The 144,179-nt window shown below is 35.3% G+C and overlaps 3 protein-coding genes across 4 annotated transcripts in view; 1 reads left to right on the top strand and 2 right to left on the bottom strand.

Annotated features, from left to right (window-relative positions):
* The window catches only part of LOC128999394 (protein singles bar-like), a 41,769-nt gene extending 3,607 nt beyond the window's left edge, over positions 1-38,162 (top strand). Inside the window, exons 2-5 of one of the 2 annotated variants that reach the window (XM_054425996.1) lie at positions 28,272-28,401; positions 33,852-34,040; positions 35,008-35,166; positions 38,011-38,162. In XM_054425996.1, the coding sequence (XP_054281971.1) occupies positions 28,285-28,401; positions 33,852-34,040; positions 35,008-35,166; positions 38,011-38,088 (543 nt within the window). In that variant the 5' untranslated portion in view covers positions 28,272-28,284 and the 3' untranslated portion in view covers positions 38,089-38,162. The remainder of the gene's footprint in view (positions 1-28,271; positions 28,402-33,851; positions 34,041-35,007; positions 35,167-38,010) is intronic. The other variant, XM_054425919.1, reaches the window with a different exon arrangement.
* Positions 38,163-49,975: 11,813 nt separating this feature from the next.
* LOC128999281 (soluble scavenger receptor cysteine-rich domain-containing protein SSC5D-like) lies at positions 49,976-131,756 on the bottom strand. The gene is made up of 5 exons (XM_054425723.1): positions 131,655-131,756; positions 115,747-115,916; positions 103,019-103,150; positions 100,266-100,389; positions 49,976-50,197 (listed from the first exon to the last, which is right to left on the bottom strand). The coding sequence occupies exons 1-5, from the start codon at positions 131,751-131,753 to the stop codon at positions 50,051-50,053; spliced, it is 672 nt and encodes a 223-aa protein (XP_054281698.1). The 5' UTR covers positions 131,754-131,756; the 3' UTR covers positions 49,976-50,050.
* A 1,046-nt stretch (positions 131,757-132,802) lies between these two features.
* Positions 132,803-142,993, bottom strand: LOC128999296 (rab5 GDP/GTP exchange factor-like). The gene is made up of 4 exons (XM_054425714.1): positions 142,916-142,993; positions 136,979-137,110; positions 133,545-133,655; positions 132,803-132,991 (listed from the first exon to the last, which is right to left on the bottom strand). Exons 1-4 carry the CDS (start codon positions 142,991-142,993, stop codon positions 132,803-132,805), a joined length of 510 nt encoding a protein of 169 aa, XP_054281689.1.
* Positions 142,994-144,179: the final 1,186 nt, after the last annotated feature.

Genomic DNA, 144,179 nt, shown 5'->3' with positions numbered 1-144,179 from the left:
TTGGCAGAAATGTTAACGATTTGCCAACGTTGGCCCAACGGAAACTGGTATTCGTTGGCCCTACAAAGGAAAGAATCGTTCGGCCTTCGTTGGGTTTAAGTATAAAACATTCTAAAACGCATTTTAACAAATTGATTGATTTAAAAGTACATAAATGTTATGGCAGCAGAATATAAGCAGATTCTCTGAAACCTCTCCACAATTGCAGCCTTAGTTGTAAAAAAAGTGTGATAGTGATAAATATTTAAGTTTTTCATTAGTTTGCTAGAATATTGATTAAAAAGTTCTTTTTCCTACAGTTACCTAACAATGTACATGTTCTCTCACTGATTTGAGAAAGCAAAGTGTCCAATTCGCTCATCAGTGAGACAATGTTAACATTGTCTCACTCTAATTACTTTGTCTCACTCCAGATTTGCAACGTGAAGGCACGAAATAGTGAGCGCGTAACATGCAGGCAACGTCGTATGCGCGCGAAATACGTTGGCAGTACTGGCTGTAAATCAGCCAGCTGTTGTACTGTTGTATTTGTCACTTCACATTAAATGTTATATTAAAAGTTCACTTCTGTGTAAAAATAGGTTATGTTTCTTCACCAATTTATTTGTTTTATGGTAACTGTAGGAAAAGTATAATGTGCAACTCGAGTTCAAAGTACAATTGCCTCACTCGAGAAACCATTCCTCACTCGCCTACGGCTCGTGAGTAAGGATTTCTCTCGAGTGAGTCAATTGCTTACTTTTCTCACTAGTTGCACAAATAACTATTCCATTGTCGGATTGAATGTTTTTAACCCCCTTTGGTAGAATGGTTTTAATGGCTTCTGTAACCACCAACCTTGTCTTATTCTTTAGTGGAGCAGCATAAGCTTTTTTAGAAAATGTATCTATTAAAGTTAAAATATATTTATTGCCAGAATTTGCTCTAGCATAGCTTTGCATATCAATTAAATCTATTTGTATGGTTTCATTTATATCTAATACTTTAAAAGACCTTCTAATGAAATTCTTTCTTGCAGGCTTATGAAGCTCGTATGCAATTTCATTCATTTTTTATAACATCACTCTTTCCTTTAACTCTAAATATATCACCATTAGCCCCAATCAATAGATTATCTTCCATTCTTTTAAATACATAGTTTTCTGGTATATGGTCTATTATCTATATACTTAAATCCACTCAAAGATGTGGGGTCAGCAACTAATAAATCAGGATTGTATTCCATCAAATTAAATTTTTTTTCTCCATATACAAATGTCGATCCATCAAAATGCATAGCTTGTGACATTAGACAAATATCATCCAAATGTTCCCCCTCTGGTAGATTCCTTATAAATTGTTTTTTGGCATCCCAACAATATAGTTTTTTATTATAAGTTATAGTCTGTTCTTTTGTAACACAGTCAGTATCATCAATGGCAGGTTTAACACGTACCGTACTAACCTTTTATTATTAAAATTCCAATAGCCTGCTTCCATTTTTCGAACTTGTGAAACATTCACAGCATCTTTACTATCTGTACCTTCCATCAAATCGCTAAGTTTCTGTTTCTTAGCATTCCAAACACCATTCTCTGATTCTAAAAATTCATAAATATTATTGTCTTGTACAAATGTACCACCATCTTTTCGTATTAAAGTCTGTTGTAAAGTGGGCATATCATCTAAACTTTCACCCTTTTCCACATTAGTAATTTTCTGTTTTTTAGCATTCCAATTTTTATTCTTAGATTCTAAAAACTCATATTTAGTTTTACCTTGTAAAAATACATCACCTTTTCTAGTTATTAATGTCTGCCCCAAAGTCGACACATCATCTACAAACTCTCCATCTTTAACATTACCAATTTTACGGTTTAAACAATTCCAACTATCGTCTTTTAAATTTAAAGTAGGTTCACTATTAGCCCTGGGTTCTGCAGGCTTATTATATGGATTATATAAACGATAAAATTTATCTATAAACATATTTTTATTTAATAAATAATTCCACATTCCACTTTCTCTCAATTCCTCAATAATGGAATCTATTTCATTATCCACTCCTGAGTTACCGGCTTGGCGACTTAGCCAAAGAAGTCTTAACCTATCTACAAGCTCATTAGGATCATCCCAATAAATATAAAGAATTGGTTATATAGGGAATTTGGTACTTTCCTGTTAAAGGGAACATTCATTATTATCGATGATTTCTGTTCGATATATCGATATTTTTGTTTTCCATCCGATTTATTGATAGTAACAAATTGAAACATATCAGCTGATAAGTACGATATAGGATACAGTAAACTAGGTGGCGTTCGCAGAGGCATCCACAAAATTGAGCGGAGTAATCAAGGGTTCATATTATATTGTGTTTGTCATACTGCAGTTAAAACAGTAGTTTTTAATGCATGCGTTGCGGGTCTAAAGTAGAATTTTAAATATTTAGGGTGTAAAAATAGGTGTTAGCCTCTATGGAGTAAAAATCAGCTGTTGTCAACTCAGTTGTAAATTTCGATTGTAAATGATTGCATGTATAGAAAATATGTATCGATTCGTGCTTCGTAATCATTTTAAAATAAGTTACAGTCTACAGTCTCTCCCCGTAGCAATTTAGCATTGCAGATCCATTATCCATTCCTAAACTCAACACTGCTCACCTTTACTACTTCCTTCACCACACCCTACGTCGTGGACCTGTTTCCCTCTCTTCCCATAGCATTTTAGGATTGCAGATACATTAATGTAATTGCCAAAGACAGTTCCCACACTCTGCACTGCTAGCCTTACTACATCCTTCACCATTTACTACGTCATAGACCTGTTTCCTTCCTTTCTCATAGCATTTAAGTATTACAGATACATTTATCTAACTGCCCAAACGGTTCCCCCACTCTGCACTGCCAGCCTTTACTACTTCCTTCACCACATCCTACGTCGTGGGACCTGTTTCCTTCCCTTCTCATTGCATTTTAGTATTGAGGATACATTAATCTAACAGCCACAGACGGATGCTCACACTATGCTGATGCTCATACTTTACTACTTCCTAAGCCACTTCCTACGTCGCGGATCTGTTTCCCTCCCTTTCCTTAGCATTTTAGGATTGCAGATACCTTAATCTAATCGTCATAAACAGTTCCCACACTCTGGACAGCTCGCCTAAACTACTTCCTTCACCACTTCCTACATCGCGGACCTGTATCCCTCCCTTTCCTTAGCATTTTAGAATTGCAGATACCTTAATCTAATCGTCATAAACAGTTCCCACACTCTGGACAGCTCGCCTAAACTACTTCCTTCACCACTTCTTACGTCGCGGACCTGTTTTCCTCCCTTCCCATAGCATTTTTAATTGCAGATACCTTAATCTAATCGTCATAAACAGTTCCCACAGTCCAGACTGCTTGCCTTTACTACTTCCTTCACCACTTCCTACGTCGCAGACCTGTTTCCCTCCCTTCTCATAGCATCATAGGATTCCAAATACCTTAATCTAATGGTCACAAACAGATCCCACACCCCAAACGGCTCGCCTTGACTTCTTCCTTCACCACTTCCTATGTCGCAGACCTGTTTTCCTCCCTTCCCATAGAATTTTAGGAATACAGATACCTTAATCTAATCGTCATAAACAGTTCCCACACTCCAGACAGCTCGCTTTGACTACTTCCTTCACCACTTCCTACGTCGCGGACCTGTTTTCTTCCCTTCTAATATCATTTTAGGATTGCAAATACCTTAATATAATCGTCAGAAACAGTTCCCACACTCTAGACTGCTCGCCTTTACTACTTCCTTCACCACTCCTACATCACGGACCTGTTTTCCTCTCTTCCCATAGAATGTTAGGAATGCAGATACCTTAATCTAATCGTCATAAACGTGTTCCACACTCCAGACTGCTCGCCTTTACTACTTCCTTCACCACTTCCTACGTCGCGGACCTGTTTTCCTCCCTTCCTATAGAATTTCAGGAATGCAGATACCTTAATCTAATCGTCATAAACAGTTTCCACACTCCAGACTGCTCGCCTTTACTACTTCCTTCACCACTTCCTACGTCGCGGACCTGTGTTCCTCCCTTACCATAGAATTTTAGGAATGCAGATACCTTAATCTAATCGTCATAAATAGTTTCCACACTCCAGACTGCTCGCCTTTACTACTTCCTTCACCACTCCTACGTCGCGGACCTGTTTCCCTCCCTTCCCATAGAATTTTAGGAATGCAGATACATTAATCTAATCGTTATAAACAGTTTCCACACTCCAGACTGCTCGCCTTTACTACTTCCTTTACAACATCCTACGTCGCGGGCAGTTTCCCTCCCTTCCCATAGAATTTTAGGAATGCAGATACCTTAATCTAATCGTCATAAACATTTTCCACACTCCAGACTGCTCGCCTTTACTATTTCTTTCACCACTTCCTACGTCGCTGACCTGTTTTCCTCCCTTTCCATAGAATTTTAGGAATGCAGATACCTTAATCTAATCGTCATAAACAGTTTCTACACTCCAGACTGCTCGCCTTTACTACTTCCATCACCACTTCCTACGTCGCGGACCTGTTTTCCTCCCTTTCCATAGAATTTTAGGAATGCAGATACCTTAATCTAATCGTCATAAACAGTTTCCACACCCTAGACTGCTCGCCTTTACTACTTCCTTCACCACTTCATTCGTCGAGGAACTGTTTTTCTCCCTCACCATAGAATTTTAGGAATGCAGATACCTTAATCTAATCGTCATAAATAGTTTCCACACTCCAGACTGCTCGCCTTTACTACTTCCTTCACCACTCCTACGTCGCGGACCTGTTTCCCTCCCTTCCCATAGAATTTTAGGAATGCAGATACCTTAATCTAATCGTCATAAACAGTTTCCACACCCTAGACTGCTCGCCTTTACTACTTCCTTCACCACTTCATTCGTCGAGGAACTGTTTTTCTCCCTCACCATAGAATTTTAGGAATGCAGATACATTAATCTAATCGTTATAAACAGTTTCCACACTCCAGACTGCTCGCCTTTACTATTTCTTTCACCACTTCCTACGTCGCTGACCTGTTTTCCTCCCTTTCCATAGAATTTTAGGAATGCAGATACCTTAATCTAATCGTCATAAACAGTTTCTACACTCCAGACTGCTCGCCTTTACTACTTCCATCACCACTTCCTACGTCGCGGACCTGTTTTCCTCCCTTTCCATAGAATTTTAGGAATGCAGATACCTTAATCTAATCGTCATAAACAGTTTCCACACCCTAGACTGCTCGCCTTTACTACTTCCTTCACCACTTCATTCGTCGCGGAACTGTTTTTCTCCCTCACCATAGAATTTTAGGAATGCAGATACCTTAATCTAATCGTCATAAACAGTTTCCATACTCCAGACTGCTCACCTTTACTACTTCCCTAACCACTTTATACGTCACGGACCCCTACGCTAGTGTCGTCATTTGGTTATATTTATGATCCATACCGTTACTGTTTTAATATCTGTGGAATAATGCCATCAGCTATTTCTTTATCTACTGCATTCAAAAGTCAACAGCTGATCATGTCTTTGTTTATGTGTCAAATACTGCTTCCATAAGGATTACATTGAAACTTTGAGACCCAGTGGGGCGGATTCCTGAGAGACTTTTTTAACGCCATATAGATGTTGGCACTCACCGATATGGTCTTTTTCACCATGCAAAATTTGAAAACGATTGATTTAGCCGTCTGGGAGGAGTTTGCGTATTACGAAATGCATAAGAGTCGACGTATAAGAGCTTCGCTCGCTTCGCTCGCTCCGCTCAATAAATATTGTTCAGTATCAACAAACAATTTAAAAAAATATTATATTAGAATGAAAGTGTTCTAAACTAACCTAACCAACCTGAACTTGCTGTAAAATTTCAAAATTCCGTTTGATAGCCTATTCCCCATATGCCTTTTCTGTTATCAAATGGAATTTTGAAACGGTAACTTAGCCTATACAGCAAGTTTGGTTAGTTATGTTAGTTTAGTTTAGAATAGTTTCATATCCTAATCCAATATATATTCTATTATTTTTGCCTAAACAAGGTTAGTTCTTAATTTGTAATATAAATGCGTTTGAAAATATTAAAACAGAAGCAATACCAATCGTGAAGTAAAACAAAAATATCGATATATCGAACAGAAATCATCGATAATAATGAATGTTCCCTTTAACAGGAAAGTACCGGGAATTTAGTGCTCAGGGGAGTTAAATGGTTGGATTTACTTCCAAAGTCAATTCGAAAATATAATAATAAGGTGCATAGATCTATAGGAATGAAGCCTAACCAAGTGAGTATTAAGAATAGTAAATATGTGCATGAGAGGTTGACTTCTAAAGTAATGCAAGATCTGAAGCCAAGATATAAGGTGGGCGATAGTGTAAGGATTTCCAAGTATAAACATGTTTTTAGTAAAGGTTATACCCCGAATTGGACAGAGGAGTTATTTACAATAGCAGAAGTAAAGAATACAAAGCCTGTGACTTATATCTTGAAAGATGAAAATGGCAATATAATCAGGGGAGGCTTCTATACAGAGGAGTTGTTAAAGACCAAAGTATAAAGACATGTATTTGGTAGAAAGGGTAATTAGGAGAAAGGGTGATTTATTGTATGCCAAATGGCTTGGGTTCCCAAGTAGCCAGAATTCATGGATTTCCGCAAAAGATACCATTTCACAGCCCCGCCACTAGAGGAAAGAAGCAGGAGCCCGGAGCATGCCCGCGACCAGGAGCGCGCCCGCGACCGGGAGCGCGCCATGAGCCGAGAGCGGGTCCGAGTTCACATACGAACCATGCATGATTTTGAGAATGATAAGACAGAAATATAATATATCAACATATCAAACAACTGGAAAGGGGAATGGTAGATGTACTAGCAATTATGCATGGGGCGGGGGAGTTGGCCCAAAAACCCCACTCCAAAAAACGGCGGCGACAAACTATACTACTATACATATACACATGCATGGGTCAATAAATGAAAGAAATAGCCTTTTCCTACAGTCACCCCACAAAGTTGGCTTCCTTGTACTGTTTATAGTACAGAAAGCTGCTAATTGCTGCATATTTATACTTTGCCGTACGGTTTATACTTTGTCGTACGGTTTATACTTTGCCGCACATCAGGATTCCAACGAAACATCACAAAACAGCGTGGTTCTATTATGCACGTAATCCGTGTACGCTTGGAAATAGGTTGGCAACACTTAAAGTTAATAATACTATGAGCAGCTGATTGACTATTATAACTACGATTTAACCTGTCATTTCGTGTTTATAGTTTCGGTATTTCTGAACTTTCTGGACCTTTCTTTTAAACGTTTTTAAAACATTCCTACGATCTTAATAAACAAGAAAATACCTTTAAAGCATTTTTTTAGGCGCGGAAACCGCTTCAAATTACAAAAACATACGGAACTATATTCTCAAAACGCGGAGCACATTTCTTGCCGAGGAAAAATAGCGGAGTGATACGGATTGCGGGTACTACCTTTAGGGCACCATTTGTGTTGCCAGCTGAACCTAAAAACGTGTTGTATAGTGTTTGAAAGACTAATTATTTTTCCTACAGTCACCCGACAAAGTTGGCTTCCTTGTACTGTTTATAGTACAGAAAGCTGCTAATTGCTGCATATTTATACTTTGCCGTACGGTTTATACTTTGCCGTACGGTTTATACTTTGCCGTACGGTTTATACTTTGCCGCACATCAGGATTCCAACGAAACAACACAAAACAGCGTGGTTCCATTATGCACGTAATCCGTGTACGCTTGGAAATAGGTTGGCAACACTTAAAGATAATTATACTATGAGCAGCTGATTGACTATTATAACTACGATTTAACCTGTCATTTCGTGTTTATAGTTTCGGTATTTCTGAACTTTCTGGACTTTTCTTTTAAACGTTTTTAAAACCTTCCTACGATCTTAATAAACAAGAAAATACCTTTTAAGCATATTTTTTAGGCGCGGAAACCACTTCAAATTACAAAAACATACGGAACTATATTCTCAAAACGCGGAGCACATTTCTTGCCGAGGAAAAATAGCGGAGTAATACGGATTGCGGGTACTACCTTTAGGGCACCATTTGTGTTGCCAGCTGAACCTAAAAACGTGTTGTATAGTGTTTGAAAGACTAATTATTTTTCCTACAGTCACCCGACAAAGTTGGCTTCCTTGTACTCTTTATAGTACAGAAAGCTGCTAATTGCTGCATATTTATACTTTGCCGTACGGTTTATACTTTGCCGTACGGTTTATACTTTGCCGCACATCAGGATTCCAACGAAACAACACAAAACAGCGTGGTTCCATTATGCACGTAATCCGTGTACGCTTGGAAATAGGTTGGCAACACTTAAAGATAATTATACTATGAGCAGCTGATTGACTATTATAACTACGATTTAACCTGTCATTTCGTGTTTATAGTTTCGGTATTTCTGAACTTTCTGGACTTATCTTTTAAACGTTTTTAAAACCTTCCTACGATCTTAATAAACAAGAAAATACCTTTTAAGCATATTTTTTAGGCGCGGAAACCACTTCAAATTACAAAAACATACGGAACTATATTCTCAAAACGCGGAGCACATTTCTTGCCGAGGAAAAATAGCGGAGTGATATGGACCGCGGGTACTACTTTCTCTAGGGCACCATTTGTGTTGCCAGCTGAACCTAAAAACGTGTTGCATAGTGTTTGAAAGACTAATTATTTATATGCTTTATAGTGACTGTAGGAAAAATATAATGTGTAACACGAGTGAAAAAGGCCTTTGCTGCACTCGAGATCATTCCACACTCGCCTGCGGCTCGTGCGTAAACATTGCTCTCGTGTGCAGCAAAGTGCCACTTTCACCACTAGTTACACAAATAACTATATATGCTTTATAATGACTGTAGGAAAAATATAATGTGTAACACGAGTGAAAAAGGCCTTTGCTGCACTCGAGATCATTCCGTAAACATTGCTCTCGTGTGCAGCAAAGTGCCACTTTCACCACTAGTTACACAAATAACTATTTCAGCTTAATATTGAATATATATATAGAGAATAAGTAAAAAATAAAGTTTGGCAATTATATAAGGATATGTAGGCAAAGTTCAGAATTTTGAATTTGGTGGCTAAAAATAATCCCCATAAGAATAACATGATAAACCTCGAAAACAAATTTGAATAGTTGTGAAGCTACAACCTACCAAAGGTAAACGGCTTAGACATTTAATAGAAGTATTCCCTGGAATTGAGGTAAATATTCTCATCACTATGGAGCTCGTTCGCTACGCTAACTCACATTTTGGTTGCAAATTAGCTGTTTTCATAAATTTAAAAAAATAATAGTGCTGCACCCTGTTGGTAAACCTATTAACTTTTTACCCTAGTAGCACAAATATGTACTTTATAAATAGTTTATATATTCAAAGTTGTATTTGATAGAACCTCGAATAAAATATATAAATAATATATCTTTAATAATAGTTTTATATATTCAAATATATATTTCAAATATTACCAAAAAACAGTGCAAAATATCAATTAAATATAAGTTTTGAATATATAAAATAGATTCATAATATATATTGATAAAATAAGTATAGAATCTATAATATACATATTTTATATGTATATTTTTCCTATTAAATATTAAAAAAAATTTTTTGTTGAGAATATTTTAAATATATATATAAAATATTTTTGAAACTATATTATATGTTTAAAGTATTTATAAATATATTTTGAAACACGTCAGATATTTTTATTAATAAAATAATAATATATTTGTAGAATATAGTCTATTTAATCTATTATAATTGGCAAATAAATAACTTGCATCTTTGTGTTTTTCATAGTGTCTATCAATTTATACATGCATTTTACTTTCTCCCCCTATACCATAGTATATGGAGAAAGTATTGTTTTCGTCAAAATTTTCAAGTTTGAGTTTTGAGTGGATATATTCGTTTTGGGTCCCCCTGGACCCAAAAAAGTGGTTTTCGAAGTGATGTCTGTGTGTGTGTGTGTGTGTGTGTGTTTGTGTGTTGGTGTGTGTGTGTGTGTGTGGGTGTGCGTGTGTGTGTGTGTCTGGATGTGTACAGAACTAGAGACTACACCTGTGGTCCGATTTCGATGAAATTTGGTATGTAGGTTCTAATCCATGGTATCTCCAGGTGTTTTTTTCATTTTTTTGAAATTTTGATTTTTAATGGGGATTTCCCCATAAAAACTCATAAAAAACCGGAAAAATCGGATTTTCTCACAAATGGCCCGAACGATTTTTATTAAAATTTAGTATGTTGTAGCCCTTTAAATTCTGAACAAAATGGTACAAATCCCATTTCTGTAAAAATTACGGTTCAAAAGTTATCGTAAATTATGTTATTTTCCCCATAAAAACCCCATAAAATAACGAAAAATAGGATTTTAGACAAAAATCCAGTTTAGATTTAACATAGCAGGTTATGGTCCTTACAATTTTGATAGTTTTTTTTCATTTTTTAGAAATTTTGATTTTAGATGGGGATTTTTCCATAAAACCCCATAAAATAACGGAAAAATAGGATTTTCCCAAAAATGGCCCAAACGATTTTGATAAAAATTTAGTATGTTATAGTCCTTTATATTCTAAACAAAATGGTACAAATCCCTTTTCTGTAAAAATTACGGTTCAAAAGTTATTGTAAATTATGTTATTTCCCCATAAAAACCCCATAAAATAACAGAAAAATCGGATTTCCCAAAATTGGCTCGAACAATTTTGATAAAAATTTAGTATGTTATAGTCCTTTAAATTCTGAACAAAATTGTACAAATCCCATTTCCGTATATTTACTCTCACCGTTTACACACGATAAAGGTTGTTGACAAACTTATGGGAGAAAGTATGTGTCAGAATGCTGATACCGTTTATTTTGTATGATAATTGCTATTGTGAAAGCGTTAAAATTAAGTAAATAATAATACATACTCTGAATGGTGTCACTCTATCATGCACTTAAAGAAATATTCCGCATATTATAAGAGGCAGTATACATGTTCGACAGCTACATGTGGGTCAAACGAAAAAAAGTGTTATGGGCTTTATTTTTTAATTGCAATATGTGACAATGAATGTGATCATAGAAATCTCGAATGATTGGCTAGAAAAGGGTGCTAGTGACTGGCGACCTAAACTAATTACGGTTGTATATGACGTTCTAAAAATTATTATTTGATTTACTTATGTCATAAATTGCATAATATTCTGTCATAGTATTTAAATTAATTTTTGTAGTTTACTGTATTTGTATTTGTGGGGACTACTCACTATTCACTACAGCACTATTCAACTCAACTACTTGATGCCAAAACAGATTAAAAGAATCATATTATACTGTAGTATCAAAAATATTTTAAGGATTGCAACCATTGCAACTGTCGGCTACTCTTTCACCATTTGAAAACTAAGACTAACAACAGTCACAGATAGCTCAGAGGTAAGGTAAGAGGCTCATAAGTCGGAGGACCCATAAGGTTCGAGACCCATTCGGGCCAATAACTTTTTACCTAGTTTTTTTTTCAAATTTGATTTGATGAACTATTTAATCAATTTACTCAACTAATAATTGTGCTTTTCATACTAAATCTTTATTATTTTGTGTTTTAGGCCCCATGGGATGTTTGGAAGTTATATTAAATACATTTTTTATTTAAATATTTTTCACTAAAACATATAATTGGAACATATTTCTTTATATTTAATAGATTCAAAAACATATTTTTATATATTTAATATATTTTAAATATTATATAAAATTGACATTAATACACACTTGAGATATATAAAATAGATTTTAAATAAATTTATTCATATGTATCTTTAAGTATCCCTAGTAGCACAAATATATATTAAATACACATGAATAAATATTTAAAATATATTTTATATATCTCAAGTGTGTATTAATGTCAATTTTATATAATATTTCAAATATATTAAATATATAAAAAATATGTTTTTGAATCTATTAAATATTAAAAAAATATGTTCCAATAATATATTTTAGTGAATAATATTTAAATAAAAAATGTATTTATTATCACTTCCAAACATCCCATGGGGCCTAAACATAAAAACACAGAATAATAAAGATTTAGTATGAAAAGCACAATTATCAGTTGAGTAAATTGATTAAATAGTTCACAAAAACTAATTTTGAAAAAATCACTGGATAAAATTTGTTTGGTCCGGACGGATCTCGAACCTGGGTCCTTCTCCCTATGAGCCTCTTACCTTACCCCTGAGCTATTTGTGACTATTGATAGGACTAGTTTTCAAATGATGAAAGAGTGGCCGTCAGTTGCAATGGTTGCAATACTTGAAATATTTTTGATACCGGTACTACAGTATAATATGATTCTGTTAATCTGCTTTGGCATCAAGTAGTTGAGTTAAATAGTGCTGTAGTTATAGTGAGTAGTCTCCACGAATACAAATACAGTAAACTACAAAAACTAATTTAAATACTATGACAAATATTATGTAATTTATGGCATATGTAAATCAAATAATTATTTTTAGAACGTCATATACAACCGTAATTAGTTTCTTAAAAGGTCGCCAGACACTAGCACCCTTTTCTAGCCAATCATTCGAGATTTCTATGATCACATTCATTGTCACATACTGCAATAAAAAAATAAAACCCATCAACACTTTTTATCGTTTGACCCACATATAGGTGTCGAACATGTATACTGCCTCTTAACTATATGCGTATTTTTTCTTTACGTGCATGAGAGAGTGAAACCATTCAGATTATGTATTATTATTTAGTTAATTTTAACGCTTTCACAATGGCAATTGTCCTACAAAAAAATCATGTATAAATTGATAGACACTATAAAAAACAAAAAGATGCAAATTATTTATTTGCTAATTATAATAGAATATAGGCTATATATTCTACAAATCTATATATTAATACACAAGCAGGTTTCTTTTCACAATCATAACTCGATAACGGCTGGACGGATTTTAACGTTTGAGGTGTCAAATTAAAGGTATTTTCATGTATATGTGCAAATACGTCTCAGAATATTAAGAAAGGGCAGCACTTAAGTACAGTTAAGGGCTAAAGTTTGAGAACGGCGGCGCTATCTGTTGACAATAGTTGAAACCAACAAACTCAATTCCCTTTGTTTACAACTAAACATATGGACATATGGTAGCTTGAAATAGTTTTTAAGTTTAACCACAGACTGCAGGACATATTACATCCAGAGCAAAGCCGGAATTTTATATTTTTATTTAAACATCTGTTAACTAAGTCTGGTTCATAAATAAAGAGTTTCCTTGCAAGACCTGACAACAAATTGTTTGTAAATGTTAAATTTATTTACCTTACATCGTATTTTACTGAATTATCATGTAGTTTTGTTTACAGTTCGGTGTGATTAAGTAAATGTTTGAAAGTGATTATTCAGTGCAGTTACCCTTTACATTACCATATTATGATGTAATTTTCAATGTGTATCAAAATTCCATTGTTGTGTTTTCTGTTGATTGGTTAACTTTCACATTTTATCTAAATTTTTAACTAAATGCCACAAGAAAGACGAAGATCTGGGAGTGGCTGGAGGGAACGCAAACGTGGCCGCTTGCATCAACCTCCCAATTTGACGGATACAGAGTGGCAGTACCACCGCGGTGATACATCCTACCTCGGACAAACTACTATGTCGGTCTTAGTCACTAACAAGACTACAAGATCGTGCCACTCATCCTACACTCATCCTTCACTCATATTTGGGTTAAAATTACCCACATAGTGCACATAGTGGCGTCCCCATCTTTAATAATTAATAATTGATAACGTTAAATATTTACATTGTGGTTGCTTACATTTTAAGCAAAAAAAAAAAAAGACTGGCCGAGACAGTTCAATTTCTACTCTTTGTTGTCATAAATGAAAGGTTCGGTTACCTCATTTGTGGAATTCACCATACTTTCAGGAACTTATTGGAAACTCCCAATCTGAAAACAGGGCTGTGAGGCTTGGATCCAGAAATTATCTGGATAAAATTAGTCAATTCAAAACGCCTTTGCCATGGTCAGCTCTGAAGCTAATTTTGACGAGGGGGTCGCACAGGGGATCTACAATTTCAAGATCCATGACACGTTTTACCACTGAGTAGGTAATCTAATTCCTCGACAAGGTCATGATCCTGAATATGCACAGATCTATAAGTACGAAGTTGGCACTAGAACCCAACAGCGCATGTAAAACAATTCAAACAAAAAATGAAACAAAAATATGTAGGAGTAGGGTGACAATGCCAACCCATTTGCCCAATCTTTTAAAGCTGTGGCAGAAATTTGTAGGGACGAGAGCTCCGAGGAGTCAAGTTAGATTCTTAAGTGCAAGAGACTAAATAAGTGACTTCCCTTGCTACAATGATGCTGCCTGTATAGACGTCGCAGCTATTTTAAAGCTGAAAACAGAGCACCACCTGTCAAAATAAATCTTTTTTTTCAAACAAATAGTGTCAAACGTGAATCCGTTCTAGATACGTCATTAAATCCACTCTTATGTTCCAAACTGGAGACTTTGGTTGGGGCACCTATTTTAAACACGCCTAAAACAGAACATATCGTAGAAATAATTTAACACTGCTATAGTATGTGTCGTACTGGTTGGCGTCAAGAGAAGGATTTAGCTTGCTACATTAGGTCTGAAAAGCTCACTTTACAGCACAGCTTTACAGTGTGTGGTTGACATCTACGTTCTCATAGAGGACACCCGCCCACAGTACATAAGAGATAACCAAAGCAGTATGAGAACGGATCTATATTTAAATATTGTACCGTAAATTACTTTTATAATTTTTTACAACATAAAATTTGTCATATTTTGATTTTTTAGAGCGACTCTATGATTGTGGTTTTGCTGATTAGGTTTTTTGTTCTTCATTATTTTATTACAAGTTGCAATTTTGCTCGATTTCGAGCAACAGGCTATCTAGTATATTATTATTTTATTAATAAAAATATCTGACGTGTTTCAAAATATATTTATAAATACTTTAAATATATAATATAGTTTCAAAAATATTTTTATATATATATTTAAAATATTCTCAAGACATAATTTTTTTTAATATTTAATAGGAAAATATACATATAAAATATGTATATTATAGATTCTATACTTATTTTATCAATATATATTATGAATATATTTTATATATTCAAAACTTATATTTAATTTATATTTTGCATTGCTTTTTGGTAATATTTTAAATATATATTTGAATATATCAAACTATTATTAAAGATATATTATTTATATATTTTATTTGAGGTTCTATCAAATACAACTTTAAATATATAAAATATTTATAAAATACATATTTGTGCTACTAGGGTATAAAAGAGGATGTTTGTATATATATATTTGTTTGTTTGTTTGGCAGTGATAAACTCAGACACCGCTGAGCCGATTGCCACGAAACTTGGTACATACGTGTAGAATGTCATGGAATAGGTTTATACACCATCAATTTCGTGATCCGTCCAATCGGCTCCGCCCCAGTGGCTCTGGAGTTTCCCATGTTAACCTTATGAGAAATGGAATTAATGAATCTTAACAGCTGTTTCAATTAAACAAGTTGGTTCTGTTCTATGATGTTCAATAGCATTAAAGTTACAAGGATTACCAACAGGGTGCAGCACTATTATTTCTTTTAAATTTATGACAACAGCTAATTTGCAACCAAAAGGTGAGTGAGCGTAGTGAACGAACTTCAACCTGGAGGCGAGTTAGCGTAGCGAACGAGCTAACCTGAAGGCAAGTGAGCGCAGCGAACGAGCTCCAACCTAAAGGTGAGTGAGCGTAGCGAACGAACTTCAACCAGGACGTGATTGAGCCATGCGAACGAGATCATCTTGAAAATTAAGAAGTTAAATGGGGCAAAGATAGAAGGGATGGTACAAATGGTCTACCATCCAGTGGAGGTGGAATTGCACTTTACGTTAAGAATGGGCTCACTTTCAAACAAATTGATTTAGAAAATGTTGACACCAGTGTGGAATATATGTGTGGTACGGTTCGTTTGAAGAGCACTTTATTTAATGTCTGTATTGTTTACAAGCCACCAAATGTTGCATATTCTAGTTTAAGACCTTTGTTCCAAGCCTTATTTATCGATAAAAAGATGGAGGTCGATGAGGTCGTCTTGCTTGGAGATTTGAATATAAATCTTTTTGACACTCATGAAGGTGACACAAGGTTCATAAACAAGATGCTTGATGAAATGAGTCTTGTTCAAGTTATTAAGGAACCAACAAGGGTTACTGATACTTCATCTTCTTTGATTGATCATATTATAATAGAAGATAAACTGAATTATAGGTCAGCTGGGGTTATTGACACTTCGAAATTACTGGATTACAGAGGAGTCAAGATCACAGATCACAGACTCATATATTGTGACTTGTATTTGCCCAAAAATAAAGCTCCTGCAAAATTTATTACGTATCGATCATATGAGAAGTTCAATTTGAATGCCTTTATAGATCTGGTTGCTAGTGTTGAGTGGAATAATATGAGTATGCTGAATGATGTTGACCCAATCGCAGAAGCATTATCATCTAAGATTGGAGAAATATATGACTCATGCGCCCCACTTGTCACGAAAAGAGTGACAAAGTGCAAGGCCCCCTGGAGAAATGACGAAATTAAAAGACTAACAAAGTTAAAGCGTAAATTTAAATCTAGATTTCTGCAATCAAAGAGCACACATGATCAATTGATGTATGTTAAATTTCGCAACTTGGTAAATGGGGCAATAAGGAAAGCTAAGCGATTGTATTTTAAAGATAATACAGATTTCAAGGATTCAAAATCCTTTTGGAAGGTCTTGCGAACTGGAGGGATAGTGAAAAGTAATGAAAAAATAAATTGCTCGTTTTCCCCTGATGATCTAAATACATATTTTGTCAGCATGGGCTCTAGGAACAAGGCTTCTCAAAGTAAAATTGATTACTATAGACACAACTTATGTGACAAAGTTTATACAGAATTTATTTTTAAATCTGTAAATGATAACGATATAAAGAAATTTATGAATGATATCAAAACAAGTGCATGTGGAACTGATGGAATTTCCATTCAAATGTTAAAGGCAGTGAGTCCATATTGTTTGGGGGTTATTACTAAGCTAGTTAACTTATCAATTATGACTGGGCGCTTTCCAAAGAGTTGGAAAAATGCATTGGTATTTCCTCTGCCAAAAACAAAGCAACCCCAATTTATGTCTCATTTCAGACCAATTTCTATTCTTCCAGCTGTATCCAAACTACTTGAGAAAGTAGTGGCAAGCCAGATTGAGGTGTTTATAGATCGTGTTTTAGCTGAAAACCAATCCGGTTTTAGGCGAGGTTTTAGCACCACTTCAGCTTTGTTAAATATAATGGACCAGCTTTACAGAGCAAAGGATGAAAGGCTTGATAGTGCTTTAGTGGCTTTGGACTTTTCTCAGGCATTTGATTCGGTCGACTTTGAGTTGCTGATGGCCAAGTTAAAATTTTATAGATTTGGTGAAATAGCTCAAAGCTGGTTTCAATCTTACCTTGTAAATAGGAAGCAGATAACTAGGGTGGATGGTGTCTTTTCGGAGCCTCTCCCAAAGAACTGTGGAGTACCTCAAGGGAGTGTACTGGGGCCTCTGTTGTTCATTATTTACACTGCTGACATGGGTGAAGAATTATCTCACTGCTCACTGTTTTCGTATGCAGATGATTCACAACTTCTCTTTTCTTTCAAGCCCACAGATAGTTTGCAAGCACAACAGTTGATAAACCATGATTTGATGAAAATTTCTCACTGGTCTAAGAACCATGGGCTGGCTTTGAATGTTGAGAAGTGCTCGTTATTACATTTCACTAATTCTCGCAGCATGCATTCTTTAATTCATAAACACGATCTCAATGTAGTTCTGGAGAACATGATATTAAAGTCTACTGAGACAATTAAAGTTCTTGGTCTCACAATTGACGTGGAGTTAAAATTTTCAAAACAGGTAAAATCAATCGTTCAAAAGGTCATGACTTTGCTCAGGGTGTTTAATAGATTTAGGAAAATACTGGCAGAAGATGTAAAACTACAAATAGTGAAGTTTTTGGTAATGCCTGTCATTATAATTATGCTTTGCCTGCCTTTGGTTTCAGTCTGTCAATTGAACAAACTAATTTGATAAATCGTTTACAAAACAATGCATTAAGATTTGTATATGATTTGAGAAAATTTGACCACATATCTTCCTTTAGACAGCAAAGTGGGATGTTGCCTGTGCAGACGGAATGTTTGTTAGAGACTGTGGCTATTGTTCATAGGGTCACCAACACTAGCAGACCGACTTATCTGAAAGATAAGTTAAAAATTAGGAGAGATGTGAGAGAGAGGAGTACAAGACAGGATGGCCTGCTGCACTTGCCTCGCGTCCAGTTAGAATATGGTAAAAAGGGATTTTCTTTTTTTGCTCCTCAGAAATACAATCAACTGCCAGAAAATGTAAAAAAACTTAGTTATAAAGCCTTTCGACTGAACTCCAAAAAATGTCTTTTGTAAATATAAGTTAAGGTATTGTTAGTTAATAAGTCATTTATTGTTATTGTAATATTTCTTTTGTATGTATTGACTTGAGTTGTTTTGAAAAACAGTATTGTTACTGAAAACCGCTTTAAATAAAAGACGTTTTATTATTATTATTATTATTATAAAGCCCGCGGGATTATAAATAGTCAAAGGCAAGACAACGTCTGCCGGGTTCATCTAGTTTAATATATATTTGTGCTACTAGGGTAATGCTATTGAACATCACAGAATCAAATTGTTTAGTTGAACCAGCTGTTAAGATTCTTTAATTCCATAAGGTTAACATGGGAAACTCAAGAGCCACTATGGGGCGGAGCCCTTTTCACGGATCTGCACCAAACTTCACAAAAACCATCCTTGAATAATGCTTAATAATGCCTGAAAGTTTGATTACAATCTGTCGAGCGGTTTTGGAGTCCATAACGTTCATATATATATATATATATATATATACAAACTTCCTCTTTCATAAATTTGGATAGATAGATTTATAAACCAGCTGTGGAATTGTGAATTAATGTGGTTTGACAGTTCAGCTTGTTTACATTTGGTTGGCATAGCAAATTGCAAACATTGTATGTGTTTTCATGGCAGCCATGGAGGCCAATCAATATTTACTTTTAAATTCCTCACCTCAGAACTTTTAAAGCCAAAGGGGCAAAGCCCACAGTCAGTATAAAAGTGTGAATAGTCCTATAAAGGTCCTTGGTATGGTAGCTATATTTTTGTATAATTTAAGCCCAGTCAGTTCAGTAGTTTACGCGCTTATTAAAGTAACAAACATACAGACAGACACCACTAGATTTTTATATTATAGTATAGAAGTATAGATATAGATATCCATAAACGAGCAAACTACAACAGTTTACTTATTAATTCAGTTTAATTTTTTTTGTCTATGGTTATATCTCGTTTTCTGGCAACTTTATTCTGCTATTTTTCCCGAGTCCCTGGGGTCAAGACCTTTGATTTAAGACTCCTCCCACTTTTCTGCGACTTACCAGACGTCCACAATTTTGGACTAGTTACAACCACAAATACTAGAAAAGACCCGGTATTAGTATTCGTGGTTACAGCTATATATTTTCTGAGTCTCAATGTCTATATATTTATATTTCTTTTTATATGAGTAGACATAATTTTTATACAAATAGGGAAAACTGTAAAATTGTTAACGTTTTAGATTTTACCCTGTAATTCAATAACTATAAAAGTAACTACAAAAAATAGTATGCACACGATTACAAAACATTTGGAAACTTTTACGTGTCTTGGATTTTACAGTAAGCATTTATTTAAATTTTTCGAAGACTCTGAATTATTAAATTGTAGTTTAGAATGATAAAAAAATCCGCTTATCTTATCTTTATCTTATCTAACAGGGGCAGGTTGAGACCTTAAAGTACTTAATCCAAAATAAAATTATTGCGCACCCCAGACAATTGTTTTCTTGTTGACTTTACAAGTTAAGGCGTCCAATGAATGCCTGTAGCTTCCCAATAAGTTCATCCTCGGGAAGATATCTTCCTCTAGCCAAATTACCAAGAGTTATCATTCTAGCATCAGAGAGCTCGTTGAAATCAATGAGCAGGTGATCGGCTGTCACTTCTGACCTATCACAGTGTCTACAGATCGGTTCACCATCAAATAAGCCCATCCGTTGTAAAGGTTTCCTGAATCGCCCGTGACCAGTTGTCAGTTCTACAATTAGTTTGATTCTTCGTCTGTCTAGTCTCAAGAGGTCAGAGGCAACCTTTTTGGAAGGCCTAAACAGAGTAAGTTTGCTGACCCTAAGAAGCAGCTTCATTTCCTTTTATGCCTGAGTGTCCAGGCACCCAGCAGAGCATAAGACAATTTCTCCTACCCAACTCAGACACAGAAGTAAGGCAGTCCCACATGAGCCTAGAGTTGAATTCGTAAGAGTTTAGTGCTTTTAAGGTTGCTTGACTATCAGTATAGATATTTATTGTTTTGTCTCTGATCTCTTGATTAAGATGTTCTCAAGCACAAACCAAGATGGCCGGGACATCCGCTTGAAAAACAGTTGGGTACACCCCCATGGGAAGACAAATGCCAGTGCCTTCATTTATCCAATGCACTCCTGCTCCAGTACCCCCATTTTTGATCTTAGAACCACCAGTGTAGCATTCTAAATCACCTGTGGGGATGGGCCCTTTTCCCCCAGACCAATCCTTCCTATCTGGTATTAGTACTTTGAAAGGCTTTCCAAAGGAGTATTTTTGGACATGTCATCTGAAGGCAGGCCCAACTCATCATTGTGTACCACCTGAACAATTTTGGAGTGCCCTTTATTGTTTCCTGTGGGTATCCATAAGTTTTCGCATCTAAGGTGTAGGGCTGTTTTTCTTGCTACCACCTTGATGAAAATGTTGATGAGTAGCATATCAAGCAGACAATCTAGAGCTGCTCCAGGACAGCTACTTACTGCCCCAGTTATCATTATAAGAGCAAGCCTCTGAACTCCTGATAAAGCTTTGACAGCTGCAGTAGATCCCATCTTCGGCCACCACACAAACTTCTCTAGTACCTACATAAATAATTTTCTACTGCTGCAAATAGGGATATATTGACAAATTTGCATTTTTCAGAACCTCCTGAAACCAAAGGTATACAACTCATTGTGTTTTAATCAATAAATCCAGTATCATACATCACATCTTAAAACAGTTTTAGTATAATCCTGCAAAGTGCAAAGAACGGGGAAAGTGAAGGCTACCGTCGTATTCCGACTGACTTCGGGCTTCTCCACCACGCCACGATTCGACGGACCGAGCGAGTGAGGGCTTCGGGCATCTCCGTCACCACTCGGGGGACCCGAACAAGCCAGCGCCGTCTTTCATACGCCTTGGCTGAGACCGCATAGGGTTTGTAATTACGCGACCCGCGTGTCCATTTGAGTTCAAATTTGCGGCATTGTATTTAAATAGCAAAGCTCTTTAATTTGATGCTCACATGGGCGTACCCAGAGAGGGGGGGGGGGGCAGTTGCCACCCCCTAGAAGCAAGGATAAGGTATAAAAATTGAGATTCTAGAAAAATGTTATTTGTATGAGAAAAGATGAGTAAGATAGTTTACAGATTTTTATGACATTTTTTGGCACATTTCATCAACTTTTCATTAGTTTCTGATTCATTCTTCAATAAAATAAAAATTGCAACAGTAGTAAAAAACAGACCAATTTCTTGCAATATTAATAAACTAACTTTGCGTACTGTAATACATAATGAATTAATATAAACCTATTTTTTGTGACATTATTTTGTTTTTATTTGCCTTCAAAAATAATTTAACAAATAAAATTGTTCTTATGGGTTACGGCATACGTTATCAGGCACTCTTCAAAATAGTTTACCATATATTTCGGGTGTTATAAATGGATGTGAAAAGTTAGCATGGACACAAAAAATACAGTTAAATGTGTATTGTAAAGCCAAGCAACCTGACCTGACCCCATTGACGGACATAAATCCATTTTATAAACTAAGACTTTATAAACGCTGGATTATAGAGCTAGGTTTGTTATATTAATGTCTCCCAATAGCATAAAAAACGCTAATTTCAGTATTGTTTTTAGAATTTCCCCTGGGGTGAACTCCCAAACCCCACTCCAGACTGGGGGGTATAGCCCCAGCGACCCCTGTTTCAAGAACACTCTTGCCCACAACTAGTTTTGATCCTGGGTGTAATAAACCTTTAGAGAATAAAACTAAGGTTTCAGTTTTGCCTAATCTCTGTGCAGACATGATAATTGGGCATGATATTCTCTCTAAGTATACAAATCTATGCATATCATTTGGCGGTTCTAAGCCAGCACTAACTTTGGGCCCTTGCAGTTTGCCTACAGCTATTGTTGAACCTCCTGAACTATTTGCTAATCTTTCACCAGATTGTCACCCAATAAAAATAAAATCTCGAAGGTTCTCCCTTGATGAAACAAGATTTATAGAAAATGAAATAGGTAAATTGTTGTCTGAAGGAATAATTGAAGAGAGCAATTCTCCTTGGAGGGCTCAAGTCCTGGTTACCAAAAATGAGAATCACAAAAGACGGTTAGTCATTGATTACTCTCAAACTATTAACCGTTTCACTAACCTTGATGCTTATCCTTTACCAAATATTGAAGATCTTGTTTCAAAAATTTCTAAGTATGAGGTATTTAGTACAGTTGACCTCCGAAGCGCTTACCATCAAATCCCTATTTGTGAAAATGAGAAAAAATACACTGGCTTCGAAGCAGGTGGAAAACTATATCATTTCAACAGAATACCTTTTGGAGTTACCAATGGAGTTGCTTGTTTCCAGCGTGTAATTAATGGTATAATCAGTAAAGAAAAGTTAGAAGGGGTTTTTGCTTATCTAGATGATTTGACGGTTTGTGGTAAAGATCAAGAAGATCATGATAGAAATCTTGCAAATTTCTTGGCAGCAGCCAACAAGTACGGGCTGACTCTGAATCAAGACAAATGTTCATACTCCCAAAGATCAATCAGACTTCTGGGATACCTAATTGAAAATAACACTATTAAACCGGATCCTGAAAGACTTGAACCCCTTCTGAACTTACCTGTTCCTAGTAATTTTGATTTATTAAGGCGTGCAGTTGGAATGCTAGCTCACTATTCAAGATGGATCCCTCAATTTTCTGAAAAAGTACACAGATTAGTTAAATGCAAAACATTCCCAATTCCTCCAGAAGTTGTTTCTGACTATGAAAAACTGAAACAAGAGATAGCTCAGTCTGCTATTAATACTATTGATGAATCTATCCCATTCGTAGTAGAAACTGATGCATCACAGAATGCACTTGCAGCGACTCTTAGTCAAATGGGTCGTCCAGTTGCTTTTTTTTCACGATCGTTATCAGACAGTGAAAAGAGACACTCGATAATAGAAAAGGAAGCAGCAGCTATTGTCGAGGCAGTCAGGAAATGGAGACATTTCTTAGTTGGACGGCATTTCAAGATTGTGACAGATCAAAGGTCGGTGTCATTTATTTTTGATCAAAAACACAGTAGCAAAATAAAGAATGAGAAACTTCAACGATGGAGGCTAGAACTGTCTTGTTTTAGTTTTGACACTGTCTACAGGCCTGGTATTCAAAATACAGTCGCTGATGCCTTCACTCGACTCTGCAGTTCGATGCCAAATCAAAGTTTAATTGACTTACATAAGTCACTATGTTATCCAGGCGTTACTCGAATGGTGCACTGGGTCCGAACCCACAATCTTCCTTACTCAGTCGAAGATGTGCGAAAAATGACTGCAGGCTGTCCACTATGTGCAGAGATCAAACCAAAATTCCTGAAAACTTCTAGTGGACATCTCATCAAAGCTATGGCCCCATTTGAGAGGCTTAATATGGATTTTAAAGGGCCAATCCCTTCAGTAACAAATAACACCTATATTCTAACTATAGTTGACGAATATTCACGTTATCCTTTTGCACTCCCCTGTCCTGATATGAGCTCAAGAACTATTATCAAACAACTTCACAAAGTCTTCAGTATTTTTGGTACACCATCATATATACACACAGACCAGGGTAGCGGTTTTATGTCGGTAGAACTAAAATCATTTTTACATAATTTGGGAATAGCTACAAGTCGTGCAAGTCCATATAACCCACGTGGAAATGGGCAAGTTGAACGATTCAACGGAGTAATATGGAATACTGTTCAGCTAGCATTGAAATCAAGAGGGATGAAAATAACTCAGTGGGAAAGTGTTTTAGATGAAGCCCTTCATTGCATCAGATCCCTCTTATGCACAGCTACGAATTGTACACCGCACGAAAGAATGTTTAAACATCAAAGAAGATCTAGCAATGGAGAAACTATCCCTACTTGGCTGACTATTCCAGGAAAAGTTCTTATGAAGAAGCACATAAGAGGCAGTAAGTTTGACCCACTGGTCGAAGAGGTTGAAGTAATTGAGACAAACCCAAAATATTCTTTAGTCCGCAATAAAGAAGGAAGAGAATCAATTGTGTCCTTAAGATATTTAGCACCAAGAGGAAATGTAATGCAAAATCCAACAAATTTTACTTATGAAAACGAAGACGGTGATGAACAGTTGGAACAGAACACTACCTCGTCAAAATCGCTCCTTCTGGAACAGAACACTACTTCGTCACAACCGCTGCTTCAAAACTATACAGATTTATGTTTACCACCAGCAACGTCAGATGGTGTTCCTGAAAATGATGAACATCAAACCAGCAGCGCTCCTTGCAATCAACCTCATCCACCACGTCGGTCAACCAGACCAAAGGTGTTACCTAAGAAATTCGATGTGTATAAAATTTACTAGAGCGGAAGAATGTGGTGATATTCCAAGTACTGTACAAAATGTCAGCTGACATTCTTAATGTTTTAGTCAGATTTGTTTATTTATTCTGTTTAATTCTTGTATTCAGTTTTGCTTAATAAAACCTAAGTTTTATTCTCTAAAGGTTTATTACACTGGGTACGCCCTTGGATGTTCATATAAACCTATGCTTCCATTTAAGATGCTCTCTGTATACATAAACTAAATTACCATAAAACTACTCAACAATATTTGAACAGCATTAAAATTTACACACCATACACGATCATAATTTAAATCTGTAGTTAAACCAAGTGAAGTGTTTTTAAAATCACATTGGATATAAAGGGGGGGGGGGGGGTAGGAACAGGTAAAACTAAATCATGTCCAGTCCAACCTTTATTCAAATGCATTATTTAACTGGGATTTTGTGGTTTTAAACCTAGTTATCCTCAAAAAGTTGTTTTGGACTTTGGCCTTGCTTGTACAAGACAACTCTAACTGATAATGATCAGTTTTATCAGCACTGAAATATTTTCTAGGACTTTCTTACATTATATGTTATTACATTTTCTGTTTAATATACAATATATGTTGCAGACTAACTTCGGCTCAAAAGTTTGGGTGTTTTGCAATTATTATTTTTATAAATAGCTTTTATTTAGCGAAATCAGGTAACTTATTTAGAGGTAAATTATTTCAACTTGTTGGTATTGTACTGATTGAGTTGTATGTTTTTTAGTTAAAAATAGAACTGTTACTGCTTATTTAGTGCCCAGTCCTTACTGGGTTAAAAAGACTGTCTCATTTATACTTAATTCATAATTCATAACAAGCAAAAAAGCAAACACATTTAAAATAATTATAATTTTTCTAGCTTCTAGAACTTCTGGCTTATAATCTTGTGCCAGTATGCAGTGGCATATTATAATTTGTTTATACATCCCTATATATAATACGTGAAGGCGATTTCTACGAAACACTACCTACTCCTCCGTTAATAATGGACGGATTTTCACAAACGACATGTCAAAATAAAGTATTTTTTGTCTAGACGCCCCCTTTCACCAATTCATGTAATAAAAATCCTCAGGCTTTGCCCCACAGGACATCAAAGTTGGAGTTTCTCCCATAAGATTAACATGGGTGAATCTAAATATTTAATTGGAAACTTTGTCCCCAATAATTTGAGAGAACGGCTGGACGTAGAAACTTGATAGAGGTGTCCAAAGAAAGGTCTTGGTCTGTAGATGAGTTATCAAAAGAAAAACTAAGCAAAATCCCTTAGGATTCTGCCCCAGAAGCCTTTAAAGATCCCTCCTCAGAGTTGTTTACATTTTGGCCATATGAATAACTTAATACTTTTTAATGAAACAGCTGTTAATTTTTAAATTGTATTTCAAACAACACATATTTATTGGAAGTTACTGAATTCTACCAAATAAGTATTTGCAATGTTATTTTCTGATTTTCAAATTGATTTTCTTCTTTATCATGTCATGTTTTGCAATATAATGTTCCATTACGAAATCAGTGGAAAACCCTTTTACGGTATCACAGCAATTCATAAATTATTTCTTATTGAACTAGCTTATATCAATTGTACGGGTTGGTGTCTGCCTTTTTCACCACTTTTGCCTACATTTTATCATACACATATCAAATATTTATGTAGAAATATCCGCTCTTATCGTGTCTAATAAAATCCAATTATAGAAACCTTGCCTAAAATGGTACCCATCTTGACAAATTATTTGCACCTGCCTATATTACGGACTTTGGCGCACTGGGTTGGTAACATTATTGAAAATAACACGACATTTTGGCTGTAAAATATGGTACAAAGAGAAAATACTATTTAAACAGCTACTGTCATGACAGAAAGGTCATATTCCTTTTAAACTAGATCACATAATCCTTTATAAGATACGTTTGATTAACAATATGTAAACGTCAATATATACGTAACAGCCAATTTACAGTATTTTTGCTTTTTGGAAATGTGTCATTGCTATGTCATTTGCATTATTTGTTGCCAATGAAGCCGCCAAGACCATATGAACTAGGAGGCCCCTAACAGTTCAAGAATAAAAGCCAACTTCAAGTATTCCACTACACCTAACATTCCGTAGAGAGATTATATTGACAACTTTATGTTATTGATAAGGCTGAGACAAATAACTGACATCCCCATGTGAAGGAATTCCAGCTTTAACAGTAACCCCACAATCAATTTCTCAAAACCATGAGAGGGTTCATTCATTGGCACAGAAGTACGATATGAACTGACGCGACGTGACGAAGGAAAAATCAAACTTGCACTTTAACGGATATACCTCCCTTTGAAGTTAGAATATGTCTTCTCTAAGGATATTTTCTTTCCAAATTAAATCATATTACACTGATGAAATCACAAAAGTGTTTAACTACAAAAGATCCACCAATACGATTTTAATAGTATTTAAAGGTTCTTCCAAAGGAAGAGATACCATATAACATACTAATAATAACTCCAATGACGTACAGTATAGGAAATATTTTAATCATTGAATGATCAACCAAACTTTTGGCAACTAACGCAATTAATATAATTATTGTTTTTACACTTATTACTCTTCAAACAATGCTAAAGGCTCAAAATATGTATATTTCACCCAACTTATCGCAGTTAGATGAGTTAACGTAAGCCTTGAAAGTAACCGTCGATTTCGACGGGTTTCACCTAGTTTAATATATTGTTGGAAAGTATGGAATAAATTTATGAGGCACTGAGAGAGAAGGCAAACAATTAGGTTGTAAACCTAAATGAGAAGTTAATTGAATTGAAAGCATTTTTCTCAGCCTCCTAGGTTCAATGCCAGCACCAGAGGTTATTCTGATTTCTCAAACCCATACTCACTCAGTGAAAGGAGAAAGAAGTAAAGGCTAGAGTGTAATCGCCATGGTTGTAGGACATAAACCATTTAGTTTGTCAGGCATAATGGCAATGAAGGTGGGGGATTTTATTGAATATTAATATTTTCATGTTGGCAGCTTTTTAAAAATGCTCAGATAGGCTATTGAGAGGTATCCTTCAATCTTATTTTGTCTATGAGCCGGCATTTAAGAATCATTCGGGTTACGGTATGGCATTGAGCCCTTGCCGATAAACAAGGCTTGTTGTACCACTACAGAAAATGTTAATGCAATAGCCTAATTTTCACAACCTATACATTTGAAAAAAATTAAATTAACTTAACAAATTTATTAAATTAGGTACGGTATTACGAGGCAATAAACTGGTAACAGATTGTTTGCAGTGATGGGCAGTCGAAGAACACCTTACACAGTGACTCGCTCTATTTCTCCTACCACTTGCTGTTGCCTTCATCTCAGATTTCTGCAGACTGTGCCAGGGACGCTCAAGCTGGCTCAACTGGTAAGTGCCGTTTATAAAATTCTAGGATAGAAAATTACAATTTTTCAGTACTGTTGTTGATGATATAGGTATAAAAAACAGAACTAGAAAACATAAAGCACATCTTCAAACTGTAATTACATATATATTTTTTTGAGGCCCTAAAGAGCCATTCTCAAAGAACCAGCCATAAAAACCTTGTGTATGTATTATTCCTGCCATAAAAACCTATTCGGACAATTTAAGTTGCTGAATGGAAAATTTAATATCAGAAGTTTAAAAAAGAATAAAGATAAGTTTCATATAACTGCCTACAATACAATACACCATAACAATACCCCCGCCGCAGCAAACCTGCCGACTAAGCGAATTTCCAGTTGCCTGAATTGATTTTCAATTAAATGTAGGCCTATTTAATTAACATTAGATTTATGAGTAAATAGGCTTGCTGCTGCAGGGAGGGTTAAAAGGGTGTTTTTAGTAAAATATTAATAAATTAGTATAAAATAAAAAAATTAAAAAAGTTTTATCAAAAAAGCAAATGATAAAGTTTTGTTAGTGTAAGCAGTGCGAGACATGTTTTCTACTGTAAACATAGCTAAAATAAGTCACTCTAATATCATTCTAAAAATAACACAAGACTTAATACCCCTGCCGCAGCAAACCTGCAGACTAAGCAAATTTCAACTTGTCTGATTACATTTTTACTTTCTCCCCCTATATCATAGTAAATGGAGAAAGTATTGTTTTTGTCAAAATTTTCGAGTTTGAGTTTTGAGTGGATATATTCGTTTTGGGTCCCCCTGGACCCAAAAAAGTGGTTTTCGAAGTGATGTCTGTGTGTGTGTGTGTGTCTGTGTCTGGATGTGTACAGAGCTAGAGACTGCACCTGTGGTCCAATTTTGATGAAATTTGGTACATATGTAGGTTCTAATCCATGGTATCTCCAGGCGTTTTTTTCATTTTTTTAAAATTATGATTTTTAATGGGGATTTTCCCATAAAAACCGGAAAAATCAGATTTTCTCAAAAAATGGCCCGAACGATTTTGATAAAAATTTAGTATGTTGTAGCCCTTTAAATTCTGAACGAAATGGTACAAATCCCATTTCTGTAAAAATTACGGTTCAAAAGTTATGGTAAATTATGTTATTTTCCCATAAAAGAACAAAAAATAGGATTTTAGACAAAAATCCGATTTTGATTTAACATAGTATTATATGGTCCTTAAAATTTTGATATTTTTTTTAATTTTTTAGAAATTTTTTTTAGTGGGGATTTTCCCATAAAACCCCATAAAATAACGGAAAAATAGGATTTTCCCAAAAATGGCCCGAACGATTTTGATAAAAATTTAGTATGTTATAGTCCTTTATATTCTGAACAAAATGGTACAAATCCCATTTCTGTAAAAATTACGGTTCAAAAGTTATTGTAAATTATGTTATTTTCCCATAAAAACCCCATAAAATAACGGAAAAATCAGATTTTTCCAAAATTGGCTCGAACAATTTTGATAAAAATTTAGTATGTTACAGTCCTTTAAATTCTGAACAAAATTGTTCAAATCCCATTTCCGTATATTTACTTTCACCGCTTACACATGATGAAGGTTGTTGACAAACTTATGGGAGAAAGTATGTGTAAAGCCCCGTTTCCATCAAACATTTTCTGCTCAAAACATTGTTGTCAGCTAAACTCACAACAAAGTTGGAGTAAAATGTTGAATGGAAACACTAGCATAATGTTTTGAGCAGTGTTGGCCAACAAAAAGTGTTGGCAGCCGTTGCAGCTGACAACATTGTTGTGAGCTGTGCTCAAAAGGTAATGGAAACGGTGTCCAGCTGCCAACATTGCTGTGAGCAGAACTCGCGCATGCGCACTTGCTCTGTGAGTAGTTCCAACACATCCACCGCAGCACCATAGCACATCTAGCCTAGCAGACGGGTTAAACACCAACAACACCACGTGTTTTTGTTTATGGTGTAAACATTCTTGTGTCGTGGTCGTGTCGGTGTATCTTGTTGTGCTGGGCTTTTGGACGGTATAGTGAGGCCATGGCGATGTCAAGTCAAGATTGGGGAAAAGACGAAGTGTTAAAGTTGATATCTTTGTATGAAAGTGAGACAGTGTTGTGGGATCAGCAAGCACAAAAACTCTAATAAAAGGAGTGATGCCATCCAAGTATCTTAATGTAGCTGCTAACATTTCGCCAGCTGATATGGGACTGCGCTCACCATGTTTAGCGATTAGAGGAGCCACCAAGTTTAGTAATTCTTCAAAGTCAGTTGCCGTAATTCGTACAAAATTTTGGGATCCTGCTCGAAGTCTTAAATCCCTCATAAGGGAGTTGTAGGCACCTTCAACGGCCCTTTTAGCCAAAAAACTCCTAACCTACCATCGCGGTCGCTTTCTGCGTTTTAAACTAATTAATTGGTGATATGCACCAGCCATTACGACGAAAGCAGCAGCAGCAGTCTCTTCGCTCTCCATGATGAAGGTGCACTGGTGTTGGTGTAGGTAGGTGTGTGGGTGTGGATGGTAGTGAAATGTGCTCGCAGTAGGAGGAGGGGTTGGCGGGAAATGTTGGCGCAAAATGTTGGCGCGTACTGCTGGAATGGAAACAGCGCGCCAACATTGTTGGGAGCTGTGCTCAAATCAACTTGAACTTAGCTCCCAACATTGTTGGTACAAAATGTTTGATGGAAACGGGGCTTCAGAATGCTGATACCGTTTATTTACTACAATATTTCCATAAATAAGACATATTTATTCCCAATTTAAATAACATTAGATTTAATGAGTGTTTAGGTTTGCTGCTACGGGGAAGGTAAAAAGTGTTTTTTGACCATACGTCAATGGTATAGGATGAAATAAATAAATTTGCCAAATTTTATCAATATATGTCCATAAACAAGTAAACTACAACAGTTTTCATATTCTCCATAAGAATATCATGGGAATTTTAAATTACACTATTTTTGAATTTTCTCCGTGACTGTTAGGCAAACAACAGCGCTTCAATATACTACATTATTTCTTTTTTTAAGCTCTACAAAACGGTTTAAAAAGAAATTCAATTTTTTTTTGTTTTTAGGGTCAAAAATGGGAAAACCCCATTTTTATCCCATAAAACCCCCCATAAACCCCTGTTCCCATGGTCCGATTATAATGGTTCGCAAACTCGTTAGAATAAACGTAGGTTTACACGTTTGTACCAAATTTCATCAAAATCGGATGATTTTTGCTCGAGTTATCACGCTAACGGACACATATATAAATATACAGGGTGATTGATTTAAGTGTGCCAGCCGTTTTATTCGAAAACCATAAGAGATATCAAAAAAAGTTAAAAGGTAAGTGCCTTGGACTTTTTATTTAAAAAATTGTAGTAAAGCCAAAAAAATTATTTTAGCCGCCATTTTTCCAATATGGCCGCCAACTTTGATTTTTCGTATGGAATACCCTGTATTTTATGATGTATTCTGGTAGAAAATGTAATTTTAAGACGATTTTATTCTTGTGATTTTTTCATAAACCTAACCCTTTCAAAGATAATCTTTACTTATTTAATACGCAAGCAGGTTTTTTTGTGACAATTACTCCTCCGAAACTACTGAACCGATTGACATGTTTCTGGTGTCATTGGAAAGAGCAAAACGTGAAGTTGTGCAGGAAACTTTCTTTTTAGGGGAATAATCTTTAAAGTTTCTTTCTCAATAAGATTAACATGGGAACACATTGTTATGTAACTCCAGCTGTTGTCAGAAATTAAAAGTGAGAAGAACATGTTAATTGTAAACAGTCAATAAGTTTGCTAATTTAACAGTTTGCTACATTTACTGAATTGGTTGAAATGAAATATTTACTATTTGAATTCGGGTTGGCGTAAATATTACAATGGAAAAAAGCCAGAGAGCCTGGATAAATTGATATAATCTGTTATGTACATCTTGAGTATTACCATAATCTTTCAAGTCGAATCATGAGAAATTATGACTGTTATTCGTTTTAAAATAACACCTGTCATACTTAGCAATTGCTCGAATTCGAGCAACAGGGACACTAGTAATGGTTTAAGTTGTGAAATTTTGAATGGTTTTCGAATAAAACAGCTGGCATGCTTGCTTAAGCCTTTGTGGAAACTCTTTCTCATGCAGAAATTTCAAAACTTTGACCATTATCATAGACTAACCAACACAAGTAGACTTCTCATCCCATTGTAAATTTTGAAGCACGTTTTTCGTGTCTAGTTCATGTACGTGACACATGGGCGCTAGTGTTGACGAAACTTTGTTTATATTATTTTAGGGTTAATTTCTTGATTTGTGCTTTACTGTTTGGTTATATAACTAGGGGACAAGTTATTGTTTATGATTAGATCGTATTATTTGGTTAAACGAGGTTTTAAATGGCTGTAATAACGGGAAACAAATTGTAAACAAAACACGACATCTGCAGAAAACCGTACAGAACTAACAATAAAATTGTCTTCAGCTGTTCCATAAGGATGAGAAATCTACTAAGGGAGTATGTTTTATCTATGCCATTATTATCTTTGAAACGGTTAGGTTTATTAAAAAAATTACAAGAATAAAATTGTCTTAAAATTACATTTTCTACCAGTATATATCATAAAATACAGGGTGTTCCATAAGAAAAATCAAAGTTGGCGGCCATATTGGAAAAAATGGCGGCTAAAATAATTTTTTCGACTTTACTACAATTTTTTAAATAAAAAGTCCAAGGCACTTACCATATAACTTTTTTTGATATCTCTTATGGTTTTCGAATAAAACGGCTGGCACACTTATATCAATCACCCTGTATATATATATATATGAATTTGAACGGATGGTGTTTTTGGCCTCTAGGGACCTCAAAACGAAAACTTAAATCGGTCCTGGGTCCATGAGTACTACAGTAATAGCTTATTCCCTATATGGGAAATTCGCTAAAAATTGTGACTTGATACTTAACTAAGTTTAGTAATACTGTACTGTTGTTTTAGACTTATAAATTTTAACATTTTGTAAAGTTGAACTATATACTAACTGATATCTCCATGTTTCCTATGCCGAAGAGTTATTTTTAATAAGTTAGGCCTTAATTTTTTTTATACTGATGTTTTTATTAATGTTGTTTAATAAAAGATTTTAAATATTTTTGTCTATTATTATTATTTTTGTATTCAACCAGTCTGTCATAAATTAGTACATATTTAAACATGTTAAAAATTCAGGTTAAAATGTGGAATGTGCATTTCCCGTTATGTATGAGAAGGGGAATCCCGTCTCGATCTCTTCTCAAAATTTTATGAGAAATAAAAAATCCCGTCTCATCTCGTCTCAAACTAAAAATCCAATCTCGTCCATCCCTAATATTTATGTTAATGTAAATGTGCAATTTGCGCATGAGCCCCCCCCTTAAACATTTTATCTGTTTGCACTAAATGATGATATTTTGTGGCAGATGATTGGCAGTGTTTGTGAGGCCTTGTTGGTGAGTTACGGTCGTGATGATGTCAATAAACCCATGATTGGTCCAGCAATCTTGACCTTCCTCAACACAGTATCGAGTTGCATCTGGACAACTACGTTGCTCATGACCTGTTATATCATCTCACAGAACTCCTATGGCCTCATTAGATCATCTTTGCTGGTTAGATTACTTTTTACGATTTGAAAATATGTTATGTTTGATATAGGTATTCTAATAAATGTAATTAAAAATACCCCCGCCGCAGCAAACCTGCCGACTAAGCAAATTTCCATTTATCTGTGTTTTTAAGTCAAATATTAATAGCTTAGTATAAAATAAATAAACTTGCTAAGTTTGATAAAATTATATTCATAAACAAGCAAACTACAAAATTTTACAATATTCTCCATAAGAATAAGATAGAAATTTTAAATTTACAATTTTTTGAATTTTCTCCATTACTAATAACCATATTGTACAAAAATACTTTGATATGCTAAATTATTTTCCTACAGTTACCTAACAATGTACATGTTCTCTCACTGATTTGAGAAAGCAAAGTGGCCAATTCGCTCATCAGTGAGACAATGTTCACATTGTCTCACTCTAATTACTTTGTCTCACTCCAGATTTGCAACGTGAAGGCACGAAATAGTGAGCGCGTAACATGCAGGCAACGTCATATGCGCGCGAAATACGTTGGCAGCACTGGCTGTAAATCAGCTGGTCAGCTGTTGTACTATTGTATTTGTCACTTCACATTAAATGTTATATTAAAAGTTCACTTCTGTGTAAAAATAGGTTATGTTTCTTCACTAATTTATTTGTTTTATGGTAACTGTAGGAAAAGTATAATGTGCAACTCGAGTGCAAAGTACAATTGCCTCACTCGAGAAACCATTCCTCACTCGCCTACGGCTCGTGAGTAAGGATTTCTCTCGAGTGAGTCAATTGCTCACTTTTCTCACTAGTTGCACAAATAACTATTGTTTTTTAAGCTCTTTAAAAAGGTCTAGAGAGAAATTGGGAAATTTTGTGTTTTGAGGGTTAAAAATGAGAAAACCCATTTTTACCCTCAAATCAGCTTAATTTTTCCAACTTGTTCAGTTGAGCTAAAAATAACTACTAAAGACCCTCTTACTTTCAGGAACTGATGTTCAGCTTACTTGCTACACTGTCTCTGTGTAGTAGCTCAATCTATATGTGTGCTTCTGTGTCACTCATCCTCTATCCTCTTTATGAAACTACTAAAGTAGTAACCATGGGCTTGGCTGTCACTCACTACCCTGCCATCATGGCATCTTATGTAAGTATTTAAACACAAAAACTCAACTATTTCACAGTTAACTTAAAACACATTCTAATGTCACTTTTAACCAACTGGTTATTAAGTGAATTAATTATGCTTATTTGTATGGTATCTAAATCATGCCTTTGGCTAATTTGATAAACAAAATTTCATATTATTTTGGAAAAGGTTTCTAGTAGACAAAAATACAGTTGGAAGGTGGTACCAAAAATACCTTATTTGTTGTGCAACTCACTAAAAATCCACCTATCATCCCTATTGTCAACGTTCATCTTTTCAGTTGGCTTCTCCCACCAAGCTCTACCACAAACGGTTGAATTTCTTATAAGTGGCACACCCTTTGAGCTAGGTATACACAAACAAAACAATTAGGTGGCGTAGTCTCTGGATCACTATGATTATTACAGTTGTAAGTTATATTATCTTTTGTATCCCCAAGTGATGAAAACATGGAACACAGACGAAAAAATTTAAAAGATAGCATGGCCACAATCTAAGAACAAACACAAAAGTTCAATCATAATACTGGATCACGAGTCCTGCGTTGTGATGTATTGTAGTTGATCCCATCTATATCAGCTGTTCTTTTTACTTTCTTCCCCTATTACAATATATTAGCTTACCCCGTCGTCGGCTTTTTTGCTCACAAAATTTTTAGTTAATGGTATGTGACCCCTTAAGTTAAACCTCAGAGTAATAATACACATAAGTTTTAAGTATTTACTCTGAGGTTAAACTAAGACAGAACTTCTTCATTTACAAAACTGCTCTCTCTGTCACCACCTACATAATATTTTTTGCTAGAAAACAATTCCCGCTGTATCTCCTTTCACATGGGTTTACTTGCTTAAACCTAATTTTCCAATAGTACTGTCAGATCTCCCAAAACTGTATTGGAAAGTTTTATGTATCTTAAAGTAACATAAAAACCTTGCACGATATTTTATTGTAGTTCTAATATAACCGTCAAAGGCCCCAAACAGCTGTAGGTCTACAGTGTCTATGATGTTTTTACCAAGCAGAATGTACTCACATATAAGTGGCTTTTCTCACCTCTCCAGTAAAAGTAATTATTAACACTCAATATCAATCATACATTACTCAAAAAAATAAAAAGCTAATACTTTTAACATAATATGCCAAAAAGGTGAACTGGGATTGTAAAGGAACATAGGTACTCATCTGAAATTGCATGAGGTGCCGTTTTTATTATAGAAGGGAAAGGAAGTGATTAAACTTATCAAGCTTTTCTGATCTTTTCTATTGAGCACCAATTATAAAGTAGTGATAGAAGAAGGCTGATGTTATCCCTCAAAATATTAGATGAAACTTGATTGCATATAATCGTTCCTTTGACATTGATATTCTGAATAATACACTGTTATTTAGTTACTGGGGGTTGATCTTAAAACCATCAACAAATAGTGTACATATCATGATTTTTAAATCCATTTAACAATTACAAAATGTTTTACGCAATAAAACACCAATTTTCAAGCTATAAAATAATGTAAATATTTCCATTTTGATCAAACAACCAGCTGTTCTCTTAGTTAATAGCATAAAATAAAAATATATTCATCTTTTCAAATGTAAACAAACCTTTTCTCCCATAAGTATAACACGGGAACTTAAGAGGCCACTGGGTTCCTGATGGAATTTCTTGAAAACGCTTCTTATTGCACACCTAGAGCCTAATTAGAATTTCCATGCAAATTCCTGGAAGTATAGATGATTTTATAAGTAGTATAGATGGAGAAAGTATTGTTTTTGTCAAAATTTTTGAGTTTCAGTTTTGAGTGGATATATCCAATTTGGGCCCCCCTGAGCCCAAAAAAGGGGTTTTGCAAAGTGATTTCTATGTGTATGTGTGGAGGTGTGTGTGTATGTAGGTGTATGTGTGTGTATCTGTTAGTTATGTACAGATCTACAGACCACAACTGTAGTCTCAATTTTGATTAAATTTGGTATGTAGGTACTAACTAATGTATGGTATCTCCAGATGTTTTTTTTTCATTTTTTTGAAATGTTGATTTTTAATGATGATTTTTTTTTAGAAATTACGGAAAAATTGGATTTGCTCAAATATGGTCTGAACGGTTTTGATAAAAATTTAGGATGTTATAGTCTTTTAAATTCTGAACATAATTGTACAAATCCTATTCCCGTAAAAATTACGGCTCAAAAGTTATTGTAACTTATGCTATTTTCCCATTACAAAAACCATAAAATAACAAGAAATCGGATTTTAGAAAAAAAGCAGATCGTGATTCAAATTAGAGTAGACTCCCTCTTATTCGGACTCCTCGGGACCGTGGGAACGGTTTTTCTGGTTTAATCGACATCCCCAAAAACTCGTTAAAACGGACCGTTTAAATGCATACTGTATACAGTATTTGATTTAAATTTAGGAGAGCATTGTATTTAGACACGTTATCACTGGTCTCAAATCTTTCCCACGAGAACAGTCGTTTCAGTACCGCCCACTTTAGGCCGATCTAATCGCATCGGTTTAACCAGATTACTAATCTGGTTAAACCGATGCGCTGATAAAATTTTTTTTTAAAGAGATGTCATTTCCGCCGAGTATTAGTCGGGTTAAAAGATGTCCGGATAAGAGGGAGTCTACTGTAGTATGTTATGGTCCTTTAAATTCTAAATAAAATGGTAAAAATCCTACTCCTTTAAAAATTACGGTTCAAAACTGTTGTAGGTAAAAATTATAATTTAATGAATGTAAGTATATAACACATCATCATAAATAATCAGAACCTTAGTATTTAAAAATACTTAATAATCAATTTAATTCATAGAAAATAAACAAAATATTGTCTTTTTCAGATGCTTGGATTTATTCTTACAGCCTTGTACGGTCTAGATGCATACCATGCTTACTGCCATTTTAAGGGATATGCATGATTTTAGGTGATGTAACAATTTTTTATAAAATCTTTTTTTATAAAAGTATAAAAACAAAGATAAAAAGTTTTTATTGTTCCTTTTACTTGTGTCAAGCTAGATTTAGTTGGATTCGTTGAAATGGGACTACAGTAACAATGTTCTGGTGAATTTTCCTTCTGAGAAGGTAGCTGCTGCTGTGGTGTCCAAGGTAAGACCTAGGACTAGGAGCCTCCAGAGTTTAGAATCATCATTGATTTCAGTTGCCATCGTTATATATAAAAATATTTGTGTCTATGAACATGATAAGGTTGTGAAAAAGTGTTGGTTTTGTTGAAATTAGGATTAAAAGTTTAACAGCACCTGTTCAAATGGGTTTGTGACCCAGTCCAATCTCCATCTTGTAGACAAAATTGTCACGATTCTTTTAAAATTTGAAATAGCTGCAACTTTAAACTGGGTTAAGACAAAGGCCAGTAATTAGTTTTATCCTTTATTTTTTTTTAAGATCTTAAGAACACTTACGTATCACTTCTGGCTTGTCTGCTTAAAAAAATTTGCAGCCGAGTCTAAAACACTGCAATTTGGGACAAAGGGTTAATTTAAGTAAATTTATATTGATTAACCCCTTAACCACCATTACTACAGTACATAAGTACATAAGTTGGCGCGCCGCTGTTTCGATGCGATCAGTGGCGCATGGTTTAATTACGCTCGCCGATGACCCAGCACGGGGTTTTTGCAATTTGTTGTGGTTTTTAAACATTTTGAGGAAACCTAGTTTACAACACATTTTAAAGCAATTAACTATGATAAATGTTATAATAAACATTGTAATAGTATCTATATATTAATATACGCAAGCAGGTTTCTTTTCACAGTCATAACTCGATAACGGTTTGACGGATTTTAACGTTTGAGGTGTCAAATTAAAGGTATTTTCACATAGATGTGCAAATACGTCTCAGAATATTAAGAAAGGGCATCACTTAAGTACAGTTAAGGGCTAAAGTTTGGAAGGTGGCGCTATCTGTTGACATTTGATCAAACTCATTTCCTTTTGTTTACAAATAACATATGGACGTAGTTTAGTTTAAAATAGTTTTTTAGGTTAACCACAGACTGCAGGACTTAAAACTTCCAGAGAAAAGCTGGGATTTATATTTTGTTTCAATCTGTTAACTAAGTCTGGTTCTGGTTCATAATGAAGAGTTTAAGAATAAATATTTAATAAATATTTTATTATTTTTTTCTATGGTTAAATTTATTCACCTTACATCGTATTTTACTGATTATCATGTTACAGTTCGATGTGATGAAGTGAATGTTTAAAAATGATTATTCGCAGGGCAGTTATCCATTACATTACCATATTATCACGTAATTTACAATGTGTATCAAAATTCCAATTGCTTTATAGTGTTTTCTGTTGATTGGTTAACTTCCTTATTTCATTTAAATTTAAAATCAAATGCCGCCAGTACGACGAAGAACTGTGAGTGGCTGGGGAGAACGCGAACTTGACCGCTTGCATCAACCTCTTAATTGAACATTTGGTGGCTACATAGTGGTAGTACCACCGTTGTGATAGTCTAATCTCGGACAAATGAACGTTAAATGTTTACATTGAAGTAGCTTACATATTTTTAAGCAAGAAAAGACTGGCCGAGACAGTTAAGTTTTTACTCTTTGTTGTCATCAATGAAAGGTTCGTTTACCTCATTTGTGCAATTCACAATACCTTCAGGATCTTATTGGAAAGTCCCAATCTGAAAATAGGGCTGTGAGACTTATATATAGAAGTTATTTGGATAAAGTTTGTCAATTCAATTCTGCCTTTACCATGGTCAGCTCCGAAGTTGCTCATTAAGACGAGAAAGTTCCACAGGGGATCTACAATTTTATGATCCGTGACACGTTTTACCACCGAGTGGGTCCTCTAATTCCTCAATAAGGTGATGATCCTGAATACGCACAGATATCTAAGTAAGTACAAAAACGTCACTAGAACCCAAAAGAGAATTAAGCACAATTCAAACAAAAAATGCAATGAAAAATATGCGGGAAATAGGGTCACAATGCCGACCCATTTGCAAATCTTTGAAGACTGGCAGACATTATGTAGGGACGAGAGCTCCGAGGAGTCAAGTGAGATTCTTATGTACATAATAAGAGACAGAAGACGTGTCTTCCCTCGCTACAATGGTGCTACATGTGTAGATGTTGCAGCAATTTTTAAAGCTGAAAACAAAGCACCACCTGGCCAAATAAATCGTATAGTTTTTCCAACACTAATAATGTTAAACGCGTATCCATTCTAGATCTGTCGTTGGATCCACTTGCTTACCCTCTTATGTTCCCAACCGGAGACTTGGGTCGGGAACCCTAATTTAAACACGCCTAAAACAGAACACATACAAGAAATAATTTAACAATGCTAGAATAAGAGTAGCGATGGTTGGCGTCAAGAGAGGAATTGAGCTACATTAGGTCAAAAGCTCACTTTACAGTGTGTGGTTGACATCTACGTGCTCATAGAGTGCACCCGCCTACTATACATAAGAGATAACCAAAGCAGTATGATAGTGAATGTAAATTTAAATATTTTAGATTACTTTTATATTTTTTACATCATAATATTTTTATATTTCTATAATCGGTCATATACATTATTTTAGAGCAACTCTTTTGATTAAGGTCTTGCTGTTTATGTTTTTTGTTTTTTTTACATACAAGTTTCAGTTTTGCTCGATTTCGAGCAACGTGTTATCTAGTTCATGTTAACGTAAATGATAATTAAATTTTTTTAATTTGCTAAATAATTAATAATAATAGGCTAATAAATAAATAATAAAATATTGTATTGATCATATTTACTTACGGCATTGCATATTAGCCAAAGCTTACAGGTTTTATTTTGTTGTCTGGTCACATGAGTCGATGTTTCAAGTAATAAATATTGAAGGAAAAAACACCATGTACAAAGGTTACTTTTCACTTTTTAGACATTATCATTTTCAAGATGAGCTCGTTCGCATCGCTCAATCACGTCCTGGTTGAAGTTTGTTTGCTACGCTTACTCACCTTTAGGTTGGAGCTCGTTCACTGCGCTCACTTGCCTTCAGGTTTAACTCGTTCGTAACGCTAAGTCGCCTCCAGGTTGAAGTTTGTTTGCTACGCTCACTCGCCTTTTAATTGCAAATTAGCTGTTGTCATAAATTTAAAAAAATAATAGTGATGCACCCTGTTGGTAAACCTATTAACTTTTTAATGCTATTTGAACATCACAGAATCAAATTGTTTAGTTGAACCAGCTGTTAAGATTCTTTAATTCCATTTAAATATAAGTACTCATAAGGTTAACATGGGAAACTTCAGAGCCACGGGGGTGAAGCCCTTTTTGGAGACGGATCTGCTCCAAACATCACACAAACCATCAATAATGCTTAATAATACCTGAAAGTTTCATTACAATCTCTCGAGCGGTTTCGGAGTCCATAACGTTCAAATATATATATAAATATACAAACTTCCTCTTTTATAAATATAGATGCAGGGTATGATATTCCCTGAAGCACGGCACTACGCACAAGGAAACCGCGCAGTCCTGGCACTGATACCTTGAATCCCGCCTGGCCGGTTCATTGCATGGACTGCAAACATAGAATTGATGTGAGGGATACTCTTTTTTCTGTTGAAGGAATACATGATGGAAAATGATGCTGTGTCAATCTCAGTGGTGTATCACTGGGGGAAGGACGAGCACCGTTTTTTTTACTGTGGGTCTGAGCTGCCATGTTTTCCTCTAAAAGTTGGCGAACTAGCTCTAAATGAAATTCTGCCAGTGTTGGTTTCTTGCCACTTACACATAGGTAGGCCTATATTGCATGAGAATTGAGTATTGCCAGATCCTTAAAATGTAAAAATAGTTTTTATACCACTTTTGGGTGCACCCAACACATGTAACATTGCTTAGCATCATATCGGTGTGATCTACAGAGGCCCATGCTATAGTTATATTCTTGTACACATTTTGGCTTCATAACCTTTTCTTTTGTTATGTAGTTAACTTTTCCGGAGTCAGCTACTTTTTCATAATGTTCTATTGTGATCATCATAAATTCCCTTTTATCTGCACACCTTACAACCATGCTTGTGCATTATAACTTCATTAACAACCTCCCGTTCGCCAGCTAGTAACTCTTTCTGAAATTCAGGCATACCTATTCTCTCCCATCTTACTGTACCACAAGCATTGGTTTTGTTCAAATGAAAAAAAACATTAAAAGATCAGGACTACTATACCAATTATCAATGTACAAACAATCATCTCATCACAACAAAAACAACTATTTTTTTGAATCATCATACATTGAGATTTTTACTAAAAAAATTATTGATGAGCGGAGCGAGCAAAGCTCTTATACGCCGACTCTTGTGCATTTCGTAATACGCAAACTCCTCCTAGACGGCTGAATCAATCTTTTACAAATGTTGCATGGTGATAAACACGATATTGGTGAATGCCAAAATCTATATGGCGTTAAAAAAGTCTCTCAGGAATCTGCCCCACTGGGTCTCAAAGTTTCAATGTAATCCTGATGGAAGCAGTATTTGAGTATTTTAGTGCACATAAACAAAGACATATGAGCTGTTGACTTTTGAATGCAGTAGATAAAGAAATAGCTAATAGCATTATTCCACAGATATTAGAACAGAAACGGTATGGATCATAAATATAATCAAATGACGACACTAGCTAGAGGTCCGTGACATAGGTGAAGGAGGTAGTAAAGGTGAGCAGTCTGGAGTTTGGAAACTGTTTATGACGATTAGATTTAGGTAGGTATCTGCATTCCTAAATTTCTATGGGAAGGGAGAAAAACGGGTCCCCGACGTAGGAAGTAGTCAAGGCGAGCTGTCCGGAGTTTAGGAACTGTTTATAACGATTAGATTAAGGTATCTGCAATCCTAAAATGCTATGGAAAGGGAGGGAAACAGGTCCGTGACGTAGGGAAGTGGTGAAGGAAGTAGTAAATGCGAGCAGTCTGGAGTGTGGGAACTTTTTATGACAGTTAGATTAAGGGATCTGCAATCCAAAAATGCTATGGGAAGGGAGGGAAACAGGTCCGAAATGTAGGAAGTGGCGATGGAAGTAGTCAAGGCGAGCTGTCCGGAGTGTGGAAACTGTTTATGATTAAGGTATCTACAATCTTAAAATTCTATGGGAAGAGAGGGAAACAGGTCCAACAGAACAGAACACAGGAAGAACAGGAGGGAAACAGGTAAGAAGAGGTAAAGGAAGTAGTAAGGTGAGCAGTGTGGAGTGTGGGAACTGGAAACCGTTTGTAGCAGTTAGATTAATGTATCTGCAATGCTGAAATGCGTTGAGAAGGGATGGAAGCATCCCTACGACATAGAAAATGGTGAAAGAAGTAGTAAAGGCTAGCAGTGCGGAGTGTGGGGAATGTTTGTGGCCATTAGATTAACGTATCTAAAATACTAAAATGCTATGGAAAGTGATGAAAGGGGTCCACGATGTAGGAAGTGGCTTAGGAAGTAGTAAAGTATGAGCATAGTGTGAGAACCCTCTGTATGGCAGTTAGATTAATGTATCTTTAATCCTAAAATGCTATGAGAAGGGAAGGAAACAGGCCCCACGATGTAGGAAGTGGTGAAGGAAGTAGTAAAGGCTGGCAGTGCAGAGTGGGGGAACCGTTTGGGCAGTTTGATAAATGTATCTAATACTTAAATGCTATGAGAAGGGAAGGAAACAGGTCTATGACGAAGGAAATGGTGAAGGAAGCAGGAAGGCTTGCAGTGCTGAATGTGGGAACTGTCTTTGGCAATTACATTAATGTATCTGCAATCCTAAAATGCTATGGGAAGAGAGGGAAACAGGTCCACGACGTAGGGGGTGGTGAAGGAAGTAGTAAAGGGGAGCAGTGTTGAGTGTGGGAATGGATTAATGTATCTGCGATGCTAAAAATCTATGGAAAGAGACTGTAGACTGTAGGTTAAAATGATTACGAAGCACGAATCGATACATATTTCGATACATGCAATCGTTTACAATAGAAATTTACAACTGAGTTGACAACAGTAGATTTTTACTCCAGAGGATAAAAACAATTTTTACTCCCTAAAGAGTAAAAATGCCACTTTAGACCCGCAACGCATGCGTTAAAAACGACTGTTTTTACTGCAGTATGACAAAACAATATAATATGAACCCTTGATGACTCCGCTCAATTTTATGGATGCCTCTGCGAACGCCACCTAGTAATTTCAATATACAGGACTCCTTGTGTAACTAATTTTAAGTTGTTTCTCAATAAGCTAGAAAGGTTATTTATAATGCTCAATAAAACAACAAAGGTAAGAAATGTATACACAGCTGAGGATTTTAATATTGATTTGTTGGAGGACTGTAGCTATCCAAATCAAAAACAAAATTTTATTTCTCTGTTAAATCAATATGGGTTTAAAATTAACTTTACATCACCAACTCGAATTACACAACACACGGAATCCTGCATTGATAATATCTTAACTAGAAAAATAAATTCAACATATTCAGTCCAGACAAAGAATTTATAATTCGATATTTCAGATCATAGGGCTTTGTTTATAAATATTTTTGATAGTTCATTTGAGGATGATAAGGACAGAACAGATAAAACAACAACAAAAAGAAAGTTTTCAAAAGCCAAAGTCACAAGTTTTGTAAATAATATTAAAGAAATACTCCCGCCGCAGCAAACCTGCAGACTAAGCGAATTTCAACTTGTCTGATTACATTTCTACTAAAATATTTCCATAAATAAGACAAATTTATTCCAAATTTAAATAACATTAGATTTAACAAGTGAATAGGTTTGCTGCTACGGGTAAGGTATAAAGTGTTTTTTGACCTTACGTCAATAGTATAGGATGAAATAAATAAATTTGCCAAATTTTTTCAATATCTAAATATATAAAAGGCAAAGCCCTCACTGACTGACACACTCACTCACTCACTCACTCACTCATCACTAATTCTCCCACTTCCCATTTACCTAGGAGGCTGAAATTCGGTACACCGATTCTTTGGGCATTAAATAGGAAAACTAAGTAGTTTTTATCCTGATCGGACTTTCGGGCTCCGCCCCAGTGGCTCTGGAGTTTCCCATGTTAACCTTATGATTTTTCATTTAAAAGGAATTTCTTAACAGCTGTTTCAATTAAACAAGTTGGTTCTGTTCTATGATGTTCAATAGCAGTAAAGTTACAAGGATTACCAACAGGGTGCAGCACTAACTTTTAATTTATGACAACAGCTAATTTGCAACCAAAAGGTGAGTGAGCGTAGCGAACGAACTTCAACCTGGAGGCGAGTTAGCATAGCGAACGACTGAAGGCAAGTGAGCGCAGCGAACGAGCTCCAACCCAAAGGTGAGTGAGCGTAACGAACGAAATTCAACCAGGACGTGATTGAGCCATGCGAATACTTATGAAGTTAAACGGGGCAAAGCCCGCGGGTACAGCTAGTATATCCATAAACAAGTAAACTACAACAGTTTTCATTTTCTCCATAAGAATAACATGGGAATTTTAAATTACACTATTTTTGAATTTTCTCCGTGACCGTTAGGCATACAACAGCGCTTCAATATAGTCCTACTAAATTATTTCTTTTTTTAATCTCAACATAAAGGTGTAAAAAGAAATTGCAAATTTTTTGTTTTTAGGGTAAAAAATGGGAAAACCCCATTTTTACCCCATAAAACCCTCCATAAACCCCCGTTCCCATGGTCCGATTATGCCGGTTCGCGAACTCATTCGAATAAACGTAGGTTTACACGTTTGTACCAAATTTCATCAAAATCGGATCATTTCTGCTTGAGTTATCGCGCTAACGGACACATATATAAATACATTTATATCATATTTATATATATTTATATATATATGAATTTGAACGGATGGTGTTTTTGGCCTCTAGGGACCTCAAAACGAAAAATTAAATCGGTCCTGGGTCCAGGTCTTACCATATTTGTCTTACATTGGTCCGTAACATTTGCCTCAAACTGTACAGAGACCATCGTTCAAGGGTTACCGCACCAGTCACACCATTGACAACGGGCCCTTTTTTAAAACTAAACCTAATGTACTATTCGTGCCAAATGTGACAGTTTAGTCCATCCATAAAGGCAATATTAAATTAAACTTGGTCTTATAGGCAGACTTGAAAGTCACATTTGGCACTAACTGTAGTTTCTTTACTGCAAAATATATAGCTTACAAAACTCAAAAATTACCCAGCTTACCTTCATGTAATCACTAAGTGCAGTTGTAATAGCTTCTAGCACTTCTGGCATAAATCTTGAAATCGTGCAAGCCGGAATACGGAACAGTAATGAAAGAGACTGGTAACTGTCACCAGCAGCCAAATACCTTAAAGCAACTTCCAGCTTTGCTCTTGCAGGAATAGCATTTCTCATGACCGTATCAGTTTTCTTAATCTTAGGTTCGATTGAAGATAACAGTTCATTAAACTGATTCACACTCATTCTCAGGTGTTTCTTGAATTCTAGAGGATCCTCTTCAGAGAGCTCACGCATAATAGTAGCTGAAGCTCCAAGTGTCTCTCTTCGGGATACCCATTCCTTCACCCAGCATGTTCTACTTTCATTCAATATTTCTTGCAGTTCTTCACTCAAACACACCACCACTTCCCTAACTGCATCATTAACGGCTTCCTGATACTCTTTTTCACTTTCTATCATGTTAAATACAGTCGTCACTCCTTTTTTGTCAAACACCGCAGATCAACTGGCGTCCACTTTTATGCCAGTTAGTGGAAGCTACTAATGGCCCCGTGTAATGGTGTTCTGACCGTCAAACATACTGGCGGCCACTAGTGGCCGCCATTACTGTCCGCCACTACTGTCCTCGTGTACAGCGGCCTGTAGGTCTGAGGAGAAATTTACAGTATTAATGGTGCTTGGGAGGGTATTGAATTTGTCGAAAACCTGTTGCAAACTGATATTAATATTTGTTCGTTAATTTTAAAGATAAATTAATATTTTTTTAAATATTCAACACAACTAATTATATATTTTAACTTGATCCTGCAGATTGTTGTAAATTAATCAAAAGATTAGTCAATAACTTTTGTTTTGTGAGTAATTTGTTTTGTGTGTTTGGTGGTAACAGTGTCTAGCACGCATGCACCCCTAATTACTCGATCAGTAGCACCGAGCCAACATAGTGGCAGTGCAGTGGCAATACGATGCGTACAGCTCGGGCGCTCGTCAACACCCCTACAGCCTACTCCCGTACCAATGTTGTAACGAAATTGATGCGTAATTCTGAAAAATAGTTTAAATCTTCTAACAATTATTTCTTTCTATGAACTTCAGAATCAGAATGCTTTATTAGCCAGAGTTTTTTTAATGAACTATGACTATTTATTTTTATTTTTAGATATTAAAATAAAAATTTTCTTGGCCATGCGCCCTCTGGGAGCTTGCGCCCATAGGCCCGGGCCTACCGGGCCTATTGGGAAATCCGGCCCTGAGTCAAAATCTGAATGGAGAGAAATTAGAGTAGGTAGGTAGGTCCCATAGGGCTCAAGAAATATTCAAACGGCTGCCGTTTTTGACTCGGTTGTCCGTTTGAGTTCGGGTTTGCAGCAATGTGTTTTGCTACCTAAGTCCTTTAATTTGATACCAAACTCGACATATGCTGTTATTTAAGAATTTTGTTTGACTCCTCGTGAGCCCACCCCCCTTAAGGAATAAAAAAGTGATAATAGCTTAAAAGAGTAGAAATTTATGTCTATTATTGATATACAGAGTCTCATTACTTTATCCCTAATAAAAAACCTTTTGCCTATTGGTAAAAAATATATTAAAACGTTCCGGGACTTATCTTCTACACTGTATAAAGATTTAATAAACAAAACGTCTTTTAAAAGCAGCCTTGCCTCATTTCTTGTATACAAAATTTTATTTACAACTACCAAGCACAACCTATGATACTGCAGAACATGTGGCATAGATTTAGTTCCAGAAAGATACACTTGAGTGCAGCACTAAATGGTCTGTCAATTCTCAGGGTCAATGTACCATGGAAAGAAATGAGCAGAAGACTTGTATCAATGAAATAAATCAGCTGAGAACGTCAAAACCGTCTAAACTCGGGCGTCGCGGTTAACTCCACAAGGGTGTTGCATCGAAATAACGTGTACAGAATACTACCACTAAATAACGTGTGTGTCGCGGTTAAGGGGTTAAATAGGTATACCAAGTTTTCTTTACCTAATATGGTGTTTAAACGTTATTAAGTAATCCAAATTTTTTTCAAAAATAAAACCCTATACAGTATACTCAATTTCAAACAAAATGAGTTTAGTCAAATCAGTTCGGTAGTTAAGAAGATTTTTATTGATGTTAAGGCCTGAATAAAAGGCCTGTAATACATCAATTGGTTAAATCATAATCGATTGGTTTATTTAATTAATTATTATAATTAATTTATTATCTATATATTAATACGCAAGCAGTTTTCTTTTCACAGTCATAACTAGATAACGGCTTGGCGGATTTTAACGTTTGAGGTGTCAAATTAAAGGCATTTTCACGTAGATGTGCAAATACGTCTAAGAGTATTAAGAAAGGGCATCACTTAAGTACAGTTAAGGGCTTAAGTTTGGGAACGGCGGCGCTACCTGTTGACATTAGATCAAACCATAAAACTCGATTCCCTTTGTTTACAACTAAATATATGGACGTAGTTTGATATAGTTTTTAAGGTTAACCACAGACTCTAGGACTTATTACTTCCAGATCAAAGCCGGAATTTTATATTTTTATTTAAACATCTCAGTCTGGTTTATAAAAAAAGAGTTTCCTAGCAAGACCTGACAAACAAATTGTTTGTAATAGTGGCATTTATTTACCTTACATCGTATTTTACTGAATTATCATGTAGTTTTGGTTACAGTTCGGTGTGATTAAGTGAATGTTTGAAAGTGATTATTTACAGTGCAGTTACCCGTTACATTACCACATTATCATGTAATTTACAATGTGTGTCAAAATTACTTTCTAGTTTTTTCTGTTGATTGGTTAACTTTCATATTTTATCTAAATTTAAAATAAAATGCCACCAGTAAGACGAAGAACTGTGAGTGGCTGGAAGGAGCGCAAACGTGACCACTTGCATCAACCTCACAATTTGACAGATACAGAGTGGCAGTTCAAAAACTAATAATGTTAACCGTGAATCCATTCTAGATCCGTCGTGAAATACACTCTTATGGTCCCAACCGGAGACTATGGTTGGGGCACCTAACTTAAACACGCCTAAAACAGAACATATCGTAGGAATAATTTAATAATGCTAGAATACGTGTCGTACTGGTTGGCGTCAAGAGAGGGATTAAGCTTGCTACATTAGGTTTGAAAAGATCACTTTACAGTGTGTGGTTGACATCTACGTTCTCATAGAGGGCGACAGTACATAAGAGATAACCAAAGCAGTATGAGAACAGATCTATATTTAAATATTGTACCGTTGATTGCTTTTATAATTTTTACAACATAATATTTTTCATATTTCTATAATCAGTGATAGAAATTACTTTAGAGTGACTCTATGATTGAGGTCTTGCTGTCTATGTTTTTTCTTCATTATTTTATTACAAGTTGCAGTTTTGCTCAATTTTGAGCAACAGGTTATCTAGTTGGTTAAATTTATTAAATCATAATAAGCTCTCTCAAGGGTTCAATAAATAATGGATTGTCAGCAATAAATTTTGTCAAACTAGTTGAAGAAGCCTACTTAAAAACTGGTTTACAACAGTTTAAAACTCAAATTGAATTACCCAAACATATAATACCAAGGTACATATAATATCAAATTGCAATACTACAAATCTTAGTTAACTTGTAGATCAAATAAATATATTTGGTAAGATAACAACTACACAGTCTAGTTATAGAAGGTTGTCAAACGTATCCATGACACCACTGAGGGCTTTGACAATCTTGTCATTAGACTTTGACTTGGGTGGTGCCGGAGCAGGAGTCACCCCAGTCTCACAAGGGATGCTTGGTATTTGCCAGCCTTGGGTAGAGAATCCCTGTGACAGAACACTTTTATTACAAGAGTTGAAATCCTACATCTGTAGATGTGTTAAGGGAGAGCAATGGTGGGGGGGTTGTTTCCTTCACTTTTAGAGAAATATATTGATAAATCAATTACTTAAGGATGGTTTTCATCTCCTATTACTTCAGATGGTCAATTAACTGTTCTAAAAATACAGTACTAGAAAAAGTGTTACAATTTTAAATTTCTTTTTAAATATGAAAACAGTTTTACACTTTTGAACAACTAAAAATACAATACACATTTGAACAATGAATAACATGTTACCTAGAATAGTATGGGTTGATTTCTAAATACAGTAGAAACATGATAAACTGGCTTAAACGGGCGGCCTCTATTCTGGGCCATAAGGTACTTGAGACTCAATTTTAGTTAATTAGAGCTACTAAGAGAGCTCTTAGTAAATTTGAGACAGCCAAAGTACCTGCATAAAGATTTGATAAAAATAATAAATAATAGTAAACAATTGCAGTCCAGGAGCGTGGAAGTGGGTGGCGAGTGTACATAGTAAGTGCTGTACATAAAACCTCTGATTATTATAAACTCACTTTAACATTAAAACTACAACACATACAAAAAATTGAGTAAAAATCCCTTATTTTCTAAAGTAATAATAGTCAGGATGGTATTTTTAATTCAGGACGGGACAGGATTTTTTATTTCCAGTCATCATGACTATAATCCATGATCGCAGGGACATAATGATCGTCACCCACAATAGCAGCAGAACTGTGATCATCTTCCCGATCCTAAAGACATCATCGACCTTGATGAAACGAGGGAATAAAATACATAAAATACTTTATTAATAATTATTGATGTAAAAAGGAAAAATATTAAAACACTAACACTTCAATGTAAACATATTAGAACAACATAAAATAATCAAGCAGCTGATATAAAAGATACATTTAAAATATATTTGATTATATAGCACAAGCAAAACAATACTATATAAAATCCTCAACATTCCCCCTTAATCAAAAATCTTTTTTATTTAATCAGAATCTTTAAGTCCCAAGTCCGTCACAAAGTGATAACATTTTTCACATGACAAAGATTTAGTTAAAATATCTGCCGTTTTTTTTGTTAGCATATACTTGATTTCAATGAACTTCTTTTGTACAGCTTCTCTAATGAAGTGATATCTAACATCAATGTGCTTCGTGCGATTATGATCTTGAGTGTTTTGAATAAACTTCTGAGCACTTTGATTGTTATCATATAGTACAACGGTGTAGAGCTTGTCACTTATTTCACTTAAGAAGTTTTTCATAAAACACACCTCTTTAGTTATATTACTCATTGCTAAGTATTCCGCTTTCGTACTGGATAAAGCAACAGTACGTTGTTTCCTTGATTCCCAAGAAACTGCACATCCTCCAGCTTTCAAGACAAAACCAGTTGACGATCTTCTATCAATAGTGTTGCCAGCCCAATCTGTGTCAACTTCCAAATTGAAGTTATTGGTAGATCTGAATGTAAGTGCATACTTTCTAGTCCCAACTAGATATCTCAGTAGACGCTTCGCTGCAATCCAACGACTTTTATCATGACATGTGTTGAACTGACTTAAATACAGTAGAACCTCTTTAATCCGAACTAATAGGGACCTGGGGTAGTTCGGACTATTGAATAGTTTGGATTACAGAACATATTGTTGTTTTTACATAACAATAGCTAGGGAAAAGGGAAAAATGCTTTATAAAGTAAAAAACAGTGTTTATTTAATTAATACAGTAGTAAACATAGGGAATAAACAGTACTGTACATTACAATTGAAATAAATATGGTGCGTATATCAATAAATACCGTATTCAATAAAAAACTAATGTTCTGTGTATAGAGTACAGCAATGAGGCGTTCGGATTAGTGGACGTTCGGATTACAGGGGTTCAGATTAAAGAGGTTCTACTGTAGTTTGTAACATACGATATATCAGGCCTTGTACACACTGAAAGATATAGAAGTCCACCAATCAGCTTGTTCAGTAAACTTGAACCATTCATATAATTTAACACTCTATGTTTTATTTAATGTACAATATCTTTTCCTTGTAACATGTGTTCTTAATCAAATTAAATTATTCTCTATTGTTAACATATGTTGTGTGTATCAAAATGTAAATAAAAACAGTTCTTGTCCTCTTGTAAACCTAATAAGTGTGTTCATTTTCTCTCTCTCATATTCATTAACATGTTCACTGCGTTGTATATTTTCCAGCATTATTCCAATGGTGCGTTACGAGATCTATAGGTCTCGTCCGCTATGATTACCCAGGTGCGATACGAGACCCCGAGATTAGGTTGCGCAGTAATCTTTTGCGCATCATAACCTCGTAAAGAAAGGCGAGAGAGCGCTGAGTGTTTGTTTATCTGAACCAGTACAATGTTGACAATCTTCAGCCAGTGCAGGAAGTAAATATGACGTCATTGTACGAGACCCCGAGATCTCGTACCGCACAGCTGTAATAGTTCATTATTTATTTGTATTTATTCTTTTCCTACAATAACAAATTAAGAAAAATATATGTTATCTGTTTATTTACGAATTCCTTATAATCGTAACTGTTATAAAAAATATATTTTATCTTTCTTTAACCCTCCGAGTGTCCATAGTTTAGGCCTTAATGTCCGCCTATTTTTGGCGCATTTGCAAGGTTTTATTAAAACGGATCTGAGAAGCTTAAAACAATGTTAATTCTACTGTTCTATATACCATTTTGTTTGGAAAATCATGGGCTTCAATATTATACATAAAACATAAGGGACATTTGTTTCAAAAAAATTTGTTAGGTAAAAAAAAAATATTTTGGAATATGTTCAAAAAAAAAAAATAAGTTCGCGCTCAATGAAATTGTATAAATTATAGGCCTATAAATATTTGAAAATAGCCACTTTGTTCTAAGTTTTATGATGATTACAAATATATAATAATATAAGGAAGTAGATTTGCAAATACATAAGTTATGGGCAAAAAACAGATTTCAGTACATAGCGTTTAGCTAAGAATGCATAGCCTAACCATAGCTAGGAATCTGGCTGATAATTTACATCAATATCACTACCTACTTCTTCAGGATCATCAACCAGCCCTTCAAAATCACTTAAATCTTCTTATAATGCACCACGTATATCACTACTTTTGATTTTTAACACTAAAACAATGATAAACGTAATAAAACACATCAGTCATGGGTCCGAGGGTAACCTAGCTGTTTACAAATACGCACGTCAGCTGTCTGCTACAATTACGATCGGCTCGGAGAACATAAAGCGCTTGGAGACAGACCTCTGGAGAAAGCGTAGAATATAACGAAAAGAACGATACCTAACTCGATCCAGTTCAATCCGATTCAGTCAGTCATAGAGCCTTCGCCAGAGGTCTGTACGAAATACGCCTTCGCCTCCTGAACATCGCCGTAAACGATGTTCGTGCGTCGAAAAATCGACGTGTGACACTACACAAAGTGTGTCGCGCGTCGATTTTTCGACGAGTGACGCTCGGAGGGTTAATCACTTTTTAATGAATGCGTTTCCTTACGGCTGATTTCAGGCTAAATAAAATACAAATGAAATATGTTTACAAATTACTGTATTTATTTTGTTATAATTTTGGGGTTGGGCTATGACCTCGAAATGAGTGCGTGCCAACAGTGAGTCGAGTGGGCGGGGGGAAGGGATGGGTGCAACCTTGAAGCTATATTTAGACTTGCACCACTTCCCTAAAGGGCTGAGAAAGGGATCCCAATCGCAAAACAAAAACCAATGATACAAAGTTGTTTATCGGAAATTGCTTGTCCGGTTTGACGATTATTTAGCATTGATTTTTGTATGATTTAGTAGGGACCAGGAGAAATATTCAAATTAATGTAAATGATTTGCTTTTTTACATCAAAATACAACATTGCACAATCGTGATATTTTAGGTCATTTACCAGTGAGTGACCTTTAATACGCATCCGTTAGTGCTGTTTTAGAAGAGAAACACGTCGATAGTTAAACAAGATTTATGTTCCTGTAGTTGAAAACGATAAATATGTAAACCTATAAAACATTAGATAACTCATAAAAATAATAGCATAAAAACGCCATTATTCTTTCTCTTTGTTCTTGAATTATTTCTTTGGTTTCCTTCTTTCATCCAAGCATTCGACAAAGGTTACCATGGTTACTAATCACCCCATTAGCCTCATGTAGTGCTTGGAACGACTATTTTTGATACGAGACCCTTTTACTTCAGTGCGTTACGAGATCTATTTATCTCGTTCATTTCATATTTACTAGTTGATACACCAAAAAATACCCCTGCCGCAGCAAACCTGCAGACTAAGCGAATTTCAACTTGTCTGATTACATTTTTACTAAAATATTTCCATAAATAAGACATATTTATTCCCAATTTAAATAACATTAGATTTAACCAGTGCTTAGTGTTGTAAGAAAGACTTAGTAAACCAAAAGTATGGCTTTTATTCATTCAAAATTACAACCATGTTTTAGTTAAGAACAAATACAATATTTACAAACAAATCAAATAATAAATATTATCAGGTGATAATGTTCACATCACCACATCCACCCCCACTATTTTTCAAGGTAGGTATAGCATATGTAATCCTTTAGATATGACGGAGGCTTGACATTCCTCTTTGGACGTAGTTCCCCCACAGCCGTCTCTGAAGTTGGGGTCTGAGATACCGTTTGTTGAGTTTCATTTTGAACTTCATTGTGGCCAATGTCTGAATTTATATTTTCAACAACCTCTTTCTCAATAGTGTTGTCTTCATGAGGTAGGCCAGCGGGTGCAAGATGTTTCAGGGATACTTGTGATTCTGACCCATCTCTTCTTCTGACGAGAGCGTACTGTGGATTTGATTCCAAAAGTTGAACTGGCTTCACAAGGTCATCATATTTATTAAATCTTACAAACTTTCTAAGCAGGACAGGACCAGGAGCAGATAGCCAAGATGGTAAGGAGTCTCCATTGGTAGTTCTTCTGCTATGTATAAAGAATCTTTCGTGCGGTGTGCAGTTTGTCGCAGTGCATAAAAGAGATCTGACTGAGTGAAGAGCCTCCTGTAATACTTCTTCCCATGCAGCAACTGGCAGGTTGTGGTTTTTCAAAGCTAGTAGGATGGTTTGCCATATTGTTCCATTGAAGCGTTCAATCTGAGAGTTCCCTCTACGGTTATAAGGTGTCGTATGACTTGTAGCTACTCCATACTTGTGAAGAAAGTCCGTCAGCTCTCGCGACATAAAAGATGAACCTCTATCTGAATGTACAAAGGACGGGGCTCCAAACATAAAAAATAGATCTGAAAAACATCTGATAACTGTTGCTGAACTAATGTCCTTACAGGGGTAAGCAAATACAAAACGAGAATACTCATCCACCATGTTTAAAAGGTAACGGTTTCTGGTTGTTGATGGAAGAGGGCCCTTAAAGTCAATATTTAGACGTTCGAAGGGAGTGGTTGCCTTTATCAATTTGCCTTGGAATTGGTGAAATCTTGGCTTCACTTCTGCACATGTTTGACAAGCTGACGTCATCCTTTTTACATCATCCAGAGTGTAGTTTAGATTTTTAGTTCTAATCCAATGAAATATTCGAGTGACTCCCGGATGGCAGAGAGATTTGTGTAATTCAAACAACTTAGCATTATCCCAGCAAACTGCACATGCCCGAGAGAGCGTATCTGCTTTTACATTCTCCCTACCAGATCGGTACACTATTTCATATTGATAAGGTGTTAGCTCTAGTCGCCATCTCATAACTTTATCGTTCTTGATTTTGCTTGTATGCCTCTTGTCAAAGATAAATGATAAAGCTTGCTGATCCGTGTATAATCTGAAGTCTCTTCCGATAAGAAATGGTTTCCATTTTCGAAGGGCTTCGACAATGGCAACGGCTTCTTTTTCAACAGCTGAATACAGCTTCTCAGATTTGTTTAGAGTCCGTGAGAAAAAAGCAATTGGCCGATTATCTTGACTCAAAGTTGCTGCCACGGCTATGTCAGATGCTTCAGTCTCCACTACCAGTGGCTCTTGCCCATTCCTAGGAGTACGGTAATTACTGAGTTTGCAATGTCAAGTTTGAGGGCTTCAAAATCTGCAACCGCTTCCTGTGACAAAGGAAAAGAATTGACTTGTGTCAGGTTTCTTATTTTATCAGAAAACCGATGTATCCATTTTGAATAGTGAGCAAAAAATCCTAGGACTCGCTTTAGTGAAACTTGGTCTTTGGGCACAGGAAGTGACAGTAGAGATTCTAGCCGATCTGGATCAGGTCGAATAGAGTTATGGGAAACTAAATGTCCCAACAAGGTTATTGAAGACTGGTTGAACTTGCTCTTTTCGTTGTTGATTACAAGTCCATACTCAGTTACAGGATCTAAAAATGTTCTTAGATTCTCATAATGATCCTTTTGATCCTTTCCACATACAGTCAAATCATCCAGATAGGCATACACTCCATTCAGTTTTTCTTTTCTAATGATTTGGTCCATGGTCTTTTGAAAACATGCCACCCCGTTGGTTACACCAAATGGGATTTTTCTGAATTGAAAAAGACGACCAGCAGCCTCAAAAGCAGTGTACTTCTTCTCTTCGTCAGAAATTGGTATTTGATAGTGTGCTTGCTTTAGATCAATCAGGTCCACTTTTATAAACGGGCAGACTGGGCATATGCCCAGGGGCACCGGTGGTTGGGGGGCGCCCTGAACCACCGCCCGGACTAGGAAAAATAGGGTTTTATTAGTCGGGATTTCAAAAATAGAATGGGTGATTTCAACTTGTAGCTAAGTGATTTTCCCTTATTGCAAAAGTAAATAAATACAACAAAATTTAAAATACTCGACCTTCAGGCTATAGGCCTACCTCGTGTAGTCAGGGAAAGGCAGGCAGCAGTGTGAACCGGGCGCACATTTACTTCCACCATGGGCGCACTCACTATACTATCAGACGCAGGGAGCCCTTCATGGTGGAAGGAAAATACATAGGTATGCTATTCCCATCATATGCTGACGTCACTCAGATTGCAAACACAATTTTACCATTGAGAAAAATTATAAAAACAATAACAATCAAATCAAAACAAATATATACTTATATGGCAATACATCAGCTGATTTTTTGTTTGCGATTTGGGTGACGTCAGCAAATTACGGGAATATCACATAGGCCAGCAGTAGTATACAGGCATACGGTTGACGTGCCCCTCCTCTCCCTCCCAGTCCCACCCCATCCCCACAAGTCACAACTACCAACCACCGCGCGGCGCCAGTCCAGTACAGTACTCCTCAGTAGTCAAATCAGTCACAACACAACCTAAACTGTGACAGTCACTAGTCAGTGTTGACACTCACACTGCAGTCAGTGAACCAGTAATAAATAAATAGAGAAGTGTTGATACAAGTAGGCCTATAAACAGTGGAAAATGCAAATAAAACCTAGTGGAGCCGAGAGCCGCAAGCGGTTGGTTCAAAGAAAACAAACTCAAGAAGTAGTTTTAAAGAAAGTGAAATGTACCAGTATTTCCACTGATACGGAATTTAAAACTCCCTCCCGAAACAAAACTGGTAAAAAAACACGCTAATGTTTAAATATATAGATGCATAGGCCTATAGTAGAACCATGGAAAAAACTACTCCCTTAGTAGAATCTCGTTCAATACGTGTGTAATGCAATGAACTGCACTGCACACTGTACTGTACTGAACAGTACTGTAATCAAATCACTGCGTAGTGCTTTAAGCTATTGGCGCAGGGCAAGAGGCATTCGCATAGCAACTACTGTCAAGTTCATTGCACTCACCCCAACCCCCAACTACTATGAATTTCGGCGAACTGATGAGTCAACCCCCCTTTCCTCTTCCCCACCCTACACTGCTGTGGTCAAAACCTTTATAGTTATATATATATATTTATATATATGTATATATAAGGGGGGCGCTGCTTTTGGGTTTGCCCAGGGCGCCACTGACCCTTAACGCGGCCCTGAGATCAATGGCACTAAAAACCTTGTTCGTCGCTACAGTGGATACTAGATCATCTATGTTTGGTAAGGGATAGGCGTCTAAAAGAGTAAATTTGTTTATCGTTTGCGAATAGTCCACACACAGTCGCATCTTCCCTTTGTCGTTTGTAACAACCAACACTTGTGCACGCCAAGGTGACGAACTAGGTTCAATGATCTCCTCAGTCTGTAGTCTTTCCATTTCTTGTTTTATAAATTGCATATCTTCATCTGAGTAACGTTGTGATTTTGTGGCTATTGGCTTACAATCTGGAGTTAAATTGCAGAATAGTTTGGGTGGTTCAACTTTGGCACAGGAGCACACCAACAGAGGAGGTTTCTTACCTCCAAACCAAACCTGTATATTTGAGTGGAGTTTCATGATATCATGTCCGATAAGCACGTCAGTACAAAGATCTTCAAGAACAGTCAACTTAAAATTGTTGTAATTGTGATTCAACAGATTTAGGTTGATTTTAACAAACCCGTGGACGTTTGATTTCATATTAGAAGCAGCTAGTGATACTTGTCCACTTTTATTATACATTTTAATTTTGTTTAACTGAACAAACTTCAAGTTTACAAAGCTTGATGTACTCCCGGTGTCTATTAAGCAATTTGCTTTCAGGCCATTCACTTTAGCTTCAACTGTAGAGTCCTTCAATACAGACGTATTATGTGTTGTTGCTATTAGTGCAGCTGATGTACTAGACGTCTTCTGTTTTTCTTTAAAATGTTGAGTTGGATTACTTTTACAGACTCTCGCATAATGCCCTGTCTTGTTACATTTCCCACAAGTTGCTTCTCTGGCTGGACAGCGATCTCTAGAGTGTCTGTCATGCCCACAAAAATAACACTTGCCGTCAACATTTTTAATAGCGGATGTAGTCGCTTCTTCCTTTTGTTGTAGTGGGAATTCGTACTGACAAGCTTGCTGTGCCAATTCATTCGTTGCACAAGTTTGCATTCCGTACATAGATTTTGGATAGCTCTCGACTTGAGCTTGAGCCATTTCAAGAGCTCTAGACTGTTTCACTGCTTCAGCTAGGTCTAAAGTTTTATTTTCAAATAGTCTCTGTCGTATGTATGACGAGGCTAAGCCATTGATAAAAGAATCACGAATGTAGTATCTTGAGAATATTTCATTCTTTTGTTTGATGTAAATTGAGTTAAGAACTCTCAAAGCGTCTTGGTAAGTTTCAGATTCCTTGATAAATCTATAAGTAGTAAAAGATAATCGATTAGTTAGTAGTTTTAGTTTGTCCTTGTCTTCAACGAATTCTGTCATGGTTAGAAAGTCTTCGAATGTTTGTAACCAGTGCGTCCATTCCTCTGAGGCAGTTGGAGATTCCGGGTCAATTTGCAATTTGTCTGGTCTAAGGAATTTCTCCATTGTAATGTAGCACTAACTGAGTTTATCAATGAATGAATAAAATTGTTGTAAGAAAGACTTAGTAAACCAAAATTATGGCTTTTATTCATTCAAAATTACAACCATATTTTAGTTAAGAACAAATACAATATTTACAAACAAATCAAATAATAAATATTATCAGGTGATAATGTTCACATCACCACACTTAGGTTTGCTGCTACGGGGAAGGTAAAAAGTGTTTTTTGACCATATGTCAATAGTATAGGATGAAATAAATAAATTTGCCAAATTTTGTCAACATATATCCATTAACAAGTAAACTACAACAGTTTTCATTTTCTCCATAAGAATAACATGGGAATTTAAAATTACACTTTTTTGAATTTTCTACGTGACTGTTAGGCATAAAACAGCGCTTCAATATACTAAATTATTTCTTTTTTTAAGCTCTACAAAATGGTTGAGAAAGAAATTGCAAACATTTTTATTTTTAGGGTTAAAAATGGGAAAAACCTATTTTTACCCTATAAAACCCCCCATAAACCCCTGTTCCCATGGTTCGATTATGCTGGTTCGCGAACTCGTTCGAATAAATGTAGGTTTACACGTTTGTACCAAATTTCATCAAAATCGGGCCATTTTTGCTCGAGTTATCGCGCTAACGGACACATATATAAATATGGTATTAGCGAATTTCCCATATAGGGAATAAGCTATTACCGTAGGTCTCATGGTAAGACCTAGACCCGGGACCGATTTACTTTTTCGTTTTGAGGTCCCCAGAGGGCAAAAACACCATCCGTTCAAATTCATATATATATATATATATATATATATATATATTTATATATATATATATATATATATATATATTTATATATGTGTCCGTTAGCGCGATAACTCGAGCAAAATTGATCCGATTTTGATGAAATTTGGTACAAACGTGTAAACCTACGTTTATTCGAACGAGTTCGCGAACCAGCATAATCGGACCATGGGATCAGGGGTTTATGGGGGGTTTTATGGGGTAAAAATGGGTTTTTCTCATTTTTTACCCTAAAAACTTTAAATTTCTAAATTTCTCTCTAGACCATTTTGAAGAGCTTAAAAAAACAAATAATTTAGTATATTGAAGTGTTTTTGAATGTTCATTGACTACGGAGAAAATTAAAAAAATTGTAAATTTAAAATTCCCATGTTATTCTTATGGAGAATAAATAAACTGTTCTAGTTTGCTTGTTTATGGATATATTTTAATCAAATTTGGCAATTTGGTTTATTTCATACTAAGCTATCAATATTTCAATTGAAAAAACACACCTCAACATCTTCCCCGTAGCAGCAAACCTAACTACTCACTAAAATTAATGTTATTTAAATAGGAAATAAATCTGAAAATTTATAGGGAATATTTTAGTAGAAATCAAGCCGGGTAAATGGAAATTCGCTTAGTATGCAGGTTTGCTGCGACGGGGGTATCTATATATATAATACGTGAAGCCGTTTTTTGTTAACGCAACTCCTCCCTTGTTTGTAGACCAATTTTAACGTTTAAGGTGTCAAAAGATTCGTCTCAATATGTAGTTTTGCAATAAGGTTTTAGAATTTAAAAATTCCTACTCTTAAGGGCGTGAGACCTTCTCAAAGGTCGGGTTTTCCCCATAAGAAATACATAGAACAAATTTAAAAACAAAAAACAGCTGTTTATAAATAGGGAGTAAATATTAATGTTTGTAATTTTCAGTAGGTTAAGACGAAGTTAAACAGTTTATCAGTTTTGTTGGAAGAACAGAAAATGCCTCAAGTTCAAAGAAGAAATATTGAAAACGGGAGGAGGAGACAATTAATAATAAGATATCTGCGTATGAGGAGAGTAGAAAAAGAGAGGCCTGGTCTAACAGATATCCATCCAGATACAAATTCACTTGGTGAGATGAATAATATTTGCCATTTCTGCAGTCAACTTACTTTGGAAGTGAAAAAATATACGTAGCACATAGTGTTGTCACGGTGGTAAAGTTAACTTGCCTGATGTCAGATCAAATGAATGCATACAAGAAATGTATACTTCTGACACTGACAGATCGAGATATTTCAGAAAAATTAGTACAGACTATATTTATGCCTTGACTTTGACAAGTTCAAGTAGTAAGATAATACCAAATCTTGGCAGACCTAATGTTTTTAATGTAAACTTTTTATTACTCGCTCTACTTCAATTGAGAAAAAAACGCAAAATGGATTGTTTACTTCTAGGTTAGGCTGCCATGCCGGTTGCTCTGACAAACTTATACACAGTTTTTTTTACTGAATTCACCAACACAATCCAGACATTTCAAGTAAAAAATAAGCAGTTTCAAAAACTCATTTACTATTGAATTTTTTATTGGCAATATTAGACCAAACATAAGTGAAGGAATTAGTGTTTATGTATTCAACGATCGAGTAGTTACGGTCAAGTTTGTTTATTTTTATGATTCAGGAAAGGCAAATAATATATGCTGTTCAAAAAGAGAAAATGAAAATTGCCATCCAAATCTTATAGGCCTAGCTACAAGAGTTATCGAACCTATTTTGACAAATAAATCCATACTTTCAAAACTTTGGGACAGGTATTAAGAGAAACTAAACTCCACAGAACAACGTGAGAACGTTCTGATGCGGGGCATTTACTGTGACTGACAGATTACACGTTAAAATACGTTAACCAACTTTCAATGGTGTTGCTGCTTTAGCCTATTCAAAGCAGATTATGACCATGCAATTGGTATTTCAGAGTTTGTGGGTAAAAAATGGAGCAAATGAAATGGTTGATACCACCCCACTTTTCAGGATTATCTACAGAGGAAATTAGTTTGATTAGGGGGATGTCTCAAACCAAATAAATAAAATGACCCAACTCAAATTACTTTACACAGGTTATCAGGAAGGCAACAGTTTTCTTCAATTCTCAATGCTGGAAAAACGTTTTTGCAACATGTTAACTCGAATTGTAACAGATCATTAACCATTCATTGGGGTTATCAGTTAAAACTGAGAGCAGAAATAATGTAGGTGAGCCTTGACGACACAAATCGAGATATTTAAAATTAGTTTCTAACAAGTGTTTAAACAACTTTAAGATGTAACTAGAATTACTCGAATTTAAGCATAGCGTTTTCCTCGACGTTGTGTTTCATACTATGCGGCTCATTGAGCCGCACGGGTTCTCTAGTATATTTTAATTTAGGTGTTCACGTAATAGGGGTGCTGATATATTAAATATTTAAGTAAATAAGTACAACTGAGCACCCTGAATATTATTTGACCATATGTCAATAGTATAGGATGAAATAAATAAATTTGCCAAATTTTGTCAACATATATCCATTAACAAGTAAACTACAACAGTTTTCATTTTCTCCATAAGAATAACATGGGAATTTTAAATTACACTTTTTTGAATTTTCTACGTGACCGTTAGGCATAAAACAATTTTATAATTTCTTTATATATATTTATATAAATATTTATATATAATAAAATCTATAAGTATAAAAGAGGATGTTTGTATGTATATATATATTGAAATGAAATGAAATGAAATGAATAAGTGCTTTATTTACAACATATTGATACATACATTCACAGGTAAAAATTACACTTTAAGAAACAATGGTTAAATAACCGTCTGTTCGGTTGGCACTTAATTTTAAAACTTACACTAAATTAAACCTCTTTATATAGGTACTTTTTTAAAAAGAAACAGAATATGTATATAAATATAATGTAAAATAAATAACCTCTCCTTAATTAATATTGCTATAATATTGCCCCATTTAACAAAACAAAACAAACTATGACTGATGTCTAAACGAGCTTCAAAAGGTAAACTGAAGTTTACTACACTATGTTTGTTTTTTTTTCTAAACAAACTAAACAAAAATAAAACAGGGGTATTTCTATATATTAAGTTGAGAAATTTAATTCTTTAATAAAGACCCATCTATACTGCCAGGCTCTTTTCAAATAATCGACCAAGACACGCCAATTCCTCCCATTAAGGTATTCAAAATACTCTATTTCATTTAGGACATTTTTCCCAAAATATTGCTTTCTTAATTGCTTTAAAATAGGGCAAACTGACACAAAATGGTAAACTGTCTCGTATTCATTTAAATTACACAAAGAACAATTATGATTTTTGTCAATCCAAGGTTTATAATTAAGGTCAATTAATTCTCCCCTAGCCTTTATTGCCCATGAAATTATATCACGATCTTTGGTGAAAAGCGGACTCTTATCGCCCAGTTCCGGGCCAAGGTCAAGCATTGATAATTGTTTATGGAATACAGAGGTACGAGCTCTGCCGATGCACTCCCCCCTCCACTTCTCCCGCAAAACCTCCATCACTGATTGTAAATCTGTTCTCAGCCTGTCTGTCTCAACAACATCAAAATGAATATCAATGTGGCAAATTTGTCCTAATCGTTCCCATTCTCTGCACCAAAAAATACGTTTAGCCAGAACCTGTTTCGCTAATATACTGGGCAACCTGTTATGTGGCAGGGAAAACACCTTCAAAATATAATTTATTTGTGTATTTAAGGTATAGAAAAATAATTTCTCAAATCCAGTTTCTAAATATAGCAAATAGTTTGGAGTATTGCACGGCAACTTCAATAATTTTTTAATAAACATTTTTTGTACTGATTCAACTATATCGCTTTCAATGTATCCCCATACCTGAGCTCCATAACATATGACAGCCCGCACGACCGATTCAAAACAAACAATCTTTGAGCTCAGCGGTATTTTATCGTTGATTATAAGTTTATTCCAAATTGAACTGATAGCAAATTTACCCATCCTACATTTTTCCGTTAAATACTTATTCCAAGAACAAGAACTTGAAAGAGTTATTCCTAGATACTTGTATGTGTTAACTACTTCAATTGTATCACCTTTATACCACCATTTATCAATTTCTTTAAGTCTGCCGCCGTTTCTAAAAACCATAATTTTTGATTTGTTTAAATTTACAATGAGATTCCACATATTACAGTAGGTCTCCAGGTTTCTTATCATGTGTTGAAGCCCAGTTCTTGTTGGAGAGAGGAGAATAATGTCATCCGCATATAAAAGTATGTTAACCCTAGTTCCTCCAAAACTACAACCTCCCCCCACCGCTTCTGGCAGGTCGTTTACGAATAGGCTGAATAAAGTAGGTGAGAGAATACATCCCTGTCTTAAACCTGTATTGGTGTTAAAACTGGTTGTGATGCCATCTCCACACCATACACTTGTACTGGTTTCACTGTAATAGCTTTTCAGATTGTTGAGCATACGAGTTGATATTCCCAGGTTAGACAATTTAAACAACAATGCCTTTCTATCAATAGTGTCAAATGCTGAGCTAAAATCAACAAAAAACGCGTATAATTTTTCTCTTTTTTGAGCCAATCTTAATTTAATCATACAAGTTAGATTAAAAATATTATCAATAGTTGAGTATCCTTTTCTAAATCCTGCTTGAAACTCCGTTAGTATTTGATTTTCCCAAATAAAGTTTTGCAGACGATTATTAAGAAGGCTGGTGAATATTTTTGCAATGCAATTTATAAAAGACAAACCTCTGTAATTCTCAACTGAATTTATATCCCCTTTTTTATGCAAAGGAAAAATTATGGATTCTTTAAAAGAAGTAGGAATCTTTTCAGTCAGGTAAATTTGATTATATACTGCCAGTAAATAGTCCAAAAAATTATCGGGCGCATTTTTAAAAAATTCGTAAGGTATTCTATCCATGCCTGGGGCTTTATCGGCCTTGACCGCGGTCAATACATTCTTTAACTCAACTCTGGTAAACTCACAATCTAATCTAGCATTATCTACTAGAGGTTCCGCATAACTTATCGCACCTGCCAGGAGCGGGGGGGTTCAGCAAACTGTTAAAATGTTTAACCCATTTTTCTGGTGAAATATTTCCCACAATATTGTCAGATTTCATTTTTAATGCATTAATGGCTCGCCAAAACGTCTTGCTATCAGAATGCGTATTAAAATCTAATATAATATTTTCATAATATAATTTCTTTTTCGATTCACACACTTGTTTATAAATTTTTACTTGAGATATATATGAGTTGTTTATGTAGGAGGAGTTAGTTTTTCTATACAACTTTAACAGCTTGAACACGCGGTTTCTTTCTACCAAACACTCATAATCAAACCAAGGTTGTTTTTTAGCTAATTTATTCTTTGAGCTTATACAAATTTTATGATTTGCCGATTTAAAAATGCATGTTGTAATATTACTAATGTTTTCCTGACTATCCTCTGATAATACACTATTTAATATATTTACTGAAATCCGTTCTTTATAATACAAATCATTGGTCCATTTTAATTTTGGCAACAAAGGCAAGATGTCACCTTCTCCCCTCTCCCTTTCCTCTGAGCTGATTCCAACATTTTTTATTACAATTTCAAGCGGCAAGTGATCAGAGCCTGGGTAGGGGAGCACCTTAAAATCGGCACATAAGCTAAAACAGTTTACTGAAACAGCTGCGAAATCTATAACTGAGGTCCCCATTGGCCCTATAAAAGTGAGTTCCCCCTCGTTATCACTAGGTGACCTCCCATTCAAGATAATTAAACCATAATTATCAAACATCTCTAACAGCTTTCGCCCTTTACTGTTGGTTGTTTTATCTTTAGATTTTCTAAAATCGACAAAGCTTTTATTTATGTTTATAAATTCCCCATCTGAAAAAGATTGCCCTTCTCCAATTCTTCCATTTAAATCACCCAAAAGAACCAAATTGTCATTCTCGTGATTATTTAAAAAATGTTGCAAATTATTAAAATCCTGGTCCCAACTATTGAAATTTAGATACACAGGGCAAATGTAGATACAACTTTCAGTGGTTTTGAAACTCGCTTTTACAAAATTAAACTGTTGTTCGTTAATAAAATTTAGGCTATTACAGAATGGTGAAGTTAATCTTATTAAAATAAGTTCCCCTCCGCTAAATCTTCCCAGATTTGACTCCCTTGTCGCTGATTTGAAAAATAACTTAAAATCTTTTAACTTACTTGTAACAAAATCTACGTCTTTTTGAGAAACAAAAGTTTCTAATGAGAAAACTAAATCATAATTACTTATTAAATCTAAAAATAAACTATCACTAACCTTTTTCTTTAATCCACAGATATTATATACTAGTATTCTAAAATATTGTCTCTCAACTCGCTGCCCTGCGCTGTTACAATGTCCGTCCTGTTGAGGAATGGCGTGGACCCCTCACACTGCCTCCTGGTCCTGGGATGTAGTCATCTGTGTTGCCTCTGCCTGGTCCTGGTCTGATGGTATCTCCTGAGATGCTGAGTGTGACGTATCCTGAGATGCTGCGTGTAACGTCTTCTGAGTAGTTGGTGTTGTCGTCCTGTGAGATGTTACCTCGGCGTAGGTCTGTGGCGTCGACAGGGGTAACTCGTTTCTTTGTTCTGTGTCTTTCTTCGATAGTTCTACGAGGAAGTTGGAGAAATCATGCCTGAATAGTCTTCTTAATTCAAGTGCCCCGTCGAGTGGTCCTGCCCTGAGCTTCCCCTCCTCCCACGTGAACCTCGTGCCCTTCACTTGAAGATGGTCGTGTACCAGTGGCATCTTCAAACCTCCGACGAGTTGGTCGATTTCCTTGCGAACAGCCACCAGCCGGGAACGCTTTAGCCTAATCTCCCGTGGGAAATCGCGGTGAATAACTTGACGTGTCCCCTTCAGGTTTTTAGCTTGACTGAGTATATATTCCAGGTCAGTGTCATCAGGTATATGTGCGATAATTGACTTGCCATCTCGACCTATAGGGTGAGCTCTGTTTACCCATACTCGTTCTGAACAACCTAACACCTCTCGGCAAAACTCCCTCACTACTTCCCTGAAGTCTGGTCGCTTCCCGGTCCAATGCAAGCCTTTAAATATTAGGTTATTTCTTCTAGATCTCGATTCCAGGTCAATTAGTTTTTCATGGACAACCTTTTCCTGTCTTTTTAACGAAATGATTTCTTCTTTAAGAGCAACGTTTTCAGTCGTTAATTCCTCTACTTCAGTGTTTATGGTTATAATATCGTCCTTGGTTGCTACTTTAGACAACTTTTCGTCTAATTTTCTCTCTAGTAAACTGCTTAATCCTGACATAAGCTGAGCTAAGGTCATGTCGCCTACCTTTGCATCTCCCATGTTGCTAACCTCAATGTTGTCTGGGCTATCAGGTGAGAAGACGGCACGTGAACGTTTAAATCTTGAGCCACTCGGAGTAAAAAAATCACCTATTTTTGAATTAGGCATCAAATAGCACTTCACTGAAAAATGTTCACAAAAGACAACTACCTTGAGTTACAGTGTCCATATGAGTTCACCGACGCGAGACGTACTCGTTTACACCGGCACAATATCGACCACGTTGTCCACGTTCTGTATATATATATATATATATACTTTTGTACCCACCCGGAGAGGCAGTCACCGCGCTGGTAATTTACTCGGTGTGGCAGTCACCCGCCCGAAAGCCAGTCAGCTCTCCCAAAAGCCAGTCAGGTATGGCTTCCCGTGCACTTTATACGTTTGAAAACAGCTTAACCGGTGCTGCTGCCTGTGTCGATAAGCGTAACTGCAATACCAATGCGGAGACTGTCTCATCGTGTGTTCTATCGTGGAGTAGTGTAGCCAGTACGGCACCCTCCTCGCCTACTTTGTAGCGGTAACACCCAGCGGTCGGTAACCTTTGTTTACTCCTTGTTACTATTGATGTTGGGACAATTTGACAATTTCTTTATTTACCCTGGTCTGGTTTGGACCATAGGTCCACTCTTACACCAGACCAGACTTAGACAATCTGTACATACATCAATTACATGTCAGTTGTGGCTTGGCAACTTAACTACCTTATAACTAACAGAAAAAGAAAAGAAAATTGCTTTTACAAATTGTAAACCTAAAAAAAAAATATATTTACAAAACACAAAACATGTTTGCTTCTAATCTATAGATACATTTAAATTTTTATTTATTTTTTTAATTATTTTTCAATGAGAGATAACAAAATTAGCTTCGTTTTATACATGTTTGGTGAAAATAAAGTAGTGTTTTAATATAGAGAGATAGAGAAAAAAGTCTTAATATCTTAATAAAAGGGTTTTCTTTAACATTCTATTGAATGATGCGCTAGTTGTAGCAGTTTTTAGGCTGTCACTCAACTTGTTGACTAATCTTATTGTTTGTACATGAAATGACCTATTATAAATTGTTGTTCTATGTATAGGTATTTGTAGCAAATTGTCACTAAATCTAGTATGTCTCAAATGAACTTGTCTCATCAAAACATATTTTTCATATAAATAGTCTGGTCTTTTATCTTCTAAAACTGTATACATCAAGGACAAAACATTGTACTCTACCCTTTCCTTAATCTTAAGCCATCCTAATTCTTTATAATATCTTGTTACATGTTCATCAAGAGATAGATTAAAAATATACCTTAAACATGAATTTTGTGCTCTTTGTAACTTCATTGTCAATGTTTCGTTTACATCACAATATGCCGCTAAAGCATAATCAAACAACGGAAAAATTAGAGTGGATACAAGAAGTTTCTTTATTCGAAAATCAGGTCTAAAACATAATCTTTTTAATCTATATAATATCTGATAGACCTTTTTATGTACATAATCTACTTGTTCGGTCCATGACAATGTTTCAGTGAGTCGTAAACCTAAGTTAACTAACGACTCCTCATATTTTAAATCGACACCATTCAGATTCACAGATATAGTGTTATTAATATCTATGTTATTTAATAATCTTCGAGTACCTATTAGCATTGGTTTACATTTTTCAATATTTAAACTAAGTCCATGATCAATACACCATTTATGTAATGTTAACAAATCTGCATTTACCATCTGTATATTATTATTTAAATCGTTTACATCACAATGAACATACAATTGTAAGTCATCTGCATATAGCATCGATCTGCAAAACATGAATGAATCGCTTATCTTATTGATATATAAGGAAAACAACATGGCAGATAACGTTGAACCCTGAGGCACTCCTATCGGGTTTAATCTCCATTCTGATAAAGTTCCATTCACTGTTTTAACTCTTTGAAGTCTATTGCTAAGGTATGATTTAAACCAACCTACCACACTTGAGCTAATGTTGTAAGACCTTAAGATAGACAATAGAAGTGTATGACTAACACAGTCAAATGCACGACTAAAATCCAATAATATCAGGACTGTAATCTTTCTATCGTCCATAGCTTTTCTAATATCATCAGTTATTCTAATTAAAGCAGTTTGAGTACTGTATGACGACCTATAACCAGATTGGTACTTATAAAACACATTATTGTCGTTTAAATATTTTCTTATTTGTAAATACACTAATTTATCTAATATTTTAGCGAATATACACAATATGTTAATGGATCTATAATTTTTACACTCTTTAGGGGACTTGATTTTTGGTAAAGGTAAAATTAAAGCTCGTTTCCATTGATTTGGGTACACACCATGTATAAGAGAATAGTTAAAAATATAACACAAAACATGTTTTATATCATCGAATATTAACTTAAGGAACTTAAGACTTATGCCATCACAACCTATTGCAGTACTAGAAATGTCTGAGACTACCTTTTCAATTGTTTCAACATCAACTTGGCTAAATATAAAATTATCTCGCCCACCTTGGTTCTCGTAATAAGCTAATAGATCATCATTTATACTGTTATCTATGCCGCAAAAATAGTTATTAAGGCTATTAACATCAACTACTGGGTCAACCATACTCTTCGACTCTTTTCCTGCTCCTTGGCTTTTTAAAGTTTTCCACACCTGCTTGATAGGTTTATTTTCTTGTAGAAATTGAGCTATGTAATTATTTCTAGCATCTCTTAACATTCTCTTAACTCTATTACATAACACTCTATACTGCTCCCAGTTAAATTCATTTTTATTTTTTACATATCTTCTATACAACAAGTCACGTTCTTTCATTACTGATTTTAAGTCAGTGTTTATCCATGGACATGGGTTTTTTCTTTTTAAAACCTTTCTTTCAGGTACATATTTATCATATACACTAATAATATTAGTGTGTATGTGGGATAGTGATTAACTACGTGTTAATGTTTAAACATGTTCATATTCCAAATAAAGATGATGCACCTCTAATAAGGAACTACGAATATTAATTAATTATAAATGGTTGAGTCTTAAAAACCTACCCGTTCATCATCCCAAATTTTAAATTTTCTTTTTTTTCACCTTCAGTAGAAATTTTAGTCAATATCTCCTTTATTGACGTACAATATTTACAGTGTGTCCACGGACCGGGAAGATCGGGAATTATACGGATTTTCTTTATCTCGGGAAATATACGTGAATCTTCTCCGAGATACGGAAACTGTTTTTTACGCTACTGCGTAATGCGAAGGAGGAACTATTACATGTGGCAACGATATTATTCTATCTGATAAGAATAACCACGAAACTACACTCGATAGATAAAAGATGTTTATAATAATTTTAATTTTACAAACAAACCATTACAGGAATTCTATTTTGGGACGGATGAAAGATAAGGAAGTAACAAAAAGTGGTCACGAGTGCAAATACGGGGGGGGGGGGGGGGGTACACCATGACAAACGCCAGAAACGATTATTTGTTTACTTTTCAGATTCCTTATCAAATCTCTCTCTCTCTCTCTAACGATGTACAGTTTGTGGACTTTACTATTTAAGTTTCCCTGCAATTATTTCAGTTCAATCCTATACCTATCCTTATGGTTTCCTTTCTACTGTTTTTTTTAAATAAATAGTAAAGCTGGCTAAACTATTTTTTTATTTTGTTTTCTTGAAACCAAACACTCTTTACCATCCGGTATTAAGCAGGGTAAAATGTTTAACACTGTGTTTATAAAAATTGAACGGCCTCACAATTTCGTGTTTTATTTTTTTAAGTAATAGTAACTTGGATATTTATATATACCAATAAGTGCTGCAAGCTGTAATGAATGCTTCTGTTTAATATCAAAATAAGTTATGAATTAATTTTTGATAATACATCGGTCATTGAATACCAACTATAATGTGATGGGATTTTCTATTTGTAGCTTAAACTTGCAAATACATTAGAACCTCGCTCAACTGGGATCGGATCAACATGATGCCTATATATTATATAACCTCAGAAATCCCAAGAAAATGTTTTATGAATTGTGTTTTCATTTTAATATTTCGATATGAACTATATATCTATATGCGGCAATTTTTATCTGCAGTAGGTTCCCCATTATTGAAACATTACAGTTCATTTGACAAAAATAAGATGGAAGCAAAACGGAGAAATATCGATCAGTAGCTTCAAGGTCAAGCTATACGCTCGCACCTACAGACTGACAATCTTGCACTCGCACTGACACTGACATACTGACAATCGTCTGCTCCTGTCATTCGAATTCAAACTCCTGTTATCTCATTTGTAAATTCAATAAACTGCCAGTCAGAAAATACTAGGCTTCAACATAATTCCAACTCATCACTATACGTCACAGCCAAACTAGGTGACACAGACTGAGGCAATAACACTGCTGACGACACAATCTGACGACACAGCTGGTAGACGTCAACACTGCTGACTCTGTAACTAACGTCATAGCTAGCAGACAAACAGACATAGCACACTGCTGATCAACAACAGTTGTGTGTTCAGACAACTAGCCTCTCCAACTGAGGTAGAATTATGTATAAAGCAGGTGATTTAGTTTTTGCAAAGATAAAAGGCTACAGTTTCTGGCCTGCAGAAATAAAGGAGACTGTTCCAAAGAAAAATGATAGACAACCACAGTATACTGTTTCTTTTTTTGGAGATAATAAAACAGCTAAAATAAAGGAAAGTGATGTACGTCTTTACTCAGAAAACAAAGCAATATATGGTAAACCTAAACAAGACAATTTCAAAAATAAATATTTTAATGCAGCTTTAAAAGAAGCAGAAATGGCTTTTGCACGGAAATCAAGCAAAACTGATGATAAGCATTGCTCTGAAAGTCAAACCTCAGACGACACCTTGCTTAGCTGCATCACTCAAATTCATACCTCAATTAACAAGCCCGAACCTATGTTAAACAATTTAAATCTTACCATGGACAATTTTCAAAACATTGTACAGAATTTTGATACAGAAGAGAATGATTTGGAAAGTTCTCTTAACCTAGCAGCAGAGGTTGGAAATGCTCTCCTTGAAGAAAACAATAAACTTAGAGAGGATGTACACAAGCTGAGTCTCGAAAATGCCAAACTGTCTTTTCAAGTAACAAAAATAAAAAATGGAAATGAAGCAGCAGCTTGGGAAGAAAATACCCCCGCCGCAGCAAACCTGCCGTCTAAGCGAATTTCCATTTGGCCGAATTGATTTTCAATTGATCTATTTAAATAACATTATTAGGTTTAACGAGTACCTAGGTTTGCTGCTACAAGGAAACTAATAAAGTAGTGTGTTTTTAGTAAAATATTGATAGCTTACTATAAAATAAATAAATTTGCCAAGTTTGATCAAAATGTATCCATAAACAAGCAAACTACAACATTTTACAATATTCTCCATAAGAATAACATGGGAATTTTAAATTTACCATTTTTTTAGTTTTCTCCGTAACCAATAACCGTACAAAAACACTTTTATATACTGAATTGTTTGTTTTTTTAAGCTCTTTAAGAAGGTTTAGAGAAAAATTGGGAAATTTTGTGTTTTGAGGGTAAGAAGTGAGAAAAACCAATTTTTACCCCATAAAACCCCCCATAAAACCCTGTTCCCATGGTCCGATCATGCTGGATCGCGAACTCATTCAAGTTTATCCCGCCTTACACCTTCAAACCAAATTTCATCAAAATCGGATACAAATTACTCAAGTTATCGTGTTCACGGACACATATATATATATATAAATCTATATATATATATATATCTATATATATATACATATATAAAATTTGAACGAATGGTGTTTTTGGCCTCTGGGGACATTAAAATGTAAAAGTAAATCGGTCCCGGGCCTAAGTCTTACCATGAGACCTACGGTAATAGCTACTTCCCTATAGGGAAATTCGCTAAAATAGACACACTATTAGACCAAAATGAAAGATTGTTAATGACAAACAACTCGTTAGTGGAAACCATCAATAATCTTGAAAAACAGCTCGACAATGAGAAGATGCTTCGCAGAGACTTAGAGCACACCTTTGAAGAATTGGACAAGGAAAAAGAAGACACATTAAAAAAATATGAACAAGAAACTCAACAACTTAAACAGAACATAAAAGATCTGACACAAAAACACAATGAAGTTAAGCTGGATGAAAAAGAGGAAAATCTGGTTAGTACAAAGCCTGCTGTAGCCATCAATGTATAGCTGGTCACAGTCCTTTCCTCTTAGCTGAACTTGCTCAAATTAAAATGAAACAAAATCAAATGGAACACGTCATCAACACCCTGAAAATGCAGATGAACAAAGAGATTTCTAACACCATTTCTCCGACAACTCGTACAAATCCTTCCATTCCAACACCAAGTTCATTAAAAAATAAAAGGGCTCAAAGAAATCATAACAAAACTAACATATTCAGCGTATCCCTGCAAAATGCAAAATACCTAGAACAAACAAATCACACACTTGCTACTGACTGCCGAGAAATAACCAGCAAAACCTTCAAAAACACAACGTGGAGAGCCAGACAAACTCCAACGAAAAAACTGCAAACTGAAACAACAACCGGGAGAGTCAGACAAACTCCTACTAAAAAACTGCCAACCGAGACTACAACAGGGAGAGTCAGACAAACTCCTACTAAAAAACTGCCAACCGAGACTACAACAGGGAGAGTCAGACAAACTCCTACCAAAAAACTGCCAACAGAAACTGCAACAGGGAGAGTCAGACAAACTCCTACGAAAAAACTGTCATCTGAGACCTCAACGGAACAAGTATCAACAGGGGGAACCAGCCAAACCCCGCCACAAAAACTGTCACAAGTGTCACAAACAGTAAAAGCTCAAGAAAGCCTGAAAGAGACTAAAAATAAAAATAAACTTCCACCCCTAAATGCTAAGCCAAAGAGCAAAGACGAGGATTACAATGATTTCTTTGTAAAAAATATAGGATTTTATTCAGAACAAATGAAGAAGCATTAAGGATATTTAGTAAAAAGGGAGGCTGCATCGCTACAGGATAATAACTTTGTTTTTTCCTCACCTTCTCAGATTATTCCAACGCAGCCTGATTTTACTTTAAGAAAACTGCAAAAATCAGCAGAGACAAGAGAAACGCAACCTGGCTGTTTTTTAGACAATCGAGTCAGGATGTAAACTCCAAACTCATCCTGCTGCACCAAAATACACAGGAAGTCTCAAATAAAATAAATAGACTACAGCACCTTTTAGAAGAAACCAAACCTGACATAGTAATTCTGACAGAACATGGACTGAAACCTGAGACAATAAGTAGCACCGTCATAGCTACTGGATTCTGCCTCAAGGCTCACTATAGTAGAATAGAACACAGAAAGGGAGGTGTTTGCATTCTTGTAAAAGAAAGCCTTGAGAGCAGCACAGTAGCCATAGATGTTTCCAAGTACTGTAAAGAACTGTTATTTGAAGCAGCTCTTATAAAAATAAAATTCAAGAACTCAAATCTGTTTGTACTGGGAACCTACAGACCCCCAAACGGAGACCTTGAGGAATCATTAAACACCTTTACAGAACTAATTGAGGAAACAAAAATTGAAAATTCCCCTCTTATCATCATGGGAGATATTAACGTTGATTTGTATAACCCAAACAGGAACCACATTAGCTTAAATGAAACTCTTGCTATGCACAACATCCAGAGACTACAGCTTCCACCTACGAGAATAACAAATCTAACACAAACCTCCATTGACTGGATATGTACAAATATGGACACAAACCAACTCACTCCAGAAATCATCAATGCAGGACTTTCGGATCATACTGCTCAACTCTGTACTGTAAACTTCAACTCACACATCAACTCAAGTTATCCAGCCCAAATTGGGCGCTGCCTAAAAAATAAAAACCTGCAAGACCTCAAGTATCTTCTCAGTCAAGAAAACTGGCTTAGTGTTACCTCAATAAACAATGCCGAAGAAGCTTTTAAAACTTTTAGTAACATAGTGAGAGTAGCTATGGATGCAGCCTGCCCCCAAAAGAAGATAAAAATACAAAGAAAACATAAACTAAAATTCTCCATGGACCCAGGAGCAGTGAGACTTAAAGCCGAATTTCTTAAAGCTCTAAGAAAGTTTAAGGTGACGGGAAATCCTGATGACAGAAGGGTTTCTATTGAAAATAAAAAGAACTATGACCTGTACTTGAAAACGATGCGGCGGGAAAAAGGTTAACTCTGACCAGTTGATGAAAGCTGAAAATAAATCTAAAGCTATCTGGGAAACATTAAACACAGTGTGGTCCAAAAAGGAAACATCCCTAAATGAAATAACCCTTCAAGTAGATGGCCAACTCACAAGTAATGTGACCCATGTTGCAGAGCATTTTAATACATTTTTTACACAAGTACGAGAAAAAACAGTAGAGAAACAAAAACACCTAAAGACCACAGCTCAAACTCCTGACGTAACTCAAACAGGTCCAACGTTTTCCTCCTTTCAAAGCACAGACGAGAAGGAAGTTAAAATGATTATAAACAAACTTAAAGCAAAAAACTCGTCTGGAATTGATGAAATCTCGTCAAAAATACTTAAGCATTGCTGCAATAAACTAGCACTACCATTGGCTGATTTGATAAATAAGTCCCTAAAACAAGGCATCTTTCCTTCACTACTTAAAATTACTAAAGTATACCCGAAATTTAAAAAAGGTAGCACATTAGAAGCAAGCAACTACAGACCAATTTCCCTCGTTTCCACCTTCTCCAAAATATACGAAAAAGTTGTTTTAAAAAGACTTTTAGACCACTGCACAAATCACAACCTACTAAACAACCTGCAACATGGATTTACAAAAGGGAAATCCACAACAACAGCAATAATTCAGATGGTTGAGTCCCTGATTGACAGCCTAGATGAAGGAAATCTAACAACAGGAATCTTTCTTGATTTCAGTAAGGCATTTGACTGCCTTGACCACCAGCTAATCATTAAAAAGCTGGATTCCCTGGGAGTATCAGGGATAGTAAGAGAATGGTTTCAAAGCTACCTTACAGACAGGAGTCAGTTTGTAGAACTAAGGCACAGAGATAACAGCCTAATAAGAAAAACAAGATCAAATTTTCAACCAATAAATCGAGGAGTTCCTCAAGGGTCAGTTATGGGTCCGGTACTGTTTATTCTTTTTACCAACGATTTGCTGCAACAAATAGGAGACGCCTGCCTTACTCTTATGTATGCCGATGACACAACCTTAGTGTTTAATGAACCACTAGCTGAAAATCTAGAAGTAAAATCCTATGTGTCACTCAGTATGGCCTACCAATACTGTTATAACAATGATCTCGCAGTAAACACGTCTAAAACAACTCAAATAGCTTTTGGCCATAAATCTCAAGAAGTGACTCCCAGATGTAGAAGTGGAAGATGAAGCTAAGTTTTTGGGCATCACACTCAACAAGAATTTAACCTGGACCCCTCATGTGGACAATATATGTAAAAAATTAAGTTCAACCATCTATGCTCTTAAACATATAAAAAATGCAACAGATGACATGACAACAAAAGTAGCATACTTTGCACTTTTTGAGTCGCATATGAGATATGGACTTGTAGCATGGGGTGGAACCTCTGCCACTAACATGCAAAGAGTTCTCAGAAAACAAAAAAAGGCAGTCAGAATAACTGCAGGACTCCACAGACTCGACAGCTGCAGGGAAGCATTCAGGTCACTCAAAGTACTTACCCTTGTAGCACTCTACATCCAGGAAGTTGTGTTATTTGCAGTAAGAAATAACCCTACAAGGCGTGGCGAAATGCACCAACACAACCTGAGAAACACCATGCAGTACAACCTTCCACAACATCGCACGGCACAGTTTGAAAAGAAACCTTCATACGCAGGAATGAAAATCTACAACAGGCTACCTCCAGATCTAAGAAGCAAGTCAGAAGATGACCTCAAACCAGCTTTGCATCAATGGCTCATTAATCGACCTTTCTATTCCTTAGAAGAATACCATCAACAGGTCTTTGACTAAACAACACCTCAACCACACATTTAGAAAACATTGTAAATTGACGCTACTACTATTCTTCATGAATGTGTAAATAAAGATTAATTGTCTATTGTCTATTGTCTATTGTCTATTGTCTGTCTGCTGTCACAACACTACAACATTTTGTGGTTGGGTCGTTGGGTGATTAGTAACCATGACAACTTGTGGATGGAGAGAAACCAAAGAAAGAATAGAACAAAGAGAAATAATAAGATGGGTTTTACATCATTGTTATCTTTATCTTATTTTTATCACTGTTGTTATCACCAGAAAGACTTAAGTACAGTACTATGATTTTATAGTGTTTTATGAGTTATTTAATATTTTTATCACCATAATTCTGTTCTGAAACATCATGTAGTAGTAGCCTATGATGACTACGGTATCAGTAGTCTAGATAGATAGAAAGATCTAGATAGTCTAGATTTCCTTTTGTTTTGTTCTTTACGTGTTTTATTGCTGTACAGTAAGCAAGTTTTGTTTTGTTTGAGTAAGCACACGGTGTAGTTTTTATTACTGAACCAAGGTTAATGACATAACATATCATGGTTGCGCAATACCTATTGTATTTTGACTACGTAAAATGCAAATTTATAATCACGTTAACGTCCATTTTTACAGAGTGTCCCGGAACGGCCCGTTTTAAGATCGTATCATTACAAATCGTATCATTTTAAGATTTTCTTACACGAGAAATGCATTTTCCATTTTTAAATTTCTCAGGTACAAATTTTATGAAATAACATTATTGCATTGTTTGACAATAATATTGTACTTAGGAACTTACTATTGACGTTAATCAAAACCAGTAGTCAATATTTAGGTTTGTTGCACTAGATTTGGACACTTTACTTTATTTTGGTAAATTTTAATTACGTTACTGATCAAAAACGCAAACTGCGGACTTGCATTTGCTATTTTATTTCCAGGTCGGATTTATTTAAAACTAAACAAATACGAACTCATTCGTGGTCCAAAAATCCCCCTCTTCCAAGTAAGGCTATAACGGCACATTACAAAACGAGAAAGTTGAAATTCTCAGAACTCATCTGAATGTTCGTCTACTTCTTGGCGAATCCCTTGCAGTGATTCAATGGTGTCAGACTCAGACCAGCTTGTCGTGTGTCGAGTGCTCGAAACTGTGCAAATTTGACTAGTAGAGTAGCAGTCATCTTCTATAGAAATAAAATTACAGTGTCTGTCCATTGCGTAGAATCATGCAGTTTTTTGGTTATTTTTACGTTTCATAGCCTAAGAAAGCCGAAACGAGTATCATCTCAATTTCTGTCTGTCTGTCTTTCTGTCATTCGGTATGTACCGACAAAATGTAAATTTACGCTGCCTACTCCGAGAAAACTAGATTACGGTATGCCATAGTATAAACATCTACCATATCCATAATAATGTTCTACCGCTGCATCTAAGCAGCAGAAAAAAGTAAATCACCAAAGATTCGCACAATACGACAAATTATTTATAAATAAAAAACATAAGCATAACTGTAAACAATCCTATTTTGTCACTTCCAATTGTGTATCAAAGGTTTTTGTTGCGGCTTGGTTCAAATTAGCTGTTGTCGTAAATGAAAAAAAAATAATAGTGCTGCACTCTATTAGTAAACCCTATAAATCCTTAATGCTGTTGAATATCATAGAACCAACTTGTGTAATTGAAACAGCAGGTAAAATTCTTTAATTGATTTCAAATATGAATACTGATAAGGTTAACATGGGAATTCCCAGGGCCACTAGGGTGGAGCCCGAAAGGATCTTTGAGATAAGAGTATGTCTATATGTTAATCTGGAATGTGAGCTATCTTCATATCGAATTCCAGCTCAATCTGACCAGTAATTAATGCGTAATTGAACTTCAAACAAACAAACAAACACACAAACTTTCACATTTATAATATTAGTAAGATTAGTAAGATAAGATGTATTAATTAAATATTGATTACTAGCTGTGTGCCCGTTCTACGCACGGGGATCTTATAGTGGTCAGTTGAAACCTTCCTATATAAAGAACAGCAGATGGTTTGCATATTTTCAGATATACTGGCCAAACCATTATATAGAAACAAATACAGTATCTGACAGTTTCAAGTAAAAATAAATGCGTAATAGATCTATGTGGGGTACACTTTTATATCTGATGGCACAAACAACTAAATGATTATTCGATTGTTTAATTCGATATATCGTTTGGTTAGTTAGGTTAGGTTAACCTTACCTAACTAACCAAACGACATAAAGTTAAAATACTATACCTCAACCTCGCCATTAAACATTCAGGTTGGAAATTTCACTATCAAAGGTGCTCCTTTCCTGTCTGTACGGAACACTGAGTTATGCGCTACCAACTTATAAGTAATTGTTTAGGCCTACGAACCCAAGAGATGGGCAATTGGTCTATTGGCTGTATGGTCCAGCGAGTAGCACATAGCGTTGAGAAGACACATTGGAAAAGCGATTTGAGCATAATCCGTAAACCTCTGTTACAATCACCCACTGCAGTTGTCACTGTACACTTTACACAACCACCATTCAAGTGCCGTCAATGAGTTGAAACCTTTTGTGTAAGCTATTGGTAACGCTTATGTAAAAAATATAAGTTTCCCAGCCATATAGAACACTGATTCAAGGTCTTTTCCCCGGTTATCAAAACTCAATAAAAATGTTATACACAAAGAAGCTCTTTTAGCGAATTTCCCATATAGGGAATAAGCTATTACCGTAGTACTCACGGTAAGACCTGGACCCGGGACCGATTTTTTTTTTCGTTTTGAGGTCCCTAGAGGTCAAAAACACCATCCGTTCAAATTCATATATATATATATTTATATATATATATATATATATATTTATATATATATATATATATATGTGTCCGTTAGCGCGATAACTCGAGCAAAAATGATCCGATTTTGATGAAATTTGGTACAAACGTGTAAACCTACGTTTATTCGAACGAGTTCGCGAACCAGCATGATCGGACCATGGGAACGGGGGTTTATGGGGGCTGTTATGGGGTAAAAATGGGTTTTTCCCATTTTTGACCCAAAAAACATAAAATTTTGCAATTTCTTTCGAAACTATTTTGTAGAGCTTAAAAAAACAAATAATTTAGTATATTGAAGCGTTATAATGCGCCTAATGGTTACGGAAAAAATTCCAAAAAATTGTAAATTTAAAATTCCCATGTTATTCTTATGGAGAATAAGTAAACTGTTGTAGTTTGCTTGTTTATAAACATATTTTGCCCAAATTTGGAAAATGTTTTTATTTCTTACTAACTATTAACATTTTACATAAAAAACACTTTTACCCTCCCTGTTGCAGCAAACCTAAGTATGTTTTAAACTGATTCTATTTAAATAGGGAATAAATGTGATAATTTTAAGGAGACATTTTAGTGTAAATCCATTCAGGGAAATGGAAATTCGCTTAGTCTGCAGGTTTGCTGCGGCGGGGGTATTATTTTCATTTACGGTTACCCTACACATTATTGCACTTGCGATTAATTAAATCCGTTATGTAAGGAAACACGGTTTTAATCCAACTTGGTTTGGATTTGCTTTTGAAACGTGATCGGAAATGATTGCGGTATTTGTAAACAACATTCAATGTAAACATATCAGTGACAGCTATAGAAAAATAATCTTCATCCAAACAGCTGTTCGCTATTTCATAGATGATTATGTGATAAACATTGTGAGAAAACTTGACAAAAATCACACAAAATTGGGTTTTTAAACGTCCGTAAGTTTTTTTACAAATTAGTGAGGCCATATTTTAATAGCTAAAGACACTTTTGCCAAACCAGTGAACACATTAAAAATGATTTGGATTTTGATAGGTACTCTTGTTTTTCAGGAGAAGGCCGTGTAAAATCGCTTTTGGTCCGTGACAGACGGAAGACAAACAGACAGAAATTGAGATGAGACTTGTTTCGGATTCTTGAATGTATAAAACGTAAAAATAACCTAAAAGTACAGACAAACTCTAATTTTATTTATATTGATTTGTACCTCTGGTGATTTTTATTAGAAGTTTATTGAAGTAAATAAAGAACAATTTACAAACAATCCGACCAGTGTTTTTATTTAAAAAGTATGTAGGCCTATTTGATTGGCTTTGTTTTCTGAACTAAAATATCTATTTTCTGATCTATTTTGAGTTCCTGGTTTCGAAACATAATTTGGCAAAAACAATTATTTATTCATTAAACAACTTGATCGGAAAATAAGTTCTTAACATTGGAGGACAATTTTAATCATAAAAAACTTCTGAATTCTAATAAACCTAGCTGCTGTACCCGTGTTTTGCATCGGAGAGGATTTTGAAGAGAAAAAGTTTGATACACGTCACATATATCAAATCCCACTCCAAACACGTCATGTTAATACGTTTACAACCTTAAATTAAGAAAGTCACAATCTCTAATTAACAGGCTTGTAGCAAAAATTAAAAGTTTCACAATTCGAATAGTTTCTACCTTTTGGACCGTAATATCAAAGCACTGCATTTACAGCTGACTTCGTTTAACATTCTGTTATCTACATTCTTCAAAAATGTAAACATTGTGAAACTTTGAAATCCCATGGGGCGTGACTCAAAGAAAACACGTTAAAAGTAATCGTTATATGTGTTAACCAGGTACAGGGCTACCTCTTGAATTTATATAGATAATAAATCGAAAAATAAAGAAAATATAAGTTGATTGATTATTTGCCGTTATAAGATAAACAATCACGAAACATGATTTGATTAAGTAACCACACATCACTGAGTCTATATCTTAATTCTCATGTAAAAATCGCTTCGATTGTGGCTATATATAATAGGGAAGTAAGATTTCACTGTACAACGAGCTCAGTAAGCTCGAGAGCCAGCAATAAGTTGGAAATAACCGGCCGAACCTTTAACCACCCAGTGGCTCGCTAGTCGCTACCCCAGGTCGGTCGGTAGCCCATCAATGGAACCCGTTAGGTTCGCCCCTGCCTCTCGCCGCAAGAGAGACAAGAATTTTGCCTTGTTCCCCCTGCCTTCGATTGTTTGAGGCGGGAAAACTATCTATGTGCTACGGCCCGCGCAACACAGGATATTGTTTTCGTATTATAACTGTGAACGTTAGCTTTTATGCACTCCCTTGGAGAATAATTCAAAACTGCAAAGAACATTTCTAATCCCACAGTATACTAGATATTTAAACTATAAACACTTTGGTGTTTGAAAAAATATTTTTGGACGATAAATTTTGCAAATGTTTGAAATTATCCAAGATGGCCGCTTGCCTCCAAGGACTCAACAATAGGCCTACTTGTGCGACTATAAAGCAATAACTCCCCCCCCCTTGCGCTTGCTAATTAGCTCGGTACATATTTGTACCCACAGTTGGCAGGACAATAGCCATTACGATGACCAAAGATTACATTAGCATTTAGGTATTTAACCTGTAAAATAGTAATTTTTAAGTAATCTGGAAGACAACTAATTAAAATGAAGTGCGAAAGATTGGTTATGAGAGTGCTCAATGCTTGAAGCATTATCCGTTTGTTTGAGGTGCGGATTTTCAAGCTTGTAGAACAAATAAATATTATACAAAGTAGAAGGGCAGGGGTGAAATTGACTGAAGTGACGGGATACCCGGTGGATTTTCAGTGACTGGATTCCAGTGGTATGCGGTAAAATAATATATAGTGACTGGCTTAGCAGCACAAATTTTACGTGACTGGCTTTACCGTGCAAATGCGGTGGTGACTGCATTAGCATAGCAGTTTCTACGTAATTATATTTTAGTATTTTTAAGAAAAAAAGAGATATACATTCAGAAATGTCTAGGCTTAAGATATTTACCAATATAGGGTGTCCCGGAACTCTCTACCAATATTTTAGGGCATTGATCCTGGGTAAGAAACGTACCTAAATATCATATTTAAATTGTCCAGAAGTCCTTAGTTACTCACACAGCCGCCATTTTGTTTTTTTCAGTTATTAATTTTTTTCTAAAGAATGGTTAAACATACGAAATGGAAACTTTGCACAATCATTTATGACAAGTAGACAAAACTACAAAAAAATTATGAAGATTTTTCAAATTCATAAAACAAAATGGCGGCCATTTAAACTTTCTTTCTTAAATAACTAAAAAACCATTGATTTGACAAAAATTTTAAATGGCCGCCATTTTGTTTTATGAATTTGAAAAATCGTCATAATTTTTTTGTAGCTTTGTCTAGCTGTCATAAATGTTTGTGCAAAGTTCCCATTTCATATCTTTAACCATTCTTTAGAAAAAAATTAATAACAGAAAAAAACAAAATGGCGGCTGTGTGAGTAACTAAGAACTTCCGGACAGTTTAAATATAATATTTAGTTATGTTTCTTACCCAGGAGCAATGCCCTAAAATATTGGTAGAGAGTTCCGGGACACCCTGTATATTATATATATATCATAGTCTTGAAATATATTGGGGGGTGCAACTGACTGACTTCCAGTGTATATTTCATGTGACTGACTTCCCGGGCGCGGCCGTGTATATATATATATATAAATATATATATATATATTTTTTTGGCAGTGATAAACTCAGACACCGCTGAACCGATTGCCACGAAACTTGGTACATACGTGTAGAATTTCATGGAATAGGTTTATACACCATCAATTTCGTGATCCGTCCAATCGGCTCCGCCCCAGTGGCTCTGGAGTTTCCCATGTTAACCTTATGAGAAATGGAATTAATGAATCTTAACAGCTGTTTCAATTAAACAAGTTGGTTCTGTTCTATGATGTTCAATAGCATTAAAGTTACAAGGATTACCAACAGGGTGCAGCACTATTATTTCTTTTAAATTTATGACAACAGCTAATTTGCAACCAAAAGGTGAGTGAGCGTAGCGAACGAACTTCAACCTGGAGGCGAGTTAGCGTAGCGAACGAGCTCCAACCTAAAGGTGAGTGAGCGTAGCGAACGAGCTCCAACCTAAAGGTGAGTGAGCGTAGCGAACGAACTTCAACCAGGACGTCATTGAGCCATGCGAACGAGATCATCTTGAAAATTAAGAAGGGTTAAGGGGTAAGAAGGGCAAAGCCCGCGGGTTACAGCTAGTAATATTATAAAATATAATATTCAGGGTGCTCAGTTGTACTTATTTACTTAAATATTTAATGGTATATATATATATATATATATATATGAATTTGAACGGATGGTGTTTTTGGCCTCTGGGGACCTCAAAACGAAAAAGTAAATCGGTCCCGGGTCTAGGTCTTACCATGAGACCTACGGTAATAGCCTATTCCCTATACGGGAAACTCGCTAAAATGCATATATATATATAATATATGTACAAGTTTCATTTCTTTACGATAACTGTACGCCGAAATATCGATGTCGTAATTTTTGGAAAGAAGCCAAATTATAGGTCCCGCCCTACGGGCTAGGTACAATACGAGACCTCGGGATCTCGTAGCGCAGTGAACGTGTTAACCCTAGTGTAACGCTGTACTGGCATAGGGATATTATTGATTATGTAATATCATTTTTAAACCATCATAAAAATTAGAAATATCAACAAAACTATGGATTATTATATATCATTTTGTTCAGAATAAGACAAAGAACAATAATATAGGGGTTTACATATTTAACACAAAAAATTTTTTTTTAGTTTTTCCGAATTGTAGGCATTATTAATTTTTTAAAAAATGTTTTTATATTTCGTCGTGTAGCTAAGTGCCGGTAAGACTTATCATCATAAGGTAAATTGTAAAGTTGTAATAAATTTTGAGCTGATTCCAAAAATATATGGTTTATATATAGCTTATTTTGTGTATTTTGTTTGATAGCCCTATTATTATGTTGATCATACCCCCACGCTAGTACCAAATAATCATCCAACCCAAGTCATGTACAAAACCGTACACCTTATATAATATATAATAATAATAATAATAATCTATAATATTAAAACGAAACAGCTTTTTTTTATATCACGATTCTGAATCAACCACTCGACAGATTTTCACGATTTTTGTGTTGAAAGAAAGATAATTTTGAGAACTAGGGAATGTCGAAGCCATAATTTTAGTTTAGGGTCCCAGTTTTTTAGAAATTAAGTTATAATTTTTAAAAAGTCTAGCAGCCGACGCTAAGATTCTAAACTAGCTTTTGGCATAAAATAATTTGCTTAACATAACAGCTGTAAACATTCAGATTTTGTGTCACAAATTCAGCATTTGGATAAAAATGTAAAGACATACTTAGGGTTGACTATTTATACTATGTGTAATGCTAATCATTGATACGTTCAGTTCTACTGTAAGAGGATGACAGATTAATTAAATATACATAGTAAAATACTAGGATGTTCAAATAATTTTTTAAAGTAATCTTTGGATTAAATAAATAAATAAATATAGGATGGAGAGGACACAGCTAACTCACCTGATGAAAGGTTGCAGATGAGTCAAAGAACACATAAAATCACACACATAATTTACTTAATATTTCGCCTCTTTCAGAGGCTTCTTCAGAAGTAGGCCTAGATGGTAGTTACAAAACAACAGTTTAAATAGGATGACATAAATAGGTCATCCTATTTAAACTGTTGTTTTGTAACTACCATCTAGGCCTACTTCTGAAGAAGCCTCTGAAAGAGGCGAAATATTAAGTAAATTATGTGTGTGATTTTATGTGTTCTTTGACTCATCTGCAACCTTTCATCAGGTGAGTTAGCTGTGTCCTCTCCATCCTATATTTATTTATTTATTTAATCCAAGCTAAATGCTTTTTCCTAAAAACATAACCTTAAAGTAATCTTTGTAATCTTCGATTTGTTTTAGAGCAATAATTTGTTTTAACTAACAGCTGGTTAAATATAAACTATGGAACTATGAGGTTATTTTATTTACTCTTATTTTGTCATTTTGATTATAGGAAATAAGTAAGATTAGTAGAGATAATTAGACCACAGTTTTAACCAAAATTAATTAAACCACAGTACAAATCGAGGCTCTGTACACGAGTCTTAATAAAAAAGAATAAATGCAAATTATTTCACTGCTACACTTTTCAAGGAAAGATTAGAAAAATAACAATGTTTACATGTTTTAATTCTTCATGGTAGCTTTCTGTTTACAATTAATGTTTGTCTGCTTTAACTTTGTTTGGATTAAGCCCGGAAATATTGATGTTATAAAAAGAAGATCAAGAATAATCAGGAATCACGATTTTAAATTACCACCACAACCTCAGCCGGGTTTTATATAAATATAAACAGATGGATGACATAGATTGAACACAACGTCAACATTGATCTAGGATACTGCAATTAGACAAACCATCCTTTTATGAAATCGTGTTCAGTTGTGGTTGCGTGAAAATATCACTTTTATTTCAACCATGAATATATTGTAGTTTAAATTAACTAATATGGGAAATTACGATGTACATTTATTCAATGAGGGTGGGTAATTATCGAGGATAGAACTGATAACGGTATGGATAATAAACATTGACAATTACACTAGCGTGTTTACTTTTTATATTCCTGCTACATGTGACCAGTTTTTTTTTTCAAATGAATGTTATTTGAAACAAACAGCTGTTTCAAAACAAACTGTTATTGTTTTTACTTTTCTTTTTTTACACTTATTTATTTAGCAATTAATGCAGTGATATTGATATAAAGGATAGGTGTGACGATTAGTTTTGATGTTAGGACACCAAAGTTAAATTATGTGTATTGTGAATTTTATTGGATATTATCTTTTTATTTTAGGTCGTTTCTATTCAGACCTACTGGAAATTGTGTAGGCCTATAGTAGTTGTATTGTGGTGATAATAATTATGGAAGAGTCAGGTACGCTATGGAAGGTGGTATCGTTGACTAGGTCGATACACTTATCAATTGACTATTACTCTCTCTACTGTAAGCTACTTATAATCAGTGTGCGTCTGTGCGAATCGGCTGCAAATCTCACTTCAACGCTTTTCACATCGTAAAAATTGCAGAATTGCTGTTTTATTGTAAAATTATCGGATTTAAAATGCATATCGTATAGGCCTATGATGGAATAAAAACATATTTGGCCACACAACATTTGTTTATAAGATGATTTTTCACATTAAAACTGCAAGAAATTTTCTCTTTATATGTGTGAACTAGCTGATCTGAATTGTACACGGTTTTAACTGACTACTGAATTCCCGTACGTAGGACGGGCTAACACCTCGTAATAATAATAATAATAATAATGGTAATAATAAAAATAATAATATATATAATAATATGTATAATGGCCTTAATGCCGAAATACCTATTAGTTTAATAAAAATGAATTTCAGGGTACTCTGGTTTGTATTATTTAATTTATTTATTAAAACAGTAGCCCTAAAAAGTGAACAAAACTAAAAAAAAAAAAATTAATATCTATTATCTATTATATTATTAAAGTGATACAATCAAATTTTATGTAAACGTTTAAGGCCATTTACCAAATAAAAATATAGGCATATGTCACATCAAAATGAAGCTTAGAGTGTGTAGATTTGCCGAAAAGTATTGATATGGACTAATTTCCTAAGGGCTCTGCCCCACAGGCCGATTTCCAAAGGGCTACGCCTGGCATGCTTTCAAAGTTTGCATGATTTAATTTAATTTAGTTAATGAAACAGCTGGTCAGTACAATGAACTGGTGTTTGTTTATTTACTCGAAAAAGATGTTTGTGATGCTTTATGTAGATTTAGGAGGGTTATGTTTGGTTTTAAAGAAATATTGTATACGTTTTCTAAGGAATTGCTCAAAAAAGTATTGCTCAAAGTTTCATTTTGTAATTTATATAGTAAGCTACATGTATAGAGGCTTGACTAAAGTTGAAGAATTATGGTAAAACATGTCATTCGTGAAGCGTCAATATGAAGCAATTGATGCTGTTGCTACACTAAGGTATGTTGTCATATACTTTTGGATCTATTAACATAAAAAGTAGGAGTTTGAAAGTAAGTAGGTTTACACTTTTAAATCACTTTATATTTTCAAACTAATTCATAGAGTTGCAGTATTTTAAAACACACATCAGAATTACTTTAATAGCTCTCTAGGTCACATTTTCTTCCCGTTGCAAAGCACGGGTATTGCAGCTTGTATATTATATATACCGTAACACCTGCATTCGCGCCGTATATCCGGCGTTTGCCGGCGCTAGGGTTAATCTCAATATCTCTATCTCTCTACATATTACCCCTCTGGTTCTTCGAACTATTTTCCATTACTCTTTCTCATTTTACTCTTTCAACCCATCTCAATTATTCTCTTTTCTCATCACTCTCTCACTCATATTTTATTCCCATACTAATACCATTCTCTGAGTCATTCACAGCTGTTGATAACGATAATTGGATTTCTCTTCATTAGAAACCTTTTCAAGCTTCAAGTTAACTGCCATTGGTGTAGATGCAGGTTTTGCTTCTGTCATGTTAAAATGCTGCAAAAGACTCGTCACATAGCTACTTTGTGAGAGTGATATGGTTCTCTCTTTACGATTTTGAGTCACTTTCATACCTAGACAGTTGGTAACAGGTCCTAGAACTTTAGTTTCAAAAGTTTTCTGAAGGGCTGTCTTTAGATTTAGTTTTCAACTTTATCATTAGTGAAAATTTAAAAAAATCATCCACATATAAAGCTACAATCGTTTAACCACTTTTCTGTTTCTTAATGTAAACACACTGTTCACATTTAGATTGTTTGAAATTTTACTTTGTCAAAAATTCATGAACAGTTTTATTCTAGGATCTACTCGCCTGTTTAAGTCCATAATTTTTTTCCATTAACAATACAACAACCATGGAACATAAAAATACTTTTGATGTTTATTTGTTTTCACGTCCAGTGCCTTTGGATGACTGAAATCTGTCATCGCATGCTGATTGGTTCCTGGAATCTGGAACCCAATTTCAGCTGTCTCTAGTAGACATTTCTGAATTTCGATATGACTAATCAAAGTCATTTTAAACTAAATTGAGGTATAATTAATAATATACATAGTCTCTGTGAAATCTTGAAAAGTAGGGCACTCTTGACATTGTGGATTGCTAAATTCTTCCACTGTCACACAGAGTTTGTAAAAGCGAGTCGAACGCTCGTACTGCCCAGTGAATGCTGGAATCTCGTAATGAACACGTTCCACGCAAATCACATTTACTGTTGTCTCATGGTGGTCTTCGGACCTATCCATGACTGAAGAGACTAAAATAAAGTCGAAACAACAGAGCACACTTCTAATCCTGAAAGATGGATTAGTCGTATTTGACATAGCGCAGGCTCAATCAAATTTCGAATCTACAAACCACACACGAACATGGATCGTACACACCCGAGACGGTACGTGTGATAATCCCAATGCTCGGAGAGGTTGAGATTTTGGTTTTGTAATTTGAAAGAACATTCAAACGAATGTAATTGAAAATTGGCAAGGGATTCGTCCCATTTACCTTCAAAAAGATTAACCTGTAATGAAGCGCTAGTCATATCCCCTCACAATAACGCGTAACCGGGTTTTAGACGTAGGGCAGATGCTGATCTTAATTGCAGCTATCAACCACAAAAGCTATATGCTGTGGGAACCCTCACGATCGCCGGATAGACGGATGTCGCCCACACGAATTGTGTAGAAGAGCCTAAACGTGCTACTGTTTGATGATATCAGTGATTCTAAAATTGCAGTCTGATTGAGAAGACTGACCAGCTCCGCTGGATTTGCAACTACATCACCTGTCACAATCACTTTAACCAATTAATAATTTTGAGTGACTTGTAACATTAGGTGCAAGTGTTTGGCTTCGCAACCTTCTAAAATTCTAAATTAATTTTGCAGGTTAGATGTATTGGTCACGAAACTCGTTCTGGGGGTTTCGTGACCAATACATCTAACCTGCAAAATTAATTTAGAATTTTAGAAGGTTGCGAAGCCAAACACTTGCACCTAATGTTACAAGTCACTCAAAATTATTAATTGGTTAAAGTGATTGTGACAGGTGATGTAGTTGCAAATCCAGCGGAGCTGGTCAGTCTTCTCAATCAGACTGCAATTTTAGAATCACTGATATCATCAAACAGTAGCACGTTTAGGCTCTTCTACACAATTCGTGTGGGCGACATCCGTCTATCCGGCGATCGTGAGGGTTCCCACAGCATATAGCTTTTGTGGTTGATAGCTGCAATTAAGATCAGCATCTGCCCTACGTCTAAAACCCGGTTACGCGTTATTGTGAGGGGATATGACTAGCGCTTCATTACAGGTTAATCTTTTTGAAGGTAAATGGGACGAATCCCTTGCCAATTTTCAATTACATTCGTTTGAATGTTCTTTCAAATTACAAAACCAAAATCTCAACCTCTCCGAGCATTGGGATTATCACACGTACCGTCTCGGGTGTGTACGATCCATGTTCGTGTGTGGTTTGTAGATTCGAAATTTGATTGAGCCTGCGCTATGTCAAATACGACTAATCCATCTTTCAGGATTAGAAGTGTGCTCTGTTGTTTCGACTTTATTTTAGTCTCTTCAGTCATGGATAGGTCCGAAGACCACCATGAGACAACAGTAAATGTGATTTGCGTGGAACGTGTTCATTACGAGATTCCAGCATTCACTGGGCAGTACGAGCGTTCGACTCGCTTTTACAAACTCTGTGTGACAGTGGAAGAATTTAGCAATCCACAATGTCAAGAGTGCCCTACTTTTCAAGATTTCACAGAGACTATGTATATTATTAATTATACCTCAATTTAGTTTAAAATGACTTTGATTAGTCATATCGAAATTCAGAAATGTCTACTAGAGACAGCTGAAATTGGGTTCCAGATTCCAGGAACCAATCAGCATGCGATGACAGATTTCAGTCATCCAAAGGCACTGGACGTGAAAACAAATAAACATCAAAATTGATGAGTCCGTCCACAATAATTTAAGAACAATGAATAAAAATACTGTTCCATTATTTTTTTTAAGAGACAAATTTTATTTTTTCCCTTTTAAAAACCTGTAGGTTGTTCCATGTAGATAGTTTCTTCTACAGAGCCATTCAAAAATGCTGTATATATTATCATTATATATTATATCTATTATCAATTTCCATGTCAAGTTCATTTTCAATAGAAAACAATAATAATCGTCGAATACCACACAACAAGAAGTGAGAAAGTCTCTGTAAAATCAACCAACACCATATACATGGCTAAAACCTTTAGCAACAAGGCGTGCCTTGAACTTGTCAAGGTCACCATCAGCATTTTTCTTAACTGTATAAACCCACTTGCATTTAACCACATTTTCAGTCTTAGGACGATCAACCAACTCTCAAAAATTGTTCTTAATCAGAGAATTATACTCTTCATCCATGACATTCATCCATTCTTCTTTGAAATCACTTTTATTTGCCTAATTGAAAGTTTGTGGTTCATCAAAAACATCAACAGCTTGATATGAAACAAAGTCGTTCATCCATTGTGGTTTTCTGCGATCACGTTCAGGTCTTTTCCCCTCAATCAAAGAATTTTCTTCTTCCAAAACTTTCTGTTCATTTTTAACCGACTTCCCCACTACCAACAAAAGGAGGAGGTTTTAATTTGTCTGTGGCGATATTTTTTTCTATGTATGTTCACCAATTTCTCTGTGATTCTTTTACCGATCAAGGTGGTTCCACCACCAAAATAACCAGGAGAGTTTCTATTTGGTACCATATATAGCATTATGTTTAAGAAAAATATTTGTTTGGTGAAAAATGCTGAATACCTCAAATATTCAACATTTATTTTGTTTATATTTTTGCAAAAAGGGAATAAATAATAATAACAACATTCCTACAGCTGTTAGTTAAAACCATTTAAATGAAGCTACAGCCAGTTTCTTCATGAAACAGTTTCTTCATATTGATTAATAAACTATTTCTTGCCATGGAGCCTAAATAAGTTACATTGAAAAAATGCATTTTGTTTTGGTTACTATAAAAAAGGAATTTCAACGTTTGACCTGATTTGTGTATGATTCTGTTTTGAGTATTGAATGTTCTGACTTAGTGAAAACATAGTGAATAGCTGTGTGATATTGACAATCTAAGGTGTATTGTGAAAACCAAAGCATTTGTAAAAGAGGTCTAAACATAAATTAGATGCAATTATTCCTTAAACGACATAAGAGGTGTGAGATTGCATAATCGTCAATCGTCTTAAAAGTGTTAAATATTTTAATTACTAAACATGCATTTGAAGATAATATTATGCCTGCTTCGGAAATGGGAAGCTGATTTGCAATTTCGACTACATCTTGAGCAAACAAAACCACCTACCCCTTACACCACTTTTAGCTGAACCAATCTTTCATATGCGTATTTTTCAAAGGTAATATACGTGATAACAACCAATTTTCTACTTTTAAGAGATTTTTAGTGCTGGTGGCTGAGGAATAACTTTCTTATTGTTCCAAAAGGCTTGAGACCTTATTGTATTTCGTTTTATAATGTAGAAGTACACCAATTGCAGGAAACAATGATGTCTGGCATTTCAATGTCTCTAGGAAAGACATTTAGTTTTTCATTAGGCCTAATGTAATGGACAACTCTTTGTTTTTTTTTTTTTTTTTTTTTTTTAAGGGAAATCCAAAAATGTTAATTTTTATACCCATTGATTATGTAAACTGAACAGGTGACTCAAGCAGTTTAAAAATTATGATTGTTCTGTGGCACTTTTGATTGTTTCAAACAGTTTTGCTTATCAACAAACTTAAAGTAATTAATATATAACAAATTATACAGTCACTAAAAATCATGAAATAATTTATTTTTGTAAAAAAATACAACCGACTTCAAATGCTCTAAAAATAATTTCAATAAAGTAAACTTTTATATTAGTCAAGCTCACGTATTTCAAGTCGGCGCAGCTCTAACTGCAAATACAGTAGACCCCCTCTTAACCGACCTCGTATTAACCAATAATCAGATTATCCGCCTTCGATCGTAAAATAATACAGTTTGTTTTAACCGACCTTGATTTGAGAGCAGCTCGGTTTAACCGCCGCTTTCTAGGAATATCGGCATTTCCGCTCCCACGCTGGGCGATGAGAACTGAACCATATGCTTATCTCCACAGGATATGACTAACAATAAGCTATTTTGTGTTGAACACAAACAATATTTTGTGTTGAACACAAACAATATTTTGTGTTGAACACAAACAATATAGCATAGCCTATTGTCAGTTTGTCATCATCGTTCGTAGCTCGAGCACATCTGATCTGATTTGTTATCTGTGCGGCAAATTTATAACATCATAAAGTGCGTTACGATTTTGAGAACTGATTATCTTATCGCCGGAGTAAACAAACAACACAACTTGTACGGAAGGCAGGGAAAGGGGGTTAACAACTCCAAGGTCAAGATAGTTTTTGTGCCTGGAGCCTCCAGTGAGAGGCTATAAATAAACGTCCTGTTTTGTAACAAAATGGTCACTTGTATCTTTAATGTCGACAAAAGGTTCTGTACGGTATTACGATGTATTTGGAAAGCATCAATTAATACATTACAGTAATATAGTTATTAAAATAGGAATTTTATTGACTCTTGCCTAGTATTATAATAATATATTCCACTGAAAGTAGGCCTATTTGACTTAACTGTGTTTTGTGTTTATTTGTGACTTTTCTATCAATATGAAAAAGGAGATAAGAGTAGTTTATTTTATAAATAATGCAAGTATGACTTCAAAATAATGATTATATAATTCCAAATGAATAGCACTTCATTATGTTATGATTTTAGGGATTGCCCGTTTTATCCGACCTTTTGAGTTATCCGACCTAGGTCCGGTCCCATTAGGGTCGGTTAAGAGGGGGTCTACTGTATGAATAAAATAAAAAATATTGAGAGTGTATTTTGAAAATCAATAAATTGTAGCTGGGTAACATAAAATATAGAAAACAACATACTGAACTGTTTTGTTTATATATATCAAAGGAAGTATTTTCTTGTGTTTTATGTTTACTTCAGAATGCTTGCATAGTAAAAATAACACTCACAAATGTTCTATATGAATAGGAAAATAATTTATTTTGATATTATGATAGGGAAATAAAGAAGCTAGTTTAAAATTAAAACGTTACTTTTCCAAGTTAGAAATATGTAAATACATTATAATCTTATTAAAGATACTCGTTAATATCACTATAAGATTATAATCACCTTTAGTTATAGGTAGTCACCTGCAGTGTGTACATCCTCTTTAAATTTTGTAGCAAAAATCATCATAGAGCCGCGCCGACTTAAAATATGTGAGCTTGACTAATACAAAAAGTTTACTTTATTGAAATTATTTCATTCTTTTTAGAGCATTTGAAGTCGGTTGTATTTTTTTACAAAAATAAATTATATTGTGATAGTTTTACTGTCTTTCTTGATCACTGGATGAGATCTGGTGTATATGGATGATAAAGATCTGGTGTATAAAGATTTTCTCATAGCATCCCCTCTCAGAATAACGTGCGAACATGTGTCTAAATCACGAAAAATGAAGCTTAGGTTAATGCCGTGTCTCTTTGATATTTGTTGGTTTTATTGATGAAATCTTGAGTCGTAATCGAGACACAAAATTTGTCGGATTCTCCAAAGGTGCCAGCTTGGTTGTTGGTATAAAATACTCGCCAGGGAGGCGTTAAACCTCTCCAAAAACGATTTTCAGCAGATGAGGTGTTCAGATCCACACGGAAAGCATTTCTTATTCCAAGAAGCACTGTGGGTAAGGATTCGACCCACGTGGAGGCGGAGTGGCACATGATGGCTGCCTTGAGTTGTCTGTAGAAACGTTCCACCATGCCATTTGCGCACGGGTGGTAACTTGTTGTCCTTAATCTTGAAAATCCACACAAATTTCCCAACTCAGCAAAGAGTGCAGATTCAAATTGTTTACCCTGGTTTGTTGTTATTCGCAAGAGAACACCATACCTTGATATCCAACAATTGAAAAGAGCTCACGAGACTTCTTCGGCAGAGATACCTTGCAAGGGGTGTACTTCCGGCCATCTTGTGAACCGATCTACTACTGTAAGACAGTAACGAAGATTTCCAACTAGGGGTAATGGGCCGATTATATCCACATGAATATGTTCAAATCTACAATTTGGCCAAGGGAAATCGTTGATAGGTGTTTGAACATGACGAGTAATTTTTGAACGTTGACACTCTTGACAGGACAAGGTCCATTCTTTACAATCACGATTTATTGAAGGCCAAACATAATCTTAAAGTTAAATTCATGGATTTTATCTCAGGGTGACTTAAGTTATGGATTGAATTAAACGCTTCTCTGCGTAAACATTTGGGGATATACAATCGTTCTCTACCGTTCTTTGTACTGTATTGCAGTAGACGAAAACATCAGAGCCAGGAACTGGAACTGGTTGAAGACAAAGTGAAGTACTGTTTTCGAGAATAGACTAAGTTCCTCATCATTAGATTGAGAATCTGGCAAGAGGTGCAGATCAATTTTACTAGTCTTGTTGACAGAAATAGATTCTATCCTAGAAAAACTGTCTGCTATTATGTTTGAAGCACCAGAAACATGTTGAATGTCAGTTGTGAACTGTGATATAAATGAAAGATGATTAGTTTGAACAAGAGGTAGTTTGTCCTTCTTTTGTTGAAAAACGAAAGTGATGGGCTTGTGATCAGTATAGACAGTACAGGGGTTAGCTTCTAATATATGTCTTAAATGTTTAACAGACGAATAGTTGGCAAACAATTCCCTATAATAAGCAACAACTGGCTTGCTTAGGTGTTAGTTTTTGGGATAAGAAGGACAGAGGTTCCCATATTCCATCTTGATTCAATTTTTGTAGTAGTGATCCTACTGCAGTATTCGATGCGTCACAAAAAAGTGCTAATTTAGCATTAGCGTTGGTGTGACAAAATAATGTAGCTTCGGCTAAATGATCATTACATTTACTGAATTTTTCAGTTAATACATCAGTCCAAGGGACTATCTGATTCCCTTTTAATGACGAAAGGACAGTGTGGAGAGGGGGTTGAAATTCTGCAGCGTGAGAAATAAACCTGCGGTAAAAGTTCAACATCTCCAAAAATCGCCTAAGACCTTTGGCAGTTTGTGGCAAAGGACAATTCTGAAGGGCGTCAATGCGATCAGGCACAGGCCTGGTTCCATCAGCGGTGACTTGATATAAAAAAAAAACTACTGAGTCAGTGTTAAATACAGATTTCTTCACATTTATAAGGACGCCATATTTGACTAACCTCTTGAACAGAATACGGAGGTGTTCTTCGTGCCCGACAGGATCTTTTAAGAAAACCAGGATATCGTCAATGTGGGGGAAACAAAAACTGAGTCCCTCTACGACTTCATCAATAAACCTTTGAAAAGTTTGACCAGCATTCCTCAACCCGAAAGACATGAACGTGAACTCAAAGAGTCCGAATGGGGTCGTTATTGCGGTCTTGGGCACGTCTTCTTTATTAACCGGGATTTGCGTATATGCCTTTACAAGATCTATCACAGTGAAAACTTTACTACTGTGTACTTTACTAAACAATTTGAGAAATCATGGATATGTCGAACAGGGTAAGAATCTGGAATAATCCGGGCATTCAATGCTCGGTAATCGCCACATGGTCGCCACTCATCATTCTTTTTAGGTACTATATGAAGTGGTGATGACCAAGGGCTTTTGGAACGACAAGCAGTTCCATTTGCTACGATGGATTCAAACTCTAATTTGGCAATTTTATATTTATCCGGAGCTAACCTTCTTGGTCTTGATGAGACTGGTGCGCCAGGAGTCGTATTTATGTAATGTACTGTGTTATGAGGAATAAATCTTGGTACTCCTAAAGGTTTTGTGATTTCTGGAAATTCCAATAACAGTGGAAAGTTTGATGGGACGGAAGTAATTAATTTAGTACTAAATTGCTGAGTATTCATGAACTCACATTTACTTTTTAATTGTGTAATGTTGTCAATTAAGAAACCGTTACTACAATCAGGTAATAGTGAATTGTGTGCTAGGAAGTCAGAGCCAATGATTGGAGTGCTTACTTTAGCTATTATAAAATTCCAGACTAGAGTTCTTCGTAGACCAATATTTAAGTTGAGACATAAACTACCATAAGTGGGGATTTCAGAGTTATTTGCAGCTCTGAGTTCTATCCCAGATGGTTTTAAGGGTTTTTTGACTAAATTTTGTGGTATACAAGTTACGTATGAACCTGTGTCTATCAGAAACTTATAGCCTGAATTGTTATCAATTACTTGTATAACCTGTTGCTGTGGTTGCTGTCAACTCCGGGTGATTCATGAGTTTGGCGTCTAGGCAAATGACAACCAGTCGACACCTCATCTAAAGTCGGGACCACGTAAGTTTGCAGTTGGCGGCAGCCAATCACAAGACAAGGCTAGTGCGATGTTGCCACATCGCCCGTTGACAACACTAATTAAAATATACTAAGCAATATTTTCAGATCAGCTGGTATTATTAGATTTGTCAACACCGCACGGTTCTCATTGGTTCATTCAAAACCATATGGTAAATAGGCTCCTCCCTCAACTGCAAACTTACGTGGTCCTGACTGTAGTTGCCTAGTTTGTTTTTTCATTGCCTAGGCGAAGTCGTTCATCCATTGTGGTTTTCTGCGATCACGTTCAGGTCTTTTCCCCTCAATCAAAGAATTTTCTTCTTCCAAAACTTTCTGTTCATTTTCATCATTTGAGTTGTCTAGATAAGAATTTTTATTTTCTGAAACTTCCTGTTCACTTTCACTGTTAGAATGAACAAGATTTTCTTCGTTGTCAACAGATGTTATATCATTGTTTGATTCTTTAGTTTAGTTGTGCTACTGTTTATGACAGTATATTCAACTTGTTGACATCCATATTTCAGGTCATCATTCACATCAGAGGTATGACATTGATCTTCTATAAAAACAACATCACATGCTTTTATAATAGAATAAGGTTTCTTAGGATCAATTAGCCTTTGGAATGTTCCCAATATCCAACCATAATACAGTAAAACCTCCCTAATCCGTCACCTACGAGACCTGGAGCATGGCCGGAACAGCGAAAAGGTCGGATTATCAGAGGAATGTTTTTATTGACATAAAAACGTAGTAAAACTGAATTTTGAACAGACCACGTATAACTGATAACTACGGTTAATCCAACATGACATAAAATGGTTATTTCCAACTCATAAACGACGCCTAATACTAACTATATAAATAGACTTTAATGTGATTGCATTATATCACATCATAAAACTACAATTAGTAGGCTATTGCACAATCATGATAATTATGTTATGTCATTAACCTTGGTTCAGTAATAAAAACTGTTACGTTAAAAATCACAGCTTTTTCAAACTTTCACTCAAACAATCAAATTGCCAAACACATGACATAAAAACATCACTTTTTCTTTCTCTTTCTTTGTTTTTATTCTTTCTTGAGTTTCTCTTCGTCCACCCATTCAACAAGTTTCCATAGTTACTAATCACCTAATCACAGGCTACTAAAGTGGTCATGATTACCAAATTCCCAGTCACAAAATGTTGTGACATAGCAGGCGCACAGCAGACAGATGTGTTGTGTGTAGGCCTAAGGAGCAGACTATTGTCAGTGCAAACAGATAGCTTGACCTTGAAGCTTAGATCTACATTTCTTTGTTTTGATTCCATTTTATTTTTGTCAAATGAACTGTGATTTTTCAAAAACAATAATGTGGGAGCCTACTTAAAATTAATAATGGGCAGAAATGGTTAAACGTAACTTACAACAATTTTCGACACATTAGACTAAAAAACACAATTTATAGTTTTCTAGTTTTTTTTTTGGACAATGAGGTTATGTTAGCAGAAGCCTATTGTGTTGGCGGCACGATAGGACCAAGTGAGGAGTCGGACCATCGGAGGTCGGATTAGCGAGGTTCTACTGTACAAGGCTTGGCTTTTGTGTCAAGTTTCTTTCTGTAACATTTGGGAATATGAGCATAAGCTTTACAGCCAAAAACGCGTAAGTGACTTAGATCAACCTTTGAACCAGTCCAAACTTCCTCTGGTGTTGCATCCTTTAAAACTGCTGTAGGACTACAATTTTTCAAATAGATAGCTGTGTTTATAGCTTCTCCCCAATTGTCATTCTCCTAAACCTGAATCTTGAAGTAAACATCTTGTCTTTTCAACTAGTGTTGGGAATAATTTCCCCCAAAACTTTGAGTAATGTTCATTCCTACAATACATAACAAGCTTTGAACACTACAAGTTTTCTATTTGGCATAAAACAGATGTTTAAAGATGCTGACCTGGTATTCAGAAGATGCAGGGACTGGCTTGAGGGGAGAGGGGAGTGTGTGTGGTTGGGATGGTGACTCACTAGTGTCCAGCAGTGATGAGTTAGCGGTCATCATTGGTAACTGAATAGGCACACTACAACAAACATCAACATGGCTTACTAACTTAACCTACTGCAGAGTAAGACTCTTATAATCTTGAGGAACCTGAGACCTAAATTAGATTCCAGGAGCATGTATATAGAAAAAAGTCAAACAAAATTGTTTGTGAATTTGTAAGCCTGAACTCAAATTTTGATGGAGAAGTTTGTTTAAAACTTTATCTTGTAATAAGGTCTGTAACAACTCAGCTTCCCATAAGTATATACTATCAAAATTAGATACTAAAACAATAAACAATTAGAACATTAAACATTCATGCAATTTAGAGTAAGGTGTACTGAAAGATTAAGTATTAATATTAATAGAAGTAAAATTGACTTTATAAATTTTGGATTGTAGGAACCCTGTAAAAATGTTGACTGTGATAATAAAGTGAAATACCGCAGGTAATCTGCAGACTAAGCAAAATATCAAATCAAATAAAATCTTTATTCAAAATTAAATAACATGAGCTACAATAGATTTTGTCAAAATATAACAATGTAAATGTCTTAAACAGGGCCGCCCCGAGGGTAATAGACGCCTGGGGCAAGATTTAAATTTTCGCCCCCTCCCCAAAAAGGTTATTTGGCGGGTTTGCGTCAATAGACCTAACGTCCAATATATCGATATCGACGCCTATGAGTTGACGTAAGAGTTTGAGCTTTGAGGTTAGAAACAGGCAAGTGTGGGCGAATACGCAGTGTGTGTGCCTCAGACTCGCAGTATTGCCAACAAGATACTTGCCAGACGTAAAAGTAGTAATCGTACAATTTGTATATTAAATAACAGTATTTGTTTGATGAATGAAACGAAAGCTATATATTGTCTTTTTTTAGAATAGTCATTGTCATTGATAACATGTTTACGAGATTCCCGTAGATTATTTGTTTGCGGTTTGCCAAAAATTATTTACCTTCCAAAGCCCCCAGGGCGGCCGCCCTGCTCACCTCGCCCTCAGGGCGGTCCTGACCTTAAAGACAACTCAAAACATGACTAGGTCTACAGCATGAAAGACAATTGGTTTAAAGGTTTCCAGACAATAAAAAAATTATTTATAAATCAAAATACTTTTTAAAAATTCCACGTTTTTAAACTTCTCTCAACATTTTATAAATTATTTTATACTTTTTAGTGTGTTTAAAAACGTGGAATTTTTAAAAAGTATTTTTATTTATAAATCTAGTTTTTAGTTATCTTTAGTTATTTTTAGTTATCTAGTTTTTAGTTTTTAATGTGTAAATATGTTAAATCTATTTTATATAGCCTCTTAATACATAACCAAAACCCAAAACTTTATTATCTGTAATCAGATGTTTTATCTTTACAGTACTTTGAAATTATTGTTTTATATTTTTAGAATATCTCGGGAGCACAACCTGTACCTCTTAACCTCTGCTCTTCTAACTGTCAAATTTAAGTATTTACAGCTGACTTAAATTAATTTATATGTTTACATTCTTTTAAAATGTAAACATGGAAAATGTGGAAGCCAAAGGGGCGTAGTCCAAGGGAAATATGCAAATTAAATTATATAATATTGCACTGTCATCCATTTATGAGCTATGTTTCAAATTTCAAGTCTCTAGCTCATCGGGAAGTATCAAAATTTGCAAGAAAGCGATTTAATAAAAACAAGCCCATGGGGCGTAGCCCAAGGGAAATATGAAAATTAAATGATATAATATTGCATTGTCTTCCATTTATGAGCTATGTTTCAAGTTTCAAGTCTCTAGCTCGTCGGGAAGTTAGTATAAAATTGATTTGAAAATTTGTACTGGACAAGAAAGCGAGCTAATAAAAACGTTTTAATAAATAAATAAGTAGTTCAGACAAAAACTGCAAGATATTTGCCAGATTGGATTTTTACTTAAATATTTCCTTAATCATGCAAGATCTATTCCCTATGTAAATAAAATTAGGTTTAAAGAGTAATTAATGCTACAGAGAACTCTTATCAAGTGTCTCTCATATCTTGAAATCATGGAGGTGTCTTCCTTTTAATCAATCATCATTATGATTTTATGACGTCACCAGTTTACCCAATACCTAATGTGGATCACCCAAATAATGAGGATCATTGTTCATTCTTCAAGACCCTCCCTCCCCTGTGTGTGTCAAGAACAGGTTTTTCTGGACAAAAACTTTGTTTGCTCCCGATTGTATGTAGGCCTATGTTTATTCATTTTTCAGAAATTTAATTATTGTTATATAATGGGGTTTCTAGAAAATGAGAACAAGAACAGAGGTTTAAAACATTTGTTTGAATGAATGTTGTGAGTTTTTAATTGATTTTTATCAGAGCAAAAAAGAAAAAAAAAATATGCAGAAGGTACCTCTAAGAGCCATTTGACAGTTAGGATTCAAACGCCTGGTAGGAACGTAGAAGGTCAGCATTTCTGTCCCTAAAGTTGACTAGCTATCTTCTTACCCTAAAATACTGAAGTCACTAAAAGTCAATCTAGAGGTTAAAATACCTTTAATCCGTCAATGTGATCAAATGTTAATCAAATATTGTTTTAACCTCTAGATTAATTTAAAATTGTGATCAGGAGGCAAAAACAACAGAAATGAAGCACTAAGTCATAATCCTGGATAAAGCAGTTGGACCTGTAGATGTTTACCTAGTCTTGGTGTCAGACGTGTGAGTGGTGGAGGTTGGGGCTGGTAACTCTGTGGGGTGATAGGTGTAGAAGTCAAGAGATTGTAGCGAAGCTGTCTCCACAGAATGTAACCCAGTTGGTTGAAACTCTTCTCTGGAAACAACAACACCAAGCATAGTCGTCAACACTCAGCCAAATCATTTTACCATGACTGAGTCTTTCGTCAATTCAAAAATGACTCTTTCATCAAGAATTGTAATAGTGTCGGCAAACCGAAATATGCACAAGTGCCAGTTAATATTAACGAGTCTATTTCTAATTGATATTGTTTTCTACAACAAATGAAATGAAATGAAATGAAATGAAAAATGAATGAAATGAAAAATGAAATGAAAAATACTTTATTCCATCAAAAAACACAAACACAATTGTTACATAGCGTTGTACAGATGGATTATTCCCCACATAGGCACAGCCTGTGTGTGGGGAATGAGCTTTACCAGTAGTCAAACATACAATGATACAATTAAATAGAAAAATGATAAATAACTAAAATTATTATTTTACAAACTTTTGGAATAAGGAGAAAGATTGCACATTGAGCTAACACAAATGAAATTTTAAAAACTACTGGAACCACAAGAGGAAGTAAAGATGAAAACAAAACTACACATACGTAACAACCGCGTACGTATCAACTGAGACTCGGAAACCACACACACACACACACATACGCAGACGTACACACACAGACAGACAGCAACACACACCCAACAGACAACACACTTCAGCTCAGTTGCACCAGGACATCAGGTGGCTGCTGGCCCCACAGTTCCATTAGTTAGGCCGTCTCTGCTCTGTCCCTGCATGTCCATTCACTCGCTCCCTCTCACTCACACTCACAGTCACACGCACGCACATCCACACACAAACACCACAGCCAGACGGTCATTCATCGATATATTTGACTGTGACGGCTTTAAAAGGAATACATGGATACAAACAAGCTGTCGATATGCCCGCGTCCGATTTCCACCAACCATTTATTTACGAGTTTTTTATATTTTAGCAGACTGCACGGCTCCGGATTTTTTAGCTGAGTGGGTAATTTTGAAAAAATGACTGTTGCAATGTATTGGGGGGACGTTTTATTAATACTTTTAGTGATCTTAGGTAACTCTATCCCGGTGTTCAAAGCAAATCTTGTAGGATAGTTGTGAGAAGTTTGTTTAAAAAGAGAATTTTTGTTTTTGAAAATGTATATGATTAATGATCTTACATAAAGCTGTGCAAGATTAAAAACTTTGAACTCGTCAAAGACATATTCTGAGGGGTAGCGGCGAGGTTTTCGTAGAGCAATTTTTATAATGGCTTTTTGAATAATTTCGATAGGGGCCAAAATACTTTTATAGCCACCACCCCACGCTAGATTCCCAAATTGTAGAATAGACTGTATGTATGCATGGTAAATGTTTTTTAGAAGATCAAGAGGTAAAATTTTGGATATATTAGAAAAAACAAAAATGAATTTACGTAGTTTACATCTAATTTGATTTATGTGACTAGTCCATTTCAGCCGGCTATCAAACATCACCCCTAAATACTTAAACTCATTCACACATTCAATACTTTCACACTTGTCACATTCAATCTCGGCACCACAACTATGTAATTTTAAATCTAAATCTAAAGGATCGTAATCAGATCTTAGTGAAATCGGCATGTATTTTGTTTTTGATAAGTTTACAGTTAGCTTATTCTGGTCGAACCATCGCTTGACAGTGAGAAGGCCGCGCTCGGCGCTGCCGTACACCTCCGGCCAGCTGTCGCCCTCGAACAAGAGCGCCGTGTCGTCGGCGTACAGAAAGATCTGCCCTTTGTTTAAGTTAATTTTGCCCAGGTTATTTATGTATATTAAAAATAACAGAGGCCCCAAGGTCGAACCCTGGATAACTCCATAATCAATTCTTTTTTGCGAACTGTTTTGGTTTAAAATCGAGACAATTTGGAAACGTTCAGCGAGATAATCTTCAAACCATTTTAAAGTGACACCTCTCACCCCTATACATTTCAACTTATTAAGAAGTAATCGTCTGTCAACGGTGTCAAAGGCTTTAGCTAAATCTATAAAGACAATCAAGGGTTTTTTGTTTTTACTAATAGAATCATGCAAACTATTAGTTAAAGAAAAAAGGTCATCATTTAAATTTTTGTCCTTACGGAAACCAAACTGTTTATCAAAAAGTAATTGAAAATTTGTTAAGTAGTTTTCGAATTGTTTTCTAACACACTTTTCAATAAGTTTAGCGAGTACACTGGCCAAAGTAATTGGACGATAGTTGATAAATTGATTTTTTTCACCATTCTTAAATATAGGAACTACTTTACCAACTTTTAAAATTTTTGGAAATGTGCCCTGCGAAAAACTGGTATTAATGATATGTAAAAGTGGATATTTTAATTCTTCAAAGTTATTTTTGATAAGTTTTACCGGAATGTTATCAGCCCCAGGAGCAGACCCCCCTCTCATACCCCGAACGACAGTTGACAGCTCCGCCTCACCCACGGGCGACAGCTGGAAAGTGGTATCCGTCTGGAAATCGTCATCGTTGATTACTGGCTCCAGAACCTGAGGGACAGCACGAGCTAGGTTGGCACCTACATCTACGTAGTAGTCATTAAACGCATCAGCAATTTTTTTTATTGAGTCCTCTTCTAAAGTTTGGTTATCTGGTATAAAATGTTTTACAGGAAAATCGTCCTTTTTTTTATTAAGTCCCATAATTTCTGTCATGTTTTTCCAAAGGCGACGTTTGTTATTTAATGAGTCGGATATTTGATCCTTATAGTATTTTTCTTTTGCACTTTTGATTGCAGTATTCAAAGTGTTCCTATAGTTTATGTAATGTAATCTAAGTGCCGGGTTGAAAGGTTGTTTTTTCAACTGTTTACTGATTTTATCCCTAACACGAATAGAATTAACAAGTCCAACAGTGATCCATGGTTTTAATTTGGTTTTTTTGGCAGAAAGACTTTTATTTGAAGTAGCCGCACTTGTGATCTCCTGCAACTGTCGCACAAACTCCTCGCAGGCCACATCGACGTCCTCAGTAGCGAGTACCGAGGACCAGTCATGTGACCGCAACAATCGCTGGGCAACCTCTGAGTCGACACAAGTAAAGCTTTTGTTGGAATATCTGTTTGTTACCTTATAATGATTATAGTCAGCCGATGCAACAGTTATAAAATGGTCGGTTATTGAAGTGTGTATTATTGCTGACTTAACTGTATTTACATGTTTTATGTTGGTAAAAATGTGGTCAATGCAGGTCTTGGAATCAGCTGTAACTCGAGTTGGGCTATTAATGCATGGTGTAAAGCCTGCCGTATAAAGAACGTCAAGATATCTCTGGGACAAAATATTTTCATTGTTAGGCAGAATGCAACAATTGAGGTCACCAACCAGCCAGCACCGCATTGTGGTACAAAATTATAACTCAATAACTCGTTTATTCAACCAAAGTAACAAATACAGATTTGCATTTGTCATGTCAAACAAAATATATCTTTACCTCTAAAATTAAAATAAAACAATGGTGCTTCAATCAAACTAGATTTACGAGTGACAAGCTTCTTCAAACTTAATTAAACCCATCAGCGACACATTCACGGACACTGTAGCAACTCTTGGCCAAGAGTAATTTTTTTACTTGCCTTTTGAAGCCCGGCTCCAGCTGAAGGGAGGGAGGAAGTAGATTGAAAAGTGTAATGCCGTTGTAATGGAAGTGTCTCTTAAACAATGACGTTGAGTGAGATGGCAATTTAAGATGTGAATTGTTACGTAGTGTATATGAATTCAATTCAATTCAATATTTCTTTATTCATTAAAGCACTAAGTACATGAATAGTGTCATTCTTTTACATGTTTTTATATTACAATGTTCTTACATTCTATAGATACAAAGTTCTTAAAATCTAACATAAGTTTATACAAATCAAAAATTAACGCTCCTTCTAAAATTTTAAAGTTCATCAAGGGAATACAATACCTTGTTGATGAGAAATGTTTTAAGACCCCTCTTTATCCCACCATGCTTTTTGCTGATTTAATTTCATTTGGAATTTTGTTGTAAAATTTGGAGCCGGTATAACTTGGTTTTTTACTGTAAAGTTCTAATCTGTGGCGGTTTAAAGCAATTTTGGTTTTGTTTCTGGTATTGTAGTGGTGGTGTTCACCAGTTAACGCCTATTGAGAAACTCTGTTTTTAACTGTTTCATAGATATACAATCCATATACTATACAGTCTAACCTTGATATAACGAACCTCGATATAACGAATTCCTTGATTTAACGAATTTTTTTAAATCCCCTAGAACTCTCCCTTATGTCTTATACACAATGTATATTTTACCTCTACATAACGAACAAACCATATAAACGACCTTGATTTAATGAATTTTTCATGATCCCGGCTAAAATAAGACACCTCAATATAACGAATTTATCATTGTCAGAACCTCTACATAGCGAATTTAACCTCTACTTAACAAATTGTCTGCGTCTCTCCCTCAATACAACGAACCCCCCACCCTCATTGTTTTTGAAAAATCAGTTTCTTCATCAAATGAAATGGAAAGGTGACGTCAACGCTTGTGCTAACATTCGTCTGCTCCGTTAAGCTATGGTTCCACAGGATGCGGAATCTCCACCGTGCGGTGCGATTTTTTCCGCTGCGGAATTAAAACGACACTGGTTTAATGGAGTTCCCATGTGTGCGGTTCCACTGACTTGCGATTCCGCATCCCGAATTTTCAAGAATGTTCAAGAATTCTTCAACACCTAATTCTTAATCCGCATGGCGGAGAAATCATACTGGTCTGAGAGCAGTAGCAGTGCGGATTCCGCCAGCGGAGAAGAGCCATCAAATATTGTGTTGTGACCGTGCAGTTTCATTATGTCTTATGCTGTTGCTGTAAAAAGAATTATAGATGAACGATTATAAAGTAACATATATAATCGCAACACCGATTTTCAACAAACTAACTGTTAAAATAAATTATTATAATACATTTAACATAAACTGTCGAAAATGGTAGACCTGACGAACAATTATCCTGAGATGTTTGGGTATCAAGTGTTAAACGGGATATCGTGATTGAAACCCCTTAAGTTTTGTAAAATAAAAAGGAAAAATAGGCCCCTTCACTGTCTCGATTCTTAAATATGTCACTTCGATCACTGTGACTTGACACTAACAAAGATAGAAGATCGACAACATCATCATCAATGTCATCATATAGCATCAAAGCCAAAAGGACTTTCCTCTTTCTATCCATACTCGTCGCTAGTTTGGACAGAACTGAATCTCCGCAACGTTATTTTCGCAGTCTGTAGAACCACCCCTCAAGATTTTTCGCTGCGTAATTTTCCGCTGCGAAAAATTACGCACCGCATGGCGGAGATTCCGCATCCTGTGGAACCATAGCTTATCCCTGTCTGCTGTCGTCGCTGCATGCGCGCTATGTTACAACTGAGAACTGATTTCATTCACTGAGGACTGATGACGACGTAATGTGTAGTAAGCTGTGATTGGGTGATAAGTAACTATGGTGACTTGTACAATTTTTGGATGAAGAGAATCCTAAGAAAGAAAAATAATAGAAGAACAAAGCAAAGAGAATAGCAACATCGTTATCTTAACATTCCTTTAACGAGTGTTTTTAGCGAATTTCCCATATAGGGAATAAGCTATTACCGTAGGTCTCATGGTAAGACCTAGACCCGGGACCGATTTACTTTTTCGTTTTGAGGTCCCCAGAGGCCAAAAACACCATCCGTTCAAATTCATATATATATATTTATATATGTGTCCGTTAGCGCGATAACTCGAGCAAAATTGATTCGATTTTGATGAAATTTGGTACAAACGTGTAAACCTACATTTATTCGAACGAGTTCGCGAACCAGCATAATCGGACCATGGGATCAGGGGTTTATGGGGGGTTTTATGGGGTAAAAATGGGTTTTTCTCATTTTTGACCCTAAAAACTTTAAATTTCTAAATTTCTCTCTAGACCATTTTGAAGAGCTTAAAAAAACAAATAATTTAGTATATTGAAGTGTTTTTGAATGTTCATTGATTACAGAGAAAATTTAAAAAATTGTAAATTTAAAATTCCCATGTTATTCTTAAGGAGAATAAATAAACTGTTCTAGTTTGCTTGTTTATGGATATATTTTAATCAAATTTGGCAATTTGGTTTATTTCATACTAAGCTATCAATATTTCAATTGAAAAAACACACCTCAACATCTTCCCCGTAGCAGCAAACCTAACTACTCACTAAAATTAATGTTATAGGAATATTTAAGTAGAAATCAAGCCGGGTAAATGGAAATTCGCTTAGTATGCAGGTTTGCTGCGACGGGGGTATTATTAATCTCTAAGTTGGTTATGATTATACACTTCAACGACTTATCTAATATTTTTATTATTTTCAATACGATTTGTTTAAACTAAGGCAACACCAATGCTATAGTTGATGATTATTACAGTATTGACATTCCTCTGTTGTGATTTAAAGCAGCACTTTAAGCCTACCGGCCTAACACGCAGTAGCTTACAAAACTCCCTACTGTTTTGTTCATTACAAGGTTTATTGTTATACAATACAGTGTTTAGCTAGGTTTTAGGTGAATTAGATTAGGTGAATTAGATAAGGTCAACGACTAGAAATGTCATGATTGCGCAATATTAAAGATCCCTCCCCTTTAGTAGGCCTACCCCGGATAATCGAGGTTCTACTTAACAATGTAAACAGTGTACTGTAAAGTATTGTAGCCTAGGCTACTTTAATTGTGTTTGTGAGTCAAATCCCGACCTATATTGACTGACGCTGGTTCTGAACCTCGACTTAGCGAAATTCCTGCAAACCTAACCTCAATATAACGGAACCTCGTTTTAACGAAATCCTTGATATAACGAATATTCAGTTCGGTCCCTTCAGATTCGTTATACCGAGGTTGGACTGTACTGTCATTATTTTGAATGATCTAAAATGCTCTTTTGAAGTTCTCGAGTCAAAGGTCCAAAATAATTCTTATAGCTCTTTTTTTGTAATTTTAGGATTGTTTCTAAGTTATTGATAGATGTAGCGCCATAGAGAGATATTCCAAAAGAAATAACAGAATGTATGTACGAAAAGTATATTGATTTTAATGTTATTTGATCAAGAAGATTTTTTAATCTAGTTAATGCAAATAGACCAGATACAGTTTTTTTAATTACTTTGTTTGCGTGAGAATTCCAATAAATTTATGTCAATTTCAAATCCTAAGAATCTAATATTTTCTAATTCTTTGATAGGTTTCTGAATAATTTCTAGTGAAGGATTAATTGAAAGTCTTGTCTGACGGGTATCAAAATTTATGAACTTTGTTTTATCTGGATTCAAAAGTAACTGATTGTTTTTGAAAAAAATTGAAAGTATATCTAGATTAGCATTAGCTGTCTTTTCAATTGCCTCTTCAGAATTAGAGGTAACTGAAAGATTTACATCGTCTGCATAAAGGTAAAGTTGGCTAGATTTAGTCAGCCCTGGTAGGTTTGTAACATAGCAAATGAATAGAAGGGGACCCAAGATGGATCCCTGTGGTACACCATGTTTAATAGTTCTGATTTTTGACTTATGAGTAATTTTCATTTGATTATTGAATTGGATAGTTTCTACAAATTGTTTTCTATAACAAATGTATGGTTCTAGCCATTGAAGAGATTTATTTTTTATTCCGATGCTAGACAATTTATTTAAAAGTAGATTGTGGTTTATAGAGTCAAATGCCTTGGTTAAATCCATGAAAATACCAAGAGCCTTTTGTTTTGCATCTAAACAATCAATAACTGACTCTAAAAACTCTGTAGCAGCTGTCACAACTGATCTCCCACTTCGAAATCCATGTTGACAGTCCTCAAAAAGGCGATTACTTTCCAAAAAGTTATATAAACTATTGTACATGGCCGGAAGTAGAGCAATTGGACAGTAGTTTGATAATTCATATCTATCTCCTTTTTTGAATAATGGAATTAATTTAGAAATTTTTAGTTTTTTAGGAAAAATGCCTGATATAAAGGAAGAATTTACTAAATGAGCTATAGGTTTTCTGAGGGGTGATTTTGCTTTTTTGATGAGCACCACAGAGACATCAAACTCATCATAGCCGGTGCTAAATGAGTTTTTAAGATGACTTATTATTTCGTCAATCTCTTTCTCATCAACAGGTATACAATGAAAACCCGGAATTATATGATCTGACTCAACTACTTTTACACCGTCCTTAACATTCCCAACAAGTGAATCCAAGTTAGGAACAATGTTTGTGTCAACCAAATCAGTAAAATAATTGTTGAATGAATTACATATAACATAAGGGTCTGAACAACATTGATTGTTAATATGAACACTAGTAATGTGGTTATCTGCTTTTGCCTTACCGACTTCAGAGTTAATAATTTGCCAGCTGGTTTTGTTCATGTTACTTGAGTTGTTGTTTATTTTATTTTGATAATATAGTTTTTTGCAGCTGTAACCTTATTTCTAAACATTTTATTGTTCTGTCTTTGTTGTTTGTACATGGTTTTGATTTTTAACATTCTAGCATTGTTAGCAAACTCAATAATTGATTATTTTTCAATCTTTAGCTCTTCAGTAAACCACCTGCTTCTATGTCTTTATTTTCTACATAGTTTCTTAGGAAAACACAAATCAAAATAATACATAAAAGTTTGGTGAAATGGTGAAATACCCCCTCTGACATACCTGAATACATTGATTTTTCCTTAAGTCAGGCTTTCAATTTTACTCGCAATAGTTGCACCCTGGCTGTCAGAGCATAGGGTTAGCTTCATAGGAGTCATCCGAGAGAGGAGGTGTGCAGACTGTCTTTTATTTCTATGGTTTTTAAAACTACCAGCTGTACTTTTTGTTTTGTTGTCTCTTTTCTTACTTGTTGAGTTATTTCCCCCTCTACAGTATAATTGTTATGCACTTTGATGTTAACAGGTTCGGCTGTGCTACCCGCAGGACGGGTTTTAATGTCACTAACATGTTTCTGTAGTACTTGGAAGCTATTGTAGGTCTTAATTGTAGTCCCGGTGTGGATGTTCTAGGGGTTTATATTTCTATTTGTTTTACTAGTTTAAACTTCTTTAATAGCCTGTTGAAATCCTTTACCCTTCAAATTTCCGAGTCGAGCTTTATTTTCAAGGTATGAGCATATCTCTTTGATGATTGCTGTTTGTTTTGTTCCATAAAATATTACTTTGTATTTTAGCAGGTTACTATTATCATCGATTTCACTAATAGTTGCAGGCCTGGAGGAGTGCCCCTTGAGCTTAGCAAAAACTTTGTCCCCAACTTTAAACTTAAGTTGTAATTGTCTCTTCATTGTTTTATCTTAAGATATAGAAATAAAATTATTTTAAAATGTGGAGTCCAGCAGTACTTGGGAAGTCTATGCAGTGTATAGTCAATGGTAGCAATAAAATATAACAAAAATATTTGTATTTTTTTATGGTTTTAAAAATAAAAATTTGTTTAGATTAAAACGTTTGTAAATAAAGTTGCTTGTATGAATAAAGTTCAAGGAAGCACCAGGTCAGGAACCGGTGTACAAAGATCAGTCACATAGATAAGACTGCTTGGAGTTGCCCAACTTTCCTCAGATCTGATAAGGCACCCATTCTATCTCTAGGTACAGTTCTCGCAGCTAGTCTGGGCGCGGGGCCGCGCTAGGGCAGGGGGTGTAGAGGGGAGTGTTTATTGCTCGTTTCCAAAAACATTCGGCCCACACGGCACACTGGGGTTGTTCAGCGCCTCACTGCTGTCTTCATGGCTTTGGCGTGGGGGACGGTTAGTACACAAGGGTCCGCGCGCCCAGACTAGCTGCGAGAACTGTACCTGCCTATCTAATAATTTTCAAGAAAGGTTTTAGTGTTTATCTCACATTATTCACAAAGCAAAGTTTTTTTTTCAAATAATACACTTAAAAACAAATCGCTGATTCTTTACTCACAAAACTATATACAAATTAAAGCGGAATTATTATTTTTTTCTATGTAAAACTTTAAAAAATTAGAGAGCACATGTGATAGCAAACTACATGTGTGACACCTACTCATTATTAATGAACGAGTAGGTGAAGATTGATATTAGTGTAGGCTCTTTTTAATGAGAGTCAAAGTTTCCAAAATGTATATTGAGGGAAATGTTAACATTTGTGATGAATCAAAGTACTGTCTGCAAGATGTTCTTCTATTCAAACCAAAGATTATTCTGACTGCCTTCTTCTGGAAGAGGAAAGACGTTTTCCCACACTCACACCCCTGCACCGGCACTGCGTATGTCAGGTGTGAAAAAATTACTCTGTAATATGCTGCAATTAATACATCACATTTTGCAAACTTAGAAAGTTGGGGGAGGAGAAAGATTTCTGAGGAAATCCTTCTACAAACAGTGTCAATATGGGTATGAAAGTGCAGGTATTATCGTCTGATATTATACTCTAGTACGAACTTTGTCTGTTTGTGGGTTTGTAAAATTGGTTTGTCTAATTATTTGTTTTTCAAACTTTTCCTAATTAAATAAATCGTGCTTTATTGTAAATCGTTTCATACTATATGAAATTTACCTAAAAACTACTAGATGGAATATTGTAAAAACGGAGCTTGGCAACATTGAAAAATGTCAGAATTTTCCAAACTTGATAGTTAACGACAAGGAAGTGACATCAGGTTCTGAAATTGCTAAGGTTTTAAATATTAATTTTTTACATCATCATCCAATTCATTAAATATTGTGCCTTCTGTTGAAGATGCCCTTGGTTTCCTTGACAGGGTTTTTCCACCTTCTTTGCCAGTTTTTTTTTCAGTGGTGTAACAATTAAAGAAGTCAAAGATGTCATACGTTCACTTAAAAATAAGAAGTCAGTTGGATGGGATGAAATTTCAGTAGACCTCATAAAGGACAATGTAGACATAATTGCCAAACCTCTTTGTTAATTAGTCAACCAATCTCTAACTGAGGGAATCTTCCCTGACCAGATGAAATATGCAGTAGACAATAGACAATAGACAAAGCTTTATTGTACATAACGCCTGATACAATAATTACTAAAGTAATTCCCAAGCTGGTACATGGTCAATTTATATCTAATTTATATCTAGGTTCCTTAGTAATAAAACCAATTTTTAAAAAAGGTGGAGTCAATAACCCAGATAGTTTTAGCATTTTTTAAATCAAATCATATTTTTTCCAGCAGTCAATATGGGTTTAGATCTGGCAGGAATACTTCAATGGCAATTACTGAATTAGTAGAGCACATCTTGGAAGCCTTGGATGAATCACAGAGGGTATCTGGTATTTTCTGTGATCTATCCAAGGCTTTTGATTGTGTATTGCATGAGATTCTATTAGAAAAGTAAAAAAAAATATAATTTCTCAAAAACTGCAATTTCTTGGCTTTGTTCATACTTAAGTAACCGTAAGCAAAGAGTTGTAATTGAAAGATATTCATTAAAATTTCAATCAGATTGGCAAAAGATTTCAGTTGGTGTTCCCCAGGGTTCAATCCTTGGCCCAATATTATTCTTAATTTATATAAATGATCTTGATGGCAATGGCAACATTAATACAAACCTCATCTTATATGCAGATGACACCACTGCCCTGCTTAAGGCTGAATGTGTACATGAGCTTAAAATACTTACTATCAATGCTATGGAGGAACTTGAAGTATGGTTTCGTACTAATGGACTAAAACTAAATTGTGAACAAACTAATCTGATGAAATTTCAAACAGCACAAAGTAATGACTCTAAAAAATTTACAGTTGAGTTTTTAAATACTGAAATTACATCAACAATACAGAATAAATTTTTGGGATTAACAATTGACCAAAATTTAAACTGGAAAAAATACATAACAATACTTGGCCATAAACTGAATTCTGCTTGTTTCCAAATGCTTGTGTTAAGGGATAGAACTGATTTGGAAACTAGATTAATGGTTTATTTTGCCTATTTTTATTCCATTATGAAATATGGAATTGAGCTATGGGGTTCATCGGCTAAATGGAGAAAAATATTCAAGTTTCAAAAAAGAATTGTTCGCATTATGACGTTTTCGCGGCCACGAGTCTCATGTAAGCCAATCTTTAAACAGTTAGGATTATTGAGCCTTCCCTCTCTCTATATATATTCATGCTTACTGTTCATTCAGAAGAATTTTGATCTTCTTTGTGGACAGCAGCATTTACATGCATACAACACAAGGCGCAAAGACAATTTTCAATACCGAATACATAACTTAACAATCTATGAAAAGGGCCCTAGTTACATGGGTATGACGTTTTTTAATAATCTACCGACAAACATTAAAAGCCAAATCCGTTTAAAGAGCTTTAAGAATACTCTAAAAAGTTATCTTTTAAACCAAGTATTTTACTCTGTAAGTGACTTCTTACAAAAATAAGCAGTATTGTTATATGTAATTGTTGTTTCAGAGTCAGACAAAAATGTTCTGTAACTTAATTGTATTTTTAGGTTTAGATTGAATTGACAATGTCACCAGTTTAATAGCTTTGCTATGTACAAATGTTTTTATGTGACAGTAAAGTGAATTTGAATTTTAATATTGTTGTTTATAGTTGACTTATTGTAAAGCATGATAATACTTTAAGTGTTCAAACTTACATGTCATCAGCAGTGCTGTTGTCTGCACTCAAGTCAGAGAGGTCGAAGTCGTAGTTGATTGTATTGAGAGTAGTGTCGGGTGTCACATCAATCCTTGGTTCTGGAGATATTGGGGAAAGAAGAATTGAAAATTTCATTGGGGACTCCAATGTCTCAGGTTTGGAAACTACCTGAAATATCAAATAGTAGATTATTCGTCATAACACAGCAAAAACAGCAGTTTTAAGTACATGTGTTGCGGGTCAAAAGTAGCTCTTTTACTCCCCAGGGAGTATAAGAGTCATCTCTTGTAAACAGTCGTAAACTTTTATTATAAGCAATCTCATGAATCAGAATTATTTATTGATTGATTTAATCGGTTGTAGCTTATTGCTGAATTCTTGTCAATAGTTCAACATATTGATTGTATAACGTACACTAAAACAATCGTAATAGACAAAATGGTTGACCCATTTACTAAACAGCTGCTTATTTGCATTAGCAAAATTAAAAACAAGTTGGAAGGTGTATTGAGAGGTTATCTTTACATGAAAATTATTTGCGTTTTTTACTTGATTTGTTAGTTAATGTCAAGAATCAAGAATCAAGAATTTATTGCAACAAATTACAAAAAGATCATTTTGTATAGTTGAGATCAATATAAGAGTAACTTAGGCTAAGAAGTCTGATTAATTCACAAAGATAAAATGTCTAGTGGATAGCATGTTAATTAGAGCCTATAAGATTCAATACAAAATAATTTAAACAACAATGTACACGTGTAGGCCTACATCAGTCAGAAAAGTAAAAACTAATATCAGTGTCGGACATACAAATTTCACTTAAACTATAAAAAGGGTGACTTAATAACCAGCAAAAAAGTTAAATAAATAATATAATGTTCCCTACCTTCTACCTTTAAAAAAAAAAAAAAAAGTTTACTTTTAAATAACTTATTATCGGTATTTACTCAAGGGAGGTACAGAAGAGCCTTCGATGACGTCAGCTGTCAGATCTCCTCTTGAGGGAACACCATTACCGCAACGATACGGAATTCAGTCATCGGCCTCGGTGGTGTAGTGGATAGCGTGTCGGGCTGATAATCCGAAGGTGCCGGGTTCGAATCCCGCTGGCAGCACTAACATTTTGTCAACAATTTTTTTCATATCAGCAAGTTTGGTTGGTGTGGTTAGGTTATGACAGTTTAATTTTATAATAAAAGAATTGTATAATTGAATTTTAGCCATTTATAATTTTATTTTATGAACAAAACTATTTTTTAGATTAGTAAACCTTCATTCGATTTTTTCATTATCAGCACGTTTGGTTAGTTTGGTTAGGTTATGACATTTTAATTTAATAATTGCAAAATTTTAAGATTAATTTTATAATTGTTCTTAATTTGATTATTAACTAGGCCTAATAGTGAAGTAAAAATTACGCGCTGTGCTCTCTACTACAACGCAGTAACGGAGGAATTTTGAACTAAACTATGATGTTATCGTTGCCTCATTTGTACCTCCCTTAAGTCAGACCCCTTATCAATACAGTAAGCTTCAGCTGGCAAATGATTAATAAACACTTTTAACCCTAGATAAGAGACAGATTCTTGGGACTTTGTTAGCCTGACTAAAGGTAAAGCTAAATTATTCCTATGTCTAGTAAAATTACTATGCGAATGTGATATTAAAGCTAAAGAATTAATATTTACTTTTACATAAACAAGACACACATAAATAAATAAATTAAAAACAGTGAGTATTTTTTCCTGAATAAACAAGGGTTTACAATGGGCTCTGTACTTAGATTCTTAAAGCCTTCTTTTGTAGGAGCAAGCTCCTACTAACATCATGACCACAGCCCCACAGTAAAATACCATAGCTTAAAATACTATTAAAGAAGGCAAAGTAGGCCATCCGTAGATAGTGTCTAGGGATATATTTTTTTCAATAATATGTATACTGTATATATTATGTCTGTTGTTTTGTTTTGTTCCGAATGTGAGTTTGAGAATTTCTTTGAAAGTCTAGATTGTTTTTAGCGAATTTCCCATACATAGGGAATAAGCTAATACCGTAGTACTCATGGTAAGACCTGGACCCGGGACAGATTCAGATTTACTTTTTCGTTTTAAGGTCCCTAGAGGCCAAAAACACCATCCGTTCAAATTCATATATATATATATATATATATATATATATATATATATGTGTCCGTTAGCACAATAACTCGAGCAAAAATGACCGAATTTTGATGAAATTTGGTACAAACATGTAAACCTACATTTATTCGAACGAATTCGCGAACCAGCATGATCGGACTATGAGAACTGGGGTTTATGGGGGGTTTTATAGGGTAAAAATAGGTTTTTCCCATTTTTGACCCTAAAACACAAAATTTCACAATATCTTTTCAAACCATTTTGTAGAGCTTAAAAAAGAAATAATTTAGTACATTGAAGCTTTATCATGGGTTTAATGGTTACGGAGAAAATTTAAAAAAACTGTAAATTTAAAATTCCCATGTTATTCTTATGGAGAATAAGTCAATAGTGTAGTAAAAAATGAAAGTATTTTCCAAACTCGATCAAAATATGTTCATAAACAAGCAAACTACAACAGTTGACTTATTCTCCATAAGAATAACATGGGAATTTTAAATTTACAATTTTTTGGAATTTTCTCCGCTTCAATATACTAAATTATTTGTTTTTTAGGCTCTACAAAATGGTTTGGAAAGAAATTGTAAAATTTTGTGTTTTTAGGGTCAAAAATGGGAAAAACCTATTTTTACCCCACAAAACCCCGTTCCCATAGTCCGATCATGCTGGTTCGCAAACTCGTTCGAATAAATGTAGGTTTACACGTTTATACCAAATTTCATCAAAATCGGATCATTTTTGCTTGAGTTATCGCGCTAACGGACACATATCTATAAGTATAAAAGAGGATGTTTGTATATATATTTGTTTGTTTGTTTGTTTGTTTGGCAGTGATAAACTCAGACACCGCTGAACCGATTGCCACAAAACTTGGTACATACGTGTAGAATGTCATGGAATAGGTTTATACACCATCAATTTCGTGATCCGTCCAATCGGCTCCGCCCCAGTGGCTCTGGAGTTTCCCATGTTAACCTTATGAGAAATGGAATTAATGAATCTTAACAGCTGTTTCAATTAAACAAGTTGGTTCTGTTCTATGATGTTCAATAGCATTAAAGTTACAAGGATTACCAACAGGGTGCAGCACTATTATTTCTTTTACATTTATGACAACAGCTAATTTGCAACCAAAAGGTGAGTGAGCATAGCGAACGAACTTCAACCTGGAGGCGAGTTAGCGTAGTGAACGAGCTAACCTGAAGGCAAGTGAGCGCAGCGAACGAGCTCCAACCTAAAGGTGAGTGAGCGTAGCGAACGAGCTCCAACCTAAAGGTGAGTGAGCGTAGCGAACGAACTTCAACCAGGACGTGATTGAGCCAGGCGAACGAGATCATCTTGAAAATTAAGAAGTTAAACGGGGCAAAGCTCGCGGGTTACAGCTGGTATATATATACAGTAAAACATGGCTTTCTTTTTAAAATATAATATAAAGAAATAAAACATTCCAATTAATAATCAGAATTTATATTCGCTATGTTAAAAATTAAAATTCAAATTAGGGTATATCAGGGGTGCCCATCCCCCCTAGACTAATTTTTTCCGTGACCGTTAGGCATACAACAACGCTTCAATATACTAAATTATTTCTGTTTTTAAGCTCTACAAAACGGTTTAAAAATAAATTGCAAGATTTTTTTGTTTTTAGGGTCAAAAATGGGAAAACCCCATTTTTACCCCATAAACCCCCGTTCCCATGGTCCGATTATGCTGGATCGCAAACTCGTTCAAATAAACGTAGGTTTACACGTTTGTACCAAATTTCTTTAAAATCGGATCATTTTTGCTCGAGTTATCTGGCTAACGGACATATATATATATATATATATATATATATAAATATATAAATAAAATTACAGTTTTGTCTGTACATTGCTTAGAATCATGCAGTTTTTGGTTATTTTTACGTTTCATATCCTAAGAAAGCCGAAACGAGTCTTACCTCAATTTCTGTCTGTCTGTTTGTCCATTCTGTCATTCCGTCTGTGACGCCAAAATGTCATTTTACGCGGCCTACTCCTAGAAAACCAGAGTACCGATCAAGGTTCTAATCATTTTTCTGTATTTACTGGATTGGTGAGTGTCTTTGGCTATAAAATCATGGCCTCGCTTCTTTGAAAACAAAATAACGAACCATCAAAAACACAATTTTGTTCGATTTTTGTCAAGTTTTCTCCCAATGTTTACCATTACATTTTATGAAATAACAGTCAGCTGTTTGGATTAGTTCTCACTTCTAGCTGTCACTGATATGTTTACATTAAAAGTTGTTTACAAATAACGCAACCATTTCCGATCAAGTTTTGTTAGCACATCCAAACCAAGTGAGATTAAAAACGTTGTGCTTTACTTAACAAGTTTAATTAATCGCAAGTCCAACGATTGTTCTTGAGTTTTGATAACCGGGAAAAATACCGTGAATCAGTGTTGTATTAGTGCTGGGAAACGTACAATTTTTTAACCATCGTCACCAATAGCTTACAAAAAAGGTTTCCACTCATTAACGGCACTTCAAGGACAGTTGTGTAAAGTGCAAAGTAAAAAATCACAACTGCAGTGGGTAATCGTGGATGTTGCTGCGATCTTGGAGGATCTTTTTGATTTCGCTGTGATCGTAAGAGAGGTTTAACTTACAGATGTAGCTAAACTCGCTTTTCCAATGTGTCACTTTTGGTTTCTACTTACTGTACTTACATTTCGACAACAATATCAGTACTTTTCCTACTTAGGAAGTAAAACTACAAATGTCCAAAACCCCAGTTTTTTTTTTCACATTTCCTCCGAATGTTTGCTAGATATATGTACCGATTATTGTTTAGAGATTACGTAATCTTTTAAATAAGAAACCTTTGTAAAGGTTTCTTGTAAAGGTTGTTCTTTGTAAAGGTTGTAAAGGTTGTAAAGGTTTTATAAAGGTGGTTTCTTCAGACTGTCATTAATATGTTAACATAAAAAGTTGCTTACAAATAATGCTATTAATGTGAAATAACAGTTTGAAATGGTCGTAAGTACTATAGTTCTTTTCTTAAATGTAAACGTTGGTTTTTGGTACTGCTACTTTTCCTTAGAACCGGTGGTAGCAGTAAGAATCATTTTTACGTACAAACACATCACTATTTACAACTATAGTTATCGTTAGTGCTGCACCTTATTTCTTATTAAATTTAATTGATGTCTTACTGTATAATTTTTGCGTTTTCTGTCTGGACTCCAAAATGTTAGTTTATGCTATGACTGATAAAACATCAGTAAAAGATTTTTCTTAGCAAACCATCATCAATTTTTAAAGCTTGGCATTGTTATAAATGTATTGTGGACTGTGTATTTATTTACTTATTTAGGATATTTGCCAACGGATTTACACCAATTTTACAGTTTGATTAGGCCTAAAAACAATGATCATAAAATTTGATGACACTATTAAAACTTTCAAATAATTATTTTGTTTATATTTTGCTTTGGTTAAGCGTAGCAAATCCCCTAATTCAATTCTGTATTTGTGTGTGTATGTCTGTTGGTAACGCATTAATGTCCTTATTTCTCAGTGTTTCGTGGAAAAGACAAGAGCACCTTTGTTAATGAGAATTTCAACCCGAATAAAGTGTGCAGTAGTGAGGTTGAGGTAGTATTTTAACTACTTTTAACCAGTGTGAAAAGTAACTTTCAATTACAGGCCTACCTTAGGGCTATGCCTCAGCGATTCCTTTTATCATTAGATATAAAATATGGACTAACACGATCGGGTGACATTTAATTGCGAAGCATTTGTTTTGGCTTTGAAACTGTCAGATATTGTATTTGCGAAGCTTTATATGTATTCCTATACAGTAATAGTTTTGTCAGCATATCTGGAAAAATGCACACTAAATATGCAAACCAACTCCTGTTCTGAATATAAGGTTTCAACTTGCTACAAGATTCCCGTACGTAGAACGGGCAAACAGCTAGTAAATATATATATATATATATGAATTTGAACGGATGGTGTTTTTGGCCTCTAGAGACCTCAAAATGAAAAATTAAATCGGTCCCGGGTCCAGGTCTTACCATGAGTACTACGGTAATAGCTTATTCCCTATATGGGAAATTCGCTAAAAAGAGGAAGTATGTATGTATAAACCCTATGGACTCCGAAACTGCTTGACAGATTGTAATGAAACTTTTGGGCATGATTAAGCATTATCATTGACTTGGTCAAAGGCGTTATTGAAGCATGGCTCGTGTGAAGTTTGGTGCAGATCCATCCAAAGGGCTCCATCCCAGTGGCTCTGGGGTTTCCCATGTTATCCTTATGATTAATCATATTTAAACGGAATTCAAGAAGCTTAACAGCTATTTCAACTTAATAATTTGATTCTTTGATTTTCAATAGCATTAAAAAGTTACAAGGTTTACCAACAGGGTGAGCAGCACTATTAATCGTTTAAATTTATGACAACAGCTAATTTGAACCAAGTAGCAACAAAAAGCTGTGATACAATATGAGAACTGTAAAAATAGAACTTTTACAGTTATTTGTTTTTAATTTAATAAATAATTGTTGATACTGTGCAAATAAGGCGTTTTATTTTTAAAGGCATAATTCGTTAACTTATTGACTCTCTTTTTAACTATTTGGTTATACAAATCTATTGTGTTTGAAAAAGAATTTTGGGAAATGAAGTAGCTAGTTAATACTTTTGTTGGTGGATTACTAAAAGTTTACTACAAGCAGCAGATCTATGGAACATAATAATTATTCTCTTTAGTGTTCCCTTCCCGTTGCAAAGCACGGGTATGACGGCTAGTAAGGTAATAAATTGAAAGAATTGGCCTATTATAGGAATAAGTACAGCTGAAGTATTTTTAACATTAGGTACCGGTATATGGAAAGTTCCCTTTAGTAAGGAATTCGGCCTTAAGGGCAATTTATGAAATAATGGATAGTTTTACGCAAGGTTTCTCGTGATGACGAACATTTTAAGTATATGGTTTATGAGGGTGTGACTTGTAGTTTTCTCAAAAGTTCATGGGTACTTTGGGATTTATATATGGATAGTGGATACGTCATATATGAAAATTACGAACAGCTGTTTGGATAAAGATTACTCTTTCTAGCTGTAACTGATATGTTTACATAAATGTTGTTTACGAATCCTTTGTAGGCCCTAACCATTTCCGATCATGTTTGTAAGCAAATCCAAAACCAAGTGTGATTAATAATGGTGGCTTGTGTGTATCAAGTTGTAGTTGAGTTTTGATTACCGAAAAAAATACCGTGAATCAGTGTTGTACAGGACTGGGAAACTTATCCATCTATATAAATAAAATTAGAGTTTTATATGTCACCTCAATTTAAGGAATTTTTTATTACCAGAATATCTACATAGCGTTTGTATATTAGAAGCTTAGTATAAAATAAATAGATTTGCCAATTTTGGCCCAAATATATCCATAAACAAACAAACTACAACTGTTTACTTATTCTCCACAAGAATAACATGGGAATTTTTAATTTACAATTTTCTCCACAACCAATAACCATACTGTTATGTATTGTAAGTTTATATATTGAAATAATCTTATAATATTATAAATGTGAAAGTTTGTGTGTTTGTTTGTTTGTTTGTTTGTTTGTTTGTTTGTTTGAAGTTCAATCACGCATAAACCACTGGACGGATTGGACTGAAATTTGGCATGATGACAGCTCACATTCCCGATTAACATATAGGCATATTCTTATCTCAAAAATCCTTTCGTGCTCCGCCCCAGTGGCTCTGTAGTTCCCCATGTTTACCTTATGAGTATTCATATTTAAAGGGAATTTAAGAATTTAGTCAGCTGTTTCAACTAAAAAAGTTGGTTCTATGATATACAAAAGCATTAAAAAGTTATAATATTTACCAACAGGGTGCAGCATTATAGTTTTTTAGCATTTATTTAAACAGCTAATTTTAACTAAGCAGCAACAAAAAACTGTGATACGTAGTGAGAACTGTCAAAGTAGGATTGTTTACAGTAATGTTTTTGTTTTTAATGTCATGAATAATTTGTGATTTTCTGTGAATTCATAATAATTGATTTTTCTTTATTGTTTAGATGAAGTGGTAGAACAATATGACTATGGTAGATGCGTAATACCATTTAGTATACCGTAAATTTAAAGAAGCAAATTTTATCAAACTTTGTCCTCCCCCATTGCAAACGTAACGCTTGGGTATAACTGCAATAAGCATTTTAAACTTATATGCCAACCCCGTATGAAGGACGGGTACTCTGCTAGTTAGTTAAATAAATTCAAGTTGAAAATGAGCCTTATTTTGTCACTAGTTTATTTACATTAATTGAATCACATTTTTGAACTAACAGATGATTAAATTATTAAATGCATAGCATTTGAAACATAGAGATACAAAAGTTTCTTCCCCACTAAATTTGTTCATAAGTCCAGTCTTTTTCGTTGCTTTCTTGTTCTGGCTGATTTGCGAGGAACATCTGTTGAAGCATTGTCATCTGTTTGAGGATTATTATGTTCACTGGGTTGAAGCCTGATTTCTGCATTTTTAAGTTGATCATTATTATTTTCTCTGCGTTGAAGCCTGATTTCTGTATTTTTGAGAGTACAGTAGAGCTATATATATAAAAAAACTTTCAAATAGAACGTTTTTAAAATTTTCAGTACAACAAATCATTTAGTTTTAAAACCATTGAAGATAGTATCTTACGATCGTGTCTTTGCCTAATGACATCTTAGGAATCACAGTACATTACCTTTTGGAGGCTACGGTTACGGTTTTTTCATAACAACAAAAAAGGTGTATAGCCTCATCCCTGCTGGATACGTCTTTGCCCACCTGTTCAGGTGAGGGATCTCCGGATACACGTTCTATTTGAACGTGTTGGAAAATGCTCATCTTGTCCGACCAGTGAAGATGGACTACGAGTTATATAGCTGGGGGCTTCACTGACACCAGTACATCCCATTCTTGTGAGATCCTTGTCAGTCCCAAAAGCCTCCACAGATATCCTAGGATGTAATTGTTTATCCAAGTGTCTATCTACAATGTAAACGCACAAGAAGAATCAAAAGACTTGCACAAAACTGTGCTACCGTTCTCGACAATGTTTGACCCCTTTAAATGGTTAATTCATTTTGTTAATATCTTCTTTTAAGTATTGCAATTAACAATTTATTTTCTCTCCGATGGCCTTTTTCTCATATTTCTTGTTCTTTTCCGAGGACAGAAGTTTTGGCGGCCAATGTTGGAACCTAGGTCCTACACAATTGTAGGAAGTATATAATGAGTGTTTCAATCCATTTGGCATCAGAGGAAAAGCCTTTATGGACGTTAAAATAATAATTTCAAACAAACAAACAAGGCAGATATACGCCATCTTGGAAAATATTACCTCAAAGATTGTTGTAATTAAGTTTTGAGTATTGAAATGTGTTTGGCATTCTAAGAAAGCCCCTATGCAGACGTTTAAATTATTATTTTAAGCCAACTAATAAGAGAGATATGCGAAAACAGAGTTTTAGGACGCCATCTTGGGTGTCATCTTGGAACATATGCCCCTAAAAGTTTTTGTAAGTAAATTTGGAGTATTGCAATGTGTTTGCAATCCGATAAAACCCCTATGCAGATGTTAAAACTATTATTTTAGGTCAACTAAGAAGAGAGATATGCGTAAACAGAGTTTAAGAACGCCATCTTGGGTGCCATCTTGGAACATATGCTCCTAAAAGTTGAGGTAAGTAGATTTTGAGTATTGCAATGTGTTTGGCATATGAGAAAACCCCTATACAGATGTTTAAACCAATATTTTAGGCCAAATAACAAAAGAGTAATGGGGCAAACAGGGTCTGGCTGCCATCTTGGATACTGACTTCCGGTTCAAATTTCGATTTGGCAACACGCAGATTTGTACTCAGCAGGGTCGAATTACCCTAAAAAAGCTGTTTACCCAATTGTTACATGAAATTTTTCTTGCATTGCTCTTTTAGCGAATTTCCCTATAGGGAAGTAGCTATTACCGTAGGTGGCACGGTAAGACCTAGACCCGGGACCGATTTACTTTTTCATTTTGATGTCCCCAGAGGCCAAAAACACCATTCGTTCAAATTTATATATATATATACGTCAGTGAACGCGATAACTTGAGTAATTTTTGTCCGATTTTGATGAAATTTGGTTTAAAGGTGTAAAGCGGGATAAACTTGAATGAGTTCGCGAACCAGCACGATCAGACCATGGGAACGGGGCTTTACGGGGGGTTTTATGGGGTAAAAATAGGTTTTTCTCACTTTTGACCCTCAAAACACAAAATTTCCCGATTTCTCTTTAGACCTTTTTAAAGAGCTTAAAAAAACAAATAATTTAGTATATAAAAGTATTTTTGTTTGATTGTTAGTAACGAAGAAAATTAAAAAAATTGTAAATTTAAAATTCCCATGTTATTCTTATGGTGAATATTGTCAAATGTTGTAGTTTGCTTGTTGATGATATCTTGATCAAACTTGGCAAATTTATTTATTTTGTACTAAGCTATCAATATTTTACTCAAAAACACACTTTATTAGTTTCCTTGTAGCAGCAAACCTAGGTACTCGTTAAACCTAATGTTATTAAAATATATTTAACTGAAAATCAATTCAGACAAATGGAAATTCGCTTAGTCGGCAGGTTTGCTGCGGCGGGGGTATTTTAAAAACGTACCTTCTCCAATTGTGTTTTGTTGTAAATTAATAACATTAATAATATATGGATTATTAAATTACAATATTTGATTTTGGTTATTAAATGATAAAGGATAATTACGTTTTTGTTACCCAAGCAGCTACAAGGTTGATTTTGGTCATACTTCGTCAGTAAAACTCAAATATAATCACCTCAACGTATATTTAATCCGTTTTAAAACTAAAATCTTTATTAAAATCTAATTTATCACTTTTTTAAACGGGATATCACTATAAGTGTAATGGAGACTCTTAAAGCAAATTTCTTCTTCTTTTCAACTATAAAAGAACTATCAAAATAAGTCGAAAAACGATGGGAGTTATTTGAATTTTTCTCGATCAAGGTCAAGTCAGGTGGTCTGCCATATTGGATGGCAGCCATATTGGTACATGACCAACGCCGATCGTGGCAACATGCGTTTTCTTACTGTCCAAAGTGTCCTTAACAACAATCAAAAGAGAAAGTGCATCCGAATAATTTTGCATACTCAACCCCAACCACGGTCTGGTCTATTATGAGTATTCATAATTAAAGGGGATTAAAGAATTTAGTCAGCTGTTTTAACTAAAAAAGTTGGTTCTATGATATGCAAAAGCATTAAAATTTATAAGACTTACCAACAGGGTGCAGCACAATAATTCTTTTTGCTTTTATGAATACAGCTAATTTGAACCATTGACTATTTGAACTAAGCAGCAACAAAAAAAATGGGAATGCAATGAGAACTGTCAAAGTACGACTGTTTACAGTTATGTTTATGTTTTTAATTTCATGAATAATTTGTGATATTTTGCGAATTGTTAATAGTTTATCCGTCTCTGTTGTTTAGGTGAAGTGGTAGAACATTATGGCTATGGTAGATGTGTAATACTATAGTATGCTGTAAATTTTATATATTAAACAATTTTCTTCAAATTTGTCCTCCCCCATTGCGAACGCAAAGCTTGAGTATAACTGCAATAAGCATTTTATACTTATATGCCAACCCCGTACGAAGGACGGGTACTCTGCTTGTCTATATATATAAAAGGCAAAGCCCTCACTGACTCACTGACTGACTCACTCACTCATCACTAATTCTCTTACTTCCCATTTACCTAGGAGGCTGAAATTTGGTACACTGATTCTTTAGGCATTAAATAGGAAAACTAAGCTGTTTTTATTCTGATCGGACTCTCGGGCTCCACCCCAGTGGCTCTGGAGTTTCCCATGTTAACCTTATGAGTACTCATATTTAAATGGAATTAATGAATCTTAACAGCTGTTTCAATTAAACAAGTTGGTTCTGTTCTATGATGTTCAATAGCATTTAAGTTACAAGGATTACCAACAGGGTGCAGCACTATTATTTCTTTTACATTTATGACAACAGCTAATTTGCAACCAAATGAGTGAGCGTAGCGAACAAACTCCAACCTGGAGGCGAGTTAGCGTAGCGAACAAGCTAACCTGAAGGCAAGTGAGTGCAGCGAACGAGCTCCAACCTAAAAGTGAGTGAGCGTAGCGAACTAACTTCATCCAGGACGTGATTGAGCCATGCGAACGAGCTCACTTATGAAGTTAAACGGGGCAAAGCCCGCGGGTACAGCTAGTAAATATATAAATATATATATATATATCAATTTGAAAGGATAGTGTTTTTGGCTTCTAGGGACATTAAAATGAAAAAGTAAATCGGTCCCGGGTCCAAGTCTTACCATGAGACCTACGGTAATAGCTTATTCCCTATATGGGAAATTCGCTAAAATGCAGTGTTTGGCTAGTTATTAGTTGAGTTTGTAAGCTATAATTTTAAAAGTTGCCGTTTGTACAACTGAACCAAGTTAAAGTTAAGCACTATTATTTCTTTTACATTTATGACAACAGCTTATTTGCAACCAAAAGATGAGTGAGCGTAGTGAACGAGCTCCAACCTAAAAGTGAGTGAGCGTAGCGAACTAACTTCATCCAGGACGTGATTGAGCCATGCGAACGAGCTCACTTATGAAGTTAAACGGGGCAAAGCCCGCGGGTACAGCTAGTAAATATATAAATACATATATATATATATATGAATTTGAAAGGATAGTGTTTTTGGCTTCTAGGGACATTAAAATTAAAAAGTAAATCGGTCCCGGGTCCAAGTCTTACCATGAGACCTACGGTAATAGCTTATTCCCTAAAAGTTGCCGTTTGTACAACTGAACCAAGTTAAATGATTTGAAATGTCATTGTTGCACAATAATAATGATTGTGCAATATTGAATTTCATTGATAAAAGTTCAAATTGTGACGTTAATGTGTCTTTACAGCGTTTTAATGGGTTTGTCATCTGATTTTATACTATATTGTATTAACCGTATTTTTCATTACCCCCCTCCCCCCCCTATTAACTCAGGTGATCGAGTATCTAAACAATAGTACTGTAAACAATAGTATTGTAGCCTATGCTACTTGATTGTATTTTAACGAGCTTTATGTCAACAAAGCGTTCTGTGCTGAGTCGCGATGTAGCTTGTGTCTGTGCCACGCGTTATTATCTTTATCTATCTCAGCAGTTGAGCCATTCCGTGCCCTCATTCTTAGATCTCACGTCTTGCTAATCTTAATAATCTGAATAATAACTTCCTACACGAATCCTAGAAATTAGTATTTAAACTAATTGAATTCAATAATATAACTATTGTCATTAATTAATCGACTTTCTATCTGGTGACTTTGTAATATATTTTTGACTATCGTCACGTTGAACAATGTTGCAATCAACTTCAGCCACCCTGCATTTTTTGCAACCCTCCCAAGAATTTCAATGACACAGTCTGCGTCACAGCCCCCCCTTGTGGGCAGCCCTGGGTATATAAGCCTGATGCAGTACAAATGCGTTCACGCCAGACGCTGCATCAATAATAGTAAAAAAAAAAGAACTGGGGCTTGAAGAGTTGTTGGAGATTTTCTGGTCTAGGCTGTCAACTCCAGCTTTTGTGTGGTTGTACAGTCAAACCCAGTGCAGATCGTGAAGTAAAATCATTCCTTTACGGCTTTACTGGGGAAATAACCCTGTTATCATTTGTCCCCAAGCAGAAGAAAGCTGTGATAATGGTGTAATCAATGCATCACACTGCTGCAGATGACCCAGACACTGGAAAGCCAGATATCATAGCCCTGTCAGGGTTAACAAATGATAACAGGGTTATTTCCCCAGTAAAGCCGTAAAGGAATGATTTTACTTCACGATCTGCACTGGGTTTGACTCCAGATCGAGATATTCAAGGTGAGTCGGGGTATCATTTTTGATTATCATATTTCAATTTCATAGCTCTAATTTTTCCATTCGTCCAACGCACGATTTCATCAAGGATATTTTGTGTCATAAGCAGTTCCCATACTTCAAAGGGTGATGGGCTATCACCAAGATTTTTCGCTTTTGTCTTTAACCCTGGAATGTGAGTAATAATGTTATGACCCCGTGTTCTTGTGTTTGATGGGGGCATGGTCTTCCTCCATTTGAAAGCACGCTTAGTTTTGGTTGGTTTCCCATAGTAAAATAGATTTGTTACACGCCTACGGATCGGTTGCTCTTCACAGTTGTCTTGCATATCCATTGGATCTCCAGCACCATCAATGAATGATTTCATTCATGAGGCTTTGAATGATTTCATCTCTACATGATTATTATCCTCACATCTACAGTTTCTTCTCAATTTATTTGTTGGTGATTAACCACATCTGGCTCACCCTGTTGGACTAGTTTGTTTTCTTGTGATGCTCCCTGTAAATTTTCCTCGTCATCAGCAGAAGGAGGAACTAAATCACATTCATTTTCATTTTCACTCATTTCTTGTTCCGACTTACTGTTATGAATACTTTCAATAACATAATCTGAATCCTGATTACTATCTTCACTATCATCAGACTTGTCTGGTGGATCGTCAAGGCATTCTTCCAAATATGCCTCATAGTTTCATGAGGCAGTACTTACAAAACGCCTCGGCCTACTTCTTGTAGGGTCTTGAACAGTAGAAGTTGAAGGTATTTTGGCTGTGTTTGAGGAATCCATTTCGAACCACTGTGATGTCCATAAGTTACGCAATTACTATACACTGTCTATGAGACGTCACAATGATATATCTAAAATTACATAATCACTATACAACGTTCACGAGACGTTACTATGATAAGTAAAAAATTACGTAATCACTATACCACGCTGAGAGACGCAAATTCAAAAAGTCGGAACACTTTCACTACACAAAGGCCACCACTCGACTGAAAAGTATTGGGTGGGACTGGTTTTTAGGTGGAAGGGTGGGGGGGGGATTGGAGTGGGGAGTTTGGCTGACGTCCACGAGACATCGGTATAGTAGTTAAGGGTTAAATACAGACCGAAGACACCAAAGGTGTAGGCTAATCAAAATCGCCATTACTAAGAAATATGGGTAAAATAGGCACTATTTGAAGTCTCTGGCAAACTTTAAAAATAGACGGAATCTGATGGTTTATGTTTGTTTACATAAATTAGTTCATAAACTTTCATAATATATAGGCTTTAGTAATTTAAAAAACAATATTTAACAAAAAATTACTTTAACAACTTTTGATAGGTACATGTATACGTTTTTTCAAAAATATTTTACCAACACTCTGAGGGGTCCTAATTCACGATAAACCCCATAAACATATATAGGAGTAATCATTTTACACAGTTTTATCTTTTATGATTATATAGTTATATACAAAAATTTTTTTTTTATCTATAACGGTCTCACGGACAGAAGAGCAATAAATTTGTGATAAAATCCCCTTCGCAGCAAACCTGCAGTTAGTCTGCAGGGCGAATTTCCATTTGCCTGATTGAATTTACTCTTAAACATCTCCTTGCAGTAATAAAATGTAATTGTTTCCATAGTTATTGGTTTTTGCCTTCCCATTAAACTACGAAAATAACAATGATATATACCCTCATTTTAATTTTAATTTTTGTCATAGAGACAGAGGACACAATATTGCCTTCCTAGGGCAAACCTCTAGAGGGAACTGCACTATCATGTCATTCACAGAATGTGTGCAAGTACCTGAGGTGTGATGGGAGGTGGTAGTTGTGTGATCGCAGGGTCCTCCTGGTCCAGGGTTACAGGAGTTCCTTGACAGTTGAGAGACAGAGGACACAACATTGCCTTCCTAGAGCAAACCTCTAGAGGGAACTGCACTATCATGTCATTCACAGAATGTGTGCAAGTACCTGAGGTGTGTTGGGAGGTGGTAGTTGTGTGATCGCAGGGTCCTCCTGGTCCAGGGTTACAGGAGTTCCTACACAGTTGAGAGACAGAGGACACAACATTGCCTTCCTAGGGCAAACCTCTAGAGGGAACTGCACTATCATGTCATTCACAGAATGTGTGCAAGTACCTGAGGTGTGATGGGAGGTGGTAGTTGTGTGATCGCAGGGTCCTCCTGGTCCAGGGTTACAGGAGTTCCTACACAGTTGAGAGACAGAGGACACAACATTGCCTTCCTAGGGCAAACCTCTAGAGGGAACTGCACTATCATGTCATTCACAGAATGTGTGCAAGTACCTGAGGTGTGTTGGGAGGTGGTAGTTGTGTGATCGCAGGGTCCTCCTGGTCCAGGGTTACAGGAGTTCCTTGACAGTTGAGAGACAGAGGACACAACATTGCCTTCCTAGGGCAAACCTCTAGAGGGAACTGCACTATCATGTCATTCACAGAATGTGTGCAAGTACCTGAGGTGTGATGGGAGGTGGTAGTTGTGTGATCGCAGGGTCCTCCTGGTCCAGGGTTACAGGAGTTCCTTGACAGTTGAGAGACAGAGGACACAACATTGCCTTCCTAGGGCAAACCTCTAGAGGGAACTGCACTATCATGTCATTCACAGAATGTGTGCAAGTACCTGAGGTGTGATGGGAGGTGGTAGTTGTGTGATCGCAGGGTCCTCCTGGTCCAGGGTTACAGGAGTTCCTTGACAGTTGAGAGACAGAGGACACAACATTGCCTTCCTAGGGCAAACCTCTAGAGGGAACTGCACTATCATGTCATTCACAGAATGTGTGCAAGTACCTGAGGTGTGTTGGGAGGTGGTAGTTGTGTGATCGCAGGGTCCTCCTGGTCCAGGGTTACAGGAGTTCCTTGACAGTTGAGGGACAGAGGACACAACATTGCCTTCCTAGGGCAAACCTCTAGAGGGAACTGCACTATCATGTCATTCACAGAATGTGTGCAAGTACCTGAGGTGTGATGGGAGGTGGTAGTTGTGTGATCGCAGGGTCCTCCTGGTCCAGGGTTACAGGAGTTCCAAGACAGTTGAGAGACAGAGGACGCAACACTGCCTTCCTGGGTCGAACTTCTAGAGGGAACTGCACTATCATGCCATTCACTCGTTTCTTTACAAGTTCCTGTAAGTAAACCATTGTTTTTACTGAAGAGATAATCAATTGTTTATTAATGAGAGACCATGAGATAAATTTGGATGGTTGAACTTTTTGAAAGTCAGGATATAATGATTGATTGATCCTGTCCGAGTTAATAATGTTTTCTAAAGAACTAAAAATCAATTTTTGTTTAATACAATAATACAGTAATTTTGCTGTGCAAACACAGTAAGGTTAGAGATAATGTAGCTGCCTGATCAGAGATACTTATCACAAAGAAACCCAATCCCATCAACCCATCCGAGTCATCTTATTATTTTTCACTTAATAAGACTAGAAATTGGTTTGTATGTTGTAGTAGTAATATTTAAAATTCCATTGTTTTATCATTACACTCAATTCTCCTAACCAATTAGTTTTGGAAAACCATTATATTTCAAAACTAACAATAGTTAAGAAAAAAAGCAAAAGAAAAGGAAACCATAAAATATTTGTTTATATATTTACAATTAAATTGCTTAAATTTACCTAGTACTTCACAAACAGTGTTTTTGTTGGTAAACTAAGGAACCCTTACTTCAAAACTGTGCATTTCTTCTTTGAGCTGATTAATATCTTCCATAAAGATATCAGATCTGTGATGAAGATCCTTGAAAATCGCTTTGTGTTCATTCATTAAGTGTTTGCCCTGCAAAAAAAATATTACTATAAAGAGGATACATCTATATATTAATTACGTAAGGAAATTCTTTATGTCAAAATTGTGAGTGACTGCGATGTCGTAGAACGACGGGAGAGGGCTCAAATTAAAGGTCTCTTTTCCGTGATGGCGGGGAAAATAGTGAAATCCCCAATATGTTAACACAAAATTAGATATAGCCTAACGTAAAATGTTCCCCTTAAGAATAGCATTGAAAACCATACACAGCTGATTTTTGTTTAATTAAATATAGGTGATCGCACTATATCTCTAAGCCAGTATTCAATACACGCAATTGGTTTACTTCTTAGCCAGTTAACTCTGCAATGTACTGTATATAGATTAAAACCAGGGATAGGGTTATCTATAATGAGACTTTTTGAAAACCAAAAACCAAACAAAAGAATTTTCGTGTTAACTGTCAGTTCTGGTGGAAAGGCATTTCGTGATTGGCTTCTACAACTGGGAAATGGAACCCTAAAAACCATAAAATATTACGCAATGTGGCTAATAAAACTGTTTATTTTTTGTATAGTACTTATTTACTTCCCTAAAGTTTCATCACAATCGGATGGTAGTTTAGTATCGCATAAAGGAAAAACATACGACAGACAGACAAACATAGGATTTCATCTATAGATAATAACAAAGTAACCATAGAGACTTTTTTACACAAAGATATGGTGTCTATCTTGACAAATAAATAATTGAGACTTTTTGATAACCAAAAACCAAACAAAAAAATATTATCTTGTCAACTGTCAATTCTGATGGAAAGGAATTTCGTGATTAGCTTGGACAACTAGGAAATGGAACCCTTAAACCATAAAATATTACTTAATTTGGCAAATAAAACTGTTCATTTTGTATGGATACAGTAGGACTTATTTACTTCCCTAAAGTTTCATAACGATCCAATGGTCGTTTAATAACGCATAAAGGACAAACATACCACAAACAAACATTGGATTTTCATATACAGGGTGTTTCAAAAAGGACTTAACAACTTTGATAGTTTATATAAAATTAATGAAACAAGGCACCAAGCTGGTTTTGTTGTTGTTTTAAAGGGAAACACATCAAGTTTTGATTCGCGCAATACACCAGTGCTTAGTCGCGCCTCATAAGCAACACAAGCGCTAGCGGCAGTTACGTTAAAAATGGCTGTGTTCACTGGACCCCGAGGATGCTAGAGCTGTGTGTTCTGGTTTGACAAATCAAAGTCGGGGACAACAGGTCAGCGTAATTTTCTTACCAAATACGTTAAAAGTCCTCCTTGGGGCAGTGAAAATCCAAATGAAACATTGCAACATGTTCGAGATAGCGCTGAAGTGAACGTTTTTTTGTGCGTTGAGCAAGAGGAAAATGCATGCCCATTTTTTTTCCAAGAGAGAACCATTAGCGGGATAGTGTTCCTTGATATGCTGCAACAATTTTTGATACCACAGATCGATGAGGATGACCAAGAACAAAATGTTTACTTCATGCAAGATGGCGCACCACCACACTATCTGACTGACGTCCAGTATTTTCTCAATGACCACTTTCCAGGTCAATGGATTGGCCATGATGCGCCAATTGCATGCCCCCCCCCCTGATCTGAATATTCCCCTGACCTGACACCGCTAGTTTCTTCTGGGGTTTCATGAAAGAAGGTGTACGTAATTCCTTTGACGGTCACTTTACCTGAACTTAAAGTACGAATTAACGCTGCCGCCGAGCAAGTTACGCCTGAAATGCTAGTGAGAGTCTGGGAAGAAATCGACTACAGATGGGATCCCCACAGGATAACTAAAGGCAGCCACATAGAAAATCTTTAGTTTAAGGTAAAAAAAAAAACTTGAAGTGTTTTCCTTTAAAACAACGCCAAAACCAGCTCTGTACCTTGTTTCATTAAAGGTATATGAGTTTTCAAAGATGTAAAGTCCTTTTTGAAACACCCTGTCGTTTACCGGGTGTCCCACGTAAGGTGTCTCAAATTGATTACGGAAAAACTGCTTAACGTACAAGGATGAAATCATTTCCCGCTAAGTTATTACCGCCAAGGAATAACGTAAAAATATTTTTAACTTTTTTCCCGATACAGGGATGTGTCAAAAACTGAGGGTCACTAGTTTAAGTCATGTTATACATTATTTGAAAGTATAACAGTTTATTTTTAAAATAGCGACAGTTTTTTTTATCGATATGTTTTTTATACTTTGTGTTTCCTATACCAACACACTTAGCCCTTCTCCGGTTGAATTATCTTACTCGTTATGAACTTAGCTTTACTGTGATATGCTACAAGTAACGGTTATTTGGAATAATAAAAATTCCAGAAAAATTGATTTTTGAAAATTTGCAAATGCCCATGTTGTTCAAAATTTTCAAATAGCAACATATATGTCAATTGGCACATTATTTTATAGGTTTTTTTTCAATTCTTAACAACTTTGAAATTTACACTTACTTCATATCTATTTTAGTTTTTGTGTAAATAAAAAAATCCTAATTTTCCTATATCAAATTCATGTTATTTGGGTTTAACACTAAATTAAATGGGGCCAATAGTTGTGTTAAATGAGTATGCTGTCTATAGAAAAAGAAAGTTATAGGCCTGAGAATTCAGCCGTGATGGAATTATAACAGGTTGTTGTTACATTACAATTACAGTCTAATCTTCAAGAAGAACTAGTACCGGTAATATTGGGATGAATCAAATTTTAAAAATGAGTTTTGTAATTAAAAATTTTTGATTTAAAAATTCATTAAATATTGGTGATGTTTTTATTTTAAATGTTAATAATAGTCTACCTATACCTTTATAGAGAAGCTAATAACGGATGAGATAAAGATACTGATATTAACTGTTACTTTAGTACAAGTACTTCTGAGAAAAGAAGCATATAAACCTGAATGTCAGATGAGCAAATGGACTCGTGTACTCCATCCCTATTTTATACTTTAAATAAATTATTATCTTATAAAGGCGGCTCCAGACATGCACCTTTTGCCAAGCACCGAGCAGCGACTCGCCGAATCGCGAGTAGTGTGGATAGGCGTTTCTCTAATTGGCAAGCAGCTAACATTCCTGCTCGTGTTTTCCTATTCATTGTCGGTATTTTTGCACACATCAAAGTGAACAAATATTTGTTATTCCCGAAACAAACAAAAAACGTACAGTAGCTTGGAAAAAACACATGTGTGTAGACATCTACTCGTTAATCAGCAAATAGACAACTATTTCGCCGAAAGTCAAGTATTTTGTGTTTGGCGAATGGCGAATGTCTGGAGCCGCCTTAACAAAGTAAAAACAAACAATGAATTACCTCACACATGATCAAAGCAGTTTCCCAAGTGCTTGGAGCTATGATTTGTCCACTCATATACTGGTCAAACTCCTCTTTGTCCATGTTTAGGTTTTCAGCTGTCAAGTTCTCAATAAACGACACAGCACAGCACTGAAAGGCAAAGACAGTAAATCTAAATGATACAAAAGGTCCAGTAGATACAGGGTGAATAAAAAGTCAAGACCCCCCCACCCCTCTAATATTTTTTCAAGTAAATTTACAGAGATATCCTTTTGGTGGTCGTGAAATCTTAGCAGGAAGTTTCATTTTATGATTTTGAAATTTTTGAGTGTCCCCCCAAAAGGGGGGATTTGGGGGGCAACTCAAATATTTTAAACGGAAAACCCCCTTCAAGTGACACCTCATTTTGAAGTGTTTACAAAAACTTAAAGAATGGTGAAAACTAGAGGTCGCTATCTCTTCTCTATCCAAAATGGTAGCCCGTCAAATGTTGTGAAAATAAACAATGGTAAAATTGGTTCGTGATGGTAATATTGGCTACCATTTTGGATAGAGAAGAGATAGCTAACTCTGGTTTTCAGTGTTTTCACTATCTTTAAGTTTTTGTAAACACTTCAAAACGAAGTGTCACTTAATGGGGGTTCACATTTAAATTTTTGAGTGTCCCCCCAAAAGGGGGGATTTGGGGGACAACTTAAGATTTTTTAATGTAAATCCCCATCAAGTGACACCTCATTTTGAAGTGTTTACAAAAACTTAAAGAATGGTGAAAACCAGAGTTCGCTATCTCTTCTCTATCCAAAATGGTAGCCAATATTACCATCACGAACCAATTTTACCATTGATTTTCCACAACATTTGACGGGCTACCATTTCGGATAGAGAAGAGATAGCGACCTCTAGTTTTCACCATTCTTTAAGTTTTTGTAAACACTTCAAAATAAGGTGTCACTTGAAGGGGGTTTACTTTTAAAATATTTGAGTTGCCCCCCAAATCCCCCCTTTTCCCCAAAAGTGCATAGGTTTTGCATTTTTACATTTATTCCCCCCAATTCCCCCCCGGACACTCAAAAATTTCAAAATCATAAAATGAAACTTCCTGATAAGATTGAACGACCACCAAAAGGATATCTCTGTATATTTACTTGGAAAAATATTAGAGGGGGGGGTCTTGACTTATTATTCACCCTGTATAATGAAAAATCAAGGCCACACTAAAAAAACAGGCCGTAATGCTCGCCAAGCATGACGTCACGATAGAAGACGGCTATGACGTATAAGTACTTATTTATTTATTTTCCAATGAAAGATTAAAACAAGCATCTGATCACAAATGGCAAAATTACGTCATTGCCGTCTTCTATCGTGACGTCATGCTGGACGAGCATTACGGCCTGTTTTTTTAGTGTGGCCTTGTGAAAAATAGTGGGGGTAGCTGAAAAGTATTCCGAATTTGAGGGAATTTTTACATGTTGTCTGGGGGTACTCTGGGATGTATATCCTGAGTTTTCAACCTCTAGTACCCTGTGCTAACTTTAGGAGGGGCCAAAAACATCAAAACTTTCGGTATTTTTTATGTTTTTTGTGTATATGTTGTGAATTAGGGGGGCCACCAGTTGACCGACAAGATACTTGGTCGTTTAGCCACTAGACCGTCTTTTTTAATTAAATAGATAAATACTGAAAACCAGTACGTCGACAAGTTATTTCGTCGTCAGTCCAGTTGACCGGCCTGGAAAACTTAATTATTATATGCGAGAAACAAACTGTTCGCCAATCGACCCGGCCGACATACAACTTGCTCGTCTTTTAGGTGGGTATGTGTTGAGCGGCAGCGCCAGCAGCTGTGGAGGACGCTGCAGGCGTACCAACTTCAGTTTCTTGTAGTGGCGGTTTTTATTCCGACGATTTTCAGCTATCACAATGCAGCGGACTAGCGAGGTTTTTTATTACGTGTAATTGTTTGTTTCTCAATCGATATATTTTTGAGATACAGTACAGTGAATATAAATAGTCCTATATTAGTTTACTTCAATTAAATAAATGTTTTATTTTAGCTAAAAAAAAAACCCCGATTGAACAAATAAAATTGTTAAAGACAACAGGAAGTCCTTAAGGTGATAAAAAGGTTTTTATCTTTACTAAAGAATTACTGAAATTTGTTAACTTACTGCTGGCGACAAGGGTGGTACCATGCATAGGTTTATCAATAAATAAGATAAACATGGACAACGTTATGCGGCTATAAGTTAGGAAATATTTGTAGAAACATTAAAAAGCAATACCAAGTTATGAAATATCGTAAAATATTTACAGGAAATGTTGATTACTGTATATACATCGTGAGTACATGAGTTACACACCGGTGATTTTTGAGTTGACTCTTTTAAACTCATTGAAAATATGACTGTTTTTCGTTTTGAAATAACTTCTGTAATACTTTGAAATTTCTCGAATTCGAGCAACATGTACACGAGTTTGAATATTAATTAACTAACATATTTTTGTAATAGCAGGGTCAAATATTGTGAACAGTGGTGAGGTAACTACCGTTACATTTATTCAATAGAGAAATAAATACAAAATTGATAATACCGGTTATTTAAAGCCTCGTTGTCTTTATTTTTCTCTATTAAAAAATAAAATAAAGAATGAATTTTAGACTTTTGGTGACATTAGTTTGTACTATTTCTCCTTGAATGACACTGCTGTCTTGGTAAGCAATAGTTATCTCGGTAAACTATTTATTTGCTGAAGTGCTCAGTGTGCTACTTAGCCTGTCCTGTGAAACGTCTTTTGTTTTATGATTTTGTTGTAGGCCTATTGAAAACCTCGTCTAGAAGGAATTCATATTGCCTGTGTTACCGGGGAGAAGTTTTTTCTTAGTAAAGTCTGTACACGTCTACGGTTTTAAACATAAACATGTAATTATAATTGAAGAAGTACATGTTTTATCCTCTCACATTGTTGCATGGACAAAACTATGGTGATTCAATTCTGTGTACTTCAATTGTCTAACTGGCCCTAACTGACGCATCCTTGTTTTTTTTCACGAAATAATGTAGTCTTTACTTCCATAGATCTTTCGTTTATTGTGTAACTGTCCTCAAGTAAGTCTGTGTTCTGATTAAGTACTTCAAATGCACGACACTACTGTATATTCAGATTTTCTAATGTACTATTTCCAAGTTCATCTGGACGACCTTGCAAATCGTTACTAGTTAAAATTGTTTTTAGTTTTTATTTGGTTTATGTTTATGAACTTGTGTGAGTGTTATTAACTAAAGCTCTATATTCACATCAAATTAATTTATTTAATTTATTTCAATAGTATTTTTAATTAATTTCAGTTTTAAGAACGTATAGTAAATAAATCATTGTTGAAACGGTTGTACTATCAATCCAATTATTTTCAAACTCAAAGATTCCTGGACGGCAATTTTATAATACTAGTTGGAGCAGAGGTACTGGATCTAGGGTTAATAATTAGTGTCATGATTGTAATACTCTGTTTATTTCTTATACTGTAAAATATTTTACCTACGACCGTTTTTTAAAGTAGCCGTTTCAGTACAGTTCTTAGAATTGAAAAGTATCTCATAACAGCATTGTTTACTTTCATAACAGCATAGTTTTACTCATAACAACACGGGTAACGGACCAATGAGGTTCAAGGATTGAGAGAGGAGAAGCAAAATTGTAATCATTCGAAATTCAACTAATCAGCTGTTCAGGCCAATTTAATTGTTGATTGGTGCAATTAGTGAATTAGTGTTTGATTCCTTACTTCACTGTCAGTGGCAATGAGAGGTTATAAACAAAAACATAACCTCTCTTAGAAGTTATGAGTAGTGATTTTTAGTAATTAAAACACCGTCGTAGGTAAAGTAGTGTACGCAACTCGCGTAAATAGTGTTAACGACACAAGTAGAAAATTTAAGGTACGAGCCTTGGCGAGTGCCTTAAAAACTTCTACGAGTTTTTCTACGAGACACTATCTTTACGCAATCGTTGCGTAAGCTACTATATGGCCAAACCACCGCAGGTGAAGCCTTGAGTATAGTATTTAATATGCCATTACATAAGCTAATACGATAAAAATCATTGGCAGCGTTATTAAGAAATGTAAGCGTGGTAAGTCGATCGAATAGTGGAACTAATTATGTGGAATGTTTGCTGAATATCATGAGACACTGTGACGTTTGACTTCTTTCTAAAGTCAACGAACTCTGATAACCAATGTAAATTTTAATCCAATAGACCATGTGGTCCTAATGTGGTTTTATGTCAAATGCTCTTTCATTTTCAAAATGAGCTCGCACGCATCAATCTAGCACGTCCTGGTTGATGTTCGTTTACTACGCTCAATCCGGATATTGTGGCTACACAAATGCCAATAAAAATAATGAATTATAATCAGCTATTCGCTTAGTTAATTTTGAAATATTTAAATTGTTCAGATCAGACAAATTGACAACAAAAATTGCGTTGTAAAAAGGCACTATGACATATTTCTGATGAAGGTATGCGAAGGGGTGGCAAGGTCATCCAACGCGGCTTCTCTTTCATCTACGCAGTACTAGGCTTCCCTGGACTTCCCCAATACTTTCGTTCTCACGCTAATGAAGGTCAGGTCAGGTTGATTGGAAATGGAAAGAAGTTGTAAAAGGTGCTTGTCATATTTAAGATAGTTTCTATTCATTTAGGGCTTATAAGGGTGTTGTTAAGTTAGGGAAAGCAGACGCGGTGGCGTTCCTTTGAAGATATTGACCGCCCTAGTGGCAAGTCCCGCACCCGTGGACTTTCCCCAAGACTTTGGTTCTCACAGTTATGTACGTCCAGAGAATTGTAAATTAAAACTGATTTATATAAGTTCCTCGTTATTTTTATGATAGTACCTTACCTATTCAGTGAAAGTTTTTAGGGGTGTTCTTAAGTAAGAGAATAGGGATACAGACACGGTGGCGTTCTTTAGAAGTGGTAGGTCCCACTCCCGTCAACTTAAATATTTGAAGGGTTTGGTATTTTTTTTCTTTGGAGTAAATATAAGCATTGACTATATATATATAGTCAATGATATAAGGCAAGGACTTATAAAAATCTTAGCAACAACATTATTTTCTTCCGCGTTCTCTTCCCATTGCGATCACTTACATAGTTAAGTCTTTTTTGTTTTACTTGCGATGTCAGTAATGCTCCATATTTATTATGTTGCCAATTTATTGTTAATTTGTATTTTTCAAGTTTCCATGTTAGTTTTACCTGATATTCTCACTCACAGCAATGGCCTTTTCGAACACATACAATTAATATTGGCACGGGCTTGGAAATATGTTTCAAATCAGGCAAAAGTACTTGGGATCACACGATTAGCCGACATTTATATTATAGAAAGGATTTCATGTGCTCTAAATAACAATCTCTCTAGACATCGCCAGAAGTTATTTTCGGTTATATTCGGGCAACTTTGTCTAGCGATCTTTTAAGCTCATGATACCCAACATCTGTTGACCGTTATTAAGTCACTGGTATCGCGGTTGGTTAGTAAGTATCCCTTTGGTTAGTAATACATCATAAAACCCAAATACATTATATAATCAATGTTCAATAGCATTCATAGGAATGCCCTTTTCCTTTGTATTGTATTTTGTAATTTGTTACTGTAGTATAGACTAGTTGTTTCCAGTTAATAATATTAACTATACAGTATTTAAAAATCTTTAAAAACTTTTAATTACCTTTTAACTTATCAATACGAAAAAAAGGAAGAACTTTTAAGCGCATAACTTTTAATTAACCATAAATAAAAATCTTAAGCTCAATACTGTTTTAATAAAGGTTTTAACACAGTAGGCTTAGAATACTGACTGACAGACCAGTTAAAATGTTCATCTTACTTTTAAAATGTTAAATAAGAAAGTCTTCACATACTATGTTTTTTGTAAACACTCTAACGTCTTTAGCCAGATGACCTTGGTTTCGTTGTTCTTTAACCATTATTTGTAGATCATCAAAAGTGTGGCATCTTGACATTGCTACGTACAATTCCCCATGCTGAAAGCAGGGGATGCAGCCCTGGCAGATATAGACCAACTTTTCAAGTGTCTGTCCTTTAATTTAGTAATAGTCATGGCAAAAGAGATTCGACATGGGAACTGTCGACGTTTGAATTTTAGAGGAAAATTTCCTTCTGATGGTTTTAAGCTTAATTGGGGGAGTAACACTCGTTTTCCAGCTGAACAGGTAATAATTTCAAGACTTAGGACTTCATCATTCATCTCTTTCACCATTAATCTGATTCTATTAACCAGTCCTTTTTGTGGATTTAAATTTCATAGTAAAATTACAATTACACCTTTTTTTTGGCATAACTTGCGAGAAGGTAAGTAGGTAAATAGGTAAGTGGGTAGGCACCCACTTGGTGCTTAAGTGGGAAGAAATTCAACAGGCACATGTAACTGGTCTCCCTCTTCTTGAATCAAAGTGTCCACTGAGTAGTAAACTCGGCTGTCATCATTTAGTTGCTCAACTATTTTATTATTTATTTTGTCACAAAGTTCATTCTTTGGTGAAAGTATTGCATGATGTTTTTGTCCTTTTTAAAACATCTTCAGAGAATCCTTAACTGAAGATTTTGTCAATAATAATTTAATTCACAATACATTGGGGCGGAAGACGTATCAATGACTCACCAAGATCATTATGGTACTATGGTAGCTCTCTTAGCCATTCCCTATTCATAAAAGATATTCAGCAAATATTGATTCGCTTGGATTGGCTTTCATGTTTTTAGCAAGTAAAATCTTTTTAAACATTGGCCATAAAGGCGATCTAATTATTGAGTTTTCTACTATTGCACAGCGAGTCGCGCCAGGTACTATGGGAGCACATTGCCGAAAATGACCTACCAAAACAATCACCTTTCCACCAAAAGGCTTTTCTTTGTCTTCTCTTCTGGCAATATCTCGCAGTAATCTTTCTACAGACGATAAAGCTTACTTATTAGACATATGAGCTTCATCCCATAATATTTCTTTACAATTCCTGATATAAATCTCCCTAACTCTCTGAATGAAACTATCCCATTTCATCAGTAATCCTTGTATTGGAAAGTCAACTGATAAATAAACAGAAAAAGTAAATATTTAAATGGCATAAGGGAAAGAGGTTATTTTTATAAAGACAGATGTATTTTTAAAGAAATGAATCATATGTTTGA

This window comes from Macrosteles quadrilineatus, unplaced genomic scaffold (genome assembly GCF_028750875.1).
Source record: "Macrosteles quadrilineatus isolate MER2022 unplaced genomic scaffold, UCM_ALF_1.0 Scaffold_1__1_contigs__length_201487025, whole genome shotgun sequence".
In the NCBI taxonomy this organism is placed as follows: domain Eukaryota; kingdom Metazoa; phylum Arthropoda; class Insecta; order Hemiptera; family Cicadellidae; genus Macrosteles; species Macrosteles quadrilineatus.
This window is presented reverse-complemented; position numbering and strand designations above follow the sequence as displayed.

What these genes read in the sequence shown, in the direction of transcription:
- LOC128999296 (XM_054425714.1), bottom strand. Translation starts at nt 142,993, where the DNA reads ATGTCAAGATGCCACACTTTTGATGATCTACAAATAATGGTTAAAGAA. An exon ending in CTGCTTTGATCATGTGTGAG is followed by an intron (nt 133,656 to 136,978) that starts GTAATTCATTGT and finishes TTTTTTTTGCAG; the next exon opens with GGCAAACACTTAATGAATGA. An exon ending in AAGAAATGCACAGTTTTGAA is followed by an intron (nt 132,992 to 133,544) that starts GTAAGGGTTCCT and finishes GTTTACTTACAG; the next exon opens with GAACTTGTAAAGAAACGAGT.
- LOC128999281 (XM_054425723.1), bottom strand. Translation starts at nt 131,753, where the DNA reads ATGTTGTGTCCTCTGTCTCTCAACTGTCAAGGAACTCCTGTAACCCTG. An exon ending in CACCTCCCATCACACCTCAG is followed by an intron (nt 115,917 to 131,654) that starts GTACTTGCACAC and finishes TTGATATTTCAG; the next exon opens with GTAGTTTCCAAACCTGAGAC. An exon ending in ACGTCTGACACCAAGACTAG is followed by an intron (nt 100,390 to 103,018) that starts GTAAACATCTAC and finishes TGTTTGTTGTAG; the next exon opens with TGTGCCTATTCAGTTACCAA.